The 144,179-nt window shown below is 42.5% G+C and overlaps 4 protein-coding genes across 5 annotated transcripts in view; all 4 read left to right on the top strand.

Annotated features, from left to right (window-relative positions):
- The window catches only part of LOC130291341 (myosin-1B-like), a 12,674-nt gene extending 9,329 nt beyond the window's left edge, over positions 1-3,345 (top strand). The window contains exons 28-40 of the mRNA XM_056540009.1: positions 93-211; positions 304-500; positions 596-779; positions 869-1,034; positions 1,137-1,261; positions 1,375-1,683; positions 1,863-2,066; positions 2,155-2,280; positions 2,366-2,536; positions 2,622-2,726; positions 2,809-2,904; positions 3,000-3,134; positions 3,214-3,345. Coding sequence (XP_056395984.1) covers positions 93-211; positions 304-500; positions 596-779; positions 869-1,034; positions 1,137-1,261; positions 1,375-1,683; positions 1,863-2,066; positions 2,155-2,280; positions 2,366-2,536; positions 2,622-2,726; positions 2,809-2,904; positions 3,000-3,134; positions 3,214-3,231 — 1,955 coding nt within the window. The 3' untranslated portion in view covers positions 3,232-3,345. The remainder of the gene's footprint in view (positions 1-92; positions 212-303; positions 501-595; positions 780-868; positions 1,035-1,136; positions 1,262-1,374; positions 1,684-1,862; positions 2,067-2,154; positions 2,281-2,365; positions 2,537-2,621; positions 2,727-2,808; positions 2,905-2,999; positions 3,135-3,213) is intronic.
- Positions 3,346-22,879: 19,534 nt separating this feature from the next.
- Positions 22,880-63,919, top strand: LOC130291342 (myosin-4-like). Its single transcript, XM_056540010.1, has 40 exons — positions 22,880-22,907; positions 23,333-23,545; positions 23,871-24,014; positions 24,115-24,271; positions 24,366-24,393; positions 27,371-27,488; positions 28,781-28,873; positions 28,956-29,019; positions 29,176-29,274; positions 30,115-30,218; positions 30,309-30,447; positions 30,540-30,658; positions 30,742-30,891; positions 32,554-32,724; positions 32,804-33,110; positions 33,196-33,272; positions 33,950-34,037; positions 34,112-34,229; positions 37,923-38,046; positions 38,129-38,265; positions 38,352-38,607; positions 39,734-39,976; positions 40,128-40,304; positions 40,379-40,524; positions 40,602-40,692; positions 40,770-41,159; positions 41,244-41,370; positions 41,459-41,577; positions 41,659-41,855; positions 42,302-42,485; positions 44,318-44,483; positions 45,046-45,170; positions 53,594-53,902; positions 53,986-54,189; positions 54,297-54,422; positions 54,505-54,675; positions 54,755-54,859; positions 61,082-61,177; positions 62,469-62,603; positions 62,811-63,919. Exons 2-40 carry the CDS (start codon positions 23,345-23,347, stop codon positions 62,826-62,828), a joined length of 5,823 nt encoding a protein of 1,940 aa, XP_056395985.1. The 5' UTR covers positions 22,880-22,907; positions 23,333-23,344; the 3' UTR covers positions 62,829-63,919.
- Positions 63,920-66,218: 2,299 nt separating this feature from the next.
- Positions 66,219-108,291, top strand: LOC130291343 (protein bicaudal D homolog 2-like). 2 transcript variants are annotated; one of them, XM_056540011.1, is made up of 9 exons: positions 66,219-66,374; positions 77,114-77,351; positions 79,567-79,779; positions 81,751-81,903; positions 84,595-85,008; positions 95,875-96,819; positions 105,667-105,818; positions 106,974-107,198; positions 108,103-108,289. In XM_056540011.1, coding segments are annotated over exons 2-9 (2,304 nt in total). In that variant the 5' UTR covers positions 66,219-66,374; positions 77,114-77,150; the 3' UTR covers positions 108,104-108,289. The 2 variants fall into 2 exon arrangements, with proteins under 2 accessions (XP_056395986.1, XP_056395987.1); XM_056540012.1 differs by lacking the exon at positions 66,219-66,374 and adding an exon at positions 69,133-69,226 and having other exon boundaries at positions 108,103-108,291.
- Positions 108,292-140,767: 32,476 nt separating this feature from the next.
- LOC130291024 (5'-nucleotidase domain-containing protein 2-like) overlaps positions 140,768-144,179 on the top strand; it is a 55,538-nt gene continuing 52,126 nt past the window's right edge. Inside the window, exon 1 of the mRNA XM_056539351.1 lies at positions 140,768-141,072. Coding sequence (XP_056395326.1) covers positions 140,796-141,072 — 277 coding nt within the window. The 5' untranslated portion in view covers positions 140,768-140,795. The remainder of the gene's footprint in view (positions 141,073-144,179) is intronic.

Genomic DNA, 144,179 nt, shown 5'->3' on the forward strand with positions numbered 1-144,179 from the left:
TACCTGTGAGGTCCATATTTAAATTCAACACAAAGGCAGGACATAATATGATAAAAGAGATTATACAGCTGTATTTTTTTTGCTTATGTTAGGTGAACAGTCCCGTCAACTTGAAGAGAAGGAAGCTCTGATTTCTCAGCTCACCAGAGGAAAGCAAGGATTCACCCAGCAGGTGGAGGAACTGAAGAGACAACTTGAGGAGGAAGTAAAGGTATTTAGATAACACTATTCAAACAAGCATATTTAGTAAACAGTGACTTTTTTAAAGTTTTAACAAGCAAAATACCTGTATATATATTTTAGGCTAAAAATGCCCTTGCCCATGCACTTCAATCTGCCCGTCATGACAATGACTTGCTCCGTGAGCAATATGAAGAGGAACAAGAAGCCAAGGCTGAACTTCAGCGCACTTTGTCCAAAGCTAATGGTGAAGTTGCCCAGTGGAGGACCAAATATGAAACTGATGCCATTCAACGCACAGAGGAGCTGGAGGAGGCCAAGTAGGTTCAAAGACCATCATTCTTACAGACATATATTCAGAATACATTTTTTAAAATACACATACAGAAATGTATTTGATATATTTTATTTACAGGAAGAAGCTGGCTCAACGCCTACAGGATGCAGAGGAACAGGTGGAGGCTGTGAACTCCAAGTGTGCCTCCTTGGAAAAGACCAAGCAAAGGCTGCAGGCTGAAGTTGAGGACCTTATGGCTGATGTAGAAAGAGCAAACAGTGCAGCATCTTCTCTTGACAAGAAACAGAGAAACTTTGATAAGGTAGGTTTTTCAGTCAACCACTTTGATAATGTTAGAACTCAGCTAATGTCTAGGCAGACATATTGTATTTTATGGCATCATTTTTTAAGGTCCTAGTTGAATGGAAACAGAAGTATGAAGAGGGACAGGCTGAGCTTGAGGCCGCTCAGAAGGAAGCCCGCAGTGTGAGCACTGAAATCTTCAAGCTGAAGAATGCTTATGAGGAGTCCCTGGAACAAGTTGAGACTCTGAAACGTGAAAACAAGAACTTGCAACGTATGTTTATTTCTCCATTTTGGTTGACCTAGAATCAGAATTGACACTGTTTGACACATCGATATTTTGTAATGTTCACATTCATTTCTTCTCATTTTTTAGAGGAGATCTCAGATCTGACTGAACAGATTGGTGAGAGTGGAAAATCTATCAATGAGTTAGAGAAGGCCAAGAAACAGGTTGAGCAGGAGAAGGGTGATCTGCAGGCTGCTCTGGAGGAAGCTGAGGTATGTTGCTACAACTTAAACTTATTTAAAAAACTAAAACATGTGAAGATATATTATGTATATATAATGTATCACTGACATTTATTTACTTTAATATTTCTTAATTTACAAAGGGATCACTGGAACATGAAGAAGCCAAGATCCTTCGTGTCCAGCTTGAGCTTAACCAAATTAAATCAGAAGTAGACAGGAAGATTGCAGAGAAAGATGAGGAAATTGAGCAGCTGAAGAGAAATAGCCAGAGGTCAATTGACACCATTCAGAGCACACTTGACTCTGAAATCAGAAGCAGAAATGATGCTCTGAGACTGAAGAAGAAGATGGAAGGAGACTTGAATGAACTTGAAATCCAACTCAGCCATGCCAACCGCCAGGCTGCAGAGGCACAGAAACAACTCAGAAATGTGCAAGTACAACTGAAGGTATGTCAAACACTTTCCCCTATACTAGGTCTCTACCTGATTATGTGTTATGTATAATTCCATCTTCAGTATGTGTAATTAACTGCCCTAACAGGTTAACAATTATACTGTTAATTTCTTGTCTTTGAAATAACATAGTAATTACATAGTTACATTTTTGTTTTTTACTTTGCATACAGGATGCTCAATTGCAATTGGACGACGCCCTGAGAGGACAGGAAGATCTGAAGGAACAGGTTGCCGTCATTGAACGTAGAAACGGTCTACAGCAGGCTGAAATTGAGGAGTACAGGTCTGCTTTGGAACAAACTGAGAGATCTCGCAAGATTGCAGAACAAGAACTCTTGGATTCCAGTGAACGTCTTCAACTTCTGCACTCTCAGGTAAGGTCTCCAGCTCAGCTGTAAGAACAGACAAAAAAAACAATTATATTAACCATGTGTAATATTAAAATGATATTTTCTTGACTAGAACACCAGCCTGATCAACACCAAGAAGAAGTTTGAAAGTGACCTTGCTCAGCTCCAGAATGAAGTTGAGGAAACAGTTCAGGAGGCACGAAATGCTGAAGAGAAAGCAAAGAAGGCCATCACAGATGTAAGTTTGCTACTATTATTCATCTTTTTTTTTTATTTTTGTTTTAACTTAATTCCAAACTCATTGCTGCTTCATTATTTTTAAGGCTGCTCTTATGGCAGAAGAGCTGAAGAAGGAGCAGGACACTAGCGCTCATTTAGAAAGAATGAAAAAGAACCTTGAACAGACAGTGAAGGACCTGCAGCACCGTCTGGATGAAGCTGAACAGCTGGCACTGAAGGGAGGCAAGAAGCAGCTCCAGAAACTGGAAGCTAGAGTAAGTATTTTTGTACGTCTTGAGGAAAATGCTTCAAGAACTATGAACAGCAAAATTTAACTTTTTCTGCTATTGTTATCCACAGGTCCGTGAGCTGGAAAATGAGCTGGACAATGAACAGAAACGTGGAGTTGAAGCAATCAAAGGTGTTCGTAAATATGAGAGGAGAGTGAAGGAACTGACCTACCAGGTAAAAATACATTTCTTACAAATGGTGTTAATTTAGAAAGATGAATTGTTGAAATATTAATATTCTTTTTGTCTCATTGCAGACTGAGGAAGACAGGAAGAACACCCTCAGACTTCAGGATCTGGTCGATAAACTGCAACTGAAAGTCAAGGCCTACAAGAGGCAGGCTGAGGAATCTGTAAGTCAAATATATTTTTAGTAAAAAAAAGATTTTATGTTTAAAAAAATAAAAAAGGTATTTAATCACTGATTATTGTGTGCTACTATTTCCAGGAGGAACAAGCCAATGCTCACCTGGGCCGCTTCAGGAAGGTTCAGCATGAGCTTGAAGAGGCTGAGGAGAGAGCCGACATTGCTGAGTCCCAAGTGAACAAACTGAGGGCTAAGAGCCGTGACATTGGTGGAAAGGTAACAATCTATTACCCTATATGATATATGTGTTATTTTTATGAACTATATGTACTTAGCTTCTTTTCTTTACTTGCAGAAGGAAAGTCAAGAGTAAACAGGATAAATGACTGAAGATTGAGGAAATTTTAAGGGGAATTATCAGTCTTGTCACACACCCCCACCTTTCTTAATTTATTTCCTAAATAAACTTCACATTTGAGCTTTCCAATACTGTGTCATGTTGTATCATAAGATATTGGTGTTTTAAATCTTGCATTTACTGATTTAATTGCCAAAATACAGTATTTAAGGATATTAAAGGGGTTATCCAGGAAAAAACTTTTATATATATATATCAACTGGCTCCAGAAAGTTTAACAGATTTGTAAATTACTTCTATTAAGAAATCTCAATCCTTTCAGTACTTATGAGCTTCTGAATTTAAGGTTGTTCTTTTCTGTCTAAGTGCTCTCTGATGACACGTGTCTCGAGAACCGCCCAGTTTAGAAGCAAATCCCCATAGCAAACCTCTTCTAAACTGGGCGGTTCCCGAGACACGAGTCATCAGAGAGCACTTAGACAGAAAAGAACAACCTTAACTTCAGAAGCTCATAAGTACTGAAAGGATTAAGATTTTTTAATAGAAGTAATTTACAAATCTGTTTAACTTTCTGGAGCAATCTCGAGTCATGGTTGGGAGATGAATGAATTCCAGTCCATCACATTGGATTAGGTTTAAAACTGGTTGCAATCACATGTATTCTTCACACATGGCAAAGCAGTTTACAGTTTAGTATAGACAATTAAAAAATAAAGCCTCATGCAGCATCTCTAACCCTAGATGACAAAAAAACCTGTTCATACCATCAATATGATCCTGGTTTCAGCTGACCTTGGCACAACCTGTCTGTCTGTCTCCAGTCTGGGAGCCCTACCTGAGAGATCTCCCAGGTGGTTCCTTAATAAACATAATCAGCTTAAGAGACAAATGGAGTGGAGGTCCACCTTTTCTCAAACAAAAAAGCCTAAAGGTGCCCATTTACTTCAGAGGGTTTGGCCGACTGTCTAAAGTGTATGGCAGCCTTCCATAATAGTGCCTGGGCTCTAGGGCCTGATGATCATAGGAGGAGCTATAAATATAGGTTAAGCTAGCAATGAAGGTAGAAATGGGTGTGGGGTTATTGTTATGTTTGTGGGAGTATTCATGGAAACAAAGGGCTTGGTTATGTAAATACAGACAGTTGCAAAGTGTTGCATGATTTCTATGCTGTGTGTTCAGGCCAGTCTAGCTCTTAATGAAAGGAAAATATACTTGAGGCCAGTTCTGCTTATTTGGCAGCCAGAAGGATCCTGGGTGCCATTGGTTGTTACTGGATTACCATGTATGTCCCAAAGCTGGGACTTGATTTATCAATCATTTCTTGTACATCTACAGTATTGTTCACCCCTGAGGATTCCACTTTACATGACTGAAACATGTTGGACTGTGGTTTATTGAGGGTGTGTAGCCAATAGGGAATTCTAGGGTAAGATCAAAGGGTAGATTTGTGCAGGGGTTGCCATTTTTTGGGCGAGTGCTCGACAGTCCCTGAGGGAGTAGGAGTAGCCTCACTACAAGATACACAGTAGGGGGTACTAGGGCTTGGTTGCCCCAACTATCTTGTGTTTATTTCTGGTAATTGGGAAACAATACTGCAGCCATAGACACTTATCCCTTATCACTTGTCTGATCGCATGGGCGAACGCTGGACCCCCTGCAAATTCCTGTACGGGGTGCTGGCCCAGCCGCGGTCCTCCTGTGCAGGAAGCGTGTCGGCCGCAGCATGACGCCACGGCTGACACGCCCCCTCCATGAATCTCTATGAGAGAGGTGGAGATGCAGCATTCTTGCATACCCACCTTTCCCATAGAGCTGTATGAAGGAGGCGTGTCGTTGACTTCAGTAAGGTCGATGGCATGCGCATTAGCCGCACAGCGCCACGGTAATGCTGGTTCCCCATAAGGGAGATTGCGGGGGGTCCTAGTGGTCGGACCCACCGCGATCAGACTTTCCTGCAGCGCTGATGTCTATCATTAACACTTCAGATGCCGTGATCAATATTGATCACAGCATCTTCGACCATGCGGCAGTTCGACACAACAGCGGGGATCAGATCAGCTAAGATGGGGAATGGAGGTCTCCTTACTTACCTCCTGCCGTCATCATGGAGTCTTCTTCTGTGGTCTGCCTTCATGCAGACCAGAAAAGTAGATTGCAGATAGCAGCAATCTAAAGATTGCAAAATATAGTCTCCTGTGGGAACTAAAAAAGTGTAAAAATAAAAAATAGTCTTAATAAATTTGAACAAGCCCCTCCCCCAATAATGATAAAATTCCTCTATTTCCCCATTTTATAAAAAAAAAAAAAAGGGTCAACAATTTAAATTTATCAACATACTTGGAATCGCCGCATGCAGAAATGTCCAATTTGTTAAAATATTATGTTAATGTTCCAGTATGGTCAACAGCGTAAAAGTAAAAATGACGAAGTCCAAAAATATAGATTTTTAATTACATCATATATCAGGAAAAAAAAATTAAAAGTGATTAAAAAGTCCCATCAAAACAAAAATGGTAACGATAAAGAAATGGTAACTACAGATCATGGAGCAAAAAATTTGCCCTTATACATCCCCATATATGGAAAAATATAAAAAGTTATAGGGGTTAGAAGAGGACAATTGTAAATATGAAAATTTCCTGTGTCCTCAAGGCCAAAGTGGGCTGTGTCCTTAAGGGGTTAATGTTCAGTTTTAACGCATGTTTATCCTCCACCGACCCCATATTTTGAGAGGAGCAATCATTTATATCACAATCCTGGTGAAGACATAAGGAGCTGATGAAATCCCGAAGACACAGAAACTGATATAAAACACTTCCCTATTAATCTTAAAAAACTCTGGTACCTAGGATGATGGGGACATGGTGGTACACATCTTTTAAATCTATTAAACACATTAGGGAATCTTTGGGTTTAAAGGAAAATACTGGGAGAGATTTACTATGTGTAGTGGTTTGGTGCACCATATGTTAAACTCCAACCATTATCAATCCATTGGATATACAAAAGGTGCATGGTAGTAAATCCAGGGTCTCCATGGTTGCAAGGCACAAATATACACACCACCTATTGAGGTGTCGCAAGGTGGCCCTAAGGTCACGTGTGAGGAAGGCGTACTCCCTCTTCCAGCCTCCTTCACACCCCCTTGACATAAGTAGTGTAAATGCTACAAAGTTTCTAAAATCGTAATTTTCGAGCAAACCACCATTTCATTTGAACCACTGTTTTGGCTTGAAAAATGTCCCCCATTGTGACTGGTTTCCTTTTGAATCCACGGTTGACAAGCCACTGATTTAGAATTTTTGATTTATTATGGTACAGGATCTACTGGGCTTCTTTACCAAGAACAGTTGGAATAGTGAACCGAGCTTCCTGTCTCGGGGGACTAAAACAATGGCCCAGGGGACAGGAGATTCGGAACCTTCCTCTGCATCTGAAAAAAACTCATAAAATTGAGGAGGAGGCAGTTATTATGAACCTGTCTGGGGAAGACACCTGAATTATATTTGTAACCTGAATGTAGGATCTAAAGGACCAATGGATTTGTAGTTACCTGATTCAAGGAGTCTGCAAAGTTTAGGAGTCTTTCCCCCGATAAAGCTCCCTTCATTTTCTGGAGGCAGAGGAGGAGGGATTATAGTTGGGGTTAAGGATGAAATTTCCTTTACACCCCTTAGGATAACTCCAACATCCAGACTTTCCCTTGGAAAAAAAAATTTTCTCATCTGCTGCACTTTCTAAGATTTCATCTCACTCTGGTCCAAATAGAAGGGATCTCTTAAAGGCAAAGAACAAAGATTGTTTTTAGATATCACAAGACCATAGTTTTAACCAGAGAATGCGACGGACAGAGTTAAATAGGCAAGCTGCTTTAGGCCTGAAGCTACCTGATTTCACCATAGCCATTTTAGGTATTGGTGTAGGATTCTAGGATTAGTGGTACCATGAAGAAGGTGAGCTCTGGTTTAGCTAGATTAACATGGAACTAGTGACAGAGGTAGCTCTAGTGCTAGCTTTAATGACATTAGCTGAAGTTCCCCAGACAGTATTGACGAGGCCATCTGCACATTTGAACTGAGACAGATTCTCAAAAGGGATAGGCATACTTTTCATTAATTTGCCACCTTAAATGTCTATCTTCTGAATTTCTTCCCAGATTTAAGATTAATAATATGCACCGATACGTGTGCATCCTGCTAACTTCAGACCTTGGACACTGCCCAATGGATACGTCAATGTGCAGAGTCCTCTGTGCTACCATTCCGTAAGACGGATGGTCCAGCCACGATTGTCAGGGGTCCCCTGTTCAGAAAGGTGCTGGCCCAGCTTGGAAAGAATGAGGAGAGAACTCCCCGATGGACTCCCTGCTGAATTGTAAGATCTTCTTATCTGACGCATCCCTGTAGGGTCAGGAAACACTAAGGTGTGTTAGGTTAGGTCTTCTTTTTAACCTGTTACCTGTCTCTATGTGAAAGCGTTCTTCATTCATGGTGTTGTCATGAAAAAGGAATGCTGTGGAAGCAACATTTTGAAATTAGACACAAGGAGGGATATTTATTAAAACTTGAGCAGAGGAACAGTTGCCCAAAGCAACCAATCAGAAAGCATCTTTAATATTTTTTTTAAAAGCCTCAAGGAAATAAAAGCTGGAATCTGACTGGTTGCTAGGGGCAACTGCTCCACTGTTCCTCTACACAAAGTTTAATTCATTTTTTTTCAAGAATTTTTTTTAAAATTAATTTATAAAAGTTATAGCTACATTTTTACTTGTAAAGTTTAGGTGATGGGTCTTCTATGTGTCCTTATAAATCACTTTATTAATAGTCTTTGTCAAGCTGTTAAAATTATTGGGGGTGGGTTGAAATGTTGTTACAAAAGCCAAACTGGTGTGCTGTAGTGCCTCATGGAGCTGGGGGATCATGTACCACCTTATGGATGCTATGTGAACATGAGCAGAGATGCATCACCGATCACTAACTAAATTCGCTAATCTGAGTGACCTTGAGCAGTGATGTTTTATGCAGTACAGTCACTGGGCAACATACATACTAACTTGCTGAATCCAACAGCATCTGCTGCATGGACCAGAAGCAGGGCTGGTTCAAGACATTGTGCTGCCTGGGTCCAAGAGTGAAATGGCAACAACAACAAAAACAAAAAAAAAATGCATAGAAGCATAAAAAAAAAAAATCATAGCATAGAAACAGAAAAAAAAAAATACTTAAATAATACCAGGACATACTACTACTGCCGTGACTAATATACCATCATACTACTGTGAAATAACACATGGACCAATAACACCACTATGCTACCATCATGCTATATTATCACTACATAGTGACTGGATTATACCACCATACTGACACTGAATAAATAGCACAGACCAATATCCACCCATACAGTGACCATGTAGGGTGACCACAACTGTACACAGGCCGTAGAAGTGATTACAGTGCAGTTACATCTACAGACTCACAGGGGGCGTCTTCTTGGAGTGGTTCTCTTTCTTTTTCTTCTTTGTCTTGCTCAGACCGCCATGAAGTCTTTTTCCAATCATCTTCACAGAATCTGCCAGTAAAACATATTAGGCTTCGAACATTTCACAGCCCCCAATAGATAGATAGATAGATAGTAAGATAGATAAATAGATACATAGATATGACATAGATATGAGATAGATAGATATAAGATAGATAGATAGATATAGATATAAGATAGATAGATAGCCAAAGGATAAGTACAGCAAACCAAGTGTATCCAATCAAAACGGGTAGTTTATTCCATAGTGCAGAAAAAGCAGGCTTTTCAGTAACCTCACGCTACTGACATGCCTGGTTTTTCCACTGTGAAATAAACTAACAGTTTTGTTTGGATACATTCGGTGGCTGCACTTATCCTTTGGCTATTGCTTTGGACCTGGTAACCACAGTCCCATACCTGCCTGCACCCTTTACTAAAATACTACAATTCTGGATGTGCTGTTTTTATTGGACTTTAAGATAGATAGATAGATAGATAGACAGACAGATAGACAGGTAGATAGGGAAGCCCCTAGTAGTTAGATAGGTAGGGAAGCCCCTAGTAGTTAGATAGGTAAGGAAAAGGAAGACCCAAGTACTTAGATAGGTAGGGAAAGGGGAGTCCCCATTATTTAGATAGCTAGGGAAAGGGGAGCCCCCAGTATTAATATGGGTAGTTAAAGGGAAACACTCAGTAATTAGATAGGTACGTGAAGCCCCCTTAGGAAGCCCCTGTAATTAGGTAGGTAGGGAAGCCCCCAGTAGTAAAACATGTCCCCACTAAATATAGAAAAATAATAAAAATGTAACTCATCTTCCCTGGACTCCGGCGCTGCGCTTCTTTGGTACGGGCTCCAGCGCAGGACTTCTCCAGCAAGCCCCGCAGGATGAGATGATGTCATCGAACTCGGCCTGCAGAGTAAGTGCTGCACTGTCCCCTGCTCCTGTACAGTACTGTTAGTGGTGATGCGTGTGTTGTACGCATTGCCACTCATTTTGCATTCCCAAGGGGGAGCCAGCCTTGCATGTTAAAAAATATTTTCGGGGCACCAATTTGCCACCCCTGTGAAGGTGCCTCCTGGGTCCAATGGACCCAACGGGACCCACTGTAGGGCCAGCCCTGACCAGAAGTCACTGGGGGAAATAAATAAAAAGTGAGAAAAGTGTATTGTGAGAAATAAATGACCTCGACTGAATGACTTAAATTCTCTGGAACTATTGGCACACACCATGTGAAAAAGTGGCACACCTGTGCCACTTCATAAAATATGCATTGCAGAGATTGGCATGTTTTTAACATGGCATGCGCCAAAACCTGCACCAAAAATTCTAAGCTGTGAGACAGACAATTCAAAGTTTTTATGATGTCAAAATATGCACATAGAAACCATATTGTGGCTTGGTTATACAGAGGTCAGAAGATGACCCTGATCCTTGTATACAAAACATGTTTGACATGTAGTAAACAAAATAAGATTTATTGTCCTCACAAAAGATAACACCATGTTTGAACTTCTTACCATGTAGCCTTCTTATTGTTCATTTTGTGTACATAAATACATCTGTAACAAAAAAAAAAAGGTGGAATTATTTCTCATAGCACATTGGAGTATGTGCCATATCATATTGCTTCCCTGAGCACTCATAACCAATATCAATTGATCCTGCCTCCCTGGGACATAAAATCATGCAATTCATGCATGAAGCCATACCATTTATTTGTGAACAAGTCTAATTCAGTGGGAAAAGTATATTTCACTGATGAAAACTTCTCAGTTCTGCAATTTACCCTCAACTCTTTGGCTAGAGTCACACTGTGGACTCTCTGACCGGAAAAATTCTGTCCCTTTTTCCCCTTTTTCATAGTGAATCAATGACCCAGATTTCTCATTTACCATTTTTCCACAAAAGCCAATCACTGCTTAGCTTTCACTTTACCTGAGCTTGTTAAGAGAGTAAAGCTGAGCTGTGATTGGTCTCTGGAGTAAAATTACTCCAGTTTTTCTCTCACACAGTTTGATAAATCTGAGCCAGTGGGGGAGATTTATCGAAACCTGTGCAAAGGAAAGGTTGCCTGTGGCAACCAATCAGATTTCTTCTTGCATTTTTAACAAGGCCTCTGCAAAATGAAAGAAGCCATCTGATTAGTATCTATGGGCAACTGGGCAAGTTTTCCTCTGCACAGGTATTGATAAATCTTCCCTAATGTGTTTATACATACCGTGAAACTTTGGTGATTTTCATTCATTTAACCTCTCAGTCGAAAGTGCAAAATGACAGTGTAAAAAAGATACCAAAGCAAAATAAACAATTTTTTAAATCAATTTAACAATTTAAAACCATGCTCAATTTTGGGAAGATTAGCTGAAAATGGGGAACAGGGTGAAAAAACTGGGAAATTACTGGGAAAAAAACATTAATTAATAGAAAAATGCGTTTTAGTATTTTACCCCCATTATACTTCCCTCCCCCCTTTAATTTACACAAACCTCCAATAGTAAATGAGGCCCAAAATGCCTCATCTTAAAATTTGAAATGAACAGAGAAAGAACAGAGAAAGTGACTTCCAGTACACACAGCAGAGAAAAAGCTGACCAGTTGCTCATAGTAGCCAATCAAATAGCTTTAATTATTGAAAAGACCACTGAAAAATAAAAGAAGTTATCTGATTGATTGCTAAGGGGAACTGGTCAACTTTTTCTCCGCTGTGTGTACTGGAAGTCACTTCCTCTGTTAATTTCAAATTTTAATACACTTGAGGCCTCAAGTACTATGGGAGGTTTGTGTAATGTTAGGGGGGAAAAGTATGTGAAAAGGCATTTGAGGTGGAGATATGAGGACGGGATAGGAGGTCAGGATAGGAGGTCAGGATAGGAGGACAGGATAGGAGGACGGGATAGAAGGTCGGGATAGGAGGTCGGGATAGGAGGTCGGGATAGGAGGTCGGGATAGGAGGTCGAGATAGGAGGACGGGATAGGAGGTTGCGATAGGAGGTCGGGATAGGAGGTCGGGATAGGAGGTCTGGATAGGAGGTCAGGATAGGAGGTCAGGATAGGAGGTCGGGATAGCAGTTCGGGATAGGAGGACGGGATAGGAGGACGGGATAGGAGGTCGAGATAGGAGGTCGAGATAGGAGGTCGGGATAGGAGGTCGGGATAGGAGGTCGGGATTTGAGAACGGGATATGGGGTTGGGCTATGACAACAATATATGAGGACAAGATATGAAGTCAACAAGGATTAGGAAGGAAAAACCGGGCAATGCCAGGTACTCAGTTAGTATATGATAAAATACACACAGAATTAAATCATACACAAATGAATAGACTATAATCCAATGAGTAATACAGTCTCTAGCTTTGAAATGACCTTGAGAAAAAGTTTTTCACACATAAACCAATGAATGACCCTAATGCCCTTTTCACACAGAGAAGCTTTAAGTTCCCAACCAGTTGTCTCACTAGTGTGAAAAGGACATCACAGGGGAGATTTATCACTACTGTCTTAATTTAAGACAGCATAGAACTAGACAAGACAGAAGAACCAAATTTATCACAGTGGTGCACACTGTGGGGGGGGGGGGGGGGGGTTACTAAGATAATGCTAATCCTGGCTAAACTTGCTCAATAAAATTGGTACATTTTCCTTCTGCAAGATAATTTTTGCGATTTAACAGACAATGGCCTAGATTTATCAAACTGCGAGAGAAAAAATAAAGTGATTTTCCCACAGCAACCAATCAAAGCTCAGGTTTCAGTTTACCACAGCTCATTAGCTGAGCTCTGATTGGTTGCTGTGGGAAAATCACAATTTTTTTTCTCTCACACAGTTTGATAAATCTGAGCCAAATGTCTAGAAAAGGGGGTGCAGCTTAGAGAGAAAGGGTTTGAAGAAGAGAAGACATGACTTAAAATGCAGCAACATGTGCCAAAACATTTGCACAAAGTAAGTCAACCAACTGGTAGCATAATGAATAAGTTGGACACATCTTGTACTTGCCTGGTCTAGTTTTAAACTGTTCAAGGGTGTATTCACACATACAGTATCCTGCACCTATTTGAAGCATAAAATCTGCAGCTTCAAATCATGCACAGAATACTGTACCGTGCAAATACACCCTAAGGGTAGGGTCCCACAGGAGCGCATCTGCAGCATATTTTACATTGCAGATGCACTGCCGGCAGTCACAGAGCAAAGGCAAAGCAAGTTCCCTGCTGCTGCTGTAGTAGCTCTGTGTGTCTGCTTGTGGATTTCATGCTGGGAGTTTAGAGCAGACAAACAGAGCTATGGCAGCAGCAGCAGGAAGCTCGCTCTGCCATCGCTCTGTGAATGCTGGCAGCGCATCAGCAGCGTCAAATATGTGCTACCGTGTGACCCTACCCTAAAGGGTTTTTCCCAACTTGTACAGTGCCTATAGTACTGATCAGTGTTCTGCTATGGCATAACATAGAACAGAACAAGCAGTCTAATGATTGCTGTTAATAGTCCCCTATGAAGACTAAAGAAGTATATATATAAAAATGTTTTTAAAATACGGTAGTAATAATCCCCTTTCCCTAATAAAAATGCAAATCACCCCCTTTTCTAATAGAAAATGTGAACAATAATCAACATAAACATTTTTTATATCACCTCATGCAGAAATGTCCTAACTATTAACATATAACATTAATAAAACCACACGATGAATGGCATAAACATAAAAAACATACCTAATGCCAGAATTTCAGATTTATGGTCACTTCAAATATCAGCAAAATAAATAAATAAAAAGTGATCAAAAAGTCCCATCAAAACAAATATGGCATTGATAAAAACTTACTGATTATGGTGCTAAAAATTTGCAATCCTACAGGGTTCAGAAAAAACAACAAATAAAAATAAAACATTTCATAAAAAATATAAACTGCAACAAAAACAAAACAAATCCAGAATTGCCCATCACCTTGCATTCAAAACACTAATTTCACTTAAATTAAAAACCCTATAAACCAATAAAATGCCATAAATGCCATTTTAAACTTTCATTCCATTAATCATATAATGCAAATCTAGTCCGTAGCACACACACATTTTGCTTACGTATACAATCAGTAATTATTTAAGCATCATCCTTCCTTCCATATCTATATTTTGTTAGTTCATTCTTCAATGTAAAGAACACCTGTGAAATCAGGAAAAAAATCTGAGTTTTCATCCATGGCAGCTCCAGTCTGCAAGTCATGCAATAGTCTAAGTGGTCTATGAGACATAGTCCACTATCATTCCTTTTTTTGCTGAGAAAGCTGGGCTGATCTCCTCACTCTCATCCAGCAGGTGATAGCAATAAAAGGCACATCCAGTGCTTAATTCTTAGGAATCCTGCTAACTCAGTTCTGACTTCATCAATGTCACCAACACCAGCCTTAAGTAACTTTAATTTCTCTTTTGACATTTTAATGTGTGTTATATTGGGTAGAGGTTACTGCAAAGACAATCTTGTTCGCAGAGAAGTGTTTCCCTTCCATGGAACTGTAGAAACTGGGCAGAAGTTCTGCAGAAGGTGCAACCAACATAGATGGTAAGTTTTGCTCAACCTAGTCACAAATAGTCATGGTTGACAAAGAAGTCCACAAATCAGACAGAACATTACACTGACCCACACCAAGTTTATTACAGAATGTACCAAACAAGAAAGACAGACAAAAAGACCTTCTACCATCAGCAATTTTTAACACCTCCTCACCTTAAGGGGGCATTCCGCCCCTGGCATCTTATCCCCTATCCAAAGGATAGGGGATAAGATGTTAGATTGCCGCGGTCCCGCTGCTGGGGACCTCGGGGATCGCCGCTGCGGCACCCCGCTATCATTACTGCACAGAGCGAGTTCACTCTGTGCGTAATGACGGGCGATACAGGGGCCGTAGCAGCGTGACTTCATGGCTCCGCCCCTCATGACATCACGGCCCGTCCCCTTAATGCAAGTCTATGGCAGGGGGTGTGACGACCGCCACGCCCCCTTCCCATAGACTTGTATTGAGGGGTGCGGGCCGTGACATCACGAGGGGCGGAGCCGTGAGGTAACGATGCTCCGGCCCCTGTATTGCCCGTCATTATGTGCAGAGCGATCTCGCTCTGCGCAGTAATGATAGCGGGGTGCTGCAGCAGCGATCCACGGGGTCCCCAGCACCGGGACCCCGACGATCTGACATCTTATCCCCTATCCTTTGGATAGGGGATAAGATGTCTAGGGGCGGAATACCCCTTTAAGCGCTATAATTTATGTTTCCATTTGGTAGAGCCACATGAAGGCTTGTCTTTTGTGGGACCAATTGTACTTTTCAAAGACACTCTTTGTTTTACTATAAATGCGCTGTGAAACAGAAAAAAATTTATGCTTTATGTTGTTCCCTTTAGAGTAAATCTTTGCAGTTATCTTTATTCTGCAGGTCAATATGATTACAGCAAAACTCACTTTGTATTTTTTTTTTTTTTTTTTTTGTTACTGTATATACTCGAGTATAAGCCGAGTTTTTCAGCACGATTTTTCATGCTGAAAACACCCCCCTCGGCTTATACTCGAGTGAACTCTCCGCCCTCAGTGGTCTTCAACCTGCGGACCTCCAGATGTTTCAAAACTACAACTCCCATCGGCTGTCCGAGCATGCTGGGAGTTGTAGTTTTGAAACATATGGAGGTCCGCAGGTTGAAGACCACTGCCCGGGCCTTCGTCATCATCCAGCCCCCCATCCCCCCTTTAGTTTTGTACTCACCTCCGCTCGGCGGAACGTTCGGGTGAGCTGGTCCGGGCCATCTGTGCTGCAGGGACTGTCCGGTGGGGAGGGATAGTCGTTCTGTGCTGTCCATCTTCACCGGGGGGGCCTCTTCTCCGCGCTTCGGGCCCGGCCCCGGAATAATGATGTTGCCTTGATGACGACGCACAGGGCAACGACATTACTCCGGGGCCGGGCGCGAAGCGCGGAGAAGAGGCCCGTGAAGATGGACAGGCCGGTGAAGATTGAAAGCCCGGAACGACTATCCCTCTCCACCGGACAGTCCCTGCAGCACAGATGGCCCGGACCAGCTCACCCGAACGTCCCGCCAAGCGGAGGTGAGTACAAGACTAAAGGGGGGGATGGGGGGCTGGATGATGACGAAGGCCGCAGTGGTCTTCAACCTGCGGACCTCCAGATGTTTCAAAACTATCTGGGCATGCTGGGAGTTGTAGTTTTGAAACATCTGGATGTCCGCAGGTTGAAGAACACAGTTAAATCAGACATTGACAAGCAGTGATGATGAGGGGGGTGGTGTGGGATGATGACAGAGTAATGATGAAGGGGGGGATGATGACAGGGTAATGATGAAGGGGGGATGATGACAGGGTAATGATGAAGGGGGGATGATGACAGGGTAATGATGAAGGGGGGATGATGACAGGGTAATGATAAAGGGGGGATGATGACAGGGTAATGATGAAGGGGGGGATGATGAAGGGGGGATGATGATAGGGTAATGATGAAGGGGGGATGATGACAGGTGATGATGATGAAGGGGGGATGATGACAGGGTGATGATGAAGGGGGGGGTGATGAAGGGGGGATGATGACAGGGTAATGATGAAGGGGGGGATGATGAAGGGGGGATGATGACAGGGTAATGATGAAGGGGGGGATGATGAAGGGGGGATGATGATAGGGTAATGATGAAGGGGGGGGATGATGACAGGGTAATGATGAAGGGGGGGATGATGACAGGTGATGATGATGAAGGGGGGGATGATGACAGGGTGATGATGATGAGGGTGTTAATGACGGGGGTCTGGATGACGACATGGGGGGTGATGTATTTCCCACCCTAGGCTTATAGTCGAGTCAATAACTTTTCCTGGGTTTTTGGGGTGAAATAAGGGGCCTCTGCTTATATTCGAGTCGGCTTATACTCAAGTATATACGGTATGTCTATCGTAACAATCGTGATCTGGAGATGCATTTTCTAGAAGTTCATTGCAAGTCTATGCAATGTCTGGCAATCCCTCTGAAGATTGTGACAGTCTCGGGGCAAGTCACAAGATCAGAAGTGGCTGTGAAATTTAAGAACATATCCTGCCACTGGCTAAATAAGAGCATATTTATTTAACCTCTTAAGGATGCAAGCTATTTTTGCCTTTAGGACACAGCCCGCCCTTTTTTTTTTTTAAATCTGGCAAGTGTCACTTTATATGGTAACAACTTTAAATTCTTTTACTTATTTAAGTAGGGTAGCATGGACTAACACTGTCAAATTCTTCAAACCAGAATTGTGCACTAAATTTGTGGAGCATCGAGGCCATGCATCCTTTATCTAGGTCCCTCCTCCTTTACAGAGGCCCCTATGGTGGACCCAGTGGAAAAGTGTCTAAAACTCACACATTTAAATTTTGCCACACATCTTATACTTTATGTTATAAGTAAATTTTGGTTAATATTTTCAGCACTTATTTGTGGAAAGCAGCAACATTTTGCTAACATTTTGGAAAATGTTAATTTACATTTTTTTTTAATTCTACTTAGAAGAAGGAATGTCATGCGACATACATTACTTAATTAACATGTTAACATAATTTGCTATAAGAACCTTTTACTTTTTAGGATGTTAGAAGGTTAGTAAGCAGCCTTCAGCAACAATTCTTCAAATTTTCAGGAAAATTAACAAAACCTATATTTTAGAGAACACTGTTAAGTTCAGAGTTGGCTTTGAGAGGCAGGTATATTTAAAAACCCCAATAACTCACCCCATTTTAAAAATGGCAATCTTCGAAGAGTTCAAAACAAGATTCAGGAAGTTTGTTAACCCTTTAGATGATTCACAGGAATTATAGCAAAATGTAGGTAACATTTTAAAGATTTTAATTTGTTTTTTGCAAATTTCGATTTTAATCCATTTTATATCTGTAACACAGCAGGTAAAAAATGTTACTCATTATTTATTACCAATTCTGCAGTTTTTAGTAATATCCTGTATGTGCCCTTGGTGTACTGCCTGACTCACAAATAGGCCTTAGATCTAAGGGAACACCTTCTTCATTTTTGGGATTTTTTTAGTTTGTTTTTATGTACTTTTAGTTTCTCATTTTCACAAGGGACAAACGAAGAGAATAAGCGCTGAAAATTTGCTATGCAATTTCTCCTGAGCATGGCAGTTTCACATTAGTGACCATAAACAGCCATTTGGGCACACAGAAGGGCTTAGAAAGGATGAAACACCATTTTACATTTTAAGCACAGATTTTGCGGAAATGGTTTTCCGTCACCATGCACATTTGTAGTGCTCCTGAGGTACTAATAGAATAGAAACCCTTCAGAAGTTACCCCATTTTGGAAACTACCCTCTTCAACAAATTCATCTTGTAGAAAGTTTATATAGCATTGGGTCATGAAAACTAATTTATCTAGGTGTGAAGTGAGCATTTAAACACCACTATTGTTTGAGGAAAGTTTTTAGCATAAGGCCATGAAAATGTACATATTTTTTCCATCAAAATCTCGCATTTTCATAAAGAACACAAGAGAGGCACTCTACAAATATATTTGTAAATGTTTGTGCCGAGTACAGCTGTATCGCATATGTGACCATGAACTCATAAGAAAAAAAGTGCCATTTTTAATTAATACAGAGTTTGATAGAATGCTTTTACTTTCAAGTTTTCAAAATACAAGGATTGTACCATTTGTCTTAATATCTGTACTTTTCACTAAATAGTCAGTTGGGCAGAAAGTTTATTGCCAAAAGGGGTGAATTCTAGTAATTTCCTAATCATACCCCCCCCCCAAGCTTTGAATTAACACCCCTATTTTTCAATAAAGATTCTGCCTGTTCAGTAAAAAGAAAGATAGTCAGCCAAATAATAGAACCCTTTATAAATGTGGTATCACTGTAGTTGTACTGACCACCAAGATTAAAGGAGAAGTCTCATGCCCGACAAAAAAACATATCCCCTATCCACAGGATAGGGAATAAGCTTTAGATCACGGGGGTCCGATCGCTGTGGCACCCCACGATCGTTTGTATGGAGCCCCAGCACTCCCCCCACCACGCCTCCTCCCTATATCATTATGGGAGAGCCGTTCGGCAATCTTCGGCTCTCCCATAGAGCTATATGGAGGGGGCGTGGTGGCCCCCGCTTCAGGCAGGGGTCATGATGCGCCACTCTATGTGAGAACCGGGGCTCTGTACAGACGATCTCGTGGGGCCACAGCGGATAGAGGATACGTTTTTCTGTAATATCGGGCATGAGACTTGTCCTTTAAGTTAACATGTCATTCCTAAGCAACCCAATAAAAAAAAATGCTGAATTATTCTCCATCCCAAAAAAAAACAAAAACGAAAAAATTAACAATCATTTTTTATTTATTAAAAACTATTGTTAATTTTTTCTTTGTTATATGCTCAGCTAAATTATTATTAAAAACACAACCTGTAACTTCCAGATTAGGTCAGGAGAATAGGATATCTTTCTGCTTAAGGGTATGTTCACACTATGGAATTTTCAAGCACAGAATTTCACTCAACATTATGAGCCTTCTGTAGGCCCATTCACACTGGGAACAGGTTCATTCTTTTGGCAGAATTACATGTGCACTGCATTGCCAACAATGGTGACGACACAGGTCAGCGTGGTCCCACTGCCAAAGGATCTCGGCTGCGGTGGCTGCCAGATTAAAACTCCAAGCAGAATTCGTGATCGGATATTGCACGAGCAGAGATTCATCAGTGTGAACATACCCTTAGTTAAGAACAAACTTGATGCATTTAATGTCATTAAGGATCCATGGGATTGCCACTGGGATACCATCATTCTTCCATGCGTTAGGGCTGCTTATATGGCATGCAGGTTATATATTTTTTTCCGTGTTACTCTGTGGGGAATTTATCAAGGGTGGTGTAGGTAAAAATCTTTTTACCCATTTAATTTGTGTGGTGGTAATGTGTACATGTGCCAAATTTAGGGCATGTGATAAATATGGTGCTGGTACACATTTGTTACTTCAGTACTCCACTTTTTATGGTGACTTCTCTGTGACCTTTTCTGCAACTTTTCAACCCTTGGGCCAAATTCTCTGACTTTTTTAAATAACATTTTAAAAAGTCAGTTTTGTAAGCCAGGTATGGGCTGGTGAAGTTTTGCAACAAATTGTGAGACAAATTACTACCCTATAATCCTGACCACTGCATAAAGTTAACCAGACTATGGCATAGTTACACAACTTTAGAAAAAAGCTTTTAAAGTAAATGTCGCAATGAAAAGTCTCCAATCAGCAACTGAAACAGATTGTGTGACAAAGAAAAAACAACAGGGTAAAACCAATTAGAAATTGTTTATTCTCCCTTTGTCTCTCCTGCTACTTCTGTTAACTGATGGACACTTTTTTTTTATTGGTTTAGTCGGCTGTTCTAGATTGGTCTAGTATTCTGTTATTATCAAACGTTTTATCATATCTGTAACGCTCCTTGGGCCCCTACTCACCTATTCAGTGCACACCCCTTCCTTATGGTTGGAGTCCATCAAGCACCCTAACCTTACTCCTTCTAGAGTGGTTGCCAAATCTTGCTTGCCCTTTAAGCCATTTTGCTTTTGTGACCTTTGTACAGTTTTGTCCTTCATATAATATCTTGTGTACTTTTCATGTTTTTTTTCTCATATTTTGAGGACCTATATGTTGTTCTAGCTGATGTTTCTTTTGTATCTGATAACTGTTTGAGCCTGCTTATAATACAGTTTTTGTATGTTTCAGTTTCTTCTTGTAAAAAAAACTAATAAATATTACATGGTCTTATATGGTTTGGTTACATAAAAAGAACAACTTATGACTTTTGGAAGGCAAGTTTAAAAAAAAGCAAATTAAAAAAAGATTTGATAGGCAGCATTACGATTATTATTGATGATCCTTGTAAGAACTACTTTTAAAAATACAATCTGTCTACACAAATGTAAGTATTCTTTCATTAAGAGCATCCTGTTACTGGACTCAGGGAAAAACAATCTCCACTTTAATGCTAGATTGTAGATTGCAAGCGTTACATCAATATCCAAGTATTTACAGTGTCTTCCAAATTAGATGTGATATTTTCACATGTGATGAACAGACAATATTGTGCCCTAATGCATGACTAAGGCGTTATCAAGTTCCATCCTGTCAGTGGTGACGGCCAAGTTTGCTGCAGCAGGACACCTCATATATAAGCTTACTTGGTGGACTTCATTCATTTCTTTTCTGCTGTTGGTGAGTACTCTTTGTTTGTGTTGCATGCGAAGACACATATTAATGCTTAAATCTCTATACTCTGACACTTGTACTAATTTGCTTGGCAAAATTTTTAAAGGGGCTGTACAGGACAAAGAGACATGGTCGATGCCCAATGGTGCCTTCCTTTCCTCTTAACTAGTTCTTGTTAGAATCATTTAGCATAAATTTTTCATTTTCTACATAATTTTTAATAATTCTTGATACTTAAAGGGGCACTCTGCCCCTGGACATGTTATACCCTATCAAAGGATAGGGGATAACATGTCTGATCGCAGGAGGGGCTGTGGTGTCTGGCGACAGGGACCCCCATGATCTCCAGACTGGCACTGCGGCGTTACGGTCATGGAAGCGTGGGGCTTCTGTGAGCCGGATGTCACACCACGCCCTCTCCATTCATGTTTATGGGAGGGGGCGTAATGGCGTGTTCGCCAGTCGAACTCCGCTCCGTGTACAAGATGACTGGGGTGCTGCTGCAGAGATCGCGGAGGTCCCCAACGGCTGGACCCCAACGATCAGACATGTCTAGCAACTGAGTACCCCTTTAAAGGGGTTGTCAATGGACAACTACTACAAGGGGGCAGTGTGATGGTCCTCAGTAACCATTACAACATGGGGCAGTGTTGGAGTCCTTACTACTTTATCGGGGGCAGTGTGAGGGGTTCTTAGTAACTACTATAACATGGAGGCAGTGTGGGGGTCTTAACTACAATATGGTGACAGTGTGGGGTCCTAACTACTATATGAGGCAGTGTAAGGGTCCAAAGTAGCTACTACAATGTAAAGGCAGCGTGGGGGTCCTACCTACTATATGGCGTCAGTGTTTGGGAGGGCATAACTACCCTACCTGAAGTATATAACCAGTTTGGAAATTTTAGGGAAATGCTTAAATAATTCAGTACACATTATTTAAACCCATAAAATTTAAGTCAACTAAAATCTGCTGGCGATTTAGTCAGATATAATAAATCTGATCGGAATTTAGTCAACTAAAACTAGACCAAAACTATAAAAATTCAGATGATGTTACATATGCCCAGGCAAATGGAGGGGATTTACATAAACAACCATACATTCTCTCATTGCGTATCTTTAGAAAGCTATGTCCAAATGTTGTATTTTTCATGCATTTAAAAAAAAAAATCTAAATATATGGAAAGCATGTCTAATGTGTGCACTATTATTTTGTGCACTATAGTTCACGCTGTGAGCAGGATTTTTTTTCCCACAGCAGAGTTGAAATCTACGTGCATAGGTATCAAGTGGGTTGAGGACAAAAACTAGAGTGATTTACCCATAGAAACCAATTACAACTCCGCTTTCATTTCTTAATGGGCTCTGGTAGAAAAAAAGCTGAGCTGTGATTGGTTCCCATGGGTAGTTTTTGTCTCTGATAGATTGATAGATCTGGGCCTGTATATGGCTAATGCATGACCAAAACTGCATAGTACAGAGTTAAATACACCTTAGAAGTCTAAAAGTATGCCTTAGTTTTCTGCTCTATATTTTGAAGTATATTTTTCAGATGCTTCACAGAGTAACACACAGAACTTGAAGAACAATCCTTTATTGAATCTGCTAAGCATTGTTCATCTATTATAATTGCATATAACAGCATTTATATTTCATTTTTATTGTGAATGTTTAGAAATCATCATTTGCCAGATGAATGGGGTTATTTAACCATGTAATCCATAGCAGCTTCAGTAATAGAGGTTTGTTATTCAAGTATTTTGTGGATTGACGACCAGCATTGACCGCAAGATCTGGTCTTTTCTCCATTATCGACTACATGACACATGTGTCTCTTGGTGGAACACCCCCTCTAATTTTACTTATCTTCTATCTCCTTTATTCCCTTTTTTTCCCTTAGATAATCCATATCCTTTCTTTCAAGACTTTGCTCAAAGGTAAGTGGTGAAGCCCGCAATATTATGTTATTCTCCAATTACAAGTATACCTAAAACAAAAAAATGTTAACTCACCAAAAAATACAAATTAATTTATTTTCACATTATGGTTAATTTTGACAATGGGGAGTGACTTAGAGAAACATAGATGTTGCATGGATGGCAAAAAAAGACCATGGCTTGAAATGCAAATACATTTGTGGTGCAACATATTGGTGGAAAAAAAAAACTATATGTATAGATGCACTATATTTTTCTAGAATGATCTACTGCAAATTTTGAACTGCCTGATCTAAGTCTTCCAAAAAAGGTGTTTTTTTTTTTAGCAAAACAAAAAATGATGTAATACTTTCACCTTAAGGGCTTTTTTTCTATATTTATTTATACCATATAAAGATTCATCAACCTAAGATATATTCTTGCAGTATCCAGCAACCATGGGTGATGCTGAAATGGCAGTCTTTGGTGAGGCTGCCCAGTTCCTCCGCAAGAGTGATAAAGAGAGACTGGAAGCCCAAACCAAGCCTTTCGATGCTAAGAATTCCTGCTATGTAGATGACCCAAAGGAGCTCTATGTCAAAGCTATGATCACCTCTCGCGAAGAGGGTCAAGTCACTGTCAAGACTGAAGATGCAAGGGTAATGATAAATATCTAATAAGGAAAAGACAATTTGTAGGGGAGAATTTATTTAAATGGGCACTGTCCCTTTAAAAAGTATCTTGACATTTATGGTTTGGTGAGTGTTCACATTGACAATGATAGCTAGAACAAGCTGGAAGAAGATTGTGCTAAGTGAGACGAACATACAGTGTAAGTCTATGAGATTGTTTCTGTTTGCTGCACCTTTATCCCTGCTTGTTCTAACAATTGTCTGTGTCTGAACAATCTGACACTGACAAATCAAAACTGTTGACATGTCTCTAGCAAGCAACAGGTTTATTTTAATCTTTTTTCTTTTGAAGACTGTAACTGTGAAAGACGATCAAGTTTACCCTCAAAACCCGCCAAAGTTTGACAAAATTGAAGACATGGCCATGATGACTCACCTGAATGAGGCATCTGTGCTGTATAACCTCAAAGAGCGTTATGCAGCCTGGATGATCTACGTAAGTCTGCAAACTTTATATTGTAAAACGTATTTGTAATATAAACAAAAAAACATTTGGTTTCTAAACCTCTCAAAACCAATTCTTTCACTTACTTCAGACCTACTCTGGGCTTTTCTGCGTTACTGTCAACCCCTACAAGTGGCTGCCAGTGTACGACCCTATTGTTGTTGCCGGCTATAGAGGCAAGAAGCGCGTGGAAGCTCCACCACACATCTTCTCCATCTCTGATAATGCCTATCAGTTTATGTTAACTGGTACACACTCTTTGTTTGATAAAAACTTTTGTTTTGACAATGCTGTGAGCTACATAGTGCTGACCTGTTGTTACTTTGTTTTTGTTTTTGACAGATCGTGAAAATCAGTCTGTCTTGATTACGTAAGTTAGATACCCTATTCTTGTATAATGATGTATTTGGCCCATTTTTGGAGATTTTTATATTTTATTTGAAAAATAACATGATCATCATATCCCTATAAGTAAAACATGTGTCTATTAGATAAGCAGCAATATCGAGTCATGTAAATATAAATAAGTTTAAGTATTGGTGAAAAATTAGAAAATTCAGACCTCTAGGCACAGTTAGTATTTTGTGCACGTATAATGGGGAATAATAAGATTAGAAATGTGGCTGGTATCAAAATATATTATACTTTATTAAGTACTTTAAAAGAGGATCAAGTCACAGTAGTTGGTATAATAGTGGTTACCAGTCTTGATTAGGATAATAAATGCAATAGAAAATAAAATAAAAAATAAAATAAATAATGTATAAAAAAAATAAAATAAAAAAGCAACTATTTTTATAACTATTTTATTTATTTAGTGTATTTTATTTTCTATTGCATTTATTATCCTTTTCAAGACTGATAACCACTATTTTAAAACTATTATTTATGCCATAACATGATAAACTGCTTTTTACATAACATATATTATACCAACTACTATCTCTGTAGCAAGAGCCCTGCTCAGAGACTTGATCCTATTTTAAACTACTTACCGTATATACGCCGACCCGAATATAAGCCGAGGCCCCTAATTTCACCCCAAAAACCCAGGAAAAGTTATTGACTCGACTATAAGCCTAGGGTGGGAAATACATCACCCCCCATGTCATCACCCAGACCCCCATCATCATCCCCCCCCCCTTCATCATTACCGCCTGTCAATCCCTTCATCAGTGGTCTTCAACCTGCGGACCTCCAGATGTTGCAAAACTACAACTCCCATGCTGGGAGTTGTAGTTTTGAAACCTCTGGAGGTCCGCAGGTTGAAGACCACTGCGGCCTTCGTCATCATCCAGACACCCCCTTTAGTTTTCTACTCACCTCCCCTTGTTGGGAAGGAAGGGTGAGCTGGTCCGGGCCATCTATGCTGCAGGGACCGTCCGGTGGGGAGGGTTAGTCGTTCCGGGCTGTCCATTTTAAACCGGGGGGGGGGCCCGGCTCGGACTAGTGACGTTGCCTTGACGACGACGCACAGGGACGTTCATGCGCGTCCCTGTGCGTCGTCGTCAAGGCAACGTCACTAGTCCAGGGTGGGGCCCGGAGTAGAGGGCCTCCCGGATGAAAATGGACAGCCCGGAACGACTAACCCTCCCCACCGGACGATCCCTGCAGCATAGATGGCCCGGACCAGCTCACCCTTCCTTCCCACCGAGGGGAGGTGAGTAGAAAACTAAAGGGGGTGTCTGGATGATGACAGCCAATGGCTGTCCGGGCATGCTTGGAGTTGTAGTTTTGCAACATCTGGAGGTCCGCAGGTTGAAGACCACTGAGAAGGGATTGATAAGCGGAGAGTTCACTCGAGTATAAGCCGAGGGGGGCGTTTTCAGCATGAAAAATTTTGCTGAAAAATTTGGCTTATACTCGAGTATATACGGTAATAAAGTAAAATATATTTTAATACCAGCCACATCTCTAATCTTATTATTCCCCATAATACACGCACAAAATACTAACTGTGCCTAGAGGTCTGAGTTTTTCACTATTAGCTTTTTGGCACTATTGGTAAAATGCATCTCAGTACCTCGGCCCAGTTAATTATACAAATATACACTTATAGTGTGTGGCTCCCCATCTATTTTCGAATATATTTCAAGTTTAAGTATTTGGCTGGGTTTACACATCGTAAAATTACATAAAAATGTGTCTGTAAAATAGGAATGTAAAAAAATGCAGTATTTTTTTTCCCATAATAATGTGCACTATGAAAGTCTATGGAGGTTACCACCAGTGCACACACTGGTGCATGTTAAGGGCTGGGATTGTTTTGTGCACACATGGTGCAAACATAGTAAAATTCCTTTGCAAATGTGTGCTGCTCTGGCGCAGTTAACACACAAAAAAGGAGAATTCAGTTTTGACTATTCCTTTCACTGTTTTAAAAATACCACCTCTCTGAGCAACATTATAAAAAAAAAAAAAATACCATTGCCAGCCAGTCCATTTAACCCCTTAAAGGGGTACTCCCCCGCTAGACATGTTATCCTCTATCCATGTCTGATCGCAGAGGTCCGGCAGCTGGGGACCCCTGTGATCTCCTCCGTGGCACCTCAGTTATCCGGTGCATGGAACCTCCCGATCTGCGATTGGTCACTCCTATCCTTCAGGGTCCGAGACAGCACTGATCACCCTTATTTTCCGGGCGATCGGATCACCAGAGACCCGATTAGCCCAGAAAAGTCATGAATGAACGATCAGAATTGACCGTCCCATCACGGTAATGGTGGTGGGGGGGGGGGGATTGGACGTGTCTCAGCGCGTACAGGTAAGCCATGCGTCCTTAAAGGGGTACTCTGGTGGAATACATTATTTATTTATTTTTTTAAATCAACTGGTGCCAGAAAGTTAAACAGATTTGTAAATTACTTCTATTAAAAAATCTTTACCCTTCCGTACTTTTTAGCAGCTGTATGCTACAGAGGAAATTATTTTCTAATTTATTTTTTGATTTGCCCCCAGTGCTCTCTGCTGACACCTGATGCCCGTTTCAGCAAACCTATGCTGCTCTGAACAGTTCCTGACATGGACAGAGGTGTCAGCAGAGAGCTCTGTGGACAAGACAAAAAAGAAATTAAAAAATAAAAGAATTTCCTCTGTCGAATACAGCTGCTAAAAAGTACTGGAAGGGTAAAGATTTTTTTAATAGAAGTAATTTACAAATCTGTTTAACTTTCTGGTATCAGTTAATTTAGAAAAAAAAATTCTACCAGAGTACCCCTTTAAGTACCAAGACGTCAGGGCGTACCCATACGCCTTGCATCTTGAAGAGGTTAATGTTAATCTTTCAATATATTGTTCTTTAACTTTTTATATATTTATGGTTTGTTTTATCTCCTTCTTACGTGCAGTGGAGAATCTGGTGCTGGAAAGACTGTAAACACGAAGCGTGTCATCCAATATTTTGCAACAATTGCAGCTATTGGTGATGCTGGGAAGAAGAAGGAAGATGAGAGCAGTGGCATGAAGGTAACTAATTACATTGAGGGACATGTGTCTGAGTGTTAAAGGAGAACTATGGTGCAGGAACACTTATCCCTTTTCCAAATAATAGGGGATAAGTGTTTGATTAAAAAGGGGGGTCTCCGAACACTGGGACCCCTCTGTGATCTCCTACATGCACCCCCCCCCCCCAGGAAAGGAGCGAGTCCACCCCCAAACAGAGCATTGCCAATAGGCCCGTGATGGGAGAGCCAGAGACACAGCATTAGCGCATTTCCGGCTCTCCCAAAGAATTACATGGAGGGGGTGTGTCGGCGGCCACTTAGTGTGGGGGGTTGACATGCTCCGTTCCTAGGGAGAGGCGGGGTGTCATGCAGGAGATGGCGGATCCCAGTGGTCAGACCCTCTGCGATCAGACACTAGGGGATAAGTGTTCCTGCACCACAGTACTCCATTAATAATAGAATTAGCTCTCATCAATTATTCGATTTCTCGTAATCCTCCATGACAGCACCACTTGGAGGTTGACTCCATATCCTATAGGGGCAGGAAACACAAACATAAATTAAACTAGAGTACATAATAAAACCAAGAGGAAAGTTGTGAACTGGAACTGTCAGTTTCCCAAATGGTTTTGGTGTCCCATAGAAGTTGTGCTCTAATAATTTTGTGTATTCTACTTACTTTCACCAACATTTAGATAACATAAGGAGTATATATATTTACATAGCTGCCATGGTCAAATGTGACTGCAAATATCTAGGCAGATCCTGCCTACTGGTCACTAGCATTGTCTGCTTTGTCCCTTGTAACACTATACCATGGCAGCTAGAGGACCTCTGAAGACCTTTATGACTGACATAGTACTACAGAACCATTCTACTATTGCAGAGTGTAACAGGTAAACAGCAAATTGAAAGTGTGGACTGCGATACATTAGTTCTAATACATTAGAATTCACACTACCAAAACAAGAAGGTGGTAAAGAAGAATTTTTCAAAAAAAAAGTATAAGCAAAAAAGTATAAGCAAATGAAGAAAATAAATAAAATAAAATCAAAAAACAGCAGATATTGCAACAGAGAGAATAATTGCCATAGAAAGTAAAAAGAACCCCAAAATATTCTTCACCTTCACACTCCTGTTTCCTGGTAAAGATCTGCTTTAAGTGGTTAATGAATAATAAAAAAACAAAACAAAAAAACAAATAGTAATAAAAAATTTTAGGCAAAACTTTTGTTGTAATAAAATGTACAGTATTTATTATTTTAATAGTTTTGCCCGAAGTTCCCTGGCTACTTATTATGTCTTCTATTTTAGGGTAGTCTTGAGGATCAAATCATACAAGCTAACCCTCTGCTAGAAGCCTTCGGAAATGCCAAGACCTTGAGAAATGATAATTCCTCTCGTTTTGTAAGTATTAGTTGCATATATGGGTTATTTTCTATGTTAACCTGTACAGAAATACAATTATAATTTTATTTGTAATTTTTAGGGTAAATTCATAAGAATTCACTTTGGGACCACTGGAAAACTGGCTTCGGCTGATATTGAAACATGTAAGGATGAATGTGTAGACAATATAAGATTTTATACTGTCTCAAGTGTTTATTATTACAAGTTTTACATGTACATTTAATTCTTTCACTGACTAATTTCTTGTGTTTCTGATACTGGCTTACTAGTTACATGTCAAATTTTGTATGCATATACAGATCTGCTCGAAAAGTCAAGAATAACCTTCCAGCTTTCCGCTGAAAGAAGCTACCACATCTTCTACCAGATCTTGACAAACAAGAAACCGGAGATTGTTGGTAACTTCACCTTCATATTATAAAAATACATAATGAATGACATTGTACAGTGGGGCTCCTCTAGAAGAACTGCTGAGACTTATAGGGGTATTATGGGTTCTAAAAATGATGTCCTATTGTGCTGGGGCCAGCCTAAAAATAATAAAAACATATACTCGTCTACCTTGCTACCTTCGGGGTCCCCCTGTGAAGTCTTCTGGTCCCCTGCTGAATGCTCCCGCCACTACTTGAGATGGACTGTTCTCGGCAGTGACAGCCTGCTGAGTCAATTAAGCGGGACACCATGCTGCTGGTGATTGGCTGAGTAGGCCATCATTGCAGAGACAAGGCCATCTCTAAAGTAGTGGCCAAAGCATTTAGTGGGAGACTGGAAAATCTTTTCAATCAGCTATGTGCTAGTACAACCTGCCTATGGCAGACTTTTATAGCAGATCAAGGCCTAGTAAGGGTTTGGGGTTTTCATGATAACTGATTGGCGCAATTGTGGGGCTGTTCAGTCCTCTAAACCACCAATGATGCAGCTTCTTACCATCTAGATGCCACTGTCAGCATTGACAACGGCATATAGAGGATTTGCCAGACGGCATGAAAGCTCACTTTGTGCCAGCTAATGAGGATGCTGAAACATTGTGTATGGGGACAGCTCAGCTCCCAAAATCTCTAGATGCCTCCTTAATGGCAAAATCACGTAAATGTATGTGATAATGCATTAAGAGGTTAATCTTATTCATAGAGAGGGAGTTATAAATTCTTCCATGCATACAATGTAAAATATTGCACTTTGCATTTTTATCACATGTATCATGTTGTAAAAATTAGCCATGGTTGTCTTGTTCTTAGAGATGCTTCTTCTCACCACTAACCCCTATGACTACCACTCGATCAGCCAGGGTGAAATTACTGTGAAGACTATTAATGATGAAGATGAATTACTTGCCACTGATGTACGTAGCTAATAACGTAACTGTAAGAATCATACAAAATAAAGCAAAGAAATTGTAGGTTACTTATCTCATTATTTCATTTCCTTATAGACTGCTATTGACATTCTTGGGTTTAACGCAGATGAAAAGGTTAGTATCTACAAAATGACTGGTGCCGTCATGCACCATGGAAATTTGAAGTTCAAGCAGAAGCAGAGGGAAGAACAAGCTGAGCCAGATGGCACTGAGGGTTAGTGCTTCTTTCCTAACCTAACCTAAGTAATATAATCATAAATGTATCATCGACAAGGAATAACATTGTGCTGTTTATTCTTTATCTAGTTGCTGACAAAATTGGTTATTTGATGGGTCTCAACTCTGCTGATTTGCTAAAGGCTTTGTGCTATCCAAGGGTGAAGGTTGGAAATGAATATGTCACCAAGGGACAGACTGTACCACAGGTATTTAAGATGACCACCAAAATATATGTAAGTTTTTAGCTATAGTAAAATTCTTAAAGTTGTGAAAAAAAAAACTTCTTCAGGTGTATAACTCCGTTGGTGCCCTCAGCAAGTCTGTGTTTGAAAAACTCTTCTTGTGGATGGTCACTCGTATCAACCAACAGCTGGACACCAAGAAATCTAGACAATTCTTCATTGGTGTGCTGGATATTGCTGGATTTGAAATCTTTGATGTAAGTATTCTTCCTATTCTTAAAATAGGTTGTCCCATTAAAAAAAAAAAAAAAAAAAAACAGGTCCATACTGATGCATTATGTTAAATTAAATATATTTCTAATGTACAAGCATTACTGAAAATGTCCTCTGTACATGGTCTCCACTGTACATGTAAGCAAGGAGGATTGTGGGAAATTTTGTGCTCTTTTGCATGGCAACAGCAGGGTTGCTCAGAGCTCAGAAAGGAAACCATGGGGAGAAAAACTTTACAGGGATGTAGGTCATTTTACCTAAAACAGTACATTTCTTCTCCTTTACATGCATGTATGTGGTACACATCTGATTTAACTACGCTGCTCAAAAAAATAAAGGGAACACTTAAACAACACAATGTAACTCCAAGTCAATCACACTTCTGTGAAATCACACTGTCCACTCAGGAAGCAAAACTGATTGAAAATCTATTTCACATGCTGTTGTGCAAATGGAACAGACAACAGGTGAAAATTATAGGCATAAATATGGATGCGCTACCAGGAGACAGGCCAGTACATCAGGAGCCGTGGAGGAGGCCATAGGAGAGCAACAACCCAGCAGCAGGACCGCTACCTCCACCTTTGTGCAAGGAGGAGCAGATAGAGCACTGCCGGAGCCCTGCAAAATGACTTTCATGAGGGCCCGACGTCCACAGGTGGGGATTGTGCTTTCAGCCCAACACTGTGCAGGACGTTTGGCATTTGCCAGAGAACACCAAGATTGGCAAATTTGCCACTGGCCCCCTGTGCTCTTCACAGATGAAAGCAGATTCACACTGAGCACGTGACAGACTGTGACAGACGTGACAGAGTCTGGAGATGCTGTGGAGAACATTCTGCTGCCTGCAACATCTTCCAGCATGACCGGTTTGGCGGTGGGTCAGTAATGGTATGGGGGGCATTTCTTTGGGGGACCGCACAGCCCTCCATGTGCTTGCCAGAGGTAGCCTGACTGCCATAAGGTACCGAGATGAGATCCTCAGACCCCTTGTGAGACCATATGCTGGTGCAGTTGGCCCTGGGTTCCTCCTAATGCAAGACAATTCTAGACCTCATGTGGCTGGAGTGTGTCAGAAGTTCCTGCAAGAGGAAGGCATTGATACTATGGACTGGCCCACCCGTTCCCCAGACCTGAATTCGATTAAGCACATCTGGGACATCATGTCTCGCTCCATCCACCAACGCCACGTTGCCCCACAGACTGTCCAGGACACTGGACTGTACAGACTGTCTGCCACCTCATCAGGAGCATGCCCAGGCATTGTAGGGAGGTCATATGGGAACATGGAGGCCACACACACTACTGAGCCTCATTTTGACTTGTTTTAAGGACATTACATCAAAGTTGGATAAGCCTGTAGTGTAGTTTTCCACTTTGATTTTGAGTGTGACTCCATATCCAGATCTCCATGGGTTGATAAATTTGATTTCCATTGATAATTTTTGTGTGATTTTGTTGTCAGCACATTCAACTATGTAAAGACAAAAGTATTTCATACGATTAGTTCATTCATTCAGATCTAGGATGTGTTATCTTAGTGTTATTATTTTGAGCAGTGTAACTTTGTTTTGTGGGACAACCCCTTATTAACCCTTCTGAGACAGCCATACTGTATTTTCTCATTAAATGTTTTTCAACTACAGTTCAACAGCTTGGAACAACTTTGCATTAACTTCACCAATGAGAAGCTGCAGCAGTTCTTCAACCACCACATGTTTGTCCTGGAACAGGAAGAATACAAGAAGGAAGGTATTGACTGGGAGTTCATTGACTTTGGTATGGACTTGGCTGCTTGCATTGAGCTCATTGAGAAGGTAAGTTCTCAACAATAAGTCTATGTCATGTATCAACATTATACTCAGGAGCTCATCAGCATATGCTTTGTGCTTTCAGCCCATGGGCATTTTCTCTATCCTTGAAGAGGAGTGCATGTTCCCCAAGTCCAGTGAAACGTCCTTGAAGAACAAGCTTTATGAACAGCATCTTGGCAAGTGCAAGAACTTTGAGAAGCCCAAACCTGGCAAAGGAAAGGCCGAAGCTCACTTCTCTCTGGTGCATTATGCTGGTACTGTAGATTACAACATCAGTGGCTGGCTCGATAAGAATAAGGATCCACTGAATGAATCTGTCATCCAACTCTACCAGAAGTCTTCTGTCAAACTGCTGGTCCTCTTGTATTCCAACTATGATGCTCCGGATGGTGTGTTTTGTCCCTGTACTTGACATTTTTACTCAGAAATTTTATATTATAGAAACAATATACGAAACCTGTTTTTTTCTCACAGCTGATGCTGGCAGTAGTGGCAAGGGTGGAAAGAAGAAGAAGGGATCCTCGTTCCAGACTGTGTCTGCTTTGTTTAGGGTTAGTATCATTTTCACTCAACTATTAACTAAATCCAAATCATTTGTAAAATGTATTTAAGGTAGTACTCAGGTTTACTAAAATGTATCCCCTTTCCAAAGGATAGTGGATAAGTGTCCAATCTCGGTGGGTGGGTGGGTGACAGATCCGACTAGTTGGACCCCCCGTGATCTCCTGCATGGCGCCCTAGCTCTCTGCATGAAAAGAGCTGCGTTGACCACAGCACAAATGGGGTAACATGTTTTCCAGGCAAACATTCTGCACATTTCCGAATGTGTGAACATGGTCTGAGACAGACTATGACCAGATCAGTCCATATCCAGCACTGAGGTTTTCAGAAGGCCTCTAGCTGCCATGGATACTTATCAGCACCATGCAGTCACATTGTAAGAGTGTTGATTGGGCAGGTGGCATTAATCCTGTCAAAAATCCTGTCAATTAAGAGGTTAATAACTAACAGCAGCCATCAGTCACCCAATATGAAGTAAGCGTAGCCCCTGCGCTTGCTTAATAGACTTACTGCACACTGTGCCAAACAGCTTCGGCGAATGTTGCCTAAGGGTCAACATATGCCAAAAATATTACAAAAAAAAAAACATTAAGTATTCACCTTTTTTTATTATTATTTTTGAATGTTCTTATGCTGTATATAATATAAAAATTTATATTTGCTAAAGGAAAACTTAAACAAGCTGATGACCAATCTGAGAAGCACTCATCCCCACTTTGTGCGCTGTCTGATCCCCAATGAGACCAAAACTCCAGGTAGATTTTTTTTCCCCAGAGAATTTGTTAGTTTGAAGTTCTAGTCTCTATTAAATCTCTTTTTTTCTACTTAGGTGTCATGGACAATCATTTGATCATGCATCAGCTAAGATGTAATGGTGTTCTAGAAGGCATCAGAATTTGCAGAAAAGGATTTCCAAGCAGAATCCTCTATGCTGACTTTAAGCAGCGGTAATTGTACTATGCAAATACTGAGACAAATATAATAGGACTCTGTCAGCTGCCACTCTTAATGACAGTATAAGGTTGTATAAGTGACATAAATCATAAAGGTTCCTTTGTTAGAAGTGTGTAAAAATGCTTACAGTTCTGACCCTGACTAGAAATCTTGTGTGGTAACAGTCAGCCTACATTCCAGCGCAAGTGTGGTGATATTCCCAACTATTGGTGCCATCCAGTTACCAATAATCATTTTCACACCACATTTAGTGGAGAAATTGACTATAGTGTCTTTTGCTTTAGAGAAACATTTTAATAGTGTGGCCTGCCTCTTACTGGTAATAGTTATCTTTTTTATGATATAATGGCAATGCATAATCCCACTTGTTTGGCTGTTTCTGTAACTCCCATAGAAATAAACAAAGTGAGTCCTAAATATGCACAGCCACTTCTCCCATTTATTTTATTCCTTAGATGCGACACAACCTTACCAGGTGAGACAAGAGTTCTATGTTCTGAAGGTCTCAGGGGTGGCACTCACATCTGTAGACATTTATAGTGTGCCATAAATAGTGTTGCTCACGAATATTCGCAATGCGAATTTTATTCGCGAATATCGCATATTCGCGAATTCGCGAAAATAGCACTATATATTCGTTATTACGAATATTCGTTTTATTTTTGTTTGTTTTTTCACAGTACACATCACAGTGATCATCCCTCTCTGCTTCCAGCTTATGTGGTGTAAAGAAGGCTCTAATACTACTGTGTGAGACTGGGGGCGCGAATTTTCGCATATACGAAAATTTGCACACGCTAATTTTCACATATGCGAATTTTCTCTTATGCTAATTTTCGCATACGCAAATATTCGCATATGTGAAAATAAAACGAGAATGTTGCGAATATGCGAATATTCGCAAATATATGACGAATATTCGTCCATATATTCGCGAATATTCGCGAATTCGAATATGGCCTATGCCGCTCAACACTAGCCATAAATGTCTAAGGTGGGAATACCCATGTTGAAAAAGATGCTGATGTGGCCTGGAGCTAAAGGTATAGAAAGAACATTTTTGCCAGCCATTTGAAATATCCTGGTGTACACATAGACAGGAATACCTTGGAAATCTACAGCTTGCATTTTTTGCTGATATTTGAAACAAAGCTGCAGTTGGAGATTTCCCAACATCTCCGTATGGAAGAAAGAAATGGTTTGTTCCACAACATTAAAAGTTTTTTGAATGCTTGCCCACATGCACTAAATGAAATACAGGACCAGCCCCGGTGACAAAGCCCATCCCCTGTAAGTGGGGAAAGAAGTGGAGTTGCCCACTTCCCAGAAGTAAGCTGCCGGGGAGTGAGCATTCAAAGAACTTTGAAAGTGGTGCTCCGGGGAAATAAAACTTATCCCCCATCCACAGCATATGGCATAAGTTTATGATCGCAGGGGGTCTGACTGCTGGGCCCACCCGCAATCTCCAGTACGGGAGGCAGCTACTTACCCATTCTCAGCGCAATCCGACCCCCACCATCAGAGACAGGCTTTAGTAACATTCAGCTCAGCAAATCACCAGGGATACGTTTTTTCCCTGGAGTACCTCTTTAATGTCATGGGACAACCCCCTTTAATGTTATAGAATGTAAATGGTACCCATTCTTCCCTGGGCATAAAAATATTAACAAAAAGTTTTCAAAGAATACTCTAGAAGGGAAAAAGTCTAAAATTTCAATAAAAAGTCTTCAGAAGCAATGAGGGAATGAAGTTGCAGCCTTCCTGGCCTCAGAGCTGATATCACAGCCAGTTTGGCAAGATTTATAATAGAATGACTTAGGCTTTGTTCCCCACACAGTATTATGAGATATTTTTTGAACAAAAGAATGGATGTAAAATGTTCATTTTATAGTTAAAAAAATGGCCATATTATTTGTTATTGAATTCTGTTTAACTCAATAGTGATATGAATTGTTTGCTTGTATACCCTAATAGTTATTTAATGGTGTCTGCAGGTTCTACAAGCAAATAGAGCTGACAGATTCTCTTTGGAAATCTGTTGACATGTCATGCAGACATGTCAAAAGTTTTAATGGAACAAGATTTCAGTGCTGAGACAATCTCTAGATATAGTCAGATGAAACGTCCGGCTGTGTACTTCTTTTCTTGCCTCCACACTAAATCTGCCTCATTGCAGGAGATCTGCTCTATAGACTTATAATGGAGCCAGTATCCCGCAATGAGTTTGATTGAGCCCTGAGCTGTGGAGTGAAGAGTGCTGTCATGCTCTTCTCCCAGCTATATCTAGGGATCGTGAGGGGTTTAAATTTTGAGGCCCCAATCAATTAAAACTTTTGATATGTCTGCGTCACATGACAAAAGTTTTTTAAATGACAGTAACGCTTTAGGCTAAGTTTCCACTTGTTTTTGTTTTTTTCTGGCAGTTTTTGGAGATCTGCCACTGCAGTTTTTGAGCCAAAGCCAGAAGTGTATTCAAAAGGAATAGGACATATAAAGGAAGGACTTATACTTCTCCTCCCTTATGGATCCACTTCTGACTTTGGCTCAAAGACTGCAGTGGCAGTTTTCCAAAAACTACCAGAAAACAAAACAAGTGGAAACCTAGCCTTAAAGAGTACCTGCAAAAACTTTTTTACATGATGTAGATAATAATATATGGCCCTTATTTACTAAGAGTGTTGTGTAGGTTTCTTTGTGGGTTTTAATTCCCTACAATTTTTTTTCCACGGTATTTACTAAGGTTTCCCTACAATTTCCACTTTCCCTACATTTTTTTTTTTTTTTTTTTTTTTTTTTACACATGCTCAGATCTGTAGGGTTTTCCTCAGCTGAAATCCACCACATTTTCTGTGGAAACCTTAGTAAATATGTTGGGATTTTGTGAAAATGTCGGGAACATGCCCCTTTACCCGACTGCCACGCCCCTTTTTATGGTTTTCTTAGCAAAATGGAGAGTTAGTCTGGGTTTTTTAAATTCTGGTGCAAATTCTGGCGCAAATTCTGACGCAGACAGAATTTGTGGCGCAAATTCTGGCACAGACAGAATTTCTGGCACAAATTCTGGCGCAGAATGAGGGCCTATATGTATATTGGTAAAACAAATTATTATATTTTTGGGTGAAAAATTGCTGTTCTGTCTTTGCAGCTATTGCCTGTGTGTCTTTATGCAAATACAAAATACAGGAAGTGTGGGTGGGACAAGCAGGGCTCTGTGCAGGCTCCTGGCTTGCCAGTCATCCTGCTGTGTGAGCATGTCATTAAGCCTCATTCACAGAGCCCTGCTTGTCCCGCCCCCATTTCCTATATTTTGTCCAAGCCAAGACACACAAACAATTGCTGTGGGGACAAGGCAACATTTTTATCCAAAAATATACACATTGTTTAATCAACGTATATTACATTTATCCATATAATGTTATTATCTACCTTATATATGACTGTGACAGTAGCATATAACAGTGACAGTGCCCATTTAAAATACTATGAAGTCTTCTCTAGAAGAACGTTTTTTTTTTTTTTTAAACTGGTATAGACAGGGTGTCACCATTTACACAGGCTCTGCACACATGGCTTTGCATAAAAATGAAGCTCAAAGCACACAGAATACATTTAAGGGCAAATAAATATGGAACATGGAGTTTCTGAGCCTTAAGAACTAAATCATGCTTCTCTATTCTATCTGTTAGTTACAAGATATTGAATGCAAGTGCAATTCCTGAAGGGCAGTTTATTGACAGTAAGAAGGGATGTGAGAAACTCTTGGGTTCAATTGATATAGACCACACTCAGTACAAGTTTGGACACACCAAGGTATTTAAATAGTACCTATCAGTCTTCTTGTTTTATTCATGCATCTTTTCTGGCTTTTATAATTCGTTTTCTGTGTCTGAAGGTATTCTTTAAAGCTGGTCTCCTGGGTACTCTGGAAGAGATGAGAGATGATAAATTGGCAAAACTGATCACTTGTACTCAGGCACTTTGCAGGGGTTTGTTAATGAGACTTGAGTTAAAGAAGATGTTGGAAAGAAGGTAACATCAATTTTTGCTACACAAATTAATAACCAATAACCTACTTGTACATTACTGCATTAATAATATATTAAATTCTCAAAAAGGGAGGCCATATATGTAATTCAATACAATCTTCGATCCTTCATGAATGTCAAACACTGGCCATGGATGAAACTGTACTTCAAGATCAAGCCCCTTCTGCAGAGTGCCGAGTCAGAGAAAGAAATAGCAAACATGAAAGAGGAGTTTGAGAAAACAAAAGAGGCTCTTGCAAAGTTAGAAAAGAAGTGTAAAGAGCAAGAGGAGAAATTGGTTGTCCTTGTGACAGAAAAAAATGATCTGCTTCTCCAAGCCCAGACGGTAGGAGTTCAACCCCTTAAGGACCGGGGGGTTTTCCGTTTTTGCATTTTCGTTTTTTGCTCCTTGCCTTTAAAAAATCATAACTCTTTCAATTTTGCACCTAAAAATCCATATGATGGCTTATTTTTTGCGCCACCAATTCTACTTTGTAATGACGTCAGTCATTTTGCCCAAAAATCTACGGTGAAACGGAAAAAAAAATCATTGTGCGACAAAATTGAAAAAAAAAACGCAGTTTTGTAACTTTTGGGGGCTTACGTTTCTACGTAGTACATTTTTCGGTAAAAATGACACCTTATCTTTATTCTGTAGGTCCATACGATTAAAATGATACCCTACTTATATAGGTTTGATTTTGTCGGACTTCTGGAAAAAATCATAACTACATGCAGGAAAATTAATACGTTTAAAATTGTCATCTTCTGACCCCTATAACTTTTTTTATTTTTCCGTGTATGGGGCAGTATGAGGGCTCATTTTTTGCACCGTGATCTGAAGTTTTTAACGGTACCATTTTTGCATTGATAGGACTTATTGATCGCTTTTTATTCATTTTTAAATGATATAAAAAGTGACCAAAAATGCACTATTTTGGACTTTGGAATTTTTTTGCGCACACTGATCTTCATCATTGATCACTGGTTTCTCATAAGAAACCAGTGATCAACAATTCTGCCGCATGAATGCTCATGCCTGGATCTCAGGCACTGAGCAGTCATTCGGCGATCGGACAGCGAGGAGGCAGGTAGGGGCCCTCCCGCTGTCCTGTCAGCTGTTCGGGATGCCGCGATTAGCCGCAGCTATCCCGAACAGCCCGACTGAGCTAGCCGGCCACTTTCGGTTTCGCTTTTAGCCGCGCGGCTCAGCTCTGAGCACGCGGCTAAAGGGTTAATAGCGCGTGGCGCTGCGATCGGCGCTGCGCGCTATTAGAGGCGGGTCCCGGCTTCACTATGACGCCGGGCCCGCCGTGATATGATGCGGGGTTACTGTGTAACCCCGCGTTATATCAGGAGAGCAGGACTAAGGGCGGACCTGTACGCCCTTGGTCCTTAAGGGGTTAAGTAATATCTTTATTTACTTCTGAATAGTACTATTGATGGCTGACCTATGCTTGAAAAATCTGCAGGAATCTGAGACTTTGGCTGATGCTGAGGACAGATGTGATGGTCTCATAAAAAGTAAGATTCAACTGGAATCGAAGATAAAGGAGCTAAGTGAGAGACTTGAAGATGAGGAAGAAAGTAACGCTGAGCTGACTGCTAGAAAGAGAAAATTGGAGGATGAATGCTCTGAGTTGAAGAAAGACATTGATGACTTGGAACTTACTTTGGCTAAAGTAGAAAAGGAAAAACATGCAACAGAAAACAAGGTAGAGTTAAAGAAGACAACCTTTATATCTAGCATATTAGGCAAAACAATGCTCTGAGACAGAGAGCCCCAATCAGGGAGGACTTGTGAACACATGTGGCTCCTCAGCCAATAGTTGGTGACTAATACTTTAATATAATCTATATTTATAGGTTAAAAACTTAAGTGAAGAAATGGCTACCCTAGAAGAAAATTTATCTAAAATCACTAAGGAAAAGAAGGCTCTTCAAGAGGCTCACCAACAAACTCTTGATGATCTTCAGGCTGAGGAGGACAAAGTCAGCTCTTTAACCAAAGCCAAGACAAAGTTGGAGCAGCAAGTAGATGATGTAAGTATTTGTAAAATAATATGCTTTAAGTTATAAAGAAACTTATATAATAGTTAAAATTCTTATTCTTCCAGCTAGAAGCTTCCATGGAACAAGAAAAGAAACTTCGCTTTGATCTTGAAAGAATGAAAAGGAAGCTGGAAGGTGACTGTAAGCTGTCGCAAGAAACAATCATGGATCTTGAAAATGATAAGCAACAAAATGAAGAAAAATTGAAAAAGTTTGTATTCTTTTGTTTTTAATTTTTGACACATTTCCACTCAGCTTTAAATAATATATAATGACTGTCCTCCACAGAAAAGACCATGAAATTGCCCATTTCCAAGAAAAGATTGAGGCCGAGCAGGCCCTGGGATTACAACTGCAAAAGAAGATCAAGGAACTACAGGTCAAGCCCTTTGAAACAAAACCAATTATTTTTATCACACTTTTTCTTCAGACTCATCATCAACCTTTATTTTCTAGACTCATACTGAAGAACTTGAAGAAGAAATTGAATCAGAAAGGGCAGCTCGTGCCAAAGTTGAGAAGCAAAGAGGCGACCTATCTAGAGAACTAGAGGAAATAAGTCAAAGACTTGAAGAGGCTGGGGGTGCAACATTTGCCCAGGTTGAGCTAAATAAGAAGAGGGAAGCTGAGTGCCAGAAATTGAGACATGATCTGCAAGAAATCACCCTTCAGCATGAAGCTACAAATGCCTTTCTACGTAAAAAACATGCTGATAGCATAACTGAGCTTGGAGAACAGATTGATAACCTGCAGCGTATCAAACAGAAACTGGAGAAGGAAAAGAGTGAACTGAAAATGGAAATTGATGATCTTTCCGGAAACCTAGAGAACATCTCTAAAGCTAAGGTAATGAAGTTCTGTAAATGTTTTCCTTTTGTTGTTCTTATCTAGGTGTGACACCACTAATATGAATGTTTTTATTTTCCAAAGGCTAACCTAGAAAAAATAAACCATGTTGTAGATGATCAGCTCAGTGATATGAAGGCAAAGAATGAGGAACATATGCACTTGATCAATGACCTCACCGTTTTAAGATCTCGTCTTCAGTCTGACAATAGTAAACTAAAATAATATGATAATTTCCATTTAAAGTTTCTTGACTTGTACATCCTTAGGATTATCAATCTCTTTGTATTTTATTCTAGGTGAGCTGTCTCGTCAGCTTGAGGAAAAGGAATCTCTTATTTCTCAGCTATCCAGGGTAAAGCAGGGATTCACCCAACAGGTGGAAGAACTCAGAAGACAAGTTGAGGAAGAGTCAAAAGTAATAAAGCCTTGCTGATCAGATCAAACTTGGTGAAAGTGTAAAGCTCTGTAAATGTTTACAATATTTTGTTTATTTTAGGCTAAAATAGCCCTGGCCCATGCTCTTCAGTCTGCCCGCCATGACAATGACTTGCTCCGTGAGCAATACGAGGAAGAGCAGGAAGCTAAGGCAGAAATCCGTTTTGCTTTGTCCAAAGCTAATGGTGAAGTTGCACAATGGAGAACTAAATATGAAACCGATGCCATTCAGCGCACAGAGGAGCTGGAAGAGGCCAAGTAACTAAATTAAACCCCACAAGCACAAATATCGAAACAATTAAATATATATATATATATATATGTACATTGATAGATATCCAACACGGTCCAGCAGCACACCAGAGAAATTGCAAACAGGGTGTTTTTATTATCCCATGTTCAGATACAAAGTTTCAGCAGTATCACACTGCCTTTCTCAAGCATGATACAAGCATGCCTTTCTCAAATGTGATACTGCTGAAACGTTGTATCTGAACATGGGATAATAAAAACACCCTGTTTGCAATTTCTCTAGTGTGCTGCTGGACCATTGTGTTGGATATCCTTATACAGTCTGCAACTGGGACTGTCTCTACCGGCCTGCACCCATCAACAGCACTTTACTCCGGCTGTGCTGCCTCAAACTTCTCTTTGCTAGATGGATAGATAGATAGATAACCTATTCATTTTTAATGCATTTACAGAAAGAAGTTGGCTCAGCGCTTGCAAGAAGCTGAAGAACAGGTAGAAGCTGTAAATTCTAAATGTTCCTCATTGGAGAAGAACAAACAAAGGCTGCAAACTGAGTTGGAGGACCTAACAGTGGACATGGAGAGAGCAAACAGTGCAGCAGCTGCTCTTGACAAAAAACAGAGAAACTTTGATAAGGTAGATTAACTATTATTGTTACATTTACAACTGTTACCCATCACCTACATGACTAGATTGTAAGATTTTAAATAAAGGAATACTCAATTGTCAATTTTGTGGGGGGATAAAAAGCTAAAAATACTCATCTCTTCATTCCTGAGCTCAGCCAGTCACTGATGGCTGCTGTCAGTATAGGAGCAATGCCTACCCTGTGTAGCTACAGCACGATCCTTGACACTGTCTAGTCTCTTCTGTTAGGTAGACAATCGGAGTCGGATAGTTGAAAAAATAAAAATAACTTTATTTTCCATTTTTATTTTCAATGAACAGAGGGCGTTTACCTCTTAAAACTTGTTGTCTGACATTATGGATAAACTCTTGGATTTTCTTTTTACAACTGTCTGACTCCAGTCTAATGGGGTAGCCTAAACTCATGTTCCTATTGTGGCCTGATTCTTCAGATGACTGGGTCAGGTGGAGGCAACCTTACTACAGGTTAACATCAACAGCTGTCAACATTCACACATACATCGAATATACAGTGGTCCCTCAAGTTACAATATTTATTGGTTTCAGGACAGGCATTGTATTTTGAAACCTTTGTTTATCAAGACCATTACTCTATGAAAACCTCGTAACTGGTTCTAAAGCCTCAAAAATGTTATCCAAAAATAGGAAAAAGTGAGGATTAAAGAAGAATAAGTAGATAACTGATACAGATAAAGTAAGTCCTTACATAAAGAAGTAAGAAAGAGATGCTGGGAACTGTAATCACTGTCTAAGGCTGCATTCACATCACGATTTCTCCAATTTCTCCATCCGACCTGAGTACACGATTTTTATAACTTAAAATCGTATGAAATCGTATATAAAGTCTGATCCATTGACCTCCATTAAAAAATCGGATCCATTACACACATCCGATTTGATCCGCATCCGATTTAACACGATTTTTGTTCAGGTCTGAAATCGTGGTCAACCCCGATTTCAGACCCGAACAAAAATCGTGTGAAATCGGATGCGGATCAAATGGGATGTGTGTAATGGATCCGATTTTTTAATGGAGGTCAATGGATCCGGCTTTATATACGATTTCATACGATTTTAAATTATAAAAATTGTGTACTCAGGTCAGATGGAGAAGTCGTGATGTAAATGTAGCCTATGTAGATGTCAGGAGCTTCTTCTGGATCATGTACAGTACACACAGTGTCCCACAAAAGTAAAATGGAGCCACCCCCACCTGGTGTCCAAAGGAGCAGCTAACCCTGGCACAGGTAAAAAGATTAGTACAGAACATGTAATACCTCCCTGTACTCTAGAGAGGCGCTACCAGACAGCCAGTCCGTGCATGCACTTCAGAAATACAGGGGTTGTACCAGTGAAATGCCAGTTCTTCCAGTCCTTAACACTTTTCATAGATCTGGACTGCCTGTAGCATTGTATGTTGAGTATCGTTTTAAGTTACAATGGTCCAGAAAAGACCATTGCATGTTGAAAATATTATAACCTGAGGCCACTGTAAGTTGAGGGACTACTGTACAGTATTAGGCCCGTTTGCACCCTGTTTCTTGTTCTTTTCTTTCGTAACTTGGACTGACTGAGGCTGGCCAATGCAGTGCACTGCCCACCGAAGGCCAGTGGCAGGAGATTGGGGTAGATATAGTTTTTTTTTTTTTTGCCCTAGGATGAGCATGTTTTGTAATAAATAAAAATGTAGTCTCATGACTACATGTTTAATGACATCAAATAACATCAAATAGTTTTTAAAAAATGTTAAAAAGGAAAACAAAAAATTCATTATTAAGTCTGTGGATTTATATTTTAATGTTTTTTATGTTTTTTTTCAGGTTCTCCTGGAATGGAAACAGAAGTATGAAGAGGCCCAGGTTGAACTGGAGGCTGCTCAAAAAGAGGCTCGTACCTTGAGTACTGAGACCTTTAAGTTGAGAAATGCTTATGAAGAAGCCCTGGAACAAACCGAGACCTTGAAACGAGAAAACAAAAACTTGCAACGTATGTGTACTACTCAGAGATTTAAAAAAAATAGCTGACCCTGCATTTTCACAGGGTTTTTTTTTCTTAAAGGGGTACTTCTCCCCTAGATATCTTATCCCCTATCCAAAGGATGGGGAATAAGATGTCTGAGAGCGCGGGGGGGGGGGGGGGGGCGCCACTGGGATGCTTCTACTGCTGGGTTGCTCTGTGTGCCCGCTCGTGACAGCCAACAGGAAATCTACCACTAAGATTAGATCTACAGAGCTACCCGGCCGTAGCAGGGAGCTCACTCTTGCGACAACCGTCGGCGCGTCCGCAGCATTAAATACATTGCAGATGTGCTATGTGTGACCCTACCCTAAAGGGGTATTCCAACAACAGACATTTATCTCATATGCATAAATGTGCCATATATGTCTATCACATAGGGATGCTTCCCTCTTTTGGGTCTGATGCACATTTTTTTTTAAGCCCAAAAGAAGTCACAGGACCCCCTCAGTAGAGTTGCATATGACAAATTTATTTTTATTTATCTTTCACAAGACACTGATAAATATTATTTCGCCTTTTTATGTTACAGAGGAAATCTCAGATCTGACAGAAAACATTGGCGAGAATGGAAAAGTGATCAATGAACTAGAAAGAACTAGAAAGCAGATGGAACAGGAAAGGATGGATTTACAGGCTGCTCTGGAAGAGGCTGAGGTTTATTACTATGGGCATGGACTACTTCAGTGGTCTCCAAACTGTAGCCCTTCAGATGTTGCAAAACTTCAACTCCCAGAATGCTGGGAGTTGCAGTTTTGCAACATCTGGAGGTCCACAGTTTAGAGACTATTGGTCTATAGTATTTGAATTTACTTGCAGTGTTTTGATAGATTGACCCAGATTTACTATTTTCTTCCCGATAATTTAGTTTTGGCTTTTGCAACACAATTTTTATCCCCAAAAAAAGTTTCCATGCACCAAAATCTTAGCAAAAGTGCAACACAAAGAGAAACCCAAACAATCCCAAAAATTAGATTTTTATCCGGTTAAACTGAGCGTGTCCACAGCTTTTTCTCAGAACCCTATATATTTATTATTAAAGCCTACACAAAATTGTAGTTCTTTTCCAACAAATCTTAGAGGGTTACTGCCATCAAAATGTACTTTTTAAATGTCTCACAGAGTTAGTTATAGTGGGTACATTGTGAGTTTGTGCGCTTCACTCTTCAGCTCGGCAAGCGGTCAAACTAATTACAAAAGAGGGCCTCAGTATATTCTACTGGCCGCCTTTTATGCATTGAGCGCTGAGCCAGGGGCTCTAAGGATCAAAGGGGTCTCAGACGGATCTTAAAGGGGTAGTCCAGTATAGGAAAATGTATCCCCTTTCCAAAGCATAGCAGATACAGTAAGTGGTTCGACAGCTGGGACCCCCACAATCTTATGGAGCAATCTCAATGCATGGAGCAATGGCTCTGAGTGGGGGGTCGGCATGCTCCCTCTTCATGCATCTCTAAGGGAGAGCGAAAGTGCTGTACTTGTGTGTCTTCAGCTGTTCCATAGAGATACATGGAGGGGGTGTGTTGACACCAGTGGTCGATACAGCTCCGTGCATACGGAGAGTCGGTGAACTATGCAGGAGATCGGGAAAGGTCCCAGAGGTCGGAACCCCGCAATCAGACACCTATCTCCTATCCTTTGGATAGGGGATAACTTATTCTAAACTGGACTACTTCTTTAACTTTTGATAAGTACATTTAACAAGTAAAAAGTTAATAGTAACACTTTAAAGTAACTAGAAAAATTCAACAAAAACGTGTAGATAGAAATACTAACAGTTTTTTATGTTATCATAATGTATCATAATGTTTTTTAAACCCGATAGAAGCGTAATGAATCACTTTTAATCACTGTGCCACAATTTTCCTCAGACATGTTAGTAAATCTGGTAAAATTTTTTTTTTTTTTTTTATAAAATTCAATTAGGGAAAAAACCTACATCAATAATTAATACAGGCCATTATATTTCTATACTTAAAGGGAATCTGGACAGTTACGGAGATAAAACAATTGCTACCTGTCTTTTAGCTGATGCTTGTTTGCAAAGTTATACTATTATATTTTTCTTATAAAAGCAAAAGTCGTCAAAGCTGCAGCATGCACACCTCCTCCATCCCCCAACCCTTCCTGCTCTGCATTTATGTACATGGTTTGGCTTACAGGACTGAGCCTTATACATCAATTATGCAGAGCAGAGAGGGGTGGGGGAGGGAGGCGGTGTGCATGCTGCAGTTAAGCCCGGGTTCTTCGACTTCTGAGCTTATATGAAAACCATAATTTTATAGTTTTGCAAACAGCCATCAGCTCTCATATTTTTTTAATTTCCCTACCAGCTACTGTATATGCTCATGACTACAGCTCTGAGAATGATATAGGGGGAGATTTATCAAAACCTGTGCAGACAAAAAATTGCCCAGTTGCCCATAGCAACCAATCAGCTCGCTTCTTTCATTTTTAAAAAGGCAAAGGCCTCTGCAAAATGAAAGAAGAAATCTGATTGGTTGCTATGGGCAACTGGGCAACTTTTACTTTGCACAGGTTTTGATAAATCTCCCCCATAGAGCTGACAGATTTGCAGTTATCCCAAAATGAAAGCTTATCATATATTCACAGGATAGGTGATAAGTAGCTGACTGGTGAAAGTCCAACCCATGGGACCCCAAATGATCATGAAAATGGCTTTATTATTGTTAATAGAGCAGCAGTAGGTATGCTTGGCTGCTGTACCATTTATTGGCTATTGGACTTCCAAAAAGAGCCAAGCACTCCCGTAGTAAGTAAAAAAGCAGTGGCCTAGCATGTGTGGGACAAGGAATTTACAGCTAAGATGGTGCTTTTAATGTTAACAGCATCATTTAAGTGATTCAGCAGACAAAGGGAGCCACAATACACATGTTCTAGTCCGCTGAGTACTAAAGAAAAAAATTAAAAAAAGTTAAATAAAATATCAAAAAAAGACAATTCCCCCCCCCCCCCAATAAAAATAGCCAAAAAAGAAGGCACATTGGTATTGCCACATTCATAATGACCAGAACTATAAAGGTATCACATTATATAACCCTTAAAGTGTACCTGTCATTAACAATATATATATATATATATATATATATATATATATATATATAATGTAAAAAAAAAAACAATTATATGTAGGTTTGTAACATACATTGGTTAAAAAATGTGTATATTTTTGTCTCTGCAGCTATTGTCTGTGTGTTTCTGTGACAGGACCAAATACAGGAAGCATATATGGACAAGCAGGACTGAGCACTGAGGTTCTGTGACATGCCCTCTGCTCACACAGCAGGATGATTGACAAATTTAGAGCCTGCAAAGAGCCCTGCTTGTCCTGCCCTCACTGTATTTGGTCTCCTCACAGAGACACACAGGCAACAGCTGCAGGGACAGCATTTTTTTCACCCCAAAATATACACATTTCTTAATTCATGTATATCACAAATATTCATATAATGGTACAGTATTATCTAAATTACATAAAAAGTTTTTGTTAATGACAGGTACACTTTAACCTCTTGAGGATGAAGGGCGTCCCTTTAAGCCCTTGTCATTCTCCCCTTCTATGACGTGCGCTCAGGAGCTGAGCATGGGTCATAGCGGGGTGGTCACGACCGCTATCTGCCGCCGTGACCTGAGGCTAATGCCGGACATCACCAATCACGGTGATGCCAGGCATTAACCCCTTCCAAGTTGATTGCGACGTCTAAAATGTTTAAAAACACATTCTGGCTGCTCAGCGGTGCTGATTGGGACGACTGCGGTGAAATCGCGGTTTCCCGATCAGCTTAGAGGATGGCGGGAGGACCTTTACCTGCCTCCTCACCGTCCGATTGATGATCTGATGATCCAGACAGCCATGGGATGCTGGAGCAGCACAGCACCGATAAAACTGATCAATGCTATGCTAGGGCATAGCATTGATCGGTGTGTGCAATCTGAAGATTGCATGTAATTTAACCCCTTCCCTAATAAAAGTTTTAATCACTTCCTTTTTTCCCATAAAAATAAAAATGTAAACAAAAATAAACATACAACATATGTGGTGTTGCTGCGTGCGTAAATGTCTGAAATATAAAAATGTAACGTTACTTTAAAGGAAATCTGTCACCAGAGTCACCTGCACTAACCTGTCGGTACTCACCTTGTCCCGTTCCATGGCGGGGATCTTTGGTAATCTCCTCCAATATGTTTGCATCGGGCACCCGGATTGGGGCATGGACGGAGTTAAGCGACGTCACCGCTGCTGCTCCCTGCTAGGTCCTGCTGTGAGAGAACAGCAGCGGTGACATTACTAAGCTCCGCCCATGCCCCAAGCCGGGTGCCCAGAGCGGAGCTAACGGAGGAGATTACCGAAGATCCCCGCCACAAAACGGGACAAGGTGAGTACCATTGTCATCAGTGTCACCTGCACAGGTACCGACAGGCTAGTGCAGGTGACACTGGTGACAGATTTCCTTTAACCAACACGGTCAATGGAATATACACATATTTTTGGTCACTTTGTATACACCAAAAATGAATAAAAAGTGATCAAAAAGTTCCAACAAAACAAAAAATGGTACCGATAAAAACTACAGATCACGGCGCAAAAAATTATCCCTCACACATCCCCGTATATATGGAAAAATAAAAAAAGTTTTAGGGGTTGGAAGAGTAAATTTTTAACCCTTTAAGGACACAGCCCATTTTGACCTTAAGGATACAGCCAATTTTATTTTTGTGTTTTAGTTTTTCCATTCACAGACCCGTATGAGGGTTTGCTTTTGCGTGACTAGTTGTACTTTGCAGTGACATCACTAATTTTACCCTAAAATGTATATTAAACTCAAAAAATTATTTTTATATAAGGAAATTTAAACGAAAATCCTAATTTTGCTAATTTGGGGGGTTTTCATTTCCACGATGTAGAAGACCCCGGGAGACAGACGGAGGCAGGTCAGGGGACCTCCATCCGCCATCTTGGTTGATCTGATCCCTGCCGCGGGCGATCAGTTCAGCCATTTTAAGTGCCGCACATGCCATGATCTGTATTGATCATGGCATCTGAGGGGTTAATGGCGGACATCAGCGCGATCGCTGATGTCTGGCATTACCTGCGGATCCACGGCTGGTGACAGCCGCCGTGACCTGCCGTGAATGAAGAGATCGCAGCTCCTGCGATCACAGCACAGCCGTGCCGTAAATGTACAGCGCTGTGCACTAAGTAGCGCTATGCAGCACCATACATCTACGGCACGTGTCCTTAAGGGGTTAAACGTGCAAATTTCCGCTAAAAAAAAGTAAATTTATTTTTTTAAAGACGTAAAACAAAATCAAACCTATATAAAGTTGCTTATCATTTTAATAGTATGGACCTACTGTTACGCCTAGCGCTCCGGGTCCCCGCTCCTCCCCGGAGCGTTCACGGCGTCTTTCTCCCTGCAGCGCCCCGGTCAGTCCCGCTGACCGGGAGCGCTGCACTGTCATGGCCGTCGGGGATGCGATTCGCACAGCGGGACGCGCCCGCTCGCGAGTCGCATCCCAGGTCACTTACCCGTCCCGGTCCCCTGCTGTCATGTGCTGGCGCGCGCGGCTCCGCTCTCTAGGGCGCGCGCGCGCCAGCTCTCTGAGACTTAAAGGGCCAGTGCACCAATGATTGGTGCCTGGCCCAATTAGCTTAATTGGCTTCCACCTGCTCCCTGGCTATATCTGATCTCCTCCCTTGCACTCCCTTGCCGGATCTTGTTGCCTTGTGCCAGTGAAAGCGTTTAGTGTGTCCAAAGCCTGTGTACCTGAACTTCTGCTATCCATCCTGACTACGAACCTTGCCGCCTGCCCCCGACCTTCTGCTACGTCTGACCTTGCCTCTGCCTAGTCCTTCTGTCCCACGCCTTCTCAGCAGTCAGCGAGGTTGAGCCGTTGCTAGTGGATACGACCTGGTTGCTACTGCCGCAGCAAGACCATCCCGCTTTGCGGCGGGCTCTGGTGAAAACCAGTAGCCTCTTAGAACCGGTCCACTAGCACGGTCCACGCCAATCCCTCGCTGACACAGCGGATCCACAACCCGTAAGCCGAATCGTGACAGTAGATCCGGCCATGGATCCCGCTGAGGTGCCGCTGCCAAGTCTCGCTGATCTTCCCACGGTGGTCGCTCAGCAATCGCAGCAGATTGCCCAACAAGGACAGCAGCTGTCGCAGTTGACCGCCACGTTACAGCAACTTCTGCCTCTGCTACAGCAGCAACCATCTCCTCCGCCAGCTCCTGCACCTCCTCCGCAGCGAGTGGCCGCTCCTAGCCTCCGCTTGTCCCTGCCGGACAAATTTAATGGGGACTCTAAACTCTGCCGTGGATTTTTGTCTCAGTGTTCCCTGCATATGGAGATGTTGTCGGACTTGTTTCCTTCAGAACGGTCTAAGGTGGCGTTCGTAGTAAGCCTTCTTTCAGGAAAGGCCTTGTCTTGGGCCACACCGCTCTGGGACCGCAATGATCCTGCCACAGCCTCAGTCCAGGCCTTCTTCGCTGAACTCCGGAGTGTCTTCGAGGAGCCAGCCCGAGCTTCTTCTGCCGAGACTGCCCTGGTGAACCTGGTCCAGGGTAATTCTTCAGTGGGCGAGTACGCCATCCAATTTCGTACTCTTGCTTCCGAGTTATCATGGAATAACGAGGCTCTCTGCGCGACCTTTAAAAAAGGCCTATCCAGTCGCATCAAGGATGTGCTGGCCGCACGAGAGATTCCTGCCAACCTGCAAGAACTCATCCATTTAGCTACCCGCATTGACATGCGTTTTTCTGAGCGACACCAAGAGCTCCGCCAGGAAAAAGACTTAGATCTCTGGGCACCTCTCCCACAGTATCCGTTGCAATCTACGCCTGGGCCTCCCGCCGAGGAGGCCATGCAAGTGGATAGGTCTCGCCTGACCCAGGAAGAGAGGAATCGCCGTAGGGAAGAAAATCTCTGTCTTTACTGTGCCAGTACCGAGCATTTCTTGGTGGATTGCCCTATCCGTCCTCCACGCACGCACCCAGCTCACGTCGGTGTGGCGTCTCTTGGTTCCAAGTCTGCTCCTCCACGTCTCACGGTGCCCGTGCGGATTTCTCCTTCAGCCAACTCCTCCCTCTCAGCCGTGGCCTGCTTGGACTCCGGTGCCTCTGGAAATTTTATTTTGGAGTCGTTTGTTAATAAATTCCGCATCCCGGTGACCCGTCTCGTCAAGCCGCTCTACATTTCCGCGGTCAACGGAGCCAGATTGGACTGCACCGTGCGTTACCGCACAGAACCCCTCCTGATGTCTATTGGACCCCACCTCGAGAGGATTGAGTTCTTCGTTCTCCCCGGCTGTACCTCTGAGGTCCTCCTCGGTCTGCCATGGCTCCGGCTTCATTCTCCCACCCTTGATTGGACCACCGGGGAGATCAGGAACTGGGACTCTGCCTGCCACAGGAAGTGCCTCTCCCCCCCTCCCAGTCCCGTCAGGCAAACCTCTGTGCCTCCTCATGGCCCCCGTCCTTGTGTCTCCCTGCCCCGTGCCAAGCTTCACCCTCTGCCCTCCCTCCCCATTCCAACTCCTGCTGTACTGCCTGCCGTTGAGGAAACCCTCCATTCTTTCCCGGTGTCCTCATCCCAGGGGAGGCAGTTACCGGACAAAAAAAAGGGGAGACCTAAGGGGGGGGGTACTGTTACGCCTAGCGCTCCGGGTCCCCGCTCCTCCCCGGAGCGTTCACGGCGTCTTTCTCCCTGCAGCGCCCCGGTCAGTCCCGCTGACCGGGAGCGCTGCACTGTCATGGCCGTCGGGGATGCGATTCGCACAGCGGGACGCGCCCGCTCGCGAGTCGCATCCCAGGTCACTTACCCGTCCCGGTCCCCTGCTGTCATGTGCTGGCGCGCGCGGCTCCGCTCTCTAGGGCGCGCGCGCGCCAGCTCTCTGAGACTTAAAGGGCCAGTGCACCAATGATTGGTGCCTGGCCCAATTAGCTTAATTGGCTTCCACCTGCTCCCTGGCTATATCTGATCTCCTCCCTTGCACTCCCTTGCCGGATCTTGTTGCCTTGTGCCAGTGAAAGCGTTTAGTGTGTCCAAAGCCTGTGTACCTGAACTTCTGCTATCCATCCTGACTACGAACCTTGCCGCCTGCCCCCGACCTTCTGCTACGTCTGACCTTGCCTCTGCCTAGTCCTTCTGTCCCACGCCTTCTCAGCAGTCAGCGAGGTTGAGCCGTTGCTAGTGGATACGACCTGGTTGCTACTGCCGCAGCAAGACCATCCCGCTTTGCGGCGGGCTCTGGTGAAAACCAGTAGCCTCTTAGAACCGGTCCACTAGCACGGTCCACGCCAATCCCTCGCTGACACAGCGGATCCACAACCCGTAAGCCGAATCGTGACACCTACAGAATAAATATAAGATGTAATTCTTACAGAAAAGTGCCCTGCGTGGAATTAAAAGCCCCCAAAATTTACAAAATGGCGTTTTGTTTTTTCAATTTTGCCCTACAAATTTTTTTTTTTGCCATAGATTTTGTGGTGAAATGATTGAGGTCATTACAAAGTAAAATTGGTGGTGCAAAAAAACAAGCCCTCATATAGGTCTGTAGGTGAAAAATTGAAAGTGTTATGATTTTTTGAAGGGGAGGAGGAAAAAATGAAAGTGCGAAAATGAATGTTTGAAAAAACGGCCACTAGGTGGCTCTGTTCCCTGCGCAAGTCAAATTGTTTGGTCTCCTCCCGACCTGGCAGGAGACTGAACTTAGGAAGTGAGAGCGGGGCTTGGCGAGGCACAGCTCTCTCAGGCTTCGGTGACATCGCACTTGCTGGGGAAGGACAACTTTCACCTGCTGGGAGCTCACACAATGTGAGCAAGGAGAAAGATATGATACAGAGCTTTTTAAAGCTGAGGACATTTTTTTAAGGGCAGGAGAGGTGTTAAGAGTAGTTAGGAATATAATCTGAGTTAGTTAGAAAATATGGTTTGATGACAGGTACTCTTTAATAAAAGTGATCAATGAGTCCATCGAACTCCATACTCATATCAGTGATTATGACACTCCTATAGCCATCTGTCTCCAAAGGATATCTTTTATATCTATAAAAGGGTTCCCTGGAACATGAAGAATCTAAGATCCTACGTGTCCAACTGGAGCTCAACCAGGTGAAATCAGGAGTAGAGAGGAAGATTGCAGAGAAGGATGAGGAAATTGAGACGCTAAAGAAGAACACTCAAAGAGTTATGGACAACATGCAGAGCACCCTGGATTCTGAAATCAGGAGTAGAAATGAAGCTCTGAGGCTAAAGAAGAAAATGGAAGGAGACCTCAATGAAATGGAGATCCAGCTTAGCCATGTCAACCGCCAGGCTGCAGAGGCACAAAAGCAACTAAGAAACGTTCAAGGGCAACTGAAGGTCATTTATTAATATACATGCTATCCAAAAATTTGCACTTTACAGATTTTATATCACCCATATTAACATGTTTTTCTCAACAGGATATTCAGCTGCAACTTGATGACGCATTGAGAGGACAAGAAGCATTGAAAGAACAACTTGCTGTCACCGAACGTAGAAATGGTCTGCAACAGACTGAAATTGAGGAGGCCAGCGCTACTCTAGAACAGACGGAGAGAGCTCGCAAAATTGCAGAGCAGGAACTTTTAGATGCTAGAGAACGCCTTCAGCTTCTCCATTCGCAAGTAAGGTCTTCAGCTTATGATTGCTCAAAGTTTCTAAAGTTCACCGTAAAGTGTTGTTAATTTACCTACATCATGAAAAATCTTGGATAACACCAATTCTTCCTTAGAACACCAGCCTGATCAACAGCAAAAAGAAGCTTGAAAGTGACATTAGTCAGCTCCAGAATGAAATTGAGGAAGCTTTTCAGGAAGCCAGACATGCCGAAGAGAAAGCTAAGAAGGCCATCACAGACGTAATTGTGCTTTCTATCTACTAAGTACCAGTCTCTGCACCAACCTATTTGATTGCCCATTTTTATATTACTTATTTTTAAGGCTGCTCTAATGGCAGAAGAGCTGAAGAAGGAACAGGATACTAGTGCTCACTTGGAAAGAATGAAGAAGAACCTTGATCAGACAGTGAAGGACCTGCAGCACCGTCTGGATGAAGCTGAACAGCTGGCACTGAAGGGAGGCAAGAAGCAGCTCCAGAAACTGGAAGCAAGGGTGAGCAAATATTATACAGCAATTGCCATAATATTGATATCCTAGGTGTGCAAATAAGAGTAACATTTATCTTTAACAGGTTCGTGAACTGGAAAATGAGTTGGATAATGAACAAAAACAAGGTATTGAGACTTCCAAAAGTGTTCGCAAATATGAGAAGAGAGTAAAGGAATTGACCTACCAGGTAAAGAGACACTTTTTTCATCTTAAAAAAAAAAAAAATAGATTACTTACCGGGTAATCTGTTTTTCATTAGCTCATAACAGCACCCCTCCCACCGCAGGACAGGACCTCCCACCGAAGGACAGGAAACCTGGGAACATAAAAATGGGACACGCCTCTCCACACCTCAGTTCAAAGTAAAGTACTCCAAAGGAGCCAGTAAACACAGAAAATTATTTTCATTCTCTAGACTAATTAAACAACATAAAAAAAAAAACTTTTTTTGGTTTATTAGGGCGGGATAAATGAGGGGTGCTGGGTGCTGTTACGAGCTTATGAAAACAGATTACCCGGTAAGTAATCTATCTTTACCTGATCGCTTATGACAGCATCCCTGGAGATTTAGAATAGTAACCAATCAGGGCGGGACTACCGCCTGAAGGACTTTACATCCAAAGGAAAGATCACAAACAGGATTTAATTGTAACCTATAGTGTTTTAAAAAAGTATGTTTTGAGGACCATGTAGCTGCCCTACAGATCTGGTCCAAAGAGGCTTCAGCCTTCCCGGCCCAGGATGAAGCCACTGCTCTAGTAGAATGAGCTGAAAAAAAGGAAGGTGGATCCTGATTCTTTGTAGTGTAGGCTAATGTAATTAATGCCCTGATCCACTAATAGATGGTTTAGAAGCAGTCTTGCCTTTATTAGGGCCAGAAAATTGGACTAAAAGATTTTCTGTAGAATGAAAGTCCCTAGTAAAGTCCAGATACTTTATCAGGCATCTTCTGACATCAAGGTTATGGAACTTGACTTCACCTTCATGTCTCGCCTCATTGCAAAAAGAAAGGAAGAATAATCTCCTGAGATTTATGAAACTCTGGGATCACTTTTGGCCGAAAAGATGGTAAAGTTCTCATTACTACTCTGTTATCTAATATCTTGGTATAAGGAAGAAAGGCAGAGAGCGCTTGCAATTCTCCTACCCTCTTGGCCATTGTTATTGCCAGGAGGAAGCACATCTTGAGGGTGAGAAACTTGATGGAAATAGAATCCAGAGGTTCAGATGGTGGTCCTGATAAGGCATCTAACACCAGATTCAAGTCCCAAGGGGGAACGGTAGGTCTTGATAGAGGATTTAATCTTGTAGCCACAGAAATAAAACATTTAACTAAGATATTATCTGCTAACTTGCAGTTAAAAAAAGAACTAAGTGCTGAAATTTGTACTGTAAGGGTACTAGGAAAAGGAAATGAAGGGTTTGAGGGATATTAGGATCTCCCAATGGATCAACTGCAGGTCCCACTACTCTTAAGAAGGCTCTCCATGTTCTTAGGTATATGGCAGATGTTATAACTTTCCTACTTGCAAGTAAGGTGATTATTACTTGGTCAGATAGGCCTCTAGCTTTTAAACTTAACCTCTCAGCATCCAGGCTGTTAGATGAAGGTTAGCCGACTGAGGATGATGAACTGGTCCCTGGTACAGTAGATCCTCTCTGTCTGGAAGAACCCATGGTTGTGAGACTGACATTGTCCTTAGCAAGGTAAACCAGAGCCTTCAAGGCCAGAAGGGCGCTAACAATAGGCACTATCAATAGTGCTAAGGTTCTGTCCTTTCTTATCTTTTTCAAGATTCGAGAGATAAAGCAAAGAGGTGGGAAAGCGCACCCTCTTTCTTTTTCCCAGTCCTGAGAGAAGGCGTCTACTGCTGTCGGATAATCCAGTTGGTTGAGAGAATAGAACCTATGAATCTTCCTGTTGTTTCTGGAAGCAAAGAGATCTATAGAGAATTTTCCAAACCTTTCCTCTATCATAGCAAATATCTCCATGTTCAGACACCATTCGGCTGAAGTAGATGAACTCTGCCACCTTATTGTCTTTACCTTTTGGGTGAACTGCAGAGAGAGATGCCAGCTTGGCTTCTGCTAAGGAAAAAATCTGGAAGGAGAGACTTAACAGGGAGTCTGATCTTGTCTCCACGTCCCCCCACCCCCACAGTGGTTGTGTTGTCTGAATATATCAGTACATCCTTCCCTTGGATTTGAGGAATAAGCAAAGATATTGCCTGGAACACTGCAAAGAGGAGCTGTTTGTAATTTGATGTAGACTGATTGTCACGATGCCGGCTGGCAGGAGGTGGATCCTCTGTGCCAGAGAGGGATTGGCGTGGACCGTGCTAGTGGACCGGTTCTAAGTCACTACTGGTTTTCACCAGAGCCCGCCGCAAAGCGGGATGGACTTGCTGCGGCGGTAGTGACCAGGTCGTATCCACTAGCAACGGCTCAACCTCTCTGGCTGCTGAAGATAGGCGCGGTACAAGGGAGTAGACAGAAGCAAGGTCGGACGTAGCAGAAGGTCGGGGGCAGGCGGCAAGGTTCGTAGTCAGGGAAGATAGCAGAAGTACTGGTACACAGGCTTTTGGACACACAAAACGCTTTCACTGGCACAAGGCAACAAGATCCGGCAAGGGAGTGCATGGGAGGAGGTCAGATAAAGGCAGGGAGCAGATGGAAGCCAATTAAGCTAATTGGGCCAGGCACCAATCATTGGTGCACTGGCCCTTTAAGTCTCAGGGAGCTGGCGCGCGCGCGCCCTAGAGAGCGGAGCCGCGCGCGCCAGCACATGACAGCAGGGGACGGGAACGGGTAAGTGACCTGGGATGCGATTCGCGAGCGGGCGCGTCCCGCTGTGCGAATCGCATCCCCAACGGCCATGACAGTGCAGCGCTCCCGGTCAGCGGGACTGACCGGGGAGCTGCAGGGAGAAAGACGCCGTGAGCGCTCCGGGGAGGAGCGGGGACCCGGAGCGCTAGGCGTAACACTGATCCATTTGAGACCACCTGCCTTGAAGGAGATGCTGGCCGCAGGAGACACCCCAACCCCAAGGACTGGCGTCAGTAGTTATACTTACTACCGATGAGGGAGACCAAGGTACCCCTTGAGATAGGTTGTTAGTGTTCATCCACCATATCAGGGAGACCCTTGCTTTTGAGGAAAGGGAAAACTTTTGGTTTAGTGATTTGGGATTGCCATCGCAATTTTGGAGGATATATCTGTCTGTAACATCCTGGATCTGTACTTAGCCCATTTCATTGCTACAATACAAGGAGTCATAAGACCTAGAACTGACATTGCTTCTCTGAAGGTGAAACATAATTTCTACTCTGTCCTTGATGAGGATATGTTTGGCTAGAGGCAGGAGAGAAGGCTGACAGATTGAATCCAGAAGGATGTCTAAGAGAACGCACAGCCTGTTAAGTTTGACTTTTTTAGATTCAGATTCTAACCTAGATCTTTCAGTATGGAGCAAATTACTTGAATGTGCAAATGAAGGGTTTCTGAGGAGTCTGATATTGTCCAGATATGGAACTAACCTCCATCACTTTGGTGAATACCCTTGGGGCTTGAAAGACCCCAAAGGGAAGGGCTTGGTACTGTAAATTGTCCCATGCTCCTTCCATAAACACCGCCACTTTTGATGAGAGTTGTGGATGGGAATATGGTAGTAGGCATCTTCTAAATCTACAGAGGCCATCATGCAATTTGGAAATAGCAGAGGGATGGTGGATTTTAGGGACTCCATCGTGAATTTTTTGTATGACAAACTTTTTCAGATTTATTATAACTCAAAGAACCGTTTTTTTTTTTTTTTTTTTTTTTTTTTTTTACTAAGAAGAGAGAGGAATAGAATCCTCTCCCCTCCTCTCCTTGGGGACTGGAACCAGACTTTTTTGAGCAAAAGAGATTTTATTTCTGTTATCATGGCCTCTTGTTTCAGGGAATCTTTCACTATCCCAGTGGGAAAGAATCTGTCTGGGGGAAAAGACCCGATCTCAGGGTGGATAGAACCCAGGGGCTGGAAGAAATTTTCTCCCAGGCCCCGCAAACCTGTACTTCCTTTTAAAGAGTTTAGGAAAAAAATATTTATTCTCAGGATTTTCCCATTCCTTATCAATAATTTTCTTTATACTTTTATGCGAATTAAATGTACAAAACTTCTTGGGGCCTAAGCCTTCATATAGGGCGTCTTCGGGTGTGACTGTCTCTCTGCTCTCCTCAAGATAGCCGTTAGGCGAATTGCTTTAAGGAGTTGATCAGTATCATCTGGAGAAAAGAGCAATTTGGATTTAAACTCTTCTTGCTCATCGTCAGAGGAGGAATATAGAGTAAGATTTTCCTCTTGAACACTCGGGAGACTGGGAATAGCAGCGGTGACCACAGAGGAGGCTGAAGCACCCACAATCCCGACAATTCCTAGTCCTTTAACCCCTTAAGGACCAGGCGTTTTTCTGTTTTTGCCCTTTCGTTTTTTCCTCCTTACCTTTTAAAAATCATAACCCTTATTTTTTGCGCCATCAATTCTACTTTGTAATGAAATTAGTAATTTTACCCAAAAATCTACGGTGCAATGGGGAAAAAAATCATTGTTCGACAAAATTTAAGAAAAAACATTTTGTAAATTTTGGGGGCTTCCGTTTCTACAAAGTACATTTTTCGGTAAAAATGAAACTCTATCTTTATTCTGTAGGTCCATACGATTAAAATGATACCCTACTTATATAGGTTGGATTTTGTCGTACTTTTGGAAAAAATCATAACTACATGCATGAAAATTAATACATTTAAAATTGTCCTCTTCTGACCCCTATAACTTTTTATTTTTCTGCATATGTGGTAGTATGAGTGCTAATCTTTTGCGCCGTGATTTGAAGTTTTAATCAGTACCATTTTTGTTTTGATCGAACTTTTTATTGCTTTTTATTCCCTTTTTATGGTATAAAAAGTGACCAAAAACACACTATTTTGGAATTTTTTGGCATGTACGCCATTGACTGTGTTGTTTAATTAATGATATATTTTTATAGTTCGGACATTTACACACGGCGATACCACATATGTTTATTTTTATTATGTTTATATATTTTTTATATGGAATTTGGGGAAAGGAGGGTGATTTAAACTTTTAATAAGGAAGGGGTTAATGTGTGTGCTATGTGTTTAAACTTTTTTTTTTTTTTTAACACTTTTAGTCCCCTTAGGGGACTTTTAGGAGGAATCATTTGATTCATCATACAGATCAATGTGGTTCCATAGAACCACATTGATCTGTGTGCTCTGCGCTCGATTGATAAAGCCTGGTCCTGCCTGGTCCGGCACAGGAGGAGAGATTAGCCCTCAGGCTACCTCAGCAGTGGATCGCCCCCCTCTCGATCGTGCTGTGGGGGGGATCCACCCCACTGGACCACCTGTGATGGGATAAAGGCACCTTTGACACCGCTTTGACAGCGGCAATCTAGAGGGTTAATAGACGGCCATGGCGATCGCCGCATGTCAGCTATTAATGCCGGCCCCTAGCTACAAGACTCAGCCCGCGTCATACCCCGTTAATAGCACATGGACAAGCTTAGACGTCCATGGTCGTTAACGGGTTAAGGAATGAATCTATCTCCTCCCGGATCATTAGTCTTAGGTTGCTAGCAATTGCAGAGAACTCCTAGGCCACGATAACTTCAATACAGGCTGCACATATAGACTTTTTATAGGCAGGATCTAACGGCTTTTTGCTACCCTACAAAACAAAACAATAGCCTGACTTAGCTAGCAGAATACGGAAAAAAATTTAAATGATCTCACCCAGAAGAAGATCCACACCTCCGTAGCCGGGCTGGAACTACTCTTCTTGGATGGTCCACCTCCCTGTCGAATGCTCTGACATGCTGGAGGTGTTTTTTCAGCAAAACACTGCAGGGCAACCAAGAATGGTCTGCTCAGCTGCTGCGAGCTGAAACTGCTGCCACTGGATATTGCTTCTGCTACTACAGGCTGCTGCGGGCTGCTGTATTTCTGCAGGCTTCTGTACTGCTGCGGGCTGCTGGATATTGCTGCGGGCTGGCTGCGTGCTGTCCACGGGGGTTCCGGACGCTGTACAATGCCGACGGGGAATCCAAAAGACTTCTGCCGGAGAGGGAGCCCCACTACCGGAGGACTTGCAGCCCATGGAGAGGTATGGAGACTGCTCCCGGGCCTCCTACCGGAGGACAGGAAACCTGAACTGAGGTGTGGAGAGGCATGTCCCATTTTTATGTTCCCAGGCTTCCTGTCCTGCGGTGGGAGGTCCTCTCCAGGGGTGCTGTCATGAGCGATCAGGTAAACTGTTTGTTACAAGTTTTCTATCTGCAAAAATCATTGAATATAACCAACTATCAATTTTCTGACATAACTGGTACTATTTCTTTTATTCACTTAGGCTGAGGAGGATAGGAAGAATAATATGAGACTGCAAGACCTGGCCGACAAGTTGCAGTTGAAAGTTAAGGCCTACAAGAGGCAGGTTGAGGAATCTGTAAGTTGGAATCCTTGTAGATGTGTATTAGTCCTTGTAGATGAATGTTGAGTAACTGACAGTGATTGGAAAGAGTAGAAAGGACACTGCTATGGTCATTCATTTATACAATTCTTTCCTTTTCAGATTTGTTTTTTAGTACTACAGGGCTGGTGCTCTCCTTATGTTCTAATTTAAAAGGGTTGGGGCTCAGTTATGGTTGCATGGTATGGATGGTATGTACAGATTAGTCCCCTTGCACCAAAATTCTGCTTTTTAAAGGGGTATTCCAGGAAAAAACATTTTTTTTTAATATCAACTGGCTCCAGAAAGTGAAACAGATTTGTAAATTACTTCTATTAAAAAACCTTAATCCTTCCAATAATTATCAGCTGCTGAAGTTGAGTTGTTCTTTTCTGTCTGGCAACAGTGCTCTCTGCTGGCATCTCTTCTTGTCTCGGGAACTGCACAGAGTAGAAGAGGTTTGCTATGGGGATTTGCTTCGACTCTGGACAGTTCCCAAGACAGGTGTCATCAGAGAGCACTTAGACAGAAAAGAACAACTCAACTTCAGCTGCTCATAAGTACTGAAAGGATTAAGATTTTTTTAATAGAAGTAATCTACAAACTGTTTAACTTTCTGGAGTCAGTTGATATACGGTATATAAAAAAAAAACTTTTTTCCTGGATAACCCCTTTAAAGAGCACCAGTAGTTTTGAGCAAACAGACATCAGGAAGGTGTAAGGCCATGTTCACACAACGTAAAATGTGCAGAATGTCCGCAAGGAAAGCGTGCGGATATTCAATACGGTGGGCACTAGGACTGCTCATAAATGCGCTGTCTCATAGACGGCAATGCATTTTCAAGCAAAATCCACAAAAAGTAAAGATAAAACTATTCTTTTTGAGAATGCCGGCATCAGTGTTTCCACCATGTTCATAGTGCAGTAGAATCACACTGAAATCAATGGGACTGGGAAATTTAGCATGGACATTGTGTGACCATACCCTAAGGATACCTGGGGTCTTGGTCATGCAAGAGGCAGTAAATGAAGCTGCCTTTCCCCAGCTATGATTGACAGCATTAGTGTTCAATCAGAAGCCTATAAGAGTTTCCTATCAAAGCTTAGTGGTGAGTCCAGGGACATTAAACAGCGCCTTTTTTTTATGACCAAGACCTCAGTCATGATTCCATTCCCCATCATCAATGTATGTATGGAGCTGTTGGCAGTTTTGATCAAAACTTCTAATAACCTCCCTTTAAGGGGAATGGTCAACAGAACCTTATAGTGTGAATGCTTTTTTTCTCAGGAAGAACAGGCAAATGTCCACCTGAGTCGCTTTAGGAAGGTTCAACATGAGCTTGAGGACGCAGAAGAAAGAGCTGACACTGCTGAGTCCCAAGTGAACAAGCTAAGGGCCAAAAGCCGTGATGCTGTTGTTAAGGTAAAATAAAAGCAATAATGTTTACATTACTATAGGTGTGTGTACATATTGTATGTGTTTATTCATGCATTTTTTGACGATTACGGATGAAAATGTGCTCATATAATAAAATATGTAAGGAAATGTGTAGACTGTGTAACGTTACTATATGTGTTTGTATATGTTGCACCTACAGCTTTTGTGACATTGTTTTTTTTTCTTTTACAGAAAGAAAGTAAAGAATGAACGCCTTTCTAAAAAAAAAAAATGGACATTTAACAATAGTACTGTTCATTCTCCCCTGTTACTCATAAGAAAATAAAATATTTAAAATATTTTGTGTTTTTTTCCCACCTTTAGTTGCATTCTTTATCAGTGCATGTGAATATGAGGTTTAGGGGGCTTGTATCAGGTTCAGGTATGGTGTAAATATGAGGCTGTGGAGGTGTGAGCCAGACTGATGCCTCATTCACACCCCATCAGACTATCATACAGCTTGTTTCATTTGGTGTTTACCTGTACTGTACTTGTTTAGGTTGTCATCTGTTAAAAGAAGTAACTATTTGTTTTTGTTACGTTGCTGATTATGAATGTAAAAAAGAAACAGAACATACAGACATGTGATCACACCACGTTTTTGCAATACAGTTCCTGTATAAGGTTTTTGATTAAAAAACGGATTCCTCAAAACCTAACTAAACTGTATCAAAACGTGTATACAAATTTTTATCTGTATACGGTTGAAAAACGTAAAATGTTTGAAAAATGATGTCCGGTTGCATCCGTTTTTTAAGAAAAAAAACGTATACGTTTTTAGCTTTTCACTCCATTATGAATAAAGTTTTACTTGTTTGATTGAAATACCTGGAAAAAAAACTGTGCAAAGTTAAAACCCGTATGGTGAAAACCGGATGGAACAGTTCTGTACGGTTCCCATTGACTCCCATGTTTAAAAAAAACATATACAGTTTAATACAGTTTTTCACCCGGACCAAAAACCGTGGTAGGCCACAGTTTTCTGTCCAGAAAAAAAAAAGGAAAAACTGTATGGTTTGAAAAACGGAGACAACCGTATACATTATGGTGCATACGGTTTTGAATGGGAAGTCTATGGTAACGGTTTTCTGTACGGTTGCATACCTTTTTTTTTATGATACCGTATGCCGAAACCGTATAGTAAAATCGTGGTGTGAACCCACCCTTAGACAAGCGTAAAAAGTCTTTGGGGGAGATTTATCCAAATATGTGCAGAGGAAAAGTTGACCATTTGGCCATAGCAACCAATCAGATTGCCTCATTCATGTTTCAGAGGCCTTTTCAAAAATGAAGGAAGCGGTCTGATTGGTTGCTATGGGCAACAGGTCATCTTTTCCTCTGCACAGATTTTGATAAAACTCCTCCTTATAGTTTTCTTTTTATTTCCTGTTTTCTAACGTATAAAAATCAGTGCTATCTACGGTGGCACTGCAGCCCACCTGGGATAATTGATACATACACAGTGGTCAACTGGACTAAATCCAAATACTATTATAAAGCACACCAACCCGTGTTTTTAAGTCAATACACTCATCATTTAATTTACACTTATTATTTATAATTCTAATTTGAACACTAATAAAAGTTAAGTTTTAGGGGTGGGATTTAACAAGGGTATCAGTGACCCTGGGTCTTCCAGGGTCAAAGGTGTTTCTTGGTTATAATTACCCTAACCCACCCTGGGGTCATTTTTGTTGTTGATCACCTCAGTGTACACTCATATACACCACCTCACAATACATGCACATACACCGCCTCACCTCAGTGTACACTCATATACACCACCTCACAATGCACGCACATACACAGCCTCACCTCAGTGTACACTCATATACACCACCTCACAATGCACGCACATACACAGCCTCACCTCAGTGTACACTCATATACACCACCTCACAATACATGCACATACACAGCCTCACCTCAGTGTACACTCATATACACCACCTCACAATGCACGCACATACACAGCCTCACCTCAGTGTACACTCATATACACCACCTCACAATACATGCATATACACCGCCTCACCTCAGTGTACACTCATATACACCACCTCACAATGCACGCACATACACAGCCTCACCTCAGTGTACACTCATATACACCACCTCACAATACATGCACATACACCGCCTCACCTCAGTGTACACTCATATACACCACCTCACAATGCACGCACATACACCGTCTCACCTCAGTGTACACTCATATACACCACCTCACAATACATGCACATACACCGCCTCACCTCAGTGTACACTCATATACACCACCTCACAATGCACGCACATACACAGCCTCACCTCAGTGTACACTCATATACACCACCTCACAATACATGCACATACACCGCCTCACCTCAGTGTACACTCATATACACCACCTCACAATGCACGCACATACACCATCTCACCTCAGTGTACACTCATATACACCACCTCACAATGCACGCACATACACCGTCTCACCTCAGTGTACACTCATATACACCACCTCACAATGCACGCACATACACCGTCTCACCTCAGTGTACACCTCACTATACACCGCCTCACCTCAGTGTACATACACCTCACTATACACGGCCTCACCTCAGTGTACATACACCTCACTATACACGGCCTCACCTCAGTGTACACTCATATACCCCTCACTATACACCTCCTCATACACTCACATATACCCCGCCTCACCTCAGTGTACACTCATATACCCCTCACTATACACCTCCTCATACACTCACTTATACACCTCCGCATACACTCACATATACCCCTCACTATACACCGCCTCACCTCAGTGTACACTCATATACCCCTCACCTCAGTGTACACTCATATACCCCTCACTATACACTCACACATACCCCTCACTATACACCTCCTCATACACTCACCCTCACTATACACCACCTCACCTCAGTATACACCCTCACTATACACCACCTCACCTCAGTATACACCCTCACTATACACCACCTCACCTCAGTATACACCCTCACTATACACCACCTCACCTCAGTATACACCCTCACTATACACCACCTCACCTCAGTATACACCCTCACTATACACCGCCTCACCTCAGTATACACCTCCTCATACACTCACATATACCTCTCACTATACAACCTCACTATACACCGCCTCACCTCAGTATACACCCTCACTATACACCGCCTCACCTCAGTATACACCCTTACTATACACCGCCTCACCTCAGTATACACCATCACTATACACTGCCTCACCTCAGTATACCCCCTCACTATACACCGCCTCACCCCAGTATACACCCTCACCTCAGTATACACTTCCTCATACACTCACGTATACTTTTTTTTTTTTTTTTTTAACTCGTTTCCTCCAGAACAAAACACAATCGCAGACGTAGCGCCAGGACAAGCCAACAACCCAGCGTCCTCCCCGCCTTTACGAAAACAACCAATCAGCGCCACGGACTCTAGCGGGGCGGGCCGTACAAAGAGAAGGACTGAGCGGCTGACCAATCAGGAGGCGCAGAGGGCGAGCACCGAGCAGGAATGCGACGATTCTATTGGGCGGGAGAAGCTTTTCAAACCAAACGGAATTATCCGCCTCTTCAATCCGTGACCGAGGCACCGGAAACAGGCGGAGAGGAGTCCGCAGCGGTCCGTACATCTGTGACCGGCAACGGGGAGTGAACGGCACCGGGCACCGTCGTGTAAATGTCCGTGTGAAATAACTTACGTCACTTCGGTTTTCGGACAAGTAAGTGCCGTGTGGCGGGCGGTTTTTAGATTGTTTTGTTTGCTGCGCCCTCCCGTTCCGTTATTTCCTTCAGCCTTTGTCGGTCACGTGTTTAAAAAGTTTTTTAACTATTTGTGTCAAACATCCTGCATGTGGGGCTGCCCCGGCTGAACTACAACTCCTAGCGTGTCCTGATGACCTCATCTTACACGGCAGCTTGTGTGTGTGTATATATATATATATAATATATATATATGCCAGTGGTCTCCAAACTGACCTCCAGATAGTGTTTCTCAACCGGTGTGCCTCCAGCTGTTGCACAACTACAACTCCCAGCATGCCCAGACAGCCTTTGGCTGTCTGGGCATGCTGGGAGTTGTAGTTGTGCAACAGCTGGAGGCACACCGGTTGAGAAACGCTGATCCAGATGTTTTATAACTCCTTTTTTTTGGGGGGGCCTAGTTTGTTTCAATCTCAAATTGACCAATGGAGGTTCTTATCTCGGTGTAAACAAAGCCTTATATCAACTGGATGAGTCTAAGGGCCCCGTGCACTGTAAATGGGCGCCTATCTTGTAAGGTCAGCGCTTATAGAGTATTATATGGTTTCGTACGTGTGGCCCCATTGCATGCTGAGAAGTGCTGCCGGTGATACTTTATATACTTTAATTTTTTTTGCCTCCTTTATTTTAATTTTTTTTCTTTATTTATTTTTCATTTTTACGTGTCAAAATGACCTTGTTTAGTTCAGTGGTTCTTAACCTTGTTGGAGGTACTGAATAGACATGAGCGATCTTACAGTAAATTCGATTCGTCACAAACTTTTCGGCTCGGCGGTTGCTGACTTTTCCTGCATAAATTAGTTCAGCTTTCCGGTGCTCCGGTGGGCTGGAAAAGGTGGATACAGTCCTAGGAAAGAGTCTCCTAGGACTGTATCCACCTTTTCCTATCCACGGAGCACCTGAAAGCTGAACTAATTTATGCAGGAAAAGTCATCAACTGCCGAGCCGAGAAGTTCGTGACGAATGGAATTTACTGTAAGTTCGCTCATCTCTAGTACTGAACCCCACCAGTTTCATATGCGCGTTCACCAAACCCTTCTTAAGTGGAAAAATTAAATATGATAGGGGTAGCTAGGAAGGGATAGGGTTAAAAAAGATGATAGGCACAGATAAACAAATATTGAATACGGGCAGTGGTGATTCAGTGTAAGGATAGGGTTAACTATGAACTAGACACGGTTAGACAGGCAATGAGTGAAGGCCGTGGTGGATCAGTGTGCCTACCTGTCCCCGTGCGGTCAGTGCGTCCAGGCTGTCCACTTGTCAGAGGGACCGACTGGCTGAGGCTGGGTTCACATCAAGTTTTCTCCCATACGGGAGCGCATACGGCAGGGGGGAGCTAAAACCTCACGCTCCCTTATGTAATTCGTTTCAATGAGCCGGCCAGAGTGAAACATTGGGTCCGGTCGGCTCATTTTTGCACCATATTTTCGCTTTTTCCCCCGGACCTAAAACTGTGCTCAACCACGAAAAATGAGTCGACCGAATGTTTCACTCCGGCCGTCTCATTGAAATGAATTACATACGGGAGCATGAGGTTTGAGCTCCCCCTTAATCCTTCCAGTACTTATTAGCTGCTGAATACTACAGAGGAAATTATTTTCTTTTTGGAACACAAGGCTCTCTGCTGACATCACGAGCACAGTGCTCTCTGCTGACATCTCTGTCCGTTTTAGGACATGTCCAGAGAAGCTTATGTTTGTTATGGGGATTTTCCCCTACACTGGACAGGTCATAAAATGGACAGAGATGTCAGCAGAGACCTCTGTGTTCCAAAAAGAAAAGAATTTTCTCTGTAGTATTCAGCAGCTAATAAGTACTGGAAGGATTAAGATTTGTTAATAGAAGTAATTTTCAAATCTGTTTCACTTTCTGGCACCAGTTGACGATGATGGGGGGGAAAAAAAGAAAGAAAAAGTTTCCACAGGAGTACCCCTTTTTTTTTTAAGGGAATGTTGCAGAATGACCCTGATGGGGGCCCCCCCCCCCCCCCCCCCCAACATTGGCCTTTATACACTGTACGGAGAGGGGGGGGAAGCTAGTCAGTCAGTGTTCAGTGATTTTGGCAAGTAGGAAGGAGAGAGTGTAAGGGTACGTTCACACTGCGGAATAGGGGAGGAATCATGGGGTAAAAATTCCGCTGTGGAATGTACTTTTTTGTGTGAAAATCGTGCAGAATTCTGCGCGGAATATAGAAGGAAACTTATTTTTTTTTTATTTTATTTTTTTTTTTGCTGGACTGCAACCACCAATTGGCATTTCCCCTTTTTATTTATTTTTTTTTATTTTTATTTTTTCCTCGTACGGAATTTCCGCACGGAAACTCTTTCAAGCAGAATTTTTTTTTTTTTTTTTACCATTGACTTCAATGGACTTCTGCTCGCTTATTCGTTCTCTAGCGGAACGGAATTCCGCTCACGGAATTTACGCAGTGTGAACAGTGCAGAGTAAAATACATTGAAGTCAATGGCAAAGAAGATGTTAATAATTTCTAAGCGGAGAATTCAAGAGGAATTACTCGAGTAAATTCCTCTTGAATTACTCAGTGTGAACGCACCCTAAGGCAGTGTTTCCCCAAGCAGGGTGCCTCCAGCTGTGGCCAAACTACAACTCCCAGCATGCCCGGACAGCCTTTGGCTGTCCGGGCATGCTGGGTGTTGTAGTTTGGCCACAGCTGGAGGCACCCTGCTTGGGGAAACACTGGTGTAAGGAGAGGAGTCTGAGTTGAACAGCTGAGAAACAGTGTGAAGAGGCCTAAGGAGAGAACCTAAAATTTGCAGCCATCTAATCTCAGGAAAACCCAATGGCTCAGGTAAAGTTCAAGCCTGGCAGTAAGCACAACGTTCTGGAGGAAAAAGTCGTCAGGCAGTCTTTATAAAGTCTCCAATTCAGCATGGTCTGCCATTTATCACAAATCTGCAGTTTCACCAACTATAAATCCCAGCAAGGCTACAGGCTTCTTGGGCTCACTCTCTACCCTGGAAGATTTAACTATATTTCTGCCGCAGTAAAGAGTTTTCCATAACCTGACATCATGGTCGTTATTGCCCCCATGTCTGGCCCAGGAGAGCCTCGGAACATGTAGATTAATGTTGCCCTGGCGTCACGAACTGTACTATTCCGCTACATCCCCACAGCTGCACCACACAGGCATAGGCAACCTTTAGCACTCCATGTTGTGGCCTACATCTCTCAGGCCAAAATGCTGCCAAAGCATCATGGGAGATTTAGTCGAAAATATCGGCAGTTCTGACCGTTGCCTGTGCCTGCCCTGTCCTGTGGGTGGGGGATATAACAGGACGAGATGTGAATACCCCATTAATTTATTTGGGGGACAGGTTCCCTCTGTTCTCCCGTGGTGGCCCCAGCTTGCTTTGTCCTATCCTGTGGGTGGGGGGATGCACAGTGTCAACATAGCCTAATGTGCTTTTTGGGGAGGCGGGGTAAACTATTGTAAGCTACCGTATATACTCGAGTATAAGCTGACCCGAATATATGCCAAGGCCCCTAATTTCACCCCAAAAACCCAGGAAAAGTTATTGACTCGACTATAAGCCTAGGGTGGGAAATACATCATCCCCCCCCCCCATCTGGAGGTCCGCAGGTTGAACACCACTGAGAAGGGATTGACAGGCGGAGAGTTCACTCGAGTATAAGCCGAGGGGGGTGTTTTCAGCACGAAAAATCGTGCAGTAAAAACTCTGCTTATACTCGAGTATATACGGTACGTGGATAGTTTGCTACTAACTTTCAGGTGTCATTTATGCCGGTCAGTGGATGCAGCCTACCCGCTACATTGTACTCTCTGCAAACTGTGGGGATGTTTCTATGGCCTTTTCTGTGTCATCGTGAGGTTGGGCAGACAACGGGTAATGGGGAAGCTCATGATGGTTTCCTGTAGACTGGCAGAGGCGTGTAAAGAACAGATGAGCAGTGCTAAACCACAGACATTATGATACAAGAAATAGGTGGTTTACAGGAATGAAGGATATCTGAGGCGGCGGTGTATCTTATCAATCTCTTACAGGACATGCTCTGAATGCTACATGTAGGGGCCCCATGAGCCAAACATGTAGAAGTGCAGGGATATGCTCAGTACCTGCTCAGGCCTTGTGTTGTGTTCACAGGAATCTTTGCCTTATGTAGGGGCCCCATGTAGAGTGACAGCTGTGATGGTGACATAGTAATATATTGAATTGAAGAAGAAAGATAACAGCACATCCAAACATCAATTCCAATAATCTCAATTGCTCGCAATAATCTGATCCAAAGGAAAAGATTGCAGCACACAGGTAGCAGCAAATCCAGGTGAAATTTATTCCGTCCTCAGCACAGTAAAAAAAAGTGCAGCGTTTCAATGATCTCACATGGTCTCTCTCAAGCATGTGAGATCGTTGAAACGTTTCACTTTTTGTACTGTGCTGAGGACGGAATAAATTTCACCTGGATTTGCTACTACCTGTGTGCTGCAATCATTTCCTTTTTAGATAATATATTGAATTGGTTATAGGTATACATCGATCAGATATTAAACAGGTGAAGTGGAAAACATTATCTGGTGGCCATGGTGCCTGTCATAAGGTGCAAATATATATTTTATCCTTAAATCCCAGCCCATTTTCACCTTAAAGGGGTTCTCCACCATCAGGTGATTTTAGTACATACCTGGCAGACAGTAATGGACATGCTTAGGAAGGATCTGCGCTTGTCTTGGGGCTAAATGGCTATTTTGTGAGTTCACCATACTACTGTGGCTAGCTTTTTGTGAACTGGTATTTCCTCTTTGATTTTTCTCTTTTTGCCTACAAATCCCATAATTCCGTTTTCCCCCACCCATTGAAACATAAATTAGCTGCATCCATTCAAAAGACCTGTGGTTTTCAATCAGGGTGCCTACAGCTGTTGCATTAGTTGCAGATTGATCTCTCTCCCACCAAGCAAACACTCCACCCTTTAAAGAAGACAGGCTCCCTGTCATCAGCTGACTAGTGATGTAATGTCATTGCAACTGGGGAAAATCTGAGACAAGAGTCATTTTGTATTTTGTCACACACAGGTACAGACATTATATTATGAACTACACAAACTGTAATATACTGTTTGTATCGGTACCATTTTGGCATTGATCAGACTTTTTGGATACTTTTTTTTTACTTCATTTTTTTTTTCTGGGATATGATGTTATAAACATAAAAAAGCAATTCTGTGATTGGGTATTTTTTTTTAATGTTAACGCCATTTACAGTACGGAATATAAAATGTCATTTTTTTTTTTTAATAGTTCAGTCAATTATGCACTCGCCAATACCAAATATGTTTATTTTTAATATGTTTACATATTTTTATATGGAATAGGGGGGTGATATGAACTTTTAGGGTACGTTCACACGGGCGGATTTATTTGCGGGTTTCCCGCTGCGTATTTGAAAGGGGGCGGGCTCTTCTCAGCTGTCCGCAACAGGTTTTCCGAGGTGGACTTTACGCTGTGGAAAATCTGCCGCAAGCACCATTGAAGTCAGAAGGGTCTGCGGCGGCTTTTCCGCAGCAGAAATTCCTCTGCGGACAGCAGAGAAGAGACCGCCCCCTTTCAAATACGCAGCGGGAAACCTGCAAATCCGCCCGAGTGAACGTACCTCTAATATGAAAGGGGTTAATGGGTGTTTTTAACCCCTTAAGGACGCAGGACGTAAATGTACGTCCTGTTGCGGTGGTACTTAACGCACCAGGACGTACAATTACGTCCTATGCATAACCGCGGGCATCGGAACGATGCCAGTGTCATGCGCGGCTGATCCCGGCTGCTAATCGCAGCCAGGGACCCGCCGGCAATGGCCGATGCCCGCGATCTCGTGGGCGTCCGCCATTAACCCCTCAGGTGCCGGGATCAATACAGATCCCGGCATCTGCGGCAGTGCGCGATTCAAATGAATGATCGGATCACCCGCAGCGCTGCTGCGGGGATCCGATCATTCATAACGCTGCACGGAGGTCCCCTCTCCTGCCTCCGTCCGGCTCCCGGCGTCTCCTGCTCTGGTCTGAGATCGAGCAGACCAGAGCAGAAGATCACCGAAAACACTGATCTGTTCTATGTCCTATACATAGAACAGATCAGTATTAGCAATCATGGTATGGGGACTATTAAAGTGTAAAAAAAAATGTAAAAGTTAAAAAAAAGTTAAAAATCCCCTCCCCCAATACAAAAGTAAAACGTCAGTTTTTTACTATTTTACCCCCAAAAAGCGTAAAAAATAAATTTTATAGACATATTTGGTATCGCCACGTGCGTAAATGTCCGAACTATTAAAATAAAATGTTAATGATCCCGTACGGTGAACGGCGTGAACGAAAAAAGTCAAAAATTGCTACTTTTTTAATACATTTTATTTAAAAAAAATTATAAAAAATGTATTTAAAGTTTTTTATATGCAAATGTGGTATAAAAAAAAAAGTACAGATCATGGCGCAAAAAATGAGCCCCCATACCGCCGCTTATACGGAAAATTAAAAAAGTTAGAGGTCATCAAAATAAAGGGATTATAAACGTACTAATTTGGTTAAAAAGCTTGTGGTTTTTTTTTTTTTTTTTTTTTTTTTTTTTTAAGCGCAACAATAATAGAAAAGTATGTAATAAGTATCATTTTAATCGTATTGACCCTCAGAATAAAGAACACACGTCATTTTTACCATAAATTGTACGGCGTGAAAACGAAACCTTCCAAAATTAGCAAAATTGCGTTTTTCGTTTCCCCACAAAAATAGTGTTTTTTGGTTGCGCCATACATTTTATGATGAGTGATGTCATTACAAAGGACAACTGGTCGCGCAAAAAACAAGCCCTCATACTAGTCTGTGGATGAAAATATAAAAGAGTTATGATTTTTAGAAGACGAGGAGGAAAAAATTAAAATGTAAAAATTAAATTGTCTGAGTCCTTAAGGGGTTAAACTTAAACTTTTTTTTATTTTTTTGGAGGAATCATTTAGATTCCTCATAGCAGGCACAATCAAATGCAGATCTATGGGTGCAGCCACGGATGCAGAGGTAAGCCCTCTGGCTACCTCCACTGGGGATTGCCCCCGTGGTCGTGCTGTGGGGGGGGGGGGCGGTCCACCCCACTAGACCACCAGGGATGGTTAAAAAATCCCTTTAGACACCACTGTCAACTTTGACAGCGGTGATCTAAAGGGTTGATAGCCGGCCGCAGTGATCGCCGCATGCTGGGCTATTAGCAGCGGCCTCCAGCTATTGAAATCAACCGAGGGCCGCCGAGTATGGAGCGGGCTCGAGTCAGGAGCCCAATCCATACACCCTGAGCGCCGGTGTGAGATGCAGACTTGTGGAACACAAGTCTACATCCGCACCTTATAACGGCATTATGGGGGGGTCGCTCTGGCCCTGCTTGCCCGATACAGGGCTAAAGCTATGAAAAATGAACGTGCCCGGAACTACATGCCCCGGGCGTTGGGCGATTGGATTTCCACATCCCTGTATTCAAAATGACATTCAGAAAGGTGTTTCACAGGAATAGCAGCATTGTGAAGGAGTAAATTCGAAATCTTCATATTTTTTTTTTTTTTTGTACAGTCTTTGAATTTTTACAAGCGGTAAAAGGAGAGAAATCTCCCTAAAATTTTTTACCCAATTTCTCTTGAGTAAGGAAATACCTCATGTGTACGTAAAGTGCTCTGTGGGTGCACTAGCGGGCTCAGATGGGAAGGAGCGTGAGGTTTTTCTGAAATGGTTTTTGGGGGGCATGTCACATTTAGGAAGCCCCTATGGTGCCAGAACAGCAAAAGAAGTAATGTAACAAGGGGTACTGTGAGCCTTAACACCCCACAGGTGTTAGATGACTTTTCGTTTAAAGTCGGATGTGTAAATTCATATTTTTTTTTCACTAAAATGCTGTTCCCCCCCCCCCCCACCAAATTTTACATTTTTACAAAGGGTAATAGAAGAAAATGCCCCCCAAAATTTGTAACCCCATCTTTTGTGAATATGGCAATACCCCATGTGTGGACATAAAGTGCTCTGCAGGCGCACTACAATGCTCAGAAGAGGAGTCGCATTTAGGCTTTTGTTACAAATTTTGGGGAGGCTTTTTTCCTATTGCCCCTTGTTAAAATGAAAAACTTGGGCTAAAACCAGCATTTTAGTGAGAAAATTTTAATTGTTCATTATCCCATCCAACTTTAACAAATTCTTCAAACGCCTGTGGGGTGTTAAGGCTCCCTATACCCTTTGTGACATTCAGTGAGGGGTGTAGTTTCCAAAATGGGGTCACGTGTTTGTTTGGTTTGTTTTATTTGCGTTTGTCAGCACCGCTGTAACGATCAGCCACCCCTGTTCAAATTACCTCAAATGTACATGGTGCGCCCGCAGAGCATTTTACATCCACATATAGGGTCTTTCCGTACTCGGGAGAAATTGTGTTCCAAATTTGTTTTTGTTTTTTCCTTTTTACCTCTTGTGAAAATGAAAAGTATGGGGCAACACCAGCATGTTAGCATGCTAGAGTAGACCCCAACTTTACCTTTTCATAAGGGGGTGAAAGGAGAAAAAGCCCCCAAAGATTTGTAAGGAAATTTCTCCTGAGTAGGGAAATACCCCATATGTGACCCTAAACTGTTGACTTTAAATACGACAGGGCTCCGAAGTGAGAGAGCGCCATGTGCATTTGAGGCCTAAATTAGGGACTTACCCGGATGCAAGAATTACACTTGCCTCCGATACCAAAATTACCCTTCGGCAGTGTTTCCCAAACAGGGTGCCACAAGCTGTTGCCGAACTCCCAGCATGCCTGGGCAGTCAATGGCTGTCGGGCAATACTGGGAGTTGTTGTCTTGCAACAGCTGGAGGCTCCGTTTTGGAAACCGTGCAGTACCATACATTTTTCATTTTTATTGTAACTGTGTGTGTGTGTATATATGTGTGTATGTGTGTATATATTAAATATGGATATATATATATATATATATAATTATTATAAAATTTTGTTTTTTTATTTTGTGTACTGTAGTGTTTTTAGGGTACATTCACACGGGCAGGGGTTTAAGCTGCAGCGGAAAATTTGCCATGGCTCAAACGTGCAGTGAGAAACTCACTATAAATCCCCGCCCGTGTGAATGTTCCCTGTAAGAAAAAATCGATTCACTCGATTATCACGATTTTTCATTTGGCGATACTGAATCGATTCAAAATATTTTTGAATCTATTCTTTTAGGGATGTGTAATTTGTATCTCCCGACACCCGGGACATGCAGTTTCGGGCGCCGGACAGGAGAATTTTTCTGGCATTGTGCAAGCAGGGCCGGATCTGAGTGTATGGAGCGGGCTCCCGACTCGTGCCCGCTCCGTACTCTGCAGCCCCCGGCTGATATCAGTAGCCGGTGGCCACTGATGCATCACCGCTGCTAATATCCAGCATGCTGCGCTCAGCAGTCTGTATGGAGCGGACTCGACTCCTGCCCGCCCCATACTCTGCAGCCCACAGCTGTTTTCAGTAGCCGGGGGCCGCGGCTAATAGCCAGCATGCGGCGATCGCCGCGGCTGGCGCTTAACCCTTTAGATCGCCGCTGTCAAACCTGACAGCAGCGTTTAAAGGGATCTGTTTCATGCTCCTTGGTGGGCCAGTCGGGTGGATCCACTGTGGAGGTAGCCGGAGGGCTTACCTCTGCTTCGTGCTGTCCTGTGATTCTGTCAGTGATAGAGCCTGGCTGGACCAGGCTCTATCAATGGATCACAGATCAATGGAGTTCAATAGAACTCTATTCATCTGTCTGAGGAATCTAATGATTCCTCCTAAAAGTCTAAAGTGTATAAAAAAAAAATTTTTTTTTTTATAAAACTGTAAAAGACATTGTTTTTGAGGCAGAATCGGGATATATCGCGATATATATCGGCCCATAAACAGAATCGGGATATATCGTATCATCATACGTGTATCGCGATACGTGTCGTATCCCCAAATTCTTGCCGATTCACACCCCTAATGGTAACTGTTAAACCGTGTGACCAGGGATCCTTTTGGCGTGCTTCTCCTGGCTACAGTGGCAGACCCACAGTGTCAAAAGGATCCCCGGTCACACGGATTAACAGTTACAATACTGCATGATAAGCACATCAAGTACACCTTCACCCCCTTGAAAATGGTCTAGGCAGGGTTAAAATGTGTTAGAAATCACCAGCAGTCGGACCCCATGCGATCAGCTACTTATCCCCTTCTGTGGATAGGGGATAACTTATTTTTCGCTGAAGTACTCCTTTAAATAACTGGGCATTCTGGTATACTGATATACAAATACTCTGTTGGTTCCTGTGGGACTGAACAGTGTTCTGCTGTAAACTAACTGTATGACGAAATGCAGACTACTCTGCTGACATTAGTGATGCCTTAGGAGCCACAGAGGCCATATACGGAATGCTACAAGTCTCTGATGCCCATCACTAACACTTGTGCGGGTGACGTTAATCATTATAAAGAGAATCTGCTTTAGTTCTTTGCTTTGTCTTAAAACTAGGTCACGGGATTACTGTCATGCAGCGATTTGTTTAACTTTAAACTTTTTTTTTTTTCTCTCCTCCTTAGTAGGATTAGTTGGCACAGGAAAAGCGGTTTAGTCTACCCTCCCTCCTTCTGTTTCTTTACTAGAAAGTTATGCCGTCAGCTCCACATCTAATGGGACGTCTTTTTTGTCGACAGGTTTCTCTACAGATTTTCCTTGTTCTGGAGTAGCACAATGGACACAGAAGACATTACGGCGTTGCGGGCAGAGCTTGACCGTGTGTCGGCTGAGTTGCAGGAGACAACGGAGGAAAAGTTCCAGGCTGCTCAGTATGGGTTGGCCGTGCTAGAGGAGAATGCCGAGCTGAAGCAGAAGAGTTGTGACCTAGAAACTGAATGCGATGCATTGAAGCTAGAGTTAAAGCAGATGAAGGAGGTATATAGTGGGGTGGGGAGCTGGAGCACCCATAAAGAACATAGGCCATCTTTATACACCAATGCTCTGGGCGCTGGTATAATATAAGAAACGGTTATGTGCCATGGTTAGAACTGAATAATATAATTCTTTATATAGCGCACGCAGAATCCGTGGCACTGTATGCTCAAATTGGTCCCTGTTCCCAATGGGGCACACAATCTTAAATTGCCTATCAGTATGTTTTGAGGTGTGGGAAGAAGCCAGAGTACCCGGAAGAAAGAGCCACACAAACACCCGGAGAACATACAAACTCATTGCAGATGTTGTCCTTGGTGGGATTTGAACCTATGACCCAGTGCTAACCACTGGGCCGCCGTGCTGCTTATAATCTACAGTAAGATTTGAAATATCTAATGAATCAACCAATCATTTAGTCTTATGAGGCTATGTTCACATGATGGAATTTCAGTGCAGATTTCCGTAGAAGAATTCCATACAGAGGGACCGCAGCAGCAGAGTCCCATTGATATCAATTGGATTCTGCTGCACTGCTCACATGGCAGTTTTTCTGGCATGGAAAGTCAGATTCTAACATCCGCAGAAAGAATAGTCATGTCTATTCTTTGTGCAGAGTCTGCACAGAAATGCATTGCCGTGTATGCAATCAATGTATTTCATGTTATAGTCCCCTATGGGGGCTATAACAATGTGTTAAAAAAAAAAAATGATTTAAGCCCTTCCCAAATAAGTTTGAATAACTCCACTTTTCCCATATAAAAAATTTTTGGGGAATAATTATAAACATGTGGTATCGCCGCGTGCGGAAATGTCCGAATTATAAAAATATATTGTTAAACTGCCAGGTCAATGGCGTACAGGTAAAAAAAAAAAAAAAAAATTTCCGAAGTCCAAAATAGCATATTTTTGGTCACTTTTTATACCATAAAAAAATTAATAAAAGGCGGTCAAAAAATCTCATCAAAACAAAAATGGTACCGATAAAAACTTTTACGGTGCAAAAAATGAGCCCTCATACTACCCCGTATGCATATAAGTTATATGGATCAGGAGAGGACCTTTTTAAAACGTATTTTCGTGCATGCAGTTATGTTTTTTTACCAGAAGTAAAACAAAATCAAACCTATATAAGTTGGGTATCCTTTTAATTGTATGGACCTACAGAATAAAAATGTCAATTTTACCGAAAAATGCTCTGCGTAGAAGCGGAAGCCCCCTAAAGTTAGAAAATGGGATTTTTTATTTATTTTTTCAATTTTGTCCCACAAATATTTCGATTAATTTTTTTTTTGCTTCACCATAGATTTTTTTGGGGGGGGGGGGGGGGGGGGGGGTAAAATGCCTTTGCACATATGTATAATCTGTGCATTTTTTTCCAACTTTATAGAGGTCTATGGGAGGTAAAATGCCACAAACTAGATGAGGGGGAAAAAAATTTAAATAAAATAAAAATGCTATACTTAGTGTGCATGGTGCAGAAGAATCCTATTGAAAACAATAGGAGGCTGCTGCATTGGAATATCCAAGCAAAACTTTTCTGCTGGATTCTGCTTGAAAATTTTACTATGCGAATGGCCCTAAAGGCCCAGATGTGTGAAGTCCTGCAATTTGTGTAACTCCTATTGACTTTAATGGAAGCTTTACAAACTGCGTAGACCCGCAGCCTACTATGTTTACATAACTCCGGGAGTAGCTTGCGTAGCTATGCAATTTTGCACTAGTATTAAAGTCAATGAAAGTTACGCAAACTGCTGTTTTCGGCTTTTCCGACCTCTCTGGCTTCAGCAAAACAGAACGAGCTGGGGTAACCCCATTAACCTACAATCTATACTTACATACTTCAATGTACACTGGCGCCTGGATTGGTTGGTTAGGGGATACGGAACTCTGTAGCCTAGGAAAAGTTAATCTGCTGTTAAATATTTCATGTCCTCCCTTGGTATGGGATCATGTGCATACCAGGGAGTGGAGCTCAGCGTTGAAGGAAGCTAATGTGTTTGTCCTAATGACCCTTCAGTCATGCAAGGCGCTTAGGTCTTTTTAAGCTTCTGTTAATTGTAAAAATGTCAGCAGTCCCTAAATAGTCGAGTTGCATGTTTAATAAAGTTCTGAATGTAAAGAACCAGATATCAAGTTTGTGTGAAATTCTCGAGTGAGGCTGCAGGGTGTCCTGGTCTGTGTCAGGAAGCTGATCTGTCATGTGGATATTTGTCAGGCGCTGGCAGAAGCCTACAGCAACCAGAAAAGAACAGCTGCCGATGGCGAAAGTAGAGAAGAAAGTCTGCTGAAGGAAACGGCCTCCAGGGAAGCAAAGTTTACAGGAAAGATCGATGAGCTGCAGAATGAACTCCGGCAGATGAAATCTTTCATTACCAATACCTCAGCTGACAACGAGCGTCTCACCTTGGCTGTTCAGAACCTGAAGAAGGTACATACTTTATGTATAGAGAATTGGTAAAAAGAAAGAGACTGACTGTATTCTGTCCTGCCTTGTACAGCAAATAATCATTAAAAGGGGTTGTTCAGGAATAGGTAAACATGGCTGCTTTCTTCCAACCCTACTCATTCAGGGGTTGTCTAGCTCTTCTCATGAATAAACAAGAGCAGTCGTAGAAAGCGACTTAAAGGTACACTAAACATAGAAAAATCCTTGCTTTCTTCTACTTAAACCTATTTTGTCTACGTTACATTGAAAGCTAAGAAATGTGTAATGTTTTTACATAGCCATATTTGCTCTCCTGTCTACTCCCGATCCTAAGTGTAGCCTCAAAACAACTACCTGCAGCAGGAGTCTCCCCATCCCTGCTACAAGATTGGGGGGGGGGGGGGGGGATCTTCTTGATAAGTACCTATTTCAAAAGATCTTTAAAATCTGCAACGTTTTGTTGATTACACAGTCATTTAAGTGCTCTCACTGCTATTGAGTGTGTTAGTCTGCTCCGTGGTGCTCGGGTATTTCTCACGGTCTCCATTTTAGGGGGACTGAGCTGTTTGCTAGTAGTACTCAGTTACTTCCTTATTTGCCTGTCCAATCACAACATAGCACAGAACCTACTGCTTTCTGCTGTGCCATAGTGCAGGTAAAAGTGCAATGAACAGGCTTTATTGTGTTAGGGAATGATTTAGGCAGTACAGTACTATAGATGGCTTATGGAGGGAGAAGAGGCTAAAGGAGTAGTCCAGTCCTGAGAAACTTATCCCCTTTCCCAAGGATAGGGGATAAGGGATTGGAGGGGAGGTCTGACCACGGGGACCCCCACAATCTCCCGTACAGGGCTCCGGCAGCCCAGCGGAAATGGGCGTGTCGACCACCACAAGTAGCGGCTGCTGACACGGCCCCTCAAACTCTATAGCAGTGCTGTAGTGCTGCCTTCAGCAATCTCTGGCTCTGCCATAGCCCTGTATTGAGGGGGCTTGTCGGCCAACGCTTTGTGTCGTGGTAAACATGCTCTAGCAAGCCAGGACCCCGTACAGGAGATTGTGGGGGGCTCCCAGCTGTAGGACCCCCCGCAATCTGAAACTTATCCCTTATCCTTAGGATAAGGGATACGTTTTTCAGGACTGGACTACTCCTTTTAACCCCTTAACGACCACGAGTGTATACTTATGCTCGTGGCCTGCTCCCGTTATGTGAAGCGTGCTTTGGATAGGGGATAAGAAGTCTCAGGGCCGGAGTACCCATTTAAATCTGAAAATTTGCTAAAATCTGTATTTGAGAGATGGATTTGAATGGCAGCTAAAATGAAGTATGAAGGTTGTGTTTTATTTTTTTTTATTTTTTATTTTTTCCCCCTTTTGTTGTCTGTTTGCTTTTTTTTTTCCAGCATTATGGGATTGCAGAAGTTTATAGCAGTTTCCTGGATTTTTCTGTGCCTATTTCTCATGCCAAGATATGTAAGATTTATATGCTTCGTGCTACCCAGAGAATTGTTGGCTGTGCCTAGTACTATCACTTTCTGGTGTAGGACAGGCCGTTCATTGTTGTATGGACAGTGGGGAGTCTGTGATGTATTGTGTCTCTTTGTATAGTAACCAAGTGTTTGCAAAGAAAAAATAATTATTTTAAATACCATTGGTCTCAATAGACCACTTCATAGTGATTAGTGAGGATCTTTTCTCCATATTCCATGATGATGGGACTTGTCTAGAGATGGAAAGGCCACATATACCTGAAAAAGGCAGTGTCACTGTTTATGGACATTCTGGATTGTCTTTTTAGTAATGTTTGGAGACAACTCCGATGTAATCCACTATGTAGTCATAGTTACATAATCTCTCATTGTGTTCCAAAGTTTTAAAAAAAAAAATAGTTTTTTTTTTTTTTTTATTGTTTAGTCATTTTGAACCATAGCATTTATTTATTCATTTTATTTTAATTTTATTTTTTAATCTTTTGCAGGAATGCCATGACACAGAGAAGGATAAAGTTCAGCTGCGGGAGGAAATGAAACAATGTAAGATTAGGGAAATGAGACAATTGCAAGACCTCTCTGAGTTGGAAGAAGAAAATATCTCTCTGCTGAAGCAAGTATCTGTACTGAAGGAAAACCAGGTGATTATTTAACAATAAATATAGTTTCTGTACCAACTTTTATTCCCAAATTGTGGACCTCCAGAGGTTGCAGAACTGCAATTCACAGCATGCCCGGACAGCCGTTGGCTGGGAATTGCAGTCTTGCAGACCATGGAGTTCCTTAGTTTGGAAACCACCTAAGATCTCTGCTTACTGTCACTTAATAGGCAGCTTCATTGTTTACCACCATGGAATAAAAACCTACCCTGCTCATGTGATGGGCACACAGATGTTTGGTTTATTACAGGACACATCTCTGATAACTGCACGGTTTTAAATCACATGACTAGAACATGCCCCACCCCTTCATTCCCGTTTTTTTTAAACATACATGCAGTGCAATAACTTTGCAGTTGTGTTCCTGCTGTATTTGTATTCCCTTAGCATAAACAATGACAATGCCTTGAAATTGAGGAAGTGTGTGGATATCTTGCCTAAGCAGATGTTCACATGATCGTAGCTCGCAGTGGGTTACCAGCTATGGGACCTCAATAGTGGCAGACTTACAGATCGCCAGCGGACCCATTGACGTCAATGGAAGCTGGTTACCTGCTGCGAATTAGGATTGTGTGAACTAGGGATCGACCAATATCGAAAAAAAATGTAAAAATTTTTTTTTTTTTTTTTTTTTTAGGGCCGATACCGATAATCTGTCACCTTTCAGGCCGATAACTTATACCCAGCGGGGCAGAAGCCGGTGCAGATCAATCAATTAAAGCGGGCACTTTAAATCCATGAACTGCAGCGGCTTTTGCGGTGCCAGAGACCGCTGCCACCACCCGCTTCTCTCCCCCTGCCTGTCCTGAGTCTAACCACCACAGTTGCTCCATCGCCTCCCCCCATCCTCTGGCCACATACCGCTGCCCCATTGCCTCCCAACCCCCCCCCCCTCCAAATCCCCGGTGTTATAATTACCTGTTCCCGGGGGTCTGCGATCCTTCTGGCTCCATCGGCGTCCTCGTCATTATGCAACGCTACCGTTACCGATAATCTCCAAAATCGCGATTATCGGCCAAATCGATAATCGGTCGATCCCTAGTGTGAATGTAACCTAAAAGGGTTTTCCATTTTTAATAAAAAAAACAAAACCTAAAAAAAAAACAATGTGTTGCTACAGCAACAAACCAGTCAATACCCACCATCCAATCCAGGGTGATTCCCCTGTACAGGCTGTGGCCAGCGCCCATTTTTCTACAACTGACCTGATGTGTGACCACTGCATACAATTGGAAGCCTAGACGTTTTCATGTCGTACAGCATAGGTGTGTGGGGCCACAGAATGCAAGCGACCCACATGGGATCAGAGTGCAGCCAAAGACCAGAGTGCTAATGGGAACTTGTACAGGACATCATCATGGGAATGGATGGGTATAGATTGGTATGTTTTTATCAACGTTTAGTTTTTTTTTTTTTTTTACTTAGCAGTAAATACAGCTGAGAAATTCACTTTAAGAGCTACAGACACCATTGAGTAGCTATTGGGATATAAAAAGCTGTACCATTCCCAAAGCTGATGGTGGTTGCCAAACTGATAAAATTGCCTTTTGATTTAACAGTCAATGAGGCGGAGACAAGCTACTTAAGTGCCATATCCTGGCTTACTTCCGCACTGGACATACAGAGCCCTGTATATCAGTCAAGGGGGGGCTGGGAGGTGAGGGCAAGTGTAGTGGCATTTCAGGCTGTGGCACTTGAACATCTCTGCTCCACCTCCTTGACTCTTGGCTGAGAAACAGGTAATTTTATAAGTTTGTGCCTGTCCTGCAGCTGTTGCAGTGTGCCTTTTATATACCCTGACAGCTATTCAACAATGTCTGCAGCTCTTTACAGCAAACACAGCAAACAGATTCTCTCCAAAACTGAAGTACAAAGGACATCTTTTAATATGCAGAAACTGAAATATCTAAAAGTTGTAGACAAGTCACTACCTATAGGTTATACAGTGATCCCTCAACATACAATGGTCTTTTCTGGACCATTGTAACTTGAAACCAGACTCAACATACAATGCTATGGACAGTCCCGATCTGTGAAATGTGTCAGTGGCCGGAAGAACTGACCAATAAGTGGGTATCCACTGGTAAAACCCCTGTATTACTGAAGTGTATGCACTGACTGGTTCTCTGGTATCACCCCCTACGGTAAAAGGAGGTATTACATGTTTCCTGTTAGCTGCTCCTTTGAAAACCAGGTGAAGCCTTTACTTTTTTAGGACACTGTGTTCTGTACAGGACCCTGAAGAAGCTCCTGTCCTCTACATAGACAGTGATTACAGCTCCCAGCAGATCTTTTTCTTTCATATGTAAGGATTTGCTTTATCTATATTAGTTATCTACTTTTTCTTCATTTTCCTATATTTGGGTGACATTTTGGGGCTTTAGAACCAATTATCAGGTTTCCATAGCGTTATGGTCTCAACATACAATGGTCGTCCTGGAACCAATTAATATTATAACTTGAGGGAACGCTGTACTTGTGTATGTCACTTTGAGTGCTTGGAAAAGTTTTACACAGTGACCAAGAGTTGGGTATTCTGAAATCATCCTCCTGTCTCAGGCTTCTTCCTCCATACTTTACCCTGCAGCTCTGCTTGTCCAAAAGTCTAATAGAAAATCTGCAGACAGGGAGCTGTCTGAAGCATTTGGTAATAGCCTACATTGTCTTCCTTAGGTGGATTATGAAGGGATAAAGCATGAGCTAAAAAGACGAGATGAAGAAATCGACGTTTTGCATGGCCAGCTGGATGAACTGGTGAGGTTAAAGGACATCGCCGAGCATCAGCTGGAGGAGGCCCTGGAGTCGCTAAAAAGTGAACGGGAACAAAAAAGCGAACTCCGCAGAGAGTTATCAAGTTACCTGAGCTACGACTCAATAGGGAACCTTCATACACACTTTGAAGACCAAAATGAAGAAGAATTTGATAGCGGCTATAACTCTGGCGGCCTGAACAAGTCAAATGGAGACATCCTGATGTCCACACCACGTAACAGCGACATCTTCCATCCTGGCCCTAAACTAGCGTCCGATCTCTTCACTGAACTCAGTCTGACCGAAATCCAGAAACTCAAGCAACAACTATTGCAGGTATTTGTCATTCTCTCCACCCTTGCCAAATGTACTGCCCTCCATGTTTTTAAGCGGATGAAGGCCTGGTAGGCTTCTTGTTAGCAGACTAGGGTTGTATATTTATGTGCTAGACATATTCATGGTTTTTAGACTTTCATAATAAAGCATTTTTGCCAGTGTAAGTCTTAAATGGGCACTGTCGGACACAAAAACTTTTGATATGTTGTAAAGCATGTATAACCAATAGGTTTTGAAATTGCTTTCATTGGAAAATTTTCAGTATTTCATACTGAAAAAAAAAAAAAAAACTACTGCAACCCCCCAAACACCCCCCCGCCTGCTTGGACACATACCAGTCCTGCTGTGTCCATGCATCATCACCATGTCATGGACACACTTTCTTGATTGACAGCTGTGAGCGCAGGGCTCAGAGCTGGAGGAAAAATCCTCCCACTGTCGGCTTGTGTCCCGCTACTGTCAGTGAGGACAAGCTGGGAGTTGTAGTTTTGCTAATACTAGGGGAGATGTGAGCAGACAGCATACTGAGGGAGGGGGCGGAGACCTGCACAGTGAGGCCACGCCCTTTCCCTTTGAGAGGAGTTCAGACTAGTGAGCTAAATTAAAGGTGCTAGACACAAAAAATTTGATGGACATGATCAGGATGAGGTACTGAGTGATGTATTAAAAAAAATAATTTTTGCTGGATCTGACGGGTACACTTTAAGGCCTGTGGACATCTCTGCTTAGGAACGAAGGCAGAGTTTCCCAAACAGAAAGCCTCCAGCTGTTGCAAAACTACAACTCCCAGCATGCCCGGACAGCCAGCGGCTGTCCGGGCATGCTGGGAGTTGTAGTTTTGCAACAGCTGGATTCTCACTGAAGTATGGAGTTGGAAGTATTTGAATCCATATCACATGTTAGTCATAAGGACTGCAGTGTGTCTTTTTGCTCCTAGTAATTGAGGCTGTTCTGTTTCTGATATGCACATACTGTTCCGCAGAAGAAAGCGAATTCTGCAAACATAATGGACGGACTGTCAGTGAGATGGTAGACGCTATGTACTCTACTCAGACAATTTGTTACTTAGTTTAGATGCCAAAAGTAAAAGGATAGCAGGAACGGGCTGTAGGGCCCAGATCCACACAACCTTATTAACTTTGATTTATTAACTACAGAGGCATTAAAGAATCAAATCTGTGTCATTAGAGGTTCAGTTCGGGGCCAGAAAATGGAGCCAGATGGTCTGCACAGTGGACACCGATAGATCCTATTGACCTTTTAATAAAGTGCGGTTTGTTTTCTATCAGGAACTGACCAAAAAAAACAAAAAAAAAAAAGCTCCGACACAGATGTGAACATAGCCCAAGGCTGGGGGAACATGGCCTAAGGCTTCAGAATTCCCGAGCAAAATTCCAGTGCAGCAGAGTCCCATTGCTGGCAATGAGATTCCGCTTCACAGTGCACACTGCAGAGTCTTCAAGGCGGACTTTCAGCCCGGAAAATAAGCTCGAAAAATTGCCGCACACATTGCCATCCATGTGGACGGCAAGATCTACGCAGTCCTAGTGCCGACTGATTAAATAATCTCTGGCCACACTGGGAATCTCCGGCTGGAAACTCTGAAGTGTGAACCTGGCCTTGTACTTGTCTCCAGCTTCTCCAATAGTCGAATACTGCCACTTTGACTACTAGTCTTAGTAAAATAAACCCCACCAGTAGTGGTATTAAGGCTTCCACACCCCTCCTAAGGTACTTTGCGACTACACACTTCCATGATGTGCCTTTTTGTTGGCAGAAAACCCTCATACAGTTATACATTAAGTGATCAGCTATGTTCCGCAAGCAGGAAGGGGAACAAAGGGTTGTCCATTATGGCTGTGCACTTTGCAGGAGATGACTGTAACGATGTTTCTGTCAATGACTACGTGGACCATGTTTTCTGACCAATGAGCACAGTTGTCGGTTCTAATTATTATAGCACCGTGATGCTGGATCTGCAGATTTCTAATATAGGTTTTCACTCGGAATGACGCAGGTTAGAACCATACAATGGGAGTCTTCCTTATCCTAGCAACTCAATGCGGTCTCCAGATGGAAAATATATTATATATATATATTATAAAAAAAAATTTTTTTTTTTTTTTTTTTTTTTCTCAAGCGCTTCATTAGTGGACACAGGACCATGGGTATATGCTGCTTGCCGCTAGGAGGCTGACACTAAGCAAAAAACAGTCTGCTCCTCCCGGCAGGATATACCTGGCTCTGAGCAACTCCTTCTTAAGCTTAGTGTCAGTAGGAGGCAGACACAGGTCTGGAGCTCTCAAGACCTGGTCTTATTTATTTATTTTTTTTTTTTCCTAGTTTCAGTTTCTAGTTAGTTAGTTTCTCTGTCTCGTCCCCCACTGTGCCTTGGAACCTTTAAAGGGGTATTCCAGGAATAATTTAAATTTTTTTGACTCGGCTACAGGGGTTGTAAAGTTAGTGTAGTTCATAAAATAGTTTATGTACGTTTTGTGTTTGTGTGTGACTGTTCTCACAATTCTTCAGTGTTTTTTTTTTTTTTTTTTATTATTTTTTTTTTTTCACCCCAATATTTTTAACAGCATACAAAATGACTCTCAGATTTTTCCCAGGTTGCATTGCGGCAGAGACCTACTCACCAGTCAGCTGATGACAGGGAGCCTGTCTGCTTCAATGGGTAGAGAGATCAATATGCAACAGCTGTAGGCTCCCTGATTGAAAACCACAGGTCTTTTGAATGGATGCAGCTCATTTAAGTTTCAATGGGCTTATGTGTGGGAGGGAGGAAAATGGAATTATGAGATTTGTTGGCAAAAAAAAAACTAAAAAAGGAAATGCCAGTTCACAAAAAGCTAGCCACAGTGTTATGGCAATCTCACAACATAGCCATATAGCCCCAAGACAAGCGCAGATCCTTCCGTGTATCGGAATTGGCTGCCCTCTCTTGCCATTTCCCATTTTTTGGTGATCCACCAAGACAAGTTGGTTCTTCGGCTGGTGCCTTCTTTTCAAACCAAGGTTGTGATTTCTTTTTACTTAAACGAGGAGATAGTGTTGCCTTCTTTCTGCCCATCCCCTTCTCATCTGCGGGAGCACCAGCTTCACAACTGGACTTGGTTCGGACCTATTTGTCGGTCACTTCTCCCTTCCTGTTTGTGCTCCCCGATTGGCGGCGCAAGGGGCTCCTGGCCTCCTAGGCTACGATCTCCCGCTGGATACGCTCCGCCATATCAGAGGCGTATTGCTGTAAGGGTCGGGTGCCCCCCTTTCGAGTGACGTCTCCACCAGTGTCGTGGGGCCTCCTGGGCGGTCAGCCATGGAGCTACAGCTCTACAGATTTGTAAGGCGGCAACTTGGTCATCTCTGCATACTTTTGCCAAGTTTTACCGCGTTCATACCTTTGCATCCTCTGACGCAGGTCTGGGCCGCAAGGTCTTACAGGTGGGGCTGTTCAGACGTCCGCCCGAGTTCTTTTCTGGCTTGAATGTAGTCTTCCCTCCCCTGGCACTGCTTTAGGACGTCCCATGGTCCTGTGTCTCCCAATGAAGCTCTCGAGAAAAGTAGAGTTTTCAGACTTACCGTTAAATTTAGGGATGTCCCGATACCATTTTTTTTTTAAGACAGAGTTTGCGTACCGATACTTTAATTCTAGTACTCGCCGATACCAAGTTCAAGTACTTTTATATTAAAGGGAATATCGCAGCAGGGTGACGCGGTTTATGGCGCTGTTTACCGTATGATATGTGGGTCCTTGTTGTGTACAATGGAGGCGGCTGCTGTAGTATGAGCCAAGATCTCTCTTCTCCAGTGGACAGAAAAGGGAATCTGCATTGGCGTCGAGACCTGTCTCCGGAGCGATTGCGCTGAGGTTCACATGGTGAGCAGCGGTAGAAACCGGGTCACCTACTGTAAGATTGCCTTTAATAGTAGGTAGTAGACCCTTGTAGGTAGTATAGATAGTTGCAGCCCCCCTGTAGACCGCAGTCCCCTTGTAAACAGCAGCAGCCCCCCGTAGTTGCTCACCTGCAGCTGCCGCCCCCGCTGCTTGCATCCCCGTTCTGCCGCTAGAATCCTAGCCTCCTATGGAGGAGCATGTGACATATACGTCACTCCTCCTTCCTCCATAGCGTTACGCTGGGCGCAGGGGAGGAGGTGGAGTGACGTGTGTGTCCCATGTTCCTCCATAGGACGCCATGAGGTGGATGGCAGGACGGGGATGCGATCGCAGTGCAGCAGATATCAGCCTTGGTATCAGGGACATAAAACGAGTCCCCGATTCCATGAAAATGCCGGGTATCTGCCCCAATACCGATACTAGTATCGGTATCTGGATATCCCTAGTTACATTTTTCTTGGCGCTTCTATTGGGGGACTCAGCACCCACCCATTGGTTTTGTTTGTGACTAGCCAGTTTCTGCCCCTGTGCCGCAGGGGTGTTTTTTTTTTTTTCTTTGTGGTCGGTTCCTTTCTTGTCTGGGTTTGTGTTCAGACTGTTCTCTCTTGGTCGGTGCTCCTTCTGCTTTGGGACAAAACTGAGTTGCTCAGTCAGGATGCGGGTATATCCTGCCAGGAGGAGACAACTTTGTTTTGTTTTTTGCGTAGTGTCAGCCTCCTAGTGGCAAGCAACATATACCCATTGTCCTATGTCCCCTAATAGAAGCTCCGGTAGGGAGCTTAGTAGATATTGACACTTGGTGGGTTTAAATGGTGGCAAAATCTGCTGTGCAGTGGGAAATATGCTGCATATTCTCCTATGAGCAGAAACACATGGCTACCCACGGCTGTGACTCCTCCAAACCTCGCTGTGCAGACAGGGTTGGTGCAGGGTAGCCCTGTGTGTCTGCTTATAGAAGAATACACAACATATATTCTGCTGTGCAGATTTTGCACAGTGTGAAATACGCTGCATATACCCAATATGTGAACCTTCCCTCAACGCGCATCTGTCACCTGCTGCGGCCGTAGTTAACCTCTTACAAATATAGGGCAAAATGAGCTAACTTTGACTTTGCTTGTGGGGCAATTTCTACTTTCCTGCATATATCTGCCGCACCTATTTAGCTGGAGTAGGCATTGTTTTGGGTGAATTACCTGCTGCTGTTTTTTAGCTAAGGGGCCCCACACGTGGATGAAACTAATGCAAATTTTCCCTCCCAGAATTTATATTTGATCACATCATGTAAAGTTGTCCTATTGGACTATATGACCAAGGCTGCCACTTGTCTGAGATTTGTTCAGGGAGTAGATGCAGCCAGGAGACAATGACACTGGTGTGATGGAGAAACGCTCTTCTCTATTATTTCTATGACTATATATTTTGCACAGCCGCTGTGATGCTCATTGGAGCTCAATTATTTCAATGTCAATATTACATAGTTACATAGTTACATAGTTAGTACGGTCGAAAAAAGACATATGTCCATCAAGTTCAACCAGGGAATTAAGGGGTAGGGGTGTGGCGCGATATTGGGGAAGGGATGGGATTTTATATTTCTTCATAAGCATTAATGTTATTTTGTTCCATAAATGTATCTAATCCTGTTTTAAAGCTGTTAATTGTTCCTACTGTGACCAGTTCCTGAGGTAGACCGTTCCATAAATTCACAGTCCTCACGGTAAAGAAGGCGTGTCGCCCCTTGAGACTAAACTTTTTCTTCTCCAGACGGAGGGAGTGTCCCCTCGTCCTTTGGGGGGGTTTAACCTGGAACAGTTTTTCTCCATATTTTTTGTATGGGCCATTAATATACTTATATACGTTTATCATATCCCCCCTTAAACGTCTCTTCTCAAGACTAAACAATTGTAACTCCTTTAATCGCTCCTCATAGCTAAGATGTTCCATGCCCCATATTAGTTTAGTCGCGCGTCTCTGCACCCTTTCCAACTCCGCAGTGTCCCTTTTATGGACAGGTGCCCAAAACTGAACAGCATATTCCAGGTGAGGCCGTACCAATGCTTTATAAAGGGGGAGTATTATGTCCCTGTCCCTTGAGTCCATGCCTCTTTTTATACATGACAATATCCTGCCGGCTTTGGAAGCAGCAGCCTGACATTGCATGCTATTCTGTAGTCTGTGATCTACAAGTACACCCAGATCCTTCTCTACCAGTGACTCTGACAGTTTAATCCCCCCTAAGACATACGATGCATGCAGGTTATTAGTACCCAGATGCATAACTTTACATTTATCCACATTGAACCTCATTTGCCATGTGGATGCCCAGACACTTAGTCTATCCAAGTCATCTTGTAACTTATGCACATCCTCTATAGACTGTACCGTGCTACAAAGCTTGGTGTCATCTGCAAAGATAGAAACAGAGCTGTTAATACCATCCTCTATATCATTGATAAATAAATTAAACAACAGCGGGCCCAGTACTGAACCTTGGGGTACACCACTAATTACCGGGGACCAATCAGAGTACGAATCATTGACCACCACTCTCTGGGTACGATCCATGAGCCAGTGTTCAATCCAGTTACAAACTAAAGTTTCCAAGCCCAAGGACCTTAACTTACCTGTCAGACGTCTGTGAGGGACAGTATCAAATGCTTTGGCAAAATCCAGAAACACTATATCCACAGCCATTCCTCTGTCAAGGCTTCTACTCACCTCTTCATAAAAGCAAATTAGATTGGTTTGACAACTTCTATCCTTAGTAAACCCATGCTGGCTATCACTTATAATACAATTATCCCCTATGTATTCCTGTATGTAATCCCTTATAAGTCCTTCAAACAATTTACCCACAATGCACGTTAAACTTACCGGTCTATAGTTTCCTGGGGAAGACCTAGAGCCCTTCTTGAAGATTGGCACCACATTCGCCTTGCGCCAGTCCCTTGGCACAATACCAGACACCATAGAATCTCTAAATATCATGAACAGGGGTACAGATATTACTGAACTTACCTCTCTAAGAACTCTTGGGTGTAGTCCATCCGGCCCTGGGGATTTGCTTACATTTATATCACTTAACTTACCTTGTACCATCTCTACATTAAGCCAGTTCAGTACATTACATGATGTGTTACCAGCACTGACCTGGCCAATGTCAGCTCCTTTTTCCCTAGTATATACAGAACTAAAGAACCCATTCAGTAGCTCCGCCTTCTCTTGATCGCCTGTGACAACCTCCCCATTATCATTATTAAGGGGTCCTACATGCTCTGTCCTTTTCTTTTTTTGCATTTATATATCTAAAAAAATATTTAGGATTAGTTTTGCTTTCTTTGGCCACCTGTCTCTCATTTTGAATTTTTGCTGTTTTTATTACATTTTTACAGATTTTATTAAGCTCTTTGTACTGTTTAAATGTTATCGCTGACCCATCAGATTTGTATTTTTTGAAGGCAATTTTTTTGTTGTTTATTGCTCTTTTAACATCATGTGTCAGCCATGTAGGATTTAATTTTAATCGTTTATATTTGTTCCCCTTTGGTATATATTTAGCTGTATAGTTATTTAGAGTTGATTTAAAGATGTCCCATTTACCTTCTGTATCAGTATTTGAGAACACCTCCCCCCAGTCTATGTCCTGTAGTGCAGCCCTCAGCCCAGGGAAGTTTGCCTTTTTAAAGTTATATGTTTTTGCCTTCCCCGCCTGTCTTTGTTTTCTACATTTTAAGTCAAAAGTAACTATATTGTGGTCGCTATTACCAAGGTTTTCCCGCACAGTTACATTACCAATCAGCTCTGCGTTGTTGGAAATGATCAGATCCAACAAGGCATCACTTCTTGTTGGGTCCTCCACAAACTGGCCCTTTACATTTTCCTTGTGCAACAAAAAAAATAATTGTGATGGAAACCATAATGTCTGTGTGTGTGTAGCCTCCTCTGGGAGATGTAATGTAAGTTATAGGCCCTCCCTGACTGTATACAATATTTTTACATGTAACCAAACCATGGAAGCCATTTAAAATGGTAAGAGTTGTAACTGCATAGTTATGGTGATAAATGTCTTGGGTCCCATTCACATAACAATTTCATGTATGTTGCTGATGTGTGTGTCTGGATACTAGCAGTCAAATTTTGCCCCAACTGCAAAAAGACAAGTAACAATCCTTTAAAGGAAAACGGTCACCCGTTCTCCCGCACTAAAACCAGATACACCGGGATATAGTGCGGGTGAACAGGAGACCGATTCAGGGTCTTGGACTGCTATACCTACCTGCAGTCTGGCGCCCCAATCTGCAGCAGAAAATATGCACGTGTGAACTGACCCCAACACTGTACCAGCAGGCTAGTATGGGTTATCTTACTGTCCAAAAAAAAATTACTGCTGTGAGTGCATTAAAAATAGTCTTCCTCAGTCCCCTGCAGCTCGCATTCAGTTTATGGTCCTCCAATTTCACATGGTCTTCCTACTTCTGAGAAAATAGCTGGGTGCAGGACCTACCCACTCAGCTGATCACTGACCACAGCAGCGTCCCATCCCGGCCAGTGATAGGCACTTGGCACAGGACCTGCCACCTAAGCCAGTCCCTGAAGACAGATCAGAGGAATCCTGTGACTGTCAAGCATCCCTCTCAGTCATGCACTGCAGAAGGGGCACAGTAGGTGGTATAGGGGCACAGTAGGTGGTATAGGGGCACAGTAGGTGGTATAGGGGCACAGTAGGTGGTATAGGGGCACAGTAGGTGGTATAGGGGCACAGTAGGTGGTATAGGGGCACAGTAGGTGGTATAGGGGCACAGTAGGTGGTATAGGGGCACAGTAGGTGGTATAGGGGCACAGTAGGTGGTATAGGGGCACAGTAGGTGGCATAGGGGCTCAGTAGGTGGCATAGGGGCTCAGTAGGTGGCATAGGGGCTCAGTAGGTGGTATGGATGTTTAAAAGAATATATATATAAATTTTATTATATAATGGTGGAAGCTGTACAAAGTAGATTACATTAGTGCTTATTAGGCAAGGTCCACATCTGATATTAATCTGCATAAGGGTAATATGTTGGTGTACTGGCAGAATGGTATGGCTCAAGATCCAGAGTTTTATGGCTCAAATGTGTTTTTAATTTATTTATTTCCCCCCCCCAAAGTGCATTCATTCTTTCGAGTGCTGCAAAATAACAAGAAATGGACTGAACATTGTCACTAGTAGGTTATACTTAGTTCATTGAACACTGGATCAGGACGGTTATGCTGCCGTATACCCTGAACATAGCCTTTAGTCTTTTGGGACTTTGTGAACTTGATTTGTGGGATAACCCTAGAGAGATGTTCACGCATACACACTAAATAATCTGCAGATTTTATCGTGGACTTGCCAACATGAAATCTACAGCATTTACAATACATGTAAACATACCCCAATGCGGATCTGTCAGCAGGAAAACACTAGGTATAAACTAAAGCTGGGCGATATATCGCTATCTAATTGCAATTTTGTGAATTGTGATGTGGCCCCTGGGAAAACTGTCACTAACCAGCAGTCTGGCACCATGTTGCACACGCATGCAGGGTATTGGGCTGGGCTACCACCAAAACTCAAATGCAAAGTCTGCTGCAAACTAGCCGTCCAGGCATGCTGGGAGTTGTAGTTTTGGAACAGCTGAAGGCACTGCGGTTCGGAAATGCTGTCCTAAGAAATAGGGGCGCAGTGGAAACACACAAACCTGATGCTCACTTAGCCGTGGTCCCGTAGGTCTGTCGCAGATCCTGTTCTTCACCATGCGGTCACGGTATCTTCTCTGTGCTCCCAACAATTAGCTCGTTCCAGGGCCAATCAGTGGCTTTTCCGGTGTCATGTGATGTCAGGCCAGCGATTGGCTAAGCAGAAAGGCTCCTGTAAATCCCATATAGCTCTGTGGAGAAGAACTACGGGAGAACCAGGGCTAGGGGAGTATGGGGGATTTTTTTGTGTGCAACAAGGGAAGAACATGTGACATTGGGCGTTTCACATCTAATGGGGGGGGGGGGGCATGAAATTGGGGTATTTCACAATTTGTTTTAATAGCATGTCGAAATCGCAACATTTACCTCCATAATCTCAATCGCCCATTTCCCCAAATCGTGCAGCCCTAGTATAAACCTAACCCATTTCTAGATAGGGCTAGTTGTCAGGATGCTTGTACATATACAGCGCCATCTTCATTGTCTACATTGTACACTTAGTAGCTACCATGCCATGTATTGCCAATAGTACTTGGAAAAATGCAGTTCCTCTTTTTGTGGTCCCATAAAACAGCTGATGGGTGGGGTACCTGGATTCTGCCTGGCAAATGTAATATTATTATTGGTTCATAACTCTGGCCCTCCAGCTGTTGCATAACTACAACACTCAACATGCCCGGACAGCCGTTGGCTGTCCGGGCATGTTAAGAGTTGTAGTTATGCAACAAAACATTGGTTTATAATCTAATCTTGGAATAATCCGTTAGGATACGTTCAGACGAGCGGATTTATAGCGTATATTTAGCTGCGGATCCGCCGCTGAAGGACCTCCTGTCTGCTGCCTTTACATGTGCCTGCTCGGAGTCGAAGCGGCAATACGCCACTAGGAGCAGACACACTGCGATGTGCGAGTTGCCATGCGCAGTATACTTGCACATCGCAGTTGCTCTCGGCCTAGCTAATAAAGAAGGGGGAGCGAATGTGATGTGTGCAAGTACACTGCACATGCCCAGCGACTCGCACATCGCTTCAGCGTCTGCACGTAGCAGCGTATTGCCACGCCGAGCAGCCACATGTAAAGGCAGCATACAGAGGTCCTTCAGCGGCGGATCAACAGCGTAAAATAAGCTGGAAATCCGCTTGTCTGAACGTACACTTAAGGTGTCCGTGCATATTTAATGTTACAGGATCTCTCTGAAAATAAAAAATTATTCTGTATCCTGAATGTCCTCCTTGCTCTTCTACAGGTTGATCGGGAGAAGGCCAACATGGAGATAAACGTGCAAGAAATCCGGAGAAATTTGGATGCAATCAGCAAGGACCTACGAAATGAACAACAGAGGAACGCCGAACTGGTCGAACAAATGAAGACTCTCCAGAAAAACGGTAATTCTAGACCCCATTTTGGGAGCGGAGATGAAATGTCACAATGTACCTGCGGGCAAGAAGGAGCGGAAGTGTCCAGACTGGAGAAAGAGCTGAAAGACATAAAGCAGAGATATGAGATGTTCGAGAGGAGGTACCAAGAAGAAAAGCAAGAGTGGGAGATGAACAAGCAGGTGGTGGTCGAGGAGCTTCATACATCTGTGAAATTGGAGAACGACGATCGGGGACTCTTGTCCGTTCTTCAGGAAGAGTTGAGGACAGCGCGGAGACTGTATTGCGACTTCCAATGTAAGCTGAACTTGGCACAAGACGAGCTGCTGTCCTTCATAGAAGAGCTGGCCCATCTCTACAACCATGTCTGCATGCGCAACAACCTGACGCCCGACCGCGTCATGCTCGATTACTACCGGGATGGTAAAGGCGCAAAGCTACATTTCAGAAAGAGAAAATCTTCAGACTTTTTTGGTAAACTTCTGGTAAACCCTGACTTGGACATGTCTGACCTTCACAGCGGTGAGCACTCGCCTCTGAGCAGCCCTGACTCCTCCATAGGGTCCGACTTTGGGGACTCTACAAGGGAACCTCTAAGCATCACCCACCTTATCGCAGTTGTTAAAGACCAGATCAAACATCTGCAGGGCGCCCTCTCTGTGTCCTGGCACCACACGTCTCTGGAAACCATAACGTCCGAAATGGACAAGGAGAAAGAGGTTCTGGTGGAAGAGGTCATGAAGCTGAAAGCTTTGCTGAGCACTAAGCGAGAACAGATTGCTACCCTGAGGACTGTTCTGAAGGCTAATAAGCAGGTACATTTTGTCTTTATAAAGGCTCCCGGTTTTATAATATTTATTTTTTAAGTCTTCCAGTTATTTATGTCTTGTCATTGTCAGTATTGTTTTGTATATTTTTATACTTTATCGTTATTTAATAAATTAAGTTAGTTCTTCTTTTTAAGATTTTGTTGTTGTGTTATTCCCACAGTCCCTCCTAGGTGTGTCTGCATGCGTGGACGGAGCTTGCTTTGATGTGCGTAGACTTTTTGTAGCTTTCCTGTAAATTCATGCGAGACTCGTTTTTTGTTGCAGAAAGTTCTGCAGGAGAAACCAGTTTCGTTCACCTGAACGGGTTGTTTCTGCAGCGTGTATGGATCTCTGCAAACCCCAATTGGATGAATGAGATGGTAGCAGACATTTTCTGCAACTGATCTGCTGCATGTGACTGTTCTCTAAGGGTGCATTCACATCACGATTTTACCATCCTACTTCTTACGATTTTTAACTTTGAAATCGTACAAATCTGCACGCCAAGTCGTATCCATGGACTCCAGAAAGTTAAACAGATTTGTAAATTACTTCTATAAAAAAAAATCTTAATCCTTTCAATAATTATCAGCTGCTGAAGTTGAGTTGTTGTTTTCTGTATATAAATATATATATTATTCCTGGATAACCCGTTTAATGATAGACAGCAAATGCATCAGTTTTGATCCGCGTCCGATTTTGCATGATTTAAGATCGGAGGTAAAATCGTGGTTGACCCCGATTTTTTTTTTTATTTTTTTTTTTTTTTTTTTTTTTTTGTCCAGATTCAAAATCTGATCGAAATCGTGTCCGACTTTTTTATTTTATTGATGTCTATGTAAATCGCATGGAATCGTGTGACTATGTGATTCTATCAGATTAATTGCGCACAATTTTTTTTGTACGCATGCGCAGTAGACTTCAAAACACATACACTTCAAATATATAAAACTTTATTGCCATTGGCATACATATTTAATTTTAATAGGATCAGATTTGTATTGAAAATCGGATGGGATTTTCATCTGTTCAATTTTTGGATATGATTTTAAAATCTGAAAGCAAAGAAATTTTTACATACGATTTTTGGCAATACGATTTTACGGTCTGATAATCGGATGGTTAAATGGTGATGTGAACCTACCCTAAGAAGGATCTGATATTTCAGTTGTGCGATGGTCAGTTGTCCTCCATAACTTTTTGGATAGGGGCTACCTCAATACCAAGAGCCAGGTAACCAATGTGCCTATTTTTTTTTTTTTTGGTTTGTTTAAACTGGCAACAAAGCCAGACTGGTTCTTGGCATGGTCTGTCTCGCTGTTCTTCAAACCGTGTTTTACCAGCGGTTGCAAAACTACAATTTACAAATAGCCAAAGGCTATAATGGGTTATAATGGGCAGTGAAGCTTTGCAACTGCTGGAGAGCGACCATTTGGAGAACACTGATCTAGCTGCTGTCTACACCATTTTGTCCAACTGAGATATCGGAGCCTTCTTAGTATGTGTTTACCCTAGAGCTGGTGTTGGGGATGGCTACCTACATAGATTACAAGCTAATCTGCCTATCCTCCCAGCTCCTGTGGCTGTGTATAGTCCAGTGTTTCCAACCAGGGTGCCTCCAGCAGTGGCCAAACTACAACTCCCAGCATGCCCGGACAGCCTTAGGCTGTCCGGGCATGCTGGGAATTGTAGTTTGGCAACAGCTGGAGGCACCCTGGTTGGAAAAAACACTGGAATAGATGCTATGTCTTCCATGCCCCACCCTAGTTGCATAAGGGCTGATTGTGGGAAGCATGTATAGATCAACTAATACTAAATCAAGGCTTGTCCCCTTTGTAATATAGGGAAATATAATATAGACAAAAGGGAAAGAAGTGGATGGCTACTCACTCTGTTCCACGGAAACTTTATTCAGAACAACTGGTGCATAAGACTAAAAGGCACGTTCACAACAGGAGCGACGTTTCGCGTTTGCACGCTTCTTCCGGAAGAAGCGTGCAAACGCTAAACGTCGCTCCTGTTGTGAACGTGCCTGTTAGTCTTATGCACCCGTTGTTCTGAATAAAGTTTTCGTGGAACAGAGTGAGTAGATATCCACTTCTTTCCCTTTTGTCTGGATTCATCCTGTCTCTGCATCTTTGGGAGTTGAGCACCACTAATACGGACATTCCTTAGCTGCGTCAGCAGCGCATCGAGTACAGGGGCTTATGCATACTCCGTACGGAAGTTAGTGGTAGTGCCGACTTGATCTCTTCCTCATTCGGAAATATAATGTATAGCCTAAAAGAGTGTTCAATATATAAAATATATATTCTAAACATTCTCTTTTAGGCTGCGTTCACATGACCGACTAGACCCGTCCCGTTCTTCTCCTGTCAAAAAAAAGGACTTAAAAAAATTAAAATAAATAAAAAAAAAAATAAAAAAAAAACTGACAACTGATGCTATCAGTTTGGATCTGTCCTTGTTCAGTTAATAAACCAAAAAAACATTTATTTATTTATTTTTTTGGGAGCATGCTCAGAAGTAAAAAAAAACGGATCAAAAAGCGGATTTAAAGAACGGATGACATTAAATGCTCATCCGTTTTCCATAGACTTCAAAGTAAAAATTTACTGTGTCCGTTTTTTCTTCTGTTTTTCTGACGGAAGAAAAATTACTGCATGTGCTGTTTTTTTTTCTGCCGTCAAAAAAAAAAATGGAAATGAGTGCACACGGATGTAAACTGATTGTAAAAATAAAATAAAAATCCCATTGACATGAATGGGATTTTTTTAAAACCGTTTTTTAATCCATTTACAGCCTGCAAGATCTGAACCGAAACGGGGACAGATGGCCGTGTGAACTAACCCTTGAAGGGTTACTATCATTTAAAAAAAATTGACATGTTGCCCAGACATGTCAAAACTTTTGCTTGTACTGGATCTCTCTGCTGAGACCCACTGCGGTCGCTAGTTATGAGCTGGGAGGTTTGAGGCAGTGCGCAGCTCTCTCCACCGCAGTCAATCAAATCTGACTTATTAATGATATATAAGGCTTTGCAGTGAAAAGCTCTGATCTGGTGGCCAAGGAGTAAAGCGTGATGCCCCTCACTGCCCCATCTTATAAATAATAATAATAATCACAGGAGTGAGACCCGGTGCGATCAAAACTTCTCACATGTATGGGCAACATGTCAAAAGTAGTGGTGCTTTTTTTTTTTTTTTTTTTTTAAATGATAGTAACGCTTTAACAGTGGCCTTGTTGTAAAGATGGCCCTACATTGGATTGTGTCATCCAAACCCACCAACCAATGGGTATAGTGGCTGCCTGTCTATACCTTTTTAATGGCTTAGAAGAATCGGGCCTATCATTTTTCAACTCCCCTATCCTTTCTGGCAGCACCGTACCTTCCTGTATGGGAGGAGTGAGAGCGATGGCTTGTTGGTAAACGTTTACGAACGCTCATCTATACTTTTTAAAGGCTATGGAATTTCTGCCTGCAATTCCGCTTTGAAATTGCAGGCAGAAATTCTGCTTACTAAAATGTACAAGCCTAGTGAATGGGTTGGAAATTTTAAAGCAGAATTTGTGAACGGAAAATCCGTTTTAGGGTGCGTTCACACGCGGAGGGTTTCCTACTGCGAGTTACGATACCATTGATTTAAATGGGTCCGCAATAGTGTCAGATCTGCCGACTGTCTGCGGACCCATTCAAATGAATGGTAGCGTAACTCGCAGCCGGAAACACACTTCTAGTTACTAGTGTGTGAAAGCACCCTTAAAATATCCCCCTGAAGAATTGTGTTGCTCATTCTTCAAGCGGACATCCTCACGGAACACATTGCAGTCTATTGAGGACTGGTCTGCGTGATCCGGAGAGTCTGGCTGCACTCGGAATCTCTAGACAGAAATTTTCCGTCTGGAGATTCCGCAGTCTGAACCTAGCCTTATAGTGGTGGCGCAAAGGACTGTAGTGTTGTCTCATTCAATTGAACAGGACTTCCCTTCAGTTTCTTGCACCGCTGCTACTAATGGTGCCTGCACAAGCTGATCATTGGTATTAGATTGGTGGCTTCAAACTCCTGACAATCTATCTAGAAGATACGCAATCACACCACGTTTTTCAAGTACGGTTCATTATTGAAAACGTATGGAACCGTATTGAAAAACCGTATACATAGACAAATCATTGAAAACCAGTTGCATACGGTTGGCCAGCAATACTTTTTTTTTATTTTTTTATTTATTTATTTTTTTGACGTACTCAAAACCGTGGTTGACCACGGTTTTGTCTCCAGTTTAAAAACCATACTGCAACCGCGTAAATTATTATTTTTATTTTTTTTAAACATGGACGTCAATGGGAAACACACAAGTATACGGTTCCATACAGGAAAACCGTATACGGTTTTTACTTTGCACATGTGCATTTGCATCTTAAAGTTCAAAATGTAAAAAAAACTATTTTAAATAAAAATTTATCAAAACATTTATTTTTTTTTAATTAAAAACGGACGGAACCGTATGCACTTTTAAAACAGTATACGGTTTTAAAACTTATACGTTTTTTTTCTTTTTTTTTTTTTGCCATACGGTTTTCTTTAGAACCCAGCCTTAGCCCTTTGACTGGTTCCCACGTCCTGAATAATTTGCTGCTTAGAATCTACATTTAAAGACTTTGCAATTATTGTGCTTTACTATTTTGCACCAATTTTGACCTTTCTCTATATGTGTAACTTTCTGCATCCTGCTGGCAGCTTGGATACGTGATCATCTGAGCTCCCACAATGTACTGCAGAGGTGGATGCAAACCATGAGAATTTAGAATTTTATTCTGAGCTTTTGTTACTTAAAATTGGCTCCGATAAGTAAAGCAAAGTTATCCAAGGTTAAGAGAACAGTACTGGCAAGTGGTAACATTTCATAGAATTGAGATGATTTGGTTATTTGGTGAAGCCCACTTATAAATTATATAACTTTAATAAGAGATGGAGCTGGGAGCCTTTTTAGAATAATAGAAGTAGTTGGGGCTGGGCGGTATATCAGTTCATACCAAATACCTTAAAAAGGCTGTTACAAAGGCCCATTAAAGTCTATGGGATTTTTACATTATCCGTTTTAACCATAGTGCATGTAACGTTTTTCTCCCGTCACAAATAACATCAGTTAATAATGGGCTATTTTTCTCCCGTCACAAAATAACGTTCATTATTAAGAACGGGCTATGACGGGTTAAAACGGATAATGTAAAAAATCCCATAGACTTTAATGGGATTTTGTAACTGCCGTTTAAGGGTTTTCATAACGGAACATTATAATGGCTCTTTAAAACGGAAGAACTTTTTATAGTCTGAAAGCAGCCTAACTCAGTGAATTTCCCGGTAACCGCTGCTAGTTACTAGCGTGTGAATGCGCTCTTAAAGGGATCATCTGGGAATAGAACAGCTGATTTCTTAAATAAATTAAACACAAATGAACAGCACCACCCTTGCCCCCAGGTTGTGTGTGATATTGCATTTCAGTTCCATTGAAGTGAATTGAGCCAAGTTATAATACCAACACGCATCCTGAGGGATCATTTGGCACTCAGACATGCGCCGTCTCCTTTCTTTCAATGGCTCTTGGAATTATAATTTCAGTGGTAGAATTTACTGCTGCAGAAATTCTGCTGTTCACACGGTGCTGCAGGATCCCTTTTGTAAACAGAATTTTTCTGAAATTCTGCTGTGTGAATGGGCCCTCTATTAGTATGGGATTACAGGGATCAGTAGCAATAACAGATCCTGAAATATATTACACTGCAGTCATCATCTCACAACTGAATGCAGTAAGTCTTTTTAATGTCGGGCGTGTAGGGTGTTTACATGGCTTACTGCTCCTATAAATCCAGGAGTCTCCTTTACTATAATACTGACTAAATACACTATTAGCATCTGAATTGTTCTTTATAGCCCTATAGAAAACCCAATGAAATATTGTCAGTATTACAAACGGTGCTAGAGAAAACTGGTGTTTCCACCAACCAGATTCCTGTTCTTAAAGTTGCTTAGGTCGGTATTCAACTGGGAGTCTCCGGATGTTTTAAAACTACAACACCCAGCATGTGTGGACAGCCTTCGGCTGTCTGCGCATGCTGGGAGTTATAATTTTAATCCCTTAAAGAGGTATTCCAGGAAAAAACTTCTTTTTTTTTTTATATCCACTGGCTCCAGAAAGTTAAACAGATTAGTAAATTACTTCTATTAAAAAAATCTTAATCCTTTCAATAATTATCAGCTGTTGAAGTTGAGTTGTTGTTTTCTGTCTGGCAACAGTGCTCTCTGCTGACATCTCTGCTTGTCTCGGGAACTGCACAGAGTAGAAGAGGTTTGCTATGGGGATTTGCTTCTAAAATGGGCGGTTCCTGAGACACGTGTCATCAGAGAGCACCAAGACAGAAAAGAACAACCTTAACTTCAGAAGCTCATAAGTACTGGGAGGATTAAGATTTTTTAATAGAAGTAGTGTACAAATCTGTTTTAACTTTCTGGAGCCGGTTGATATATAAAAAATTGTTTTTTTTCCTGGATAACCCCTTTAAGGACCGGGCCATTTTTTTTAATTTTTGCACTTTATTTTTTTTTTCCTCCTCCACCTTCTAGAAACCGAAAGCTTTAAATTTTCCACCTACAGAGCCATATGAGGGCTTGTTTTTTGCACCACCAATTTTATTTTGTAATGACCTCAATCATTTCACCACAAAATCTACGGCACAACCAGGGCAAAATAAAAATAAAAAAAACCTTTTGTAACTTTTGAGGTCTTCCGATTCTACGCAGTGCACTTTTCGGTAAAAATGACACTTATCTTTATTCTGTAGGTCCATACGGTTAAAAGGATACCTAATTATATATTTTACTACCTAAAACAAATAGAACTACATGTACCAAAATTAGTACCATATTTTCCGGCATATAAGACTACCCCCAACTTTTACAGTTAAAATATAGAGTTTGGGATATAGTCGCCGTATAAGACTACCCCTCTACCTATGTATGGTACCTTACCAGTGATTGGTTGGTTGGTTGTTGTATACAAAGCCTGCTTGGATTGGTCAGCTCTCCCTGTCTACCCAGCCCTCCCTGTCTCTAAGACTATCAAAGCGGTACATGCCTCTTTCACCCGTCTGGCCCGCCCTTGTATCCTATTACCGTACCTCCTTCTCTGCCTCAGATCTTGCACATTCGCCACCCTTGTATCCCATTACCGTACCTCCTTTTCCGCCTCTCTGATCTCGCAAATGCACACCAGCGCCGCCTGTCATATTTTGCAAATACGCACCTGCGCCGCCTCAGATCTCGCACATGCGCACTGCCTCACTGCTGTCCTCAGGAGCGAGATCTGAGAGGCAGAGAAAGAGGTACGGTAATAGGATACATACAAGGGCGGGCCGGACGGTTGAAAGATGCATGTTTTTCTGGGCACAGAGCCGCAAAACTTTTTATTTTATTTTTCCGTATACAGGGCTTTGAGTGCTATTTTTTTCTGCCGTGATTTGCTTTTTTTTTTTTTATTGATTCCGTTTGTTTTTGATCGGACTTTTTTGATCAATAAAATAGATAGATGTAGATATATATTATATATATAGATATATATTATATATAGATATATTATATAGATATATTATATAGATATATTGATATATTATATAGATATATTATATATTAAATTAAAATATATATATTTATTTTAATTTTATTTTTTTGTATACAAAGTGACCAAAAATAGGCAATTTTGGACTTTGGTATTATTTTTTTTACGTAAACACCATTGACCATTTTAGTTTAAATTTTTATAGTTCTGATATTTGCGCACGTGACGACACCACATATGTTTATTTTACATATTTTTTATATTGAATTTAGGAAAAGGGGGTGACTCAAACTTTTAATATGGAAAGGGTTAATTTGAATGCTCTTTTTTTTTTTTTTTTTTTTTTTTTTTTTTTTCTTTAACACTATTATTCCCATTTTTACACTTTATTATTCCCCTTAAGGGACTTTTAGGAGGAATCATTAGATTCCTCCATACAGATTGTGGTTCAATAGAACTACGTTGATCTGTGTGCTCTGCACTCAATTGATAAAGCCTGGTTCCGGCTACCTCCACAGTTGATAGTCTCCCCTGCGATCGCGCTGCGAGGGGGCGATCCACCCCACTGGACCACCAGGGACTGGTTAAAGCTCCTTTTAGATGCCGCGGTCTGCTTTGACAGCGGCGATCTAAAGGGTTAATAGCTGCATGTCTGTTATTATAGGCGGCCCCCTGCTAGTGAAATCAGCTTGGGGCCAGCCGGTATGGCGCGGGCTCGAGTCGGGAGCCTGCGCCATACACCGGTTGCCGTCTCGGGATGAGCCGGCTCCTCCTTAGACAGCAGCTGGTTAAAACAGCCAGATGCACCCTAGTTGGGAAAACCCTGGCTTAAGTAATGTAGCAACCGAATATGTCCCTTTCTTTATTTACCTATGTTTTAATGTTTCCATATCTGGGTTAGAAGTAACAGGTTACAATCCTCAGTACTTGATCAAATGCAATAGATCTGATCAGTTCCTCACACCCGCTATAGGATCTACTTCTTAGATGCTGATGGTCGCACCACATGATCATCAGGCCAGGTTTGTAACCACCTATTTCTGCGTCTGTCATGTCTACAAATTCACATATCCTAGTATTCTATATTCACAATCTAAACTGGGTACAAAAATATCTACCAAGCAAAAAAAAAATCCAAAAACAAAAGTTTGGATCGACCAATGATGTCAATGCCGACAGGACAGTTTTTAACTTTTTGCTATGTTTTCTAATGTGGCCTTGATTGACTTTCTGTCTTAGACAGCGGAGGTAGCCATGTCCAACCTGAAAAGCAAATATGAGAACGAGAAGGCGCTCATATCTGAGACCATGCTGAAGCTGAGACGCGAGCTCAAGGCCCTGAAGGAGGATGCGGCTACTTTCTCATCCATGCGCTCTGTGTTTGCGAGCAGGTAAGGAATGACAATATCCTATTTTATCAACATCTTTTGCCAAGCTTTCTTCTAGGTGACACTCCACCCCCCCCCCCCCCATACTGCAGTTTTGGGCTCCTATTGAGGTGTTAGAGGACTCTGGAGAAATGTGTTTCTCATATATGCCCCGGGCTGCTGGGGGGAAAAAACAACTTGACTCTCCCTCTGCTGCTCCTCTTGTTGCCGGAATTGGTCTCTCGTCCTCCAGCCCCGGTCTTCTTTTGGCATTTGGTGCCAGACAGGTCGCACTGCACTTTGCCGCTCAGTCAATCGTTGAAGATTAGCGGTGTCATGTAAAAGGCTCGGCCGCCTTCCTGGTGCCTGGGCCCTTTTTTTATTTCAGCAGTCTGGACATATAGCAGAAAGAAAAAAAAAATTGCAGAGTTATCCTGTAAGCAGACAGTTTCCTCTACTGGCATCTCACTTACTTTTCAAAAGTGTATCTATTATTCTTTGTATGGTGCAAAGAGTGTGTGGGTTTTTGTTTTTCCTCCATAGGCCTTTGCTAAAAATGCTGCTTAGTTTCCCTTCTACAGCCCCTACAGCTTGAGTGGGCGCTGCTTTCTCTTTACACTTTACACAGCCTGTATCTGCTCTCCTCTCTATTTCCAGCCGGTCTGCTGTCCTCTATGTATACTCTCCTTCCTCTCTACACTTAGCAGATGTGTAATTCCCTCCCTGCTGTTACCTCTGGCACTGAAAGCAAAAAGTCCATGTGACAAATTTTTGTTCCCTTTTTTGTCAATAGCTAAATGGTAGGCCTTTTTTTTTTTTTTTCCATGAAGACAATTTTGAAAGAAGTTGCTTTATATAATTAAACAAAAAAAAAAAAAACACAATCATTCATTTGGCAGAGTCCGAAAGGTTAATTTCTGCAGAATCATTGCACACAGTGCAGCAGAATTCCCCATGGTGTGAACTCCGCCTCATACTTGTGGCTTCCCTAAATGGAGATCTGTTGTATTATGGGTGTTTCTCATCCATTTGTGTGTGTGTGTGTGTGTGTGTGTGTGTGTACCCAATGGGGTACAATAAAAGCATAGCATATGGTTTCTGTGGGACCTGGCACCAAAGTGCTTACTATATTACTTCAGTCTTCACTATTGGTTAATAACATATTGACTTTCTTTTTAGGTGTGACCAGTATGTTAACCAGTTAGAGGACATGCAGCGCCAGCTCGTAGTAGCAGAGGATGAAAAGAAGACCTTGAATGCCTTGTTACGGATGGCTATCCAACAAAAACTAGCCCTCACTCAGCGTTTGGAAGGACGGGAAGCTGCTCAAGAGACCTCGAAGTCGAGTCGGACAAAATCTGTCACAAAGGCAAAAACTCGATCTTCAAAATCAAAAGTGAACTGGTATGTAATGAAGTTTTCTATACTGATACTGTGAATAAAAGTTTCTAAGTAGGCTTCTTCTGTGAAGCATTAGACTATGTTCACACGGCGGAATTCCACTGGATAGTCCGCTGCAGCAGGGGTCAAATTGATTTCAATGGGATTCTGCTGCACTGTTCGCACGGTGGAATTTCCCGATTCCGGCGTCCGCAAAAAGAATAGACCGGTCTATTATTTTTGCGGCTTTCCCTCGGAATGCATTGCCATCTACGAGACTCATTTCTGCACATTTCAAAGCGGTCCTAGCGCCAGCCGGTTTATTCAACTGTGTGGAATGTCTGCACGTGTTTTCCGTGCGGACATTCCACCCCTTTTTAAGCTGTGTGAACGTTGCCTTAGGTGGTATTCACTTGGGAACTGGGCTCCTCATTATTAAGGTGGACCCTGGCTGCCTTGACTTTGTCCTAGGGCTTCATGATTTGGGGAAGATGTCTTTTGATTATGGGGGTAAATATTGCAATTTTGATATGCGATTAGAGAATAATGGTCATGAAATAGGGGGAAATTGGACATGGGGATTTCACGATTTCATGTCGAATACCCTACATTTAACATTCAATTTCCCATGTGGATGTTTCTTATCAAAATGCATTTGCCTTATACTCTGTTCATGTGGTCTCCAAACTGTGGCCCTCCAGCAGTTGCAAAACTACAACTTCCAGCATGCCCGGACAGCCAACGGCTGTCCGGGCATGCTGAAAGTTGTAGTTTTGCAACATCTGGAGGTCCACAGTTTGAAGACCACTGCACTATGCCCTGTGTGAACTTAGCTGAAACCGAAATATTCTGTCCCTGCAGTTACTATCCTTTATTGCTACATTTATTTATTCTTTTTTTATATATTAATTTTTTTTCATTTTCACAGAAAGTAGCTTCCGGTTGCTTCCGATATCCCAGCCTAATTCTTCGCCTACACTCCTATGCACGTGACCACCAGCCTCGAATACATTCCCACGTAAAGGACTCTGAAGAGGTCATGCACAACCATAACCCGCTTTACTAGCGTCCTGATGGAGCACATGTGATTCCTATACCTCCTGAAATTGCCAGTTTTTCCTTTTGGGAGACAAAGATGTAATATATAAATTTTTTTTTTTTTTTTTACTTGAAATATTTTCAGTTTTTAAAGAGAACCTGTCACCTTTTCCTTGCTGCATAAGCCTCGGGCAGTATAGGGTAGGTGACACTATGATTGATTTAATTTTAAATGGGCCTTGTCAGTTACAAAAACTTTTGATATGTTGTAAAGCATGTATAACCAATAGGTTTTGTAATTGCTTTCATTAGAAAGTTTTCAGTATTTCCTACTGAAAAATCCAGTCATACAACTGCCCCCCTGCCTGCCTGCTTGGACACATACTAGTCCTGCTGTGTCCATGTATCATCACCTATGTCATGGACACACTTCCTTGATTGACAGCTGTGAGTGCAGGGCTCAGAGCTGGAGGAAAAATCCTCCCACTGTCAGCTTGTGTCCCCCTACTGTCAGTGAGGACAAGCTGGGAGTTGTAGTTTTGCTAATGCTAGGGGAGATGTGAGCAGGCAGCATACTGAGGGAGGGGGCGGAGACCTGCACAGTGAGGCCACGCCCCCTCCCTTTGAGAGGAATTCAGACTAGTGAGCTAAATTAAAAGTATAATAAAATAAAGCTGCTAGAAACATAAAAATTAGATTACGTGGTCAGGATTAGGTACTGAGTGATATATTTTAAAAAAACATTTTTTTATTTTTTTAATCTGACGGGTACACTTTAAACTCTGTGGCGTGTCAGAGTAATCATAGTTTTACAAAGCTGTTGGGACTTGGAGAAGTTGTCATGGAAGGCGGCCCCCACAGCTGTGAGTGACTTTTTCCCTATATACGCTGCTTTGGAGAGACTCCTCACTCAGGGCCGGCTGGGTGGGGGTGCAACCTGGGAACCACCCCAGTGACTACTTTAGCCTAGTCCTAGCAGCATTTTAAGAGTACTATGGTACAGGAACACCTATTTCCTATCCAAAGTATGGGGGATAAGTGTCTGATCATGGGGGTCCAACTGCTAGGACCCCTCCCCTGCTATCTCCTGCATGGCACCCCAGCTCTCCCTAGGAAGAACGTGTGCGGACACGCCACTGCCATGTAGCTCTATGGGAGAGCTGGAGATACCCATATGCTAGATCTCCGGCGTTCCCATAGCAATACATGGCGGTGGTGTGTCGGACACCGCTTCATACGGGGTCAACACGCCCTGTTCCTGGGGACTGCCGGGGGTGCCGTGTAAGAGATCACAGGGGTCACAGCAGTCTCATCCCCCCCCCCCCCCACGGTCAGACACTTATCCCCTATCCAGGAGAGGGTATGTGTTCCTGCACCACAGTCAGACACTTATCCCCTATCCAGGAGAGGGTATGTGTTCCTGCACCACAGTCAGACACTTATCCCCTATCCAGGAGAGGGTATGTGTTCCTGCACCACAGTACTCCTTTAAAACTATGATTTTTCTAAAACACTCAAGCATAATGTCTCGGCTTCCCACTGCCTATATCTCTTCCATTCTGCCGCTGGTCTGATCTGCATGAAATAGGGGACAGGTTCGCTTTTTTAAGAAAAAAATATGTATATAAAGTTTTTATTTTGAAAAGTGCCTTAAATAGGAAAGAGTCGACTAACTTATTTTAAAGTATTAACGGAAATTTCACTAATACGGTTTCTATGTAACTTGGCGACTTTTTTTATTTTCAATGTAATTTTTATAATTCTAGAATCAGTGTTTTTGCCTAGAAGGTTGAACAAGCTGTTCTGAAAATGTACTGACCTATAATGAAAAGATGGACTTCAATGTATAAAAAAAATGAAAAGAACATTCCAGTGTATAAGAAAACTGTATTATGAGCAATTCCCTTTCAAATAGACCTAAAACCTGAATTTCTAGCTTTCTTTTTTTTTTTTTCTCTCGAAAAGCTCTAAGGCAGGAATTACACATGTTTTATTTTTTTTTATTTTTGTTTTTTTCGAGCCAGAAGCTGATACGAAAAATACTGTCTCAAAGGGGTATTCCAGGATTTTTTATTTTTTTTATTTAAAGGGGTTCACCACCATAAGGCGATTTTAGTATGTACCTGGCAGACAGTAATTGACATGCTTAGGAAGCATCTGCGCTTGTCTTGGGGCTAAATGGCTATCCCATAATTCCTTTTTCCTCCCTCCCACACATCAGCCACCCCACCCATTGAAACATAAATGAGCTGCATCCATTCAAAAGACTTTTGTTTTCAATCAGGGTGCCTACAGTGTTGCACTTTGATCCCTCTCCCACCAAGCGATCGCTCCACCCATTGAAGCAGACAGGCTCCCTGTCATCAGCTGACTAGTGATGTCAGGTCTCGGCCGCATTACAACCTGGGAAAAATCTGAGACAACAGTCATTTTGTATGCTGTTAAAAATAAATATTGGGGTGAAAATCACAGAAGATTTGTGAGAAAACCGTCACACACAGGTACAGACACTATTATGAACTACACTAACTTTACAGCCCCTGTAGCATAGTCACATAAAAAAAAAAAACGTTGAATATGCCTTTAATTATGCTACAGGGGCTGTAAAGTTAGTGTAGTTCATAATATAATGTCTGTACCTGTCTCTAACAGCTCGTATTCTTATGTGATCTTCGCTCTGGATGTTCATTTTTAATAGCATACGAAATGACTCCTGTCTCGAGTATTTCCCAGGATGCAGTGCGGCCGAGACCTGACATCACTAGTCCGGTAATGACAGGGAGCCTGTCTGCTTCAATGAGTGGAACAGCTGGAGACACCCTTATTAGAATCCATTGACCTTGTTTGTTGCTCAATGGGGGGGGGGGGGGGGGTTGGCTGATGTGTGGGAGGTAGAAAAGTGGAATTCTGGGATTTGTAGTAAAAAAAAAAAGAAAACTTCAACAGGAAATACTGAGGTTCACAAAAAGAAAGCCACAGCTTTATGGTAATCTCACAACATAGCCATTTAACCCAAAGACCAGTGCGGATCCTTCCTAAGCCTGTCCATTACTGTTTGGCAGGTACGTACTAAAATCGCCTTTATGGTGGAGAACCCCTTTAAAACCTGTTTACGAATCAAGGAAAGGGCTGTAACACTAGAGTATAGTGGCTCCTTATAACTTCAGAATTAGACATCTAAGTGACCGTACTGCACCTCTCTTTGCTGTATAAACAGTGTTTCTGTGACCTGGTTCACATATGCCTGGCTATGCGTCGTCACAGATGCCCTCTGGCATGCATGCGGCATTTTCAGAATTGGCAAAGCCATATTGTGTCAGATGGGTCCAGCGCTGTGGGGCAGTGGATTGGACCTGGGATGCAAAAAGATGCAGCTTGTTCCAACCTGCATATACCCATCCAGGACCACTAGACATATACGTGGACTGGCCTATGACCTTCCAGTGATCTGTAGTAATTTGCAGGACATCCCCATAGAAAGGGGTCAATAACATAAAGTATTCAATACAAAGCAAATACAAGTACCATTTGAAATGCTAGATTGCGGAATGCACATGAAAAGTCCTCCAGGGTCCAAAATGGGGATCCCTCAAACCCCCCCCCCCCCAGTTTACATGATCAGGCCATTACATTATGGGCTGTGCCCTTCTCATATATAAGGTGAGTAATCTGTAATAACACTACCCGGCTGTGTGGGTGTAATTCTCCCTGGAGATGCCCTGGTGGAGGATGGTATTTGCAATGTATAAGATGCGCTTGACATACCAGATGAGCAATTTATTTTATTAGTCACCTAAAGTTTAAATGGAAGTCTTTCCCAACCAGGGTGCCTCCAGCTGTTGCAAAACTACAACTCCCAGCATGCCCGGACAGCCAAAGGCTGTCCGGGCACGCTGGGAGTTGTAGTTTTGCAACAGCTGGAGGCCCCCTGGTTGGTAAACACTGGTATAGACGTACAAATCCTCTCCATCAATGATCATAACATTGCAGCAGTACCTGTCAAGTCCTCTCCGCAGCAATAACAGCAGAATAAGGTGACCCAAATTAGTGGTAGACTAGGACCAGGCAGCACAAGAGGGGAACTACACTATTAAAGGGGTTCTCCAGTGAACAACAATTATTTTTTTTTTTTTTTTTTTTCATATGAACTGGCTCCAGAAAGTTAAACAGATTTGTAAATTACTTTTAATTAAAAAAAAAAAATCTTAATCCTTCCAGTACTTATCAGATCCTAAAGTTGAGTTTTTATTTTCTGTGTAACCACAGTGCTCTCTGCTGACACCTCTGTCTGTCTCGGAAGCTGTCCGTGGCAGGAGAGGTTTGCTATGTCGATTTAACTCCTACTCTGGACAGTTCCTGAGACAGAGTTTGCAACAGCTGGAGGCACCCTGGTTGGGAAACTCTTTTATATGGGAACATTTTACTCAAACAGGGTGTGATAACCTATGTGCAGTCTTCTCTTTTTATATTGATCTCCAACTTGTGACCCGGGAATGTTGGAAGTTCAGCAACAGCTGGAGTGTCACAGGTCGGAGACCACTTCCTTATAGTTCCACCATTATGGAATACTTTGATGTTTAAAAGAAAAGACACATGTTCTACATGGAGTCCTGCACAAAGTGTGAAGGTGTTATAGGAAAGCAGAGATCCACAAATAACACTCTGGAAGGCCACCTGTCAGACCGCAGTCATCTATTTCAAGAGTAAGAAAACAAAAAACTAAAGTTTTTATTTTATTTTTTTATTCCCTAGCTGAAAAGAACCAAAAGGTATAAATACTGTTCACTGAAGGAAATGTTTATTAAAATTATATTTAAAAAGTTTGACTTAGACGTTTGTCTCATTTGCTTTTATTCTGATATTGAAACCGTTTTCTTTAATATCAGGGGATATTGCTGGGATGATATAATCTGATTATAGGGGTTCAATCTCTTTTTAGAAAGGAAAGATTTGGGGAAGTACAGCTCCTATTCTTGCTTAGTGCTGCTCCCATCCACCCTCATCTATTCCAGTGTATAGGGCTGTGTTAGGCCATGTTCATACAGCGGAAGCGGATTTTTAGTGCGATTCTGCTGCACTCTGCACGCGGCGGAAACATCTGCTGCGGAAATTCCGATTGCAAACTCCACAGAAAGAATTGTCAAGTTTGTTCTTTCTGTGGAATCAGGCCCAGAAATGCATTGCTGCCTATTGAGTCGGAGCATCTTTTAAAGTGGTATTCCGGGCTTAACTATCTTAACTATCCTGCCCGCTATGAAGAATTGTTAGTTGTACATTTACTTGCTATACGGCTCTGTCGTGGATCCTCTTTTTCTTCTTTATATGGTCCCCATAGAAAATCCCCATAGAAAACATGCTACTCTGAACAGTTCCTAAAATAGACAGAGATGTCAGCAGAGAGCACTGTGGTCATGTCAGCAGAGAGCTCTGTGTTCCGAGAAAAAATAATTTCCTCTGTAGTATTCAGCAGCTAATAGGTACTGGAGGGATTAAGATTTTTTAATAGAAGTAACTTACAAATTTGTTTAACTTTCTGGCACCAGTTGATTTAGAAAAAAAAAAAATAATAATTCCACCGGAGTACCCCTTTAATGGTTCTACCACTGGCAAGTTCTGCCGGCGCCCACAGTCTGCAGAATGTCCGCCCGGCCATTTTGCCTTAGGCTATGTTTACAGTGTCTGCACAGAAAATTTGCGTGCGGACAATCCACAGACAGCGGAATGCCCCGGCCGATGCTAGAACCGCTTGGAAATGCAGAGTCTCAGATGAATTTCGTTGCGGAATCCACAAAAACATTAAACATTGTCAATGTTTTTGCGGACTCCTGGCTCGATATTTCTGTGGTAGCTGTTGCTATGGGCTGCTGCAGAATGTTGGTGCGGAAGATTCAGGCGGAATTCCGCACAGACATTCTGTTGTGTGAACTCGGCCTAAGGGTATGTTCACACTACGTAATTCCTGCGGAATTCCGCGAATGGAATTACGAGCTGAGAACATAAACATCAGTGTGAATGGGTTTCCGCTAGACCTGTTCACACTGCGGAATTTCAGCGGTGGACAATTCCGCCGCTGAAATTGTTCCGCGCAAGGAAAGAACATGTTCATTCTTTACGCAGAAGTCCGCGAACACTGCATAGACATCAATGGTGACGGCGGCCGCCAGAATGGAATCTCCGCTCGCGGAAATCTGCGAGTGGCGATTCCGTTCAATCCTTAGTGTGAACATACCCTTAGAGTGGGTTCATGCAGACGTTTTTTTTTTTTTTTTATGTAAAAATTTTATATATATATATATATATATATATTATAATATATTATAAATTATTTATTACTATTATTTATTATAATTTTTTTAATTTTTTTTTTTTTTACGGTGGCCAGATATTAGTTGGAACTTAGAAAAAACGTAGGCATAAAAATAACTCTGGTTTGGTAAAACTACAAAACTAAAAAAAAAAAATATATATATATATAAAAAAAAATTTAGGCCTTTTTGATAGGTCCTTTTCACAGGGGCAAAGTTATTGAAGGTACAAGTGCTATTTGATGATGTGTCAAATCAGTGGCTACTTGTTTACTTTTGTTGTGTTGTAGGGGTAGTGAGCTAATTGTTCCCAAAAAAACTTTACATTAGTCAGCAGTAGGGGCGGATTGGGACTAAGACTCAGCCCTGTCACTCAAATCAACAGTCCACATACCATATTGCAGTGTTTTCCAAAGCGTGTGTCTCCAGCTGTTGCAAAACTACAACTCCCAGCATGCCTGGACAGCTTTTGGCTGTCCAGGCATGCTGGGAGTTGTAGTTTTGCAATAGCTGGAGACACACGCTTTGGAAAACACTCTAAGGGTGCATGCACACCACGTTTTTGCAATACAGTTCCTGTATCAGGTTTTTGATGAAAAACGGATTCCTCAAAACCTAACTAAACTCTTTCAAAAAGTGTGTGTACAATTTTTACCCCGTATATGGTTTGAAAAATGTCAGGTTGCATCCGTTTTTAAGAAAAAAAACGTATACGTTTTTTAACTTTTCACTCCATTTTGAATAAAGTTTCACTTGTTTGATTGAAATTCCAAGAAAAAAAAACTGTGCAAAGTCAAAAACCATATGATGAAAACAGTATGGAACCGTACGCACATACAGTTCTGTACGGTTCCCATTTACTCCCATGTTAAAAAAAAAAAAAACTTATACGGTTTAATACAGTTTTTCACCCGGACCAAGAAACGTGGTAGGCTACAGTTTTGGGTACGGGAAAAAAACTGGACAAAACCGTATGAGATGAAAACGGACTAAACCGGATGATGCGCCTGACATACGGTTTACAATGTTAAGTCAATGCATACGGTTTTCTATACAGTTCCGTACGGTTTTTAACTTGAAACCGTATTCGGGAACTGTATAGCAAAAACGTGGTGTGCATGGACCCTAATATGGTATCCCACCCACCATATTGTGAAAGTATAGCAGCATGCAGTGGTTTTTACAACAAGTTGGTGCCAGAGTTGGTTGCATGTATCGCTTCTCACAGTAGTATTATGCCACAGTAAGGCCAAGACTTTTTATCTACCGTAATACGGTTACAAATTTATGTCCATATGTCAGTGTGAAACCCACCTACACTATAAACAACGAAAATAAAAGTGGAAAAGAGAAACGAGTAATCACACGGTTGGGGTGCATGCACACCACATTTTTACTATGCAGTTCTCGTATACGGTTTCAAGTTAAAAACCGTATGGAACCGTATAAAAAAAGTGTATGCATTGACTTAACATTGTAAACTGTATGTCAAACGCATCATCCGGTTTAGTCAGTTTTGCGTGTCATACGGTTTTGTCCGTTTTTTTAATTTTTTTTAATTTTTTTTTTATCCGTACCCAAAACTGTAGACTGTTTTTTGGTCCGGGTGAAAAACTGTATTAAACTGTAAACATTTTTTTTAATTTTTTTTTTAACATGGGAGTCATTGGGAACTGTACAGAACTGTATGTGCTTACAGTTCCATCCTGTTTTCCCCATACGGTTTTTGACTTTGCACAGTTTTTTTTCCCTTGGAACTCCAATCAAGCAAGTGAAACTTTATTTAAAATGGAGTGAAAAGTTAAAAACGTATACGTTTTTTTCTTTAAAAAAAAAGTGATGCAACCGGACATCATTTTTCAAACCGTATACGTTTTTTAACTGTATATGCGTTAACATTTGTACACCCGTTTTGATACAGTTTAGTCCGGTTTTGAGGAATCCGTTTATCAGAAACCTGAGACGGGAACTGTATTGCAAAAACGTGGTGTGAATGCAGCCTCAGGGACAGGTGTATGATTAAAACTATACAAGCACCGATGCTGCCACCCAGTGGTCAGATACTAGATCTACACAGGTGGGCATCCGATCATGATCACCCTGCAAACTATAGAAGAAAACTCAAAAATACTAGAGGACCCTCCTGATGCCTCTCCTGCTCCTCTTAGTCCTTGTAGTCCCAATAAAATCAGTAACATGTTTTCACAGAACTCTGAATTGCGTTGGTCCTCTGTTGATCCTCCTGGCAATGAAATAAGTTTGTTTTAGTGGGCTGTGTATTCATTATTCAGCCCCAGTTTTCTTTCTGGGACCCAGGTCCAATATATCACGCTAACGTTCAGCCAATAACTGGTCGATCTGGAACAACGTTGCAATCAGCGATTAACTACACTATGACATCCTGGCCCCAGAACCATGACTAGGATCATACCGGAGGCCTGGGCAGTGATTCCAGGGGGAACACCAGAGGTAAGTAAAGGTTTAATAAAAAAATTAAAAAATAAATGTTCATGCCTTCAGCCTGGGCATATTGTTTAACCCCTTAACGCACCAGGATGTACATTTACGTTTTCTAAATGACGTGAGCACCAGGTCCCCGCTGGTAATGGCGGACATCACGCCATCTGAGGCAATGCAGGCATTTAAATGGATGTTCGGCTTGCCCGCGGCACAGTCGCAGGGATCTGTTCATCCAGCATGGCGGCTGGAGGTCCTTTTACCTACTCCGGGCCATCATGCCGGAGGCTTCTCCAGAGACCAGAGAAGATGATCGCCGATATTACTGATCAGTGCTATGCATAGCATTGTTCAGTATCTGCAGTCTAAAGATTGCTGTGAATAGTCCCCTATGGGGAAATGTGAAAGCATCCCCCCCCAAATAAAATTGAAATGGCCCCTTTTTCCCATTTTATCCCAAAAAGCATTAAAAAAAAACCATTAATAAAATTATCAAAAGATAAGTCTAGCAATCCTGTATAGTGAACGGCGTAAATGTAAAAAAAAAAAAAAATCCTGAATTGCTGCTTTTTTTTTTGTCACATCGCCTATCCCCCAAATTTTTTTTAAATAAAAAATGTCATAAAAAGCGATTTAAAAAGTTGCATATATGCAAATGTTGTGCCGGAAAAAAATGGAGATTGTGAGCCCTCACTCAGCCCCGAAAAAATAGTTATAAGTGGTCAAAATAAAGTGATTTTAAACATACAAATTTTGTTACAAAAAGTTTTTTTTTTTTTTTTTAAAGCAGTACAATAATAAAGTAAATAACCTTGATATCATTTTAATCGTATTAACCCACAGAATAAGGAAAGCATGTCATTTATAACCATAAAGTGCACAGTGTGAAAACTAAATCTTGCAAAATTACCTTTCCTTTCAATTTCCCCACACAAATATTTGGGCTGTACATCTTATGGTAAAATGATGTCATTACAAAGGCGCAAAAAACAAGCCCTCATATGGGTATGTGGATGAAAATATAAAAGACTTATTTTTAAAGGAGGAAAAAACTAAAATGCCAAAATAAAGTAGCTGTGTCCTAAAGGCCAAAATAGTCTGGGGCTGTATCCTTAAAGGGGTATTCCAGGGAAAATACTGGCTCCAGAAAGTTGAACAGATTTGTAAATTCCTTCTATTAAAAAAATCTTCATCCTTCCAATAATTATCAGCTGCTGAAATTGAGTTGTTCCTTTCTGTCTGACAACAGTGCTCTCTGCTGACATCTCTGCTTGTCTCGGGAACTGCACAGAGTAGAAGAGGTTTGCTATGGGGATTTGCTTCTACTCTGGACAGTTCCCGAGACACGTGTCATCAGAGAGCACTTAGAAAAGAACAACTCCACTTCAGCAGCTCATAAGTACTGAAAGGATTAAGATTTTTTTAATAGAAGTAATTTACAAATCTGCTTAACTTTCTGGAGCCAGTTGATATAGATTTCAAGTTTTTTCCTGGATAACCCCTTTTTTAAAGTTTTTTTTTTTTTTTTTTTTTGCCAGATTTCCCCTTTAACCTTATGTAAGTACACATAAGAGCTAAGCTCTGGGGCAGTGTTGTTCAGAGTGCCGCAGACTAGATGTAACATCCGGCACATGATATGCCTGTCTCCCTCCAAGCTGCACATCACAAGGCTCTCATTATATTCTGCCAGAATGTGATGTGTGTTTCTTATTTCAGATAAACTTTTGTACATTCTTGGCCCCATAGAAAATACTGACCCTTAATGACATATCAATTATGTTCCTAACTAGAGATGAGCGAACTTACAGTAAATTTGATTAGTCACAAACTTTTCGGCTCGGCAGTTGATGACTTATTCTGCATAAATTAGTTCAGCTTTCCGGTGCTCCGGTGGGCTGGAAAAGGGGGATACAGTCCTAGGAAAGAGTCTCCTAGGACTGTATCCACCTTTTCCAGCCCAACGGAGCACCGGAAAGCAGAACTAATTTACGCAGGTAAAGTCATCAACTGCCGAGCCGAGAAGTTTGTGACGAATCGAATTTACTGTAAGTTCGCTCATCTCTGTTCCTAACCATTGTACTAGAGACAACCCCTGGAGCTTTCTGAAGTTTCACAGAATCTGGTGCACCACAGTTTTAGTGTGTAGGCTTTGGGGGCATTCCTGTTTCCAAAAATTATATTTAACTAAGAGTATCCTGCCATGATAAATAATTTACTAATAGTGTTATCACAAATTGTACTGGCTTCATTATGCTCACAATTAACAAAGTTGTGTAGTCCTTGTGGAGTCGATGTGGTGGTGTCTTCGTAGCTCTGCAGCTCCTCCTGACGAGAAGTTGTGTAGTCCACTCATTGTCAGTGTGGTGTTGTCTCAGCAGCTACCTGACTCCTCCCTCTTTCCCAAGGCAATGCTTCATCTTCTGCTGTCTCAGATAACATGGCTGGATCTGTCTGAGCTCAAGCCCCACCCCCTGAGTAATATCATCACTAGAGATGAGCGAACTTACAGTAAATTTGATTCGTCATGAACTTCTCGGCTTGGCAGTTGTTGACTTATCCTGCATAAATTAGTTCAGGTTTCAGGTGCTCCGGTGTGCTGGAAAAGGTGGATACATTCCTAGGAAAGAGTCTCCTAGGAATGTATCCACCTTTTCCAGCCCACGGGAGCACCTGAAAGCTGAACTAATTTATGCAGGATAAGTCATCGACTGCCGAGCCGAGAAGTTTGTGACGAATCGAATTTACTGTAAGTTCGCTCATCTCTAATCATCACCTCTGACCTGCCCCTACAGCTTCATCACCATCTCCCTGTCATATACACATATATCTATTTTTTGGGACATTTAGGGAGAATGAGGTATGTTAATACCATGCTTAGCAATGCCACAGACAGAGGAGCAGGCAGGGAATGAATACAGCAGCTCTTGCTGTGTAGAGTAATGTTCTGCAGAAGCTCAGGGCGGGAAAACTGTCAGGATTACTGTGGGCAGTGTGTGAGAGAGCTGTGAAAGGGAAAGCAATGCATTCTGGGAATTGTTGCACTGAGCAACTTCTCAACCAGGAAGCGCAGTGATTACCTGACATAGGAAGAGACGCGCAAAGCTGATTTTTGGTGCTTTCAGAACTGGGGCAAAAGGGTAAGCAATACTATATTGTTCTGCAGCATTTTTATGGTTTGTACCTGAAGCCGGAATACCCCTTTAGGCTGTGTCTACATGTTCAAGTTATTGATTGTAATTACTGAATACAAAGCCGGGAATGGGTCGGAAATGATGTGAAATCTCTGTTTGTCATCTGTCCCTGGCTTTATATTCTCAATAATTGCAATTAAAAACCTGAACGTGTGAACACCGCCTTAGATCTGTGATTGACAGGCTGCTATGTATGCACATAAATAATATACTGTCCTTACAGAGCATAGAACAGTGGCCTTGAAACTAAACCTCCAGCTGTTGCAAAACTACAACTCCCAGCATGCCCAGACAGGCAGTGGCAGTGGTCTCCAACCTGCGGACTTCTAGATCAGTGGTCTTCAAACTGTGGCCCTCCAGATGTTGCAAAACTACAATTCCCAGCATGCCCGGACAGCCGACGGCTGTCCGGGCATGCTGGGAGTTGTAGTTTTGCAACAGCTGGAGGTTCACAGTTTGGAGACCACTGGTATAGAATATTAAACTGACAGAATGTTCTAGAAAAGAACACTCCAGGCAAAAAAGATGCTGTATAATGCCTGAAACAGAGTGGGACACAGGATTTACGTCCCCTCGAGCCCTGTACTAGGCATAAAACATATCACCCAGACTTTGATTCTCCCTTAAAAGGGGTACTCCGGTGGAAACCTTTTTATTTTTTTATAAATCAACTGGTGCCAGAAAATTAAACAGATGAAAAAAAAAAAAAAAACTTAACCCTTCCAGTACTTTTTAGCAGCTGTATGCTACAGAGGAAATTCTTTTCTTTTTTAATTTATTTTTTTGTCTTGTCCACAGTGCTCTCTGCTGACACCTGATGCCCTTATCAGGAACTGTCCAGAGCAGGGGAAAATCCTCATAGCAAACCTATGCTGCTCTGGACAGTTCCTGACATGGACAGCGGTGTCAGCAGAGAGCACTGTGGACAAGACAAAAAAAGAAATTCAAAAAGAACAGAATATCCTCTGTAGCATACAGCAGCTGATAAGTACTGGAAGGGTGAAGGTTTTTTTTTAATAGAAGTAATTTACAAATCTTTTTAACTTTCTGGCACCAGTTGATTAAAGGGGCACTCCAGTGGAAAAGGTGTTTTTTTTTTTTTTTTTTTTTTTTTTTTTTAATGTAAGTAATCTGGGAAATTCTGCCATGGACAAAACAAAAACAGTGACATATTTTCCCCTCTGGGGGCTGAATATTTACTAAAGCGTAGAGAATAATTCACTTTTCAGTGCGTTCTATGGTTACATTACGATCCCCCCCCCCCCCCCCCCATAACATGTTAGAACAAGGCTTGTTAGGAAAGGGTTTGGATATTATGTAAAGTATTCGCAAAATCTTCCAAAATACCACAATCTGTCCAGCTGACCGGTGTGGACACCCAGGGGGGAGATTTATCAAAACCTGTGCAGAGGAAAAGTTGCTCAGTTGCCCATAGCAACCAATCAGATCGCTTCTTTCACTTTGCAGAGGCCTTGTTAAAAATGAAAGAAGCGATCTGATTGGTTGCTATGGGCAACTGAGCAACTTTTCCTCAGCACAGGTTTTGATAAATCTGCCCCTTAGTGTTTGTTCTGTACAGTGGACCACCCAACAGATTAAAGGGGTACTCCGGTGGAAAACTTTATTTTTAATTTTTTTTAAATCAACTGTTGGCCGACAGCTGTTCCTCTCCTAGATGTATGCACTTGGCATGGCCAAGCATGCAATTGTTCTGGATAGAGATGAGCGAACTTACTGTAAATTCGATTCGTCACAAACTTCTCGGCTCGGCAGTTGATGACTTATCCTGCATAAATTAGTTCAGTTTTCAGGTGCTTCGGTAGGCTGGAAAAGGTGGATACAGTCCTAGGAGACTCTTTCCTAGGACTGTATCCACCTTTTCCAGCCCACCGGAGCACCTGAAGGCTGAACTAATTTATGCAGGATAAGTCAACTGCCGAGCCGAGAAGTTCGTGAGGAATCGAATTTACTGTAAGTTCGCTCATCTCTAGTTCTGGATAAAGAGATAGGAGTATGCTGCTGCCAGACTGGTCTTGTGGTGACTTATCTCTGACAACAAAAGGATTGTATAATTTAAAGGGGTACTCCGGTGGAAAACAATATATATATATATATATATTTTTTTTTTTTTTTAAATCAACTGGTGCCAGAAAGTTAAACAGATTTGTAAATTACTTCTATTAAAAAATCTTTATCCTTCCAGTAATTTTTAGTAGCTGTATGCTACAGAGGAAATTCTTTTCTTTTTGAATTTCTTTTTTGTCTTGTCCACAGTGCTCTCTGCTGACACCTGATGCCCTTATCAGGAACTGTCCAGAGCAGGAGAAAATCCTCATAGTAAACCTATGCTGCTCTGGGCAGTTCCTGACACGGACAGAGGTGTCAGCAGAGAGCACTGTGGTCAAGACAAAAAAAATTTATTCAAAAAGCAAAGAATTTCCTATGTAGCATGCAGCTGCTAATAAGTACTGGAAGGATAAAGATTTTTTAATATTAGTAATTTACAAATCTGTTTGTCTTTCTGGCACCAGTTCATAAAAAAAAATAAAGTTTTCCACCGGAGTACCCCTTTAATTCCTTTTCTGTTTGACCACAGTGCTCTCTGCTGACACCTCTGTCCATGTCAGGAACTGTCCAGAGCAGGATAGGTTTCTACTCTGGACAGTTCCTGACATGTTCAAACAGAAAAGGAATTCAAAAAGAAAATAACTTTCTCTGGAACATACAGCAGTTGATAAGTACTGGAAGGGTTAATATTTTTAAATAGAAGTCATTAACAAATCTGTTTAACTTTCTGGCACCAGTTGATTAACAAATGATTTTCCAGTGGAGTTTAATATGTCCCGTCCTGCAGTATGCATATGGGGTACATCACTGGGGTAGATGAGGAGCATTTAGTGCCCGCAGCTGTCATGTCAGAATGCACGTTCATTGGCTGCTATGAAGCTAACAGGGTGACCATTGAACGTGCGACGTGTCACTGTTTTTATGAGAGATACAGCCAATGGCCACTTTATTAGGTACATCTTTTCAACTACCTGTTTACAATCACAGGGCAGCAACTTAAAGCCTTTAGGCATGTAGACGTGATCAAGACAATTTGGGAAGTTCTAACCGAGCATCAGAAAGGGGATTTGAACTGGTTGTTTAAGTTACTGTTGCCTTTCTGTCATCTCAAACCAAGTCTGCCCATTCTCCTCTGACTTCAACAAGGCATTTTTATCCACACAACTGATGCTCACTGGATATTTTCTTTTTTGAACCACTCCATGTAAACCCTAGAGATGATTGTGTGTGAAAATCCCAGTAGATCGGCTTTTTCTGGAATACTAAGAGCAGCGCATCTGGCACCAACAACCGCTCTGACCTATGGGGGACCGGTCATGAGATTTTACCATATTTAATGTGTGGCAACATGTTATATATGGTAAAATCTTCTTCCTCCCCATCCCCGAGGGACGTTACTGCCCGAAGGGATGGTGAGGATATGAAATTAGAAAGTGTCTCCCACCAGCCCCGTAAGTAATCCCTTGGGCGGGGAATTATACTTACCTAGTCCTGCTGCTCAGGCTGTAACCACGCCCCCTCAGTGTGATTGACAGTCGGGGCACGGCCTGCGTTATCGCTCTGCTCCGTCTCCTTATGGAGCAGACCGGTGACGAGGGCTGTCAATCACACTGAGGGGGCGTGTTACAGCCTGAGCAGTGGGACTAGGTAAGTATAGTGTGGCGTCGGGGTGTGAGGTGCAGGGTAGATGTTATTAACCCCTTCTTGTCGTGATGCCAGGGCGTGGTTTAGCCTTAACCACCTGAAGGTATACCGCTGGCCCTGGGCTAGGCATGGAGGCAATGAAGACACCGATACCAAGTTACGGACAACGGTAGCTTTACTGAGGGTAGACAGGTGATAGTCTATGCAGTACAGCCAGGGCTCAAGGAGGTGACCAGTGACACAGGGGGAACCTCACAGGCTTGCTGGGACTTGCAGTAGCTAGACAGACTTTGGTGCAGGCCACAGTGACTAAACAGTAGATTTGACTTGACTGACTTGATGACTGACAAGTAGAGGACTTTGGCTTACTTGACAGGTGGCTGCAGAATTTAGGCTTGAAGCCTCCAATGCTCCGGACACTGATACTGAGACAACTGCACAGGACCTCAACATACAGCAGAAGAGATTGCAGCCCCCGCCCCCCCCCCCCCCCCCGGGTTATATAGGGGGATGTGCAAGGAGCCCATGGGTCACTTGGGGGGGGGGGGTTCACCTGGTCACTAGTGCCTCCTGGGTAACAATCACAGGGTGCAACTTTAATCACATGGTACAAACTATTGAAGGTACAATACACTTTGTAAGGAATAACATATCTACAATGGGGGTAACACTGCAGGGGGCCCTGGGGACATAAAGGTACTCTACCTGACAGGGCAGGAGAAGGGTACAGGGAAACACCATCCCATACTGGGCCACCACAATAGCTCCCTGCCCAGAGGACTATTTATGGGGCCAGCGGGGGAGACTTTCTAACTTCATATCCTCACCATTCCTTCAGGCAGGGACGTCCCCCAGGGATGATGAGGAGGATTGCCACGCCTTATATGTGGTAAAATCCTATGACCGGATCCCTTTAAGTGACTTTGAACGTGGCGCGGTTGTTGGTGCCAGACGGGCTGGCCTGAGTATTTCAGAAACTGCTGATCTACTAGGATTTTTATGCACAACCATCTCTAGGGTTTACAGAGAATGGCCCGAAAAAGAGAAAATATCCAGTTAGTGGCAATTGTGTGGATGCATGAAAATGTCCTGTCCGGGCATGCTGGGAGTTGTAGTTTCGTAACAGCAGACAGCACCTGGTTTGGAAACACTGTTGTACATCAATGGCTGTGTGCACACCCCCCTCTAGTGGTCACATCATAAATGACAACCTTTTCACAGTATGTAGATTTTGTTAGTTTTGTTGTTTTCTATATTTCAGGATCTGTCCGGAACAAAAAAGAAATCTCTTTAGCAAATGCGTTCAGAATATTTAAAATAAATTACCAGGTGACTATAATGCAAAGTTAATTATCTTTCCCTGGAGGACAGAGGTAGAGTATATTACTCCATAGAACTCCATTAGTTTCTTCCTGCATCTCCCATAGAGTTAATGGGTGGGTGGTGGTGGAAATGGAAATAAGCATATTAGAAGATATCAGAAGGAGTGGACAGACCCCTCTGGTGCCACTTATTTCTCTGGAACTTGACATAAACAGATTAAAATTCTGACTTTTTGACCCTTTCTTCCCCCCAAGGGGAGATATCAGGTTACAGCCAAGCTGTTATGATATATATATATATGTTATAAAGCTGTTACTGATTGTATACTTGGGCTACAGCTGTAGTGCTAAGGAATACATTTAAAAGGGAACTCCAGTGGAAAACTTTTATTTTTATTTTTTTAGTAAACTGGTGCCAGAAAGAACTGTGTTCCAAAAAGAAAAGAATTTCCTCTGTAGTATTCAGCAGCTAATACTAAGTACTGGAAGGATTAAGATTTTTTAATAGAAATAATTTACAAATCTGTTTAACTTTCTGGCACCAGTTGATTTAAAAAAAAAAAAAAATAAAGTTTTCCGCCGGAGTACCTCTTTAAGCTATTATCACATGCTGGTTTTTAAAGGGGTACTCCGGTGGAAAATAAATATTTTCAAATGAACTGGTTCCAGAAAATTAAACAGATTTGTAAATTATTTCTATATAACAATCTTAATTCTTCCATTACTTAACAGCTGCTGTATGCTCCAGTGGAAGCTGTGTAGTTCTTTCCAGTCTGATCACAGTGCTCTCTGCTGACACCTCTGTCAATGTCAGGAACTGTCCAGAGCCGGAGCAAATCCCCATAGCAAACCTCTCCTACTCTGGACAGTTCCTGACCTGGACAGAGTTGTCAGCAGAGAGCACTGTGGTCAGACAGAAAAGAACTACACAACTTACTGTGGAGCATACAGCATCTAAGAAGTACTGGAAGGATTAAATTACATCTGCAGTAATATAGCTGGAACCCCCTGCGATCTCCCAATCGGGGCTCCGGCATTGCTGTGCTGTGCGCTGGCTAATGTGCGTAGCGTCGACCTCACTAAGGTCAACGGTACGCCCCCTCCCCATACAGCTCTATGGAAGAGGCGGGGAGGCACGAACACTGCATCCCCACCTCTCCCATAGAACTACATGGAGGAGGTGTGTCGGCCACGGCCCCGTGCAGGAGATCCGGGGGGGTCGCAGCGTTCCGACCCCCCCCCCCCCCCCTACGATCAAACACTTATCCCTTATCCTGTGGATAGGGGATAAGTGTTATATCACTGCAGATGTCCTTTAATATTTTTAAATAGAAAAAATTTTTACCCCACTGAAGTACGCCTTTAAAGGGGTAGTCCAGTGGTGAAAAACTTATCCCCTAAGTTTCAGATTGCGAGGGGGGGGTCCGACCGCTGGGGCCCCCCATGATCTCTCTGTACGGGGCCCCCGCTGGCTGGCCGGATAGCGCGTGTTGACCACCGCATGATACGGCAGCCGACACGCCCACTCAATACATCGCTATGGCAGAGCCAGTGATTGCCGAAGGCAGCGCTCCGGCTCTGCCATAGCGTTGTATTGAGGGGGCGTGTCAGTCGCCGCTTCATGCGGTGGTCAACACGCCCCCCTTCCCACGGGCTGGGGGCACCCTGGCTGGCAAACACTGCTCTAACCTGTGTTGATTCAGACTAGCTCTAATCTAGAATGCAGAACACTGTCTCTCTAGTGCCACCTAGAGGTAGTTACCATGCAAGCCAAGTGCCAATCCTTAAAGGGGTATTCCAGAAAGTTAAACAGATTTGTAAATTACTTCTATTAAAAAATCTTAATCCTTTCAATAATTATCAGCTGCTGAAGTTGAGTTGTTGATTTCTGTCTTGCAATAGTGCTCTCTGCTGACATCTCTGCTGACATCTCTGGGAACTGCACAGAGTAGAAGAGGTTTGCTATAGGGATTTTCTTCTAAACTGGGCGGTTCCCGAGACACGTGTCATCAGAGAGCACTTACACAGAAAAGAACAACTCCACTTCAGAAGCTCACAAGTACTGAAAGGATTAAGATTTTTTAATAGAAGTAATTTACAAATCTGTTTAACTTTCTGGAGCAAGTTGATAAATAAAAAAAAGTTTTTTCCTGGATAACCCCTTTTAAAGCAAAAACAAAAAAACACAAACTTTGATTATTAAGGGTCTGGGTCCTGGGATCCTCACTCAACTTTGGTGAGAAATACCATAGGCACAAGAGCTGCTCATTTGTTTAAGTGATCGGTGAGGGTCTCAGTACCCAGACCTCAAAATTTCTTACAATGCGTCTATTTTAGGTTATTTGCCTGCCGTAGACTGTCTCCTTTAGTGTGTGTGTATTTCAGGAAACTTTTTCTTGTTTAAAGCCGGTTATAGCGCTCGTCCACATTGGGTGGCCTCGTATGAGCAGCTGCTATACCCCCCCCCCCCCCACCGCTCCCAGTGCCAACCAGTTACATGACCAGCAGTGAAAAAAAGGGACATGTGTAAGGCTGTAAACAGGGATAGAAGTAAAAGAGCGACTTTACAAGCCTATTGCGCCTCCATTCAGAAGCCCCCACAATAATGTGAAGTATGTCAGCAGCTCCTTAGATCAGGGTCATATCAGTCCCTGCACCCAGAATACCTCACAATCCAGTGTTTCCCAACCAGGGTGCCTCCAGCTGTTGCAAAACTACAACTCCCAGCATGCCCGGACAGCCAACGGCTGTCCGGGCATGCTGGGAGTTGTAGTTTTGCAACAGCTGGAGGCACCCGGGTTGGGAAACACTGTCACTAGAGATGAGCGAACTTACAGTAAATTCGATTCGTCACGAACTGCTCGGCAGTTGCTGACTTTTCCTGCATAAATTAGTTCAGCTTTCCGGTGCTCCGGTGGGCTGGAAAAGGTGGATACAGTCCAAGGAGACTCTTTTCTAGGAATGTATCCACCTTTTCCAGCCCACCGGAGCACCTGAAAGCTGAACTAATTTATGCAGGAAAAGACATCAACTGCCGAGCCGAGAAGTTCGTGACGAATCGAATTTACTGTAAGTTCGCTCATCTCCAACTGTCACAATCGAATTCCTCTTTCTCAGGCAGGTTTATAGGACGTCAGCCTTCCAACCCAAACAATGGTAATTCTGTTTTAAATTCCCTAATTCTGGTTATCCAGTCTAAAAACCGATGGCCTATCCTCCAGATCAGTGTTTCCTAACCAGCGGGCCTCCAGCTGTTGCAAAGCTACAACTGCCAGTATAAAATTTTCCAAAAAGACATCACTTATTTTTATCTTTATAATAATTATGGACATACAATTATTTTACATTTGAACTGACAATTTTATTTCCTATTGAACTCAGGAAAAGATAATTTTTTTAATTTTATTAGGAGAGTACACGGCATTACCTGGTTTTTCTACCTAAACCTTGTGGCAGAGGAAAAACAACAGTAACGTTCTTGTCCTTATATCCCGACCTCATATCCTGTCATCATATCTCAATCTTATATTTCGTCCTCATATCCTGCCCCCAGTACTAATAGTTCTCTGCACCAGCAGATATGTTTTAGGGTGTGCTCCCACCTGGCGTATACGCAGCGTATTTCACGCTGCTCAAAATTTGCAGCCCCCCCCCCCCCGGATCTGCCACTGGCAGCACGGAGGTGATAGAGCAGGGGTCTCTAACTCAAATTATCTGGGGGCCACTGGAGGTAGCAGCTGGGTGAGGCTGGGCCGCATGTGTCCCTTACATATAATGCCCCCATCATGCGCCCCTTAAATATAATGCCCCCATCATGCGCCCCTTACATATAATGCCCCCATCATGCGCCCCTTAAATATAATGCCCCCATCATGCGCCCCTTACATATAATGCCCCCATCATGCGCCCCTTACATATAATGCCCCCATCATGCGCCCCTTACATATAATGCCCCCATCATGTGCCACTCACATATAATGCCCCCATCATGCGCCCCTTACATATAATGCCCCCATCATGTGCCACTCACATATAATGCCCCCATCATGCGCCCCTTACATATAATGCCCCCATCATGCGCCCCTTACATATAATGTCCCCATCATGCACCCCTTACATATAATGCCCCCATCATGCGCCCCTTACATATAATGCCCCCATCATGCGCCCCTTACATATAATGCCCCCATCATGCGCCCCTTACATATAATGCCCCCATCATGCGCCCCTTACATATAATGCCCCCATCATGCGCCCCTTACATATAATGTCCCCATCATGCGCCCCTTACATATAATGCCCCCATCATGCGCCCCTTACATATAATGTCCCCATCATGCGCCCCTTACATATAATGCCCCCATTATGCGCCCCTCATCTTCCACCCGCAACACCCCCCACCAGAAGTAGCACCCCCATCATCTACCAGCAACCCCCCCATTCCCCCTACCCCTGTGTGGTAATAGCATGAGCTTATGGATGATGGGGGTGCTACTTCTGGGGGGGAGCATTAGGCAGGCAGCAGTTTCCCCACATTGGGTAGGTAGGTAGCGGTTTCTGCACATTAGGTAGGTAGCAGGTTCCCCACATTAGGTAGTAGCAGGGCACCTTGGCCCTTGATAAAGCCGGTTACGGCCGGTGAAAAGTCGGAGGTGGGGGGGGGGGGGTTGTCAGTGTGTACTTTTTAAAGGCAGCATTGGGACAGTGTATTATTCAAAATATGAAGTTAAAAGGGCTGAACTAAAGGGGGAATAATCCCATAAAATTGAGGTTGCCTCTGAAATAGAGAGATCATACTTGACTTAATACGGGAATATAATAAATTATACCCAAAACTGACCCAATGACTGTGGTTTTAACCCACATTAATTTTGTTTTCTCACTAACCACATTTTAATTTGAAAAATAAAAGGTAACATTTTAAATTTAGGTTTCCCGAGTTTGGGAAATTAGTCCCAGAAGGGCGTAAGCCTGAATGGGAATTTGAGATAAATGCATGATACATTCTAGTCTATTTTAGACGGAAAAATACCTTGGTGCTGAATTTATCAATAGCGACTTTTCGGCAAAAAGTCGCATTGGCCGAAAGTACGCTGAAATGTCAGACCATGCTGGAGCAGGTTTAAATACAGTCTAAACCGTAGATCCTGAAGTCTGTGCGCCGAATTTATTAAGAGCCGTGCGACTTTTGATAAATTAGGCGCACAATAGACCGGCCTAACGCTCTGTAGTTTGGTCTATATTGATGCGGGAAATAGACAACTTTGATAAATCCCCCCCCAATGTGGCTTATAATATTACTGAGGTAAGTTTACAATAGGTTTTTAAGGGAGCCAATCATCAGATTTTACTATATATAATCCTTTGCAATGCGTTACATATGGTAAAATCTGTATCCTCACCATCCCCGGGGGACGTTTCTGCCTGAAAACCGGTTTCACATATAGTCACATGACCATGATCCTGGTGTTTATCTCCAGGTTGTGAGGTCCTATACTCAGAACATATGGTTATCTGCCCTTTCCCTATAGTCACATGACTCTTATGTAGGATGTAGTGACAAGGTTCTAGGTTCTAGTGGCTCCTGAACCCGCGGCTCTTGTGCTTTTGCAAAATATAAACACCCACTGCTGAAGGTTTCTTTTCATATACGTGATTACAGTGCAGCTACATCCATTGACTCAGAGGTGATCTTGTCTCTGACTGTAGACACATAGTAGTAGATAACAGGTCTCCAGACACTCTGTATTCCATATAAGTGATTACAGTGCAGTTATACAAGTGACTCACAGATGACATCGGATTGTAGACATTCTATTACTTTATCATCTACCTCAGACTCATGTCTGATGTGACAACTTCATCTGCACGACTACATCATTTCCTGCTGAGACATCTTAAGCCCCAGACTTCTGCAGCATGAAAATAAATTCAGACCCCATCTCACATCCCTAATTAAATTCAGACCCCAAGTTACAGCTCTAAATGAATTCAGATCCCAAATGACACTCCTAAATAAATTCAGACCCCACATTTCACCCCTGAATAAATTCAGACCCCCAAATGACACCCCTAAATAAATTCAGACCCCAAATGACACCCCTAAATAAATTCAGACCCAAAATGACACCCCTAAATAAATTCAGACCCAAAATGACACCCCTAAATAAATTCAGACCCCAAATGACACCCCTAAATAAATTCAGACCCCAAATGACACCCCTAAATAAATTCAGACCCCAAATGACACCCCTAAATAAATTCAGACCCCAAATGACACCCCTAAATAAATTCAGACCCCAAATGACATCCCTAAATAAATTCAGACTTCAAATGACACCCCTAAATAAATTTAGGCCCCAAATCACCACCCTAAATAAATCCAGGCCCAAAGTTACACCCCTAAATAAATTCAGACCCCAAATTACACCCCTAAATAAATCCAGGCCCCAAGTTACACCCCTATATAAATTCAGACCCTAAATTAAACCCCTATATAAATTCAGACCCTAAATTAAACCCCTAAGTAGATTCAGACCGTAAATTACATCCCTAAATAAATTTAAACCCCAAATTACACCCCTACATAAAGTCAGACCCCAAATTACACGCCTCAATAAATTCAGACCCCATAACAGATTCCTAAATTAATTCAGACCATGATCACACGAATAAAAAAAATATCAGACCCCTAAATACATTCAGATCTAAGACCCGACTCCTAACTAAATTTAGACCCCAGATCACACAAATTAAAAATTTAGACACCAGACCCCTAAATAAATTTAGACCCCTGATCAGACCCTGTAAATAAATTCAGACCCCTAAATAAATATCAGACCCCTAAATAAATTTAGATCCCAGACCTGACCCCTAAATTAATACAGGCCCCACACCAGACTCATAAATAAATGCAGACCCCAGGTCAGACCCCAAATAAATTCAGACCCCAGGTCAGATCACTGATCAGACCCATAAATAAAATAAGATCCCATATCAGACCCCTAAATAACTTCAGACCCCTAAATAAATTTTGACCCCTTGTCACAACCAGATATGGTACATTTTATTTGGCTTTTTTTTGGCCTGTAAAAAAATGCCATGAAAAAAAAGCTCTCTCCTTTTTTTCCTCCATGATGCACTTTTTATGGCTTTTTTTTTTTTCTAAACATGGGGGGGAAATAGAAGAAGCATTGTACACTTCTTTTGGTACGTACAAAAAAGGCACACATTTGGTGCATCAATAGGTTTGTGCCTTTTTTGTGAGACATTATGTCCTGAAGCGATTATTTTTATTTTTTTTGGCAAACCTAAACGATTTTGCCCTTTGACCTTGCTTATGAATTTTTCAGGTGTGACCTTTTCTCCTAATGTCACAAATGTTGTCGCAGAGGACTCCAACCAATACCAACAATCTTTTCACTTAGGAAACATGCTTCACAGGAGCAAAAATCCTACACGTGTGAACGTGCGCCAAATTTATCACACCGCGTACGACTTTCGACAAAATCAGAGGCACGTACACAGAACTTGAGCCTGGTAAGTGTGTTTTAAAAATGTGTGTAGCCATAACACACAATGATACATCTCCCCATAGATATTAGTGTATTAGTATAGTATAGGTAGTTTTTTTATTTGGTGTTTTAAAGGGGTATTTGTAAATTATTTCTATTAAAAAAAATCTTAATCCTTCCAGTACTTATTAGCTGCTGGACACTACAGAGGAAATGGTTTTCTTTTTGGCACACTGAGCTCTCTGCTGACATCATGAGCACAGTGCTCTCTGCTGACATCTCTGTCCATTTTAAGAACTGTCCAGAGTAGGAGAAAATCCCCATAGCAAACATATGCTGCTCTGGACAGTTCGTAAAATGGACAGAGATGTCAGCAGAGAGCAATGTGGTCATGATGTCAGCAGAAAGCACTGTGCTCCAAAAAGAAAAGAATTTCCTCTGTAGTATTCAGCAGCTAATTAGTACTGGAAGGATTAAGATTGTATTAATAGAAGTAATTTACAAATCTGTTTAACTTTCTGGCACCAGTTGATTTAAAAAAAAAAAAAAAAGTTTTTTGCAGGAGTACTCCTTTTAAGTATATTTTTCACGTTGCAAGCCATGTAATTCTTTCATTGTGTGACTCAAGGAATTCCAATAAAAAATTTGAGTGAAAAAAATGTTTTCTGTCGCTGCTGCTTAGCGCAGATCCTGCTCATGTTGTGTACAGTCTGACTGAACCACAAAGGTGAGATCAGTATGACAGAAGTCAGTCACCATGACCAGAGGGGACGCCTGCAAGACAATAATTCAATAAACCCATAATTGACACAAACAAGTGAATCACTTTGGTCAGTCCTTACAACGGTGTTTCCCAACCAGTGTGCCTCCAGCTGTGGCAAAACTGCAACTCCCAGCATGCCCGGACAGCCGAAGGCTGGAGGCACACTGATTGGCACACTGATTGGGACACTGATTGGGAAACACTGCTCTATAATGTCTCTCATACCCTGCTCTCCTATGTCTCCATCCACACCCTAAAAAGCAGCAGCAGCAGCATGGACGACATTATTATTATCCCAAAAAAGAAAGTTACACTAACATGTCCGGGCATGCTGGGAGTTTAGTTTTGCCACTGCTGGAGGCACACTCATTGGGAAACACTGCTCTGTATTGTTTTTCATACCCTGTTCTCCTATGTCTCCATCCGCACACTAAAAAGCAGCAGCATGGATGACATTATTATTATCATCCGAAAAAAGAAAGTTACACTAACATGTCCAGGTATGCTGGGAGTTGTAGTTTTGCCACTGCTGGAGTCCACTGATTGGGAAACACTGCTCTATAATGTCTTTCATACCCTGCTCTCCTATGTCTCCATCTGCACCCTAAAAAGCAGCAGCATGGATGACATTATTATCCCAAAAAAGAAAGTTAGACTAACAGGAGGACTTTAGGAAGATCCCCCATTTACTACCAAGTCACTGTACAGGTGGTCACCCAAATAAAACACCAGGGAGAGTCGCCAGCCTGTCAGTCAAAGGAAGTCAAACAAGTTACCCTGGAGGACGAGAAGAAAAAAAAGATTAAATTAGCAAAACAAAAGCATGTAAAAAAAAAAAAAACAGAATTCGATGCAAAACAGAATTCAACAAGCAGGTAAATCTAGTATCAGAGCTGTCAATCACACTGCGGACGCACCCACACTGACCTGGTCATCATTGTAAACCAGTGTTTCCCAACCAGGGTACCTCCAGCTGTTGCAAAACTACAACTCACATCATGCCCAGATACCCCAAGGCAGTGTTTCCAACCAAGGAGCCTCTGGCTGTTTCAAATCTATGACTTCCAACATATCCGGCTATCCTGGCATGCTGTAAGTTGTAGTTTTGCCACAGCTGGAGGCACCCTGGTTGGGAAACACTGCTTTATGATGTCTCCTATACCCTGCTCTCCTATGTCTCCACACACACACGCGCACACGCACACACGCACACACAGAAGCAGCAGCATGGACGACATTATTATTATCATCCCAAAAAAGAAAGTTACTCTAACATGGCCGGGCATGCTGGGAGTTGAAGTTTTGCCACAGCTGGAGGCACACTGATTGGAAAACACTGCTCTATAATGTTTCTCATACCCTGCTCTACTATGTCTCCATCCGCACCCTAAAAAGCAGCAGCAGCAGCATGGATGACATTATTATTATCCCAAAAAAGAAAGTTACACTAACAGGAGGACTAGTTCTTTAGGAAGATCCCCCATTTACTATCAGGTCACTGTACAGGTGGTCACCCAAATAAAACACCATGGAGAGTCGCCAGCCTGTCAGTCAAAGGAAGTCAAACAAGTTACCCTGGAGGACGAGAAGAAAAAAAAAAATAATTTAATTAGCAAAACAAAAGCATGTAAAAAAAAAAAAACAGAATTCGATGCAAAACAGAATTCAACAAGCAGGTAAATCTAGTATCAGAGCTGTCAATCACACTGTGGACGCACCCACACTGACCTGGTCATCATTGTAAACCAGTGTTTCCCAACCAGGGTACCTCCAGCTGTTGCAAAACTACAACTCACATCATGCCCAGAAACCCTAAGGCAGTGTTTCCAACCAAGGAGCTTCTGGCTGTTGCAAATCTATGACTTGCAACATATCCGGCTATCCTGGCATGCTGTAAGTCATTGGTCTTCAAACTGTGGCCCTCCAGATGTTACAAAACTACAATTCCCAGCATGCCCGGACAGCCGTTGGCTGTCCGGGCATGCTGGGAGTTGTAGTTTTGCAACATCTGGAGGGCCACAGTTTGAAGACTGCTGCTGTAAGTTGTAGTTTTGCCACAGCTGGAGGCACCCTGGTTGGGAAACACTGCTTTATGATGTCTCCCATACCCTGCTCTCCTATGTCTCCACACACACACACCCTAAGAAGCAGCAGCAGCAAGGAGAACATTTCAGAGGTCAGGCTTCATCCACTGGCTTAGAGATGAAGCCTACAGAGAGGAAAACTGGTGAAAAATGCTAAAAGTTATATAATGGTCAAAAATAATGCTGCTCCTTTTTAGTTCACCATACATGGTAGCTTATCCTGAGGAGTTACCTGAAATGACAGGTGTTCACTGTATGGTGCTAATAATATAGTGACTGGCACATGATGGCCGCCACGCCCCCTCCCATAGACTTGCATTAAGGGGGCGGGACATCACGTTTCTCTGGCCCCTGCATCGCCAGTCATCAAGCACAGAGCGAAGCTCGTCCGTACACCAGGTGACAGGAGGTGCTGCAGGAGAGACCGCAGGGGTCCTTTGGATAAGGGATAAGATGTCTAGGGTCGGAGTACCTCTACAAGGCTGGGTTCACACTACGATTTTCAAATACGGTAACCGTATAAGGTTTTCCGCAAAAAAACTAATAAGACCGTATCCGAAACCGTATCCATAGAGAATACATTGTAAACCGTATTCTAAATGTTGTGTACGGTTGCATCCCTTTTGCCTCGGATACGGTTTTGCCGATTTTTCAACCGTAGGCAAAAACGCTATGGACCACGTTTTTGCCTCCGGTTGGAAAACGGTATGCGGACCGTATGCGGTTCTTTTAACATTGTTATCTATGAGAACCGTACACAGAATTTCAGAATACGGTTGCACACGGTTTTTCTAATCTGTTTTTGGAGTTGACACACGCGCAGAAGGAATTTCAATAGAACAATAGTAACTTTATTAAATTGCTTGAAAACTAATTCCAACAAAATAGCAAAACCGTTGGCAAAAACGGATGCAAACGGATAGAACCGTACATACTTTTTGGAACCGTATACGGGGGAAAAAACATATTTGGAGTCATACGGTTGTATACAGTTTTTGCCATACGTTTTTAAGTGGAAACTTGTATACGGTAACCGTAATTGAAAAAACGTGGTGTGAACCCAGCCTTATGTGGATAAATGTAAGGTGATGCACTTGGGCTGTAAAAGCAACATGTACAATTATGTGCTAAATAATAAGGGTACATTCAGACGAGTGAATTTTCCGCGCGTATTTGGCTGCAGATCCGCTGAAGGACCTCTGTATGCTGCCTTTACATGTGCCTGCTCGGAGCATCAATATGCCGCTACAAACAGGCACACTGCGATGTGCAAGTCACCGCGCGCATGCGCAGTATACTCACACACATTGCGGCAGCTCTCGGCCTAGCTCAGGGAGCAGGGGGAGTGGCCGAGATGTGTGCCAGTACAACGCACATGTGCGGCGACTAGCACATCGCTTCAGTGTGTCTGCACGTAGCGGCGTATTGCCTCTCCAAGCAGGCACATGTAAAGGCAGCACACAGAGGTCCTTCAGCAGCGGATCCGCAGTGTAAAATACGCTGTAAATCCGCTCGTCTGAACGTACCCTAATACATTAGGTAAAACTTCTACCGAATAGGATTTGGGGGTACTGGTGGACAGAAAGTTCTACTTTAGCGATCAGTACCAGGCAGCTGCTGCCAAGGCAACAAAGTCATGGGATGTATCAAGAGAGGCTCGGGACAGGGACATAGTTTTGCCTCTGTATAAATCTTTAGTCAGACCACATATGATGTATTGTGTCCCATTCTGGGCACCTGTACATAGGAGGGACATGGCCAAACTGGAGAGGGTGCAGAGGGGGGCGACTAAGATAATTTAAGGTCTGTGAGGATTACAGGACCAAGACAGGTTATCACTAATGGTTATTTAGTTTAGAGAGAAGACGTCTTAGGGGGCGATCTGATCATAATGTACAAATATATGAATGGACATATACGGGAAGATTTATCAAATCCTGTGTAGAGGAAGAGTGGTGCAGTTGCCCATAGCAACCAATCAGATTGCTTCTTTCATTTTAAAGAGACCTGTGAAAAATGAAAGAAGCGATCTGATTGGTTGCTATGGGCAACTGCACCACTCTTCCTCTACACGGGTTTTGATTAATCTCCCCCATAGTGATCTTTTTATACCTAGGCCGGTAACCATGACAAGGGGGCATCCTCTACGTCTAGAGCAGAGGTCTTCAACCTGCGGACCTCCAGATGTTGCAAAACTACAACTCCCAGCATGCCCGGACAGCCAACGGCTGTCCGGGCATGCTGGAAGTTGTAGTTTTGCAACATCTGGAGGTCCGCAGGTTGAAGACCACTGGTCTAGAGGAAAGAAGGTTTCACCATCATCACAGAGATTCTTTACTGTAAGAGCAGTGAGACTATGGAACTCTATCCACATGATGTTGTGATGTCTGACTCAATAAACAAGTTTAATGGGGGGGGCTGGATGTTTTCTGGAAAAATATAACATTACAGGTTATGGATACTAGATTTATGGGGATAGAATGTTGATTTAGGGATTTGTTCTGATGCCATATTGGAGTCGGGAAGGAATTTTCCATCTGTCATGGGGAAATTGGCACCAGCCTCATGGGGTTTTTACCTTCTTCTGGATCAAGATAGTAGGGTTCTAGGTTGAACTTAAAGGAGAACTGTGGCATAAATATTTAAAGGGGTACTCCGCCCCTAGACATTTTACCCCCTATCCAAAGGATAGGGGATAAGATGTCAGATCGCGGGAGTCCCGCTGCTGGGGACCCCCAGGATCTCGGCTGCAGCACTCACCTGTACGGCTTCCGGCAACGCTGGAGGCTTCAGATCCCGACCACAATGGCGGAAGAGCGTGATGTCACGACTCCGCCCCGTGTGACGTCCTACCCCCTCAATGCAAGTCTATGGGAGGGGGCGTGACGGACCTCCCATAGACTTGCATTGAGGGGGCGGGGCGTGATGTCACACGGGGCCGAGTTGTGACATCACACTCTTCCGCCATTGTGGTTGGGATCCGAAGCCTCCAGCGTTGCCGGAAGCCGTACAGGTGGGTGCTGTAGCTGAGATCCCGGGGGTCCCCAGCAGTGGGACCCCCGCGATCTGACATCTTATCCCCTATCCTTTGGATAGGGGATAAGATGTCTAGGGGCGGAGTACCCCTTTAAGTCCCCCTTTGCCCGGGCTGCAAAAACATAAAAAACAAACTTTAACTCACCTTCCTACGTTCCCCCGTTGCGGAGATATCTGCATCCCGTTCCTGTTGCTGCTGGCTTCTTAGGCTCGGAACGTAACAGTACAGGCAGCGTATCGACAGCCGCAGCGATGTCCCACCTCGGCCAGTGATAGGCTGAGCGCACTGTCATGTAAGGAGCCCGGGCAGCAAGGAGAAGGCGGGGCCCAGGCACAGGGGACTTAAAAAATGTACGCCACAGTTCTCCTTTAATGGACTTTTGTCTTTTTTTCAACCATATAAACTATGTAACTATATGTAACTATGTAGGGCAGTATTATATGTGTGTGTAAATGTTATACGGGTTGTCAGTTTTCATTTCAAGTAGAAACATGACATTTATGGGTTTTCCAGAACATTTTAATTGTATAGTGTTGTCCCAATTTACACCTTATGCGGACATCACCGATCAAGCTGTTGTCTGGCATTTACCCTTTAGGCTAGGTTCACACTGTGGAATTTCTGGGCAGAATTTTTGCCGGAGATCGAGCCGGCGGCACTAGGACCATGCGGACTACATTGCCGTCCCCATAGATGGCAATGCATTTCTGAGCTGATCTCCTAAAAGATCCACCCAGAAATGCATTGCAGTCTATGGGGGCGGCAATGCAGTCCACGTGGTCCTAGTGCCGTCGACTCAATTTCCGGCAGAAATTCTTACCCAGAAATGCCACAGTGTGAACCCAGCCTTAGATGCCGCAATTGATAGTGGCATCTATAAGAAGCAAAATGCAGTTGTAGGGAAGCTGATCGGGACCTCCACGGTTTCGATCAGCTTGCATGACAGCCGTAGGGGCCCTTCCTCCCCCTGTACCATCAGATCCATGCTCCAAGCAAAGCATCAATAACACTGATCAATGCTATGCTATGGCAGAACATTGTTCAGTGTATAGAATCGAAACATTCCATGCAATAATCTCCTATGGCGACTAAAAATAGTGAATAAAATGTAAAATTAAATGGTAGTAAATGTGAATAAGCCCCTCCCCTAATGACAGTTTAAATCAGCCCCATTTTACCTATTTTTCAAATAAAATAATGTAAATAAAAATAAACATACGAGGCGTCGCTGCGTGCAGAAATGTCAGAACTATAAAAATATAAAGTTAATGAAACGGCACGGTCAATGGAGTAAACGTCAAAATACACCAAATTCCAGAATTGCGTATTTTTATTTATTTTATAAAATCCGATAAATAAGTCCCATCAAAACAAACATGGCACCTATAAAAACAACGGATCGTGGGGCAAAAAACGAGCCCCCACATATCTCCGTAAATGGAAAAATAAAAGAATTATAGGGGGTCAGAATAGGACAATTTGAAGCATATATATATAAAAAAAAAAAAAAAAAAAAAAGTTATAACTTTTTAGTAAAATAAAGTTGTATTGTAATCGTATGGACCTACAGAATAAAAGGGGTTAAAGGGGTATTTTTAATTCGGATAGAGCAGTGTTTCCCAACGCCTGTCTGGGCATGCTGGGTGTTGTAGTTTTGAAACAGCTGGAGACACCCTGGTTGGAAAACACTGGGATAGGGGATCTGTATAGCACCAACATATTCTGCAGCACTGTACAGACGTTAATCACATTGATTAATTATTTATATTTAAAGTTATCATTACTGAAGAGCTAATTGTGCCTTAAAAAAACACAACAGATGACGTATTGATAATCAATTTTACACAGAACTGCCCTTTAAATTCCCCTCCCCCCTCTATAAATGAACCCTTCCACATTCCCTCTAGTGATGTATGTGCTGGACTGTTACATTGTGGTGGTATTGGGGGGGGGGGCTGCACATACAGACCTCTGCAGCCACACGTAGTCAAGTCTATGAGGCCGCTACAGCCTGTTGAAGAAAACAAAGCTAGGAAAACCACGCCTCTTCCTAAATCCCTAAGTTACTATTGGACCGTGAATGAGATCCCGCCCCCAGTGGAATCTCAGTAGCCAATAGTAGATGAGGAGGGGGTGTGGCTTCCGTAGCTGCTCGTGTTGTTTGGCGCAACGTGTGTCAGTGTCCGGAGCTGCTCGGAGATGGCGGCTGTGATGCACCGGCTTCTGCGCGGCTCCCCCCGGGGAGTAGTCTCGGCTTCGTACAGCAGCACGGCCCGGGATGGAGCTCCGGTCCCCGCTCCCGCAGCCTCCGCTGTCCCGCCCGTCCAGCCCTCCCCACCCCCTACCTCTAACCCTGCGCAGCCCAATGCCCCTACCCTCGGCGGCCGCCGGTTCTCCTCCTCATCCACCGCCCCCAAGATCGACAACAAAACCTTCTTGTGGTCCCGGTACGGGGAGATGAAGAAGCTGGTGCAAGGTATGCACTGATAGCAAGGGGTACAACTACTCCCAGCATCCTCTGCAGGGCACGCTGGGAGTTGTAGTTGCACAATGACTTCGGAGCTGCAGACACAACTTTATACTGTTTGTTTATAGATTATGTTTTTTTTTTTGCACCGGGAACATTTCCATAGAGAGAGAATAAAAGTGAAGTGCATACTGGGAGTTGTAGTTGTGCAACAGCTGGAGACTGCTGGTCAGTTGTGAGGGTATGCTGGGACTTGTGGTTTTCTAACAATTGATCATTGAGGTCATCTTGTCTTTTAAATAGAGCAATGGTGGCTCTCTAGCTCAGGGTTTCCCAACCAGAGTGTCTCCAGCTGTTGCAAAACTACAACTCTGTCCGGGCATGCTGGGAGTTGTAGTTTTGTAACAGCTGGAGGTGCACTAGTTGGAGAACGCTGATCTGGCTGCTGCAATGGTGGCTCTCTAGCTCAGTGTCTCCCATCCGGTGTGCCTCCAGCTGTTGCAAAACTACAACTCCCAGCATGCCCGGACAGCCAAAGGCTGTCCGGGCATGCTGGGAGTTGTAGTTCTGCAACAGCTGGAGGTGCACTAGTTAGAAAATGCTCATCTGGCTGCTACAATTCGAACTACAACTCCCAGGTAGGCCTGTCTGCTTTCTCTACCTGCTGGGTGTTGTAGTCTTGCAACAACAGTTGGGCACCCTGTGGTTATCTGGGCATGCTAGGAGTTGTAGTCTGGCAACAGTTGGACACCTGCTTGTCACCATGGCATGCTGGGAATAGTAGTCTTGCAACAGGTGGACACCCTGTGGTCGTCAGGGCATGCTGGGACTTGTAGCCTTGTAACAGTTGTATGTTGAGATTGGAGTGAGATCTCTTTAAAGGGGTACTCCGGTGGAAAACTTTTTTTATTTTTTTAAATGAACTGGTGCCAGAAAGTTACAGATTTGTAAATTACTTCTATTAAAAAATCTTTATCCTTCCAATACTTTTTAGCAGCTGTATGCTGCAGAAGAAATTATTTTCTTTTTGAATTTCTTTTCTTGTCTTGTCCACAGTGCTCTCTGCTGACACCTCTGTCCGTGTCAGGAACTGTCCAGAGCAGGAGAGGTTTGCTGTGAGGATTTTCTCCTGCTCTGGACAGTTCCTGATAGGGGCATCAGGTGTCAGCAGAGAGCACTGTGGACAAGACAAAAAAGAAATTCAAAACGATAAGAATTTCCTCTGTAGCATACAGCTGCTAAAAAGTGCTGGAAGGATTATGATTTTTTTTTTCATAATAGAAGTAATTTACAAATCTGTAACTTTCTGGCTCAGGTTGATTTAAAAAAAATAAATAAATAAATATTTCACCGGAGTACCCCTTTTAAGGAAAAAGTTTACATCTGTGTTCGAGCGGAGAACAGTCCTATGTGGACTATAATCGGGACTCAAGTACTGCAGGAACGTGTGGGAACTGAGTCCCTACTTTTTTTTTTTTATTTATTTATTTTTACAGCAAGAACGTTCCCATTAACAAGTCCTGCAGGACCATCCCTTTAGTGGAAGAGTTCCCCCACTTTTTTTTTCCCCCCCAGGACTTGACCCCTGACTATAATAGTGATCTCCAACCTGTGGTTCTTGGCTTCTGGGAGTTATAGTTCTGCACTAGAGATGAGCGAACTTACAGTAAATTCGATTCGTCACGAACTTCTCGGCTCGGCAGTTGATGACTTTTCCTGCATAAATTAGTTCAGTTTTCAGGTGCTCCGGTGGGCGGGAAAAGGTGGATACAGTCCTAGGAAAGAGTCTCCTAGGAATGTATCCACCTTTTCCAGCCCACCGGAGCACCGGAAAGCTGAACTAATTTACGCAGGATAAGTCATCAACTGCCGAGCTGAGAAGTTCGTGACGAATCGAATTTACTGTAAGTTCGCTCATCTCTATTCTGCACCAGTTTGACCTGGGCTCCTGCTTTGTCATGAGGCTCTGTTGTGGATTTGGAATCTTTTGGAAGATCTCATGTGTTCCCTCACTCAACCTCCTAGAACACACCATCTACTCTCGTTTAGAGGGTCCCATGGCTGCTGTCCTGAAGCCCACCTACCTCGATCCCATCCACACGTCCAACACTGTATAGTTTTCGGATGAGTTTGAGGTTTTTACCTGGCGAGCGGCCAAACCATCGCTCCTCTCCGTCAGCTGGTGACCTCTGACAGAAGACTCTATTGACATCATTCTAGAGCCTAGTTTTAGGTTGTTCCCCTAGAACAGTTGTCTTTTGCAAAACTACAATTCCCAGCATGGCCGGACAGCCAACGGCAACACCAGGAGGCACACTGGTCGAGAAACACTGCACTATGATTTCTCCCTTAAAGGGGTACTCTGGGGAAATTTTTTTTTTTTTTTAATCAACTGGTGCTAGAAAGTTACAGATTTGTATATTCTACTTAAAAATCTTAACCTTTCCAGTACTTATCAGCTGCTGTATGCTCCACATGAAGTTCTTTTCTTTTTGAAAATACATTATTTCCACGTTTTTGCAATACAGTTCCGTTTCAGGTTATTGTGAAAAATGGATTCCTCAAAACCGGACTAAACTGTATCAAAACATGTGTACAAATTTTAATTCGTATACGGTTTGAAAAATGATGTCCGGTTGCATCCGTTTTTAAAAGGGGGGGGGGGAGTGTGTTTTTAACTTTTTACACAATTATGAATAAAGTTTCACTTGTTTGAAGTTCCAAGAAAAATGTGCAAAGTCAAAAACCATATGGAACTGTACGCACATAGGGGGAGATTTATCAAAACCTGTGCAGAGGAAAAGTTGCCCAGTTGCCCATAGCAACCAATCAGATCGCTTCTTTCATTTTTAACAAGGCCTCTGCAAAATGAAAGTTATCTGATTGGTTGCTATGGGCAACTGGGCAAGTTTTCCTTTGCACAGGTTTTGATAAATCTGCCCCATAGGGTTCTGTACAGTTCACATTGACTGATGTTTAAAAAAAAAAAAAAAAGTGTTTCAATGTTTTTTTTTTTTTTTTTTTGTAGGCTACGGTTTTGGGTACAGGAAAAAAACGGACACAACCTGATGCATCTTTTGGCATACGGCTTTCAATGGAGAGTCAATGCATACGGC

Source organism: Hyla sarda, chromosome 9 (assembly GCF_029499605.1).
Source record: "Hyla sarda isolate aHylSar1 chromosome 9, aHylSar1.hap1, whole genome shotgun sequence".
NCBI lineage: Eukaryota > Metazoa > Chordata > Amphibia > Anura > Hylidae > Hyla > Hyla sarda.

Excerpts from the sequence above, each read along its gene's own strand:
- LOC130291342 (XM_056540010.1), top strand. The coding sequence starts at position 23,345 with ATGGGTGATGCTGAAATGGCAGTCTTTGGTGAGGCTGCCCAGTTCCTC. Across the intron at positions 24,394-27,370 it reads AATCAGTCTGTCTTGATTAC|TGGAGAATCTGGTGCTGGAA; the intron begins GTAAGTTAGATA and ends TCTTACGTGCAG. Across the intron at positions 34,038-34,111 it reads CAATGAGACCAAAACTCCAG|GTGTCATGGACAATCATTTG; the intron begins GTAGATTTTTTT and ends TTTTCTACTTAG.
- LOC130291343 (XM_056540011.1), top strand. The coding sequence starts at position 77,151 with ATGGACACAGAAGACATTACGGCGTTGCGGGCAGAGCTTGACCGTGTG. Across the intron at positions 81,904-84,594 it reads CTGTACTGAAGGAAAACCAG|GTGGATTATGAAGGGATAAA; the intron begins GTGATTATTTAA and ends TGTCTTCCTTAG. Across the intron at positions 96,820-105,666 it reads TTCTGAAGGCTAATAAGCAG|ACAGCGGAGGTAGCCATGTC; the intron begins GTACATTTTGTC and ends TTTCTGTCTTAG.